Genomic DNA, 144179 nt, shown 5'->3' with positions numbered 1-144179 from the left:
CTTTGGACTTCTTCAGTTGTTACTTCAATGACTCTGTAAAAGATCTATACTTTTCAAAAAACAGTGAGATAACATATTGTAATGTTCTTGTATGACTTGTTCTAATGGATTATAGCAGTGGTTCTCAACTTGAGGATTGGGGACCCCTTTGGGGGGCCGAATGACCGTTTCACAGGGGTCACCTAAGAAGACAAATTTCCCATGGTGTTAGGAACTAAAGCTTCTATTATGGTGCCTTGGAACATATTTTTACAATCCGACCAAACAGCTGTTTACAGTGGGGGTGTTCCTCTGACTTTCCTGCCAATCAGCTTAAAGCTCTGTTGGGAGAATTGGCACTAGTCTTATGGTTGGGGTACACCATAACATGAGGAACTGTATTAAGGAGTCACTGCAGTAGAAAGGTTGAGAACCACTGGATTATATTACAAGAATTTTTGTTCATAGATCTTATTATCTCATTAAGAAACTGCTAATCCTAAATTTTCTTATTTTAATCAAAAGCCACTGAATCAGACATGGAATCTATTGTCGTAATCAGTTCTGGAATAAAAGTTGAAAAATGTGTTAGATGTCATCTTAGTTTAGGAACTGAATATTTAAAGAGAAAAGATATAAGTAACTTTGATGCTTTATGGTGGAATGAAAATTTTAAAATAGTTGAAAAATCTATTTGTTTGGTTAAACTTGATTTCGCAAAACAATATTATTTTGGATCAAACTTGATTTAGTTGACCTGGCCTACCTCTTGGCAATTAGTTCAATTTAAATATTATCTATTGGTAACATTAAATGTTAATATTTAATAAAGTATTATTATTGGAATTATTATCTCTGAATTTCCCTAGGGACTTTTGAGAAATCAATAGAGGCTCGGTAAACTGGCAATCCACTTTTGCAATAAAGTGAAGGAAATGTAAAATACATTATTTTTGTGATTGCTGAAATAATAAACTTGAAAGTTTTGCCTTTCTGGAAGTGTGAAAGGTTACCTCAAAGGAGCTGAAACTGTTTTTCATTTTAAAATAAAGTTAACAAGAATTGTTTTTCTTGTGTACCGGACATCTCAAATAATAAACGTTGGTTGTAATTACCTCACGGCTGGGAATACAATTCAAAAATATGGATTGAGTTTATCCTATTATCACTATACTTTCAACTGAAATAAAAAGAATTGTTAACATGAATTTAGAACAATCATTGCCGATTATTTCTGCTTGTCTTTTATTTCTTTTTTATTCATCAAAAGGGCCAAGAAGTGTGGCCCTTTTGATGAATTAGAAATTGGAATATTGGAAAGGCAACCTATATCTGACTTGGAGCAATATCTTCATCTGTCAACATTTTAATATTTGTTCATTAGGGCCTTCAGAGGCAGTCACATGATTTCCATGAATGGGTCCTGCCATTTTTTTGAAGCCAGCCAAGCTGGTAGCTAGCACCACAAGAAATATACAGCTGTATAGGTTAAAACCAGCACTTTGAAATGTTCTTCAAAATGCATAGGGAGCCAGTGCAGGCCTCAGACCAATGTAAAATGTTCATGTCAGCATCCACCCAGAAACACCTAGGCCACTGAAAGCTGGATCAAGTGTGGCTCCTGGATGATCTTTAGAGATAGATGTATATAGATAGAACTACATATTACTAATCACAAATGACAATCTAATAGGGATAAAACATATTATAACGTTTTGGAGGACCTTATATTACAACATGATTTTTTAAAATTTAGGTATATGCTAGAAGTAAGGAACTATACCAATCTAGTATATCTTCCTGACAATAAGTCAGCAAAGCAGTGGAAGTGAGGTGCCGGTGTCTGGAGGCTGTTAGAGTCTGGATGGGTGTCAACAGACTCAAACTCAACCCTGATAAGACGGAGTGGCTGTGGGTTTTGCCTCCCAAGGACAATTCCATCTGTCCGTCCATCACCCTGGGGGAGGGAATTATTGACCCGCTCAGAGAGGGTCCAAAACCTGGGCGTCCTCCTTGATCTACAGCTCACATTATAGAAACATCTTTCAGCTGTGACGAGGGGGGCGTTTGCCCAGGTTCGCCTGGTGCACCAGCTGCGGCCCTACTTGGACCGGGAGTCACTGCTCACAGTCACTCATGGCCTCATCACCTTGAGTTTCAACTACTGTGACGCTCTTTACATGGGGCTACCTTTGAAGAGTGTTCGGAAACTTCAGATTGTGCAGAATGCAGCTGCGAGAGCAATCATGGGCTTTCCCAGGTATGCTCATGTTTCACCAACACTCCACAATCAGTTTCTGGTCACAGTTCAAAGTGTTGGCTATAAAGCCCTTCATGGCACCGGATCAGAATATCTTCCAGACTGCCTTCTGCCGCACGAATCCCATAGAGTTGGCCTTCTCCGGGACCCACGGGAAGAGCCTTCTTTGTGGCGGCCCTGACACTCTGGAACCCACTCCCCCCAGAGATTAGGATTGCCCCCACCTTCCTTGCCTTTTGTAAACTCTTTAAAACCCACCTCTGCCGTTAGGCATGGGGGAACTGAGACATCTCCCCTTGCCTATGTAGTTTTATGTATGGTATGTTTGTGTGTATGCTTTTTAAATAATGGGTTTTTAGACTTTTAATATTAGATTTGTTATTTTTACTTTTAATATTAGATTTGTTACTGAATATTATTTTATTACTGTTGTGAGCTACCCCAAGTCTGCGGAGAGGGGTGGCATACAAGTCAAATAAACAAACAAACAAACAGAAGAAGAAGAAGAAGAAGAAGAAGAAGAAGAAGAAGAAGAAGAAGAAGAAGAAGAAGAAGAAGAAGAAGAAGAAGAAGTCCAATTTAACAAGATCTGAATAGCTGTGTACTGGATTGTATTCTAAAACATATACCCGTCTGCTTATACAATTCTGCCCTCTTGTGCTTTATTTAATGTATACAAAAAAACAGGCCTTTTTTTCAGAGTGGGAATTGGTATTTGTGTAGATTGGCATTTGAAATAATATTTTTAAAATGAGCACACTAATCTCAAGCCTGCCAACCTAGCCGCCTAGAGTCCCTAGGGAGTTGGGCAGCATACAAATGGAAACAAACCAACCTACTGAAGCTTGTTTTCTTTTTATAAAATCCTAAGCACATTAAATGTCATCCTGCATATTATTTGTCCCTAAGTACAGTGGAACCCCGACATAAGAGCTGCTCTACTTAAGAGCAACTCGAGATAAGAGCTGGGAGGGGAGAGATATTTTTGTTCTACTTACAAGCCCAAATTCGAGATACAAGCGCCAAGGAGCTGTCTCCTGAAGCCAAACGCTAACTTCCGTGTTCGGCTTCAGGAGACAGCTGCGAAGCGGCGCGCGTGTTTTAAAAGGTTGCAGCCGGCCTGGGGGGCTCGGGGGGGGGGGTGCTTGCAGCTTTCTTTCTTGCTCTTTTTCTTTCTCTCTTTTACCTTCCCTTCTATTTCTTCTTTTCTTTCTCCTTCCCACCTTCTTCCCTCCCTCCCTCCCTTCACTCATTCCTCTCTTACTCTCCCCTTTCATAAGTTTCCTTGCTTCCTTCCTCTGTTCCTGTCCCTTCCCCCTTTCTTTCTTTCTTGCTTTCTTTCTTGCTCTTTTTCTTTCTCTCTTTTACCTTCCCTTCCTCTATTTCTTCTTTTCTTTCTCCTTCCCACCTTCTTCCCTCCCTCCCTTCACTCATTCCTCTCTTACTCTCCCCTTTCATAAGTTTCCTTGCTTCCTTCCTCTGTTCCTGTCCCTTCCCCCTTTCTTTCTTTCTTTCTTTCTTTCTTGCTTTCTTTCTTTCTTGCTTGCTCTTTTTCTTTCTCTCTTTTACCTTCCCTTCCTCTATTTCTTCTTTTCTTTCTCCTTCCCACCTTCTTCCCTCCCTCCCTCCCTTCACTCATTCCTCTCTTACTCTCCCCTTTCATAAGTTTCCTTGCTTCCTTCCTCTGTTCCTGTCCCTTCCCTCTTTCCTTCCTTCCTTCCCACCCTCCGTCCATTCATTCACCCATTCCTCTCTTGATCGCTTAAAGCCGGTCCCTGGTGCAAAAAGGGTTGGGGACCTCTGTCCTACAGGATTGGGTGGCAGAGAAGTTGAACATATGTAAATTTAAAAGTTTAAGAAAGTTTACAAGTTAAGTGAAAGAAACTTCATTATTCATTTATATGTACATGTACATTTCTTCATTAAAAACATGTCTTTCTGCATAATTTAGACTAACTTTGTGAGTTTTTTGAGGGCTGGAACCAATTAAAATTATTTACATTAATTCCTATGGGGAAAAGTCGTTCGAGATAAGAGCTGCTCGACTTAAGAGCCCAGGTCCGGAACGAATTAAACTCGTATCTCGAGGTACCACTGTATTCAATCAAGCTTTGTTTATCTCAAACATTCATACAGACTCAGTTAGTTAGTGCTTCAGCTGGAAACCATCAAGGAATCTCAGGGCTGCAGACTCGAGTGGGAAATAAGAAAATCATAATAGAAGTCAATGGTAACTGGCTTGCACAGATAGACCACCCTGTGGACATGTCCTGAAATAATTAAGAGTCAAGTTCAAACTGTTCCTTGTTGCTATTGTTGTTCACTTGCTAAGTTGTCCCTATGCACCACAGCACACTAGGCCCTCCTGTCCTCCACTAACTCCTGGATTTCACCCAAAACCATGTCCACCATGTCAATGGCACTTTCTAACCATCTCACTCTCTTCCATCTCCTTCCCTTTTGTCTTCTTTCTTTCCCAACATCAGGGTCTTTTTTTCAATGAGAACCTGCTCCTACTTTATTATTTGGAAAACCAAATGGACATTATTCCAGCAAACGTGGCTGGTAAATCCACAGTAACTGAATTCAAACATGCCTGGGATAAACATATATCCATCCTTAGATAAAATACAGGAAATCGTATAAGGGCAGACTAGACGGACCATGAGGTCTTTTTCTGCTGGCAATCTTCTATGTTTCTATTTGTTTTACAATTTTCTCTATTTTTCCAGAGTCCTTGACCAAAGGTAAACCTTTCTGATCTTAAACAGTTTTCAACTTTTGTTTTTCAAAACAGAGAGAAAGAAGAAGATAGTCAAAATGTTTTAATGCAGAGCAACCACACTTCTCGTCCATCAAATTGTCACTTGAGCTTTGCTTTCTGTTCACTGTGTTGGCACAGTATACCCATGATTAACGGGATCATACCTGTCTTACTCAATCAGCTGGTTCATATGACATACTGAATTGTAAACAAACTACAGACATTGAATTTGCACAACTAGGAAAGTTTGGTTACTGTGGGGGGACAAATTTGGATCTTGTGGTCACAAATAATCTGAATTTTCAAGCAGCCCTTTTCTTTTCTTCTTGTACATAGAAGCATGTTCACGTACAATTTTCCATTCACTGGGTTTATTCTGAATAGATAATACATAGATACAGGAGCATGGAGAGCAAATATGGTCCTAGGACCCCTGGAGATCCCCCAAGACCCTCTCAATGATTTCAAAAGAAAAACTATTTGGAATACTGTGTTCGGTTCTGGAGACCTCACCTACAGAAAGATATTGACAAAATTGAACGGGTCCAAAGATGGGCTACAAGAATGGTGGAAGGTCTTAAGCATAAAACGTATCAGGAAAGACTTAATGAACTCAATCTGTATATTCTGGAGGACAGAAGGAAAAGGGGGGACATGATCGAAACATTTAAATATGTTAAAGGGTTAAAGAAGGTCCAGGAGGGAAGTGTTTTTAATAGGAAAGTGAACACAAGAACAAGGGGACACAATCTGAAGTTAGTTGGGGGAAAGATCAAAAGCAACATGAGAAAATATAATTTTACTGAAAGAGTAGTAGATCCTTGGAACAAACTTCCAGCAGACGTGGTAGGTAAATCCACAGTAACTGAATTTAAACATGCCTGTGATAAACATATATCCATCCTAAGATAAAATATAGAAAATAGTATAAGGGCAGACTAGATGGACCATGAGGTCTTTTTCTGCCGTCAGACTTCTATGTTTCTATGTTTCTATGTTTTTATTTGCCAGCCTATGTTGAAAAATAAGCAATATAAAAATCCCATCAAACAATGGTGAGAATATGCAAAGACAATGAATGCATCGCTTTTAAATTCTAATATGGAAAATATCCATGAACATAATCAATATAAACAAAAGCGGTTTTGGAATCCTACATAGTTTTTAAATGTGGGAAAAAGTCCTGAGAGAAAATATTTAAGAGACACTGATTTAGAGGATTTTTAATTTAATTATTCCCAGTTTTGGACACCAGATGGCAGTACACGACTATTCTATTGAATGTAGCTATAACCTTGGCTACTATCATTATTTAACTTTCCCAATTACTGTTAATCATTCTGAATCTTAAGCAATTATCAACTTAATACACCTGATAAGATGGCAATACTCAGATATAGTGAGTTCTAATTCTGCATTTATCCAAACAAATGATAGCGCAAATAATTTTTTCCCCCAACCCCACCCCCCTGTACATTGCATTGCAGTTCTTGGCCAGATAAGATGAGTGTTACTAATACAAGCAAAGAGAACTTCATGCTACTTTGTATTCCCCCCCCCTCCCCAAAAAAAGCAGAGGTGAAATTCAGCAGGTTTTGACAGGTTCTGAAGAACCAGTAGCAGAAATTGTGTGTAATTCGGAGGATCGGCAAATACCACCTCTGGCCCCAGAGTGGGTTGGGAATGGAGATTTTGCAATATCCTTTCCCCAGGAGTGGGGAGAGAATGGGGATTTTGCAATATCCTTCCCCTGCCATGCCCACCAAGCCATTCCCACAGAACCTGTAGGGAACTTTTTAAAATTTCACCCCTGCCCCAGAGTGGTTATATTTATATATTGTCTTCTTTACCTATGATGGTTTTTCTTGCAGAAAACATCTTTTAAAGAGGATGAAGATATTGCTTTTAGGTACAATGGTACCTCTACTTAAGAATGCCTCTACTTACAAACCTTTCTAGATAATAACCCGGTGTTCGAGATTTTTTTGCCTCTTCTCAAGAATTATTTTCTACTTACAAACCTGAGCCTCTGAAACTGTAACCAGAAAAGGCACAGAGAAGCTTCCGTGGGGGCTCTCTGGGAATCTCTTGGGAGAAAACAGAGCTGGAAAAGGTGGGGAGAAGCCTCCGCAGGGCCGCTCTAGGAATCTCCTGGGAGGAAACAGGGCCAGAAAAGGTGGGGAGAAGCCTCTATGGGGCCTCTCTAGGAATCTGCTGGGAGGAAACAGGGCCTCCACTCTCCCTGGGGTTTCCCCAATTTCACACATTATTTGCTTTTACATTGATTCCTATGGGAAAAATTGCTTCTTTATCTCAGAAGGCAATTTGGATAATTTGAAGTACTGAGTGCTGAATATGTTTCATCCCCTTTTTGAAGATTTTTAAAGATGAACTAAATTATTAATAATTAAATACTATTGAAACTGGTTATTAGACTGAGGACTTGAAAGATTGGAGGAAATAAAGTAGAGCAATTTGGATTTGGACTATTAATACTATTTGACAGAATATCACACAAGGCAAAAGAAGAAAAGTGACAGAAAAAAAGAGAAAAGAAGGAAAATTGATTTAAAATTTAAGACCTTGAAATTTGGACAATTGGGAAGACAAAAAAATCAGAAAATTAAAAGACTATAAAATATTAAAGAACTTAAAAATTATAAATTTAGGGGACTTGGAGGCATAACTAAGAGACTACGTTTCATCAATAACTGGCTCTGTGGGAGTGTTTGAATATTGAGACGTTGGAATTATAGAGGTATATTGAGTAATTGTTATTGAATCGTAATAAAATGGATTACCAGGGTATAAGAGGGATATGAAGAGTAACTTTGATGCTTAAAAACTTGCATGAAACTATGAAGAACAATAAGGAGACAAGGGGATTGTTCAAAGATAAAGAAATGAGTGTAGAAGCCCCCCAACAATTGAGGGGAAAAGAAAAAATAAAAGTGAGATGCAAGAAAACAGAGATAATGAAGAGAAAGGACTGATAAGTAGGAACCAAGTAGATAGTATCTTAAAAGTATTTGATCTAGAACTTCCAGAGCTCCAAGCCAATATAGATAGAAATCTATTTATCTCTTTTTGAGATTTATAATCTTCATCTCTAGATTTCCTCCCCCCCCCCTTTGTATCAACAACCCTGTCAAGTAAGAAACACTCAGAGAGTATCTAGCTTTAAATTATCTGACCCAGTGATCTTCCATGGTGTAGGATGTCCTAAAACCTGTTAGTCCACCTCTCCCACTTCTGTTTTATACCTACAGTTCCAAAATATGTGAATGGCACAGGTTGGGGAAAGTGATTTATCTTATTTATAAAATGAACAACACCCCATTAACAATATTTAATGGATAGATAGCTTAATGAATTGGACAAAAAAAAGTAGAGAACAAAATAACATTTTGGTATAATCTAATTTAGTAAATTTGTGTAATGTTAAAATAAGAATAATAGTGTGTTAGTTGAGCAGATTTAACACAGTGAGGATGACTAAGAGTAACTATGGAAATGAAAAGATTTCACTTTCCTTTGGCTGATATACGTAAAGTCTAGTAATGTAAGGTTTAATGGTATACACTCAGAACAAGAGGAGCAAAATTAATTTTATACATATCAAAGCAGCTTTTCTCAGTGTAATAAGAGACAAAGAGTCCTTAGAGTTCTTGTGGTGGTCTCTCTTGCAAACAATAAAAAAAGCATTTGATTCATAAAAAATACAAAGTTAGAGACTGGTTTCTGTTACTGGAAACCCAAATGGACTAATGTCAATAAGCTGCAATTTCTATCAGGAGAAGGGGGGGGGGAAGGAAGGAAGGAAGGAAGGAAGGAAGGAAGGAAGGAAGGAAGGAAGGAAATTCATCTTAATCTGTTTTATCTTCAAAAGCACTTTCAATGCTTTGTAAATTACTCTTTGTCATTATTTCTCTTTGCTAAGTTGCCATCTGCAATGAACAGATGGTACAACTTACAGTAGCAGAATGGCTACAAAATAAAGACACATAGAAGGAAAACAATAAAAATTAAGAGGGAATATGAGGGTTTGGGGAAAATAGATAGCTGATTAGTTTTCACAAGAGAAAAACAGAATCTGCACAGAATAATTTAGCTGCTGAACACTTCATACAAAACATTGACAACATCAGTTGAAGAAAGGGCAAATGCAAGGAAAATATCTTCACTTTGTGCATTTAAAAGCAACACCACATTTATTGATACTTTGTTTTTAAAAAAACAAAAACAAAACACAACGTCTTGACTGTGTAAGTGTTTGAAGCTACCGGTATGTTCCTTCCACTATTTGTAATTATGATAGGTAGAAATCATGAGTACATGCTTAAAACGGAAAATGTTATTGTATTATAAAGTATTGCTGTTTTAAGTGGGTGAGGGAGGGACAAGAAAAAAATACTGCTTGACTGCACATCAAATCTGACTTTGATCAGATATTTATGATAAAACTTTGCCTAACACTAACATCAGACCACTATGGCCTTTTTGTCGCTGAGAGGATTCTTGCATCAGCAGACGGCCAAATGTGTTAAACTAAACTTTGTGATTAGTTTTGTTGTTAATGTGATAAATTTTAGTGCCTCACTCCCTTCTTTGGAATAAGTCTGCAAAATTTAAAAAAGCATGGCAATGTTGGTATCTATATTTTATAGAACTGAATATTTGATTTTTTTTAATGTAAATTTTATTTTTTTTATTTTTTGCACAAGAGAAATATCACAAGAAGGCATGGCTCATTGAAATGTTCGTGTGTAAGTTTCTGTGCATTAAGCAGCTGCATAAAATGCACTTTTTATGGTTCCCAAAGTTCATTTGAGGCAGGAACAAAAAATACTTGGAGGGAAGATAAATAAGTAAGTACTGTGATTCATGGAGGAAGCCTCTAATGAAAGAATCCAGATGACACCAGTGTTGAGAAGTCAGAGTAGTAAAGCTGGAAAAATCAGTGGGATGTCATCAAGCAATAAAAACTGTCAGTTCATAAGGTCAAAATGGACGAAAAGATCTGAAGATGGGTGGAGTACAGCCAGGAGAACTAGAAATGAACTTAAACAACAATCATCCCTGGAGTGAAACCAGAAGACATCTTGGTCCAGGAATAAAGGAATTCTAAATAGATACAGATAGTCCTTGACTTATAAAAGTTAATTTAGTGACTATTCAAAATGACAATAGCATTGAAAAAAAGTGACTTATGACAATTTTTCACACTACCTTTGTAGCTGCCCCATGACCCCGTGATTAAAATTCAGATGTTTTGGCAACTGATTCATATGTATGACCATTGCTGTTTCCCAAGTCACTTTTTGCAAACTTTTGACAAAGTCAGTGGGAAAGTCAGATATACTTAACAGACAGATTGCTAACTTATCAACTGTAGTGATTCATTTAACAACTGTGGCAAGAAAGGTCGTAAAATGGGGACAAACTCACTTAACACATCTTTTGCTCAACAACATAAAATAAACTCAATTGTGGTCATAAGTCGAGGATTATCTTACTTGGCTATCAGATCTCAGAAGAAATTGACATTATAATGTTAGGTTTATACCAATGTAAGAAAGTTCCGAAACATCTTCAAATGCGATTTGGTGTTGGTGTTCTATTCAAAATTCCCAGCTATGCCTATGAGCATAAGAAAGTGTAGTATCTATGGCTTGCTGGAACAACCTAGATCCTATTAACATTGATATATTCAGAGTTCTAAACAACATGAAGAAATTGTTGGGAAATATATAACTGGTCAAAATACAGTGCATTTTTTTCAACTGTCCAGGAGCAGTGATGGAAAGCTTCCACCACCACCACTCTATTCTTCACTGACACAGAAGATCATCCAGATAGCCAGTGCTTCTTTAGTCCAAAAAATAATAGTAAGTTGGTAAAATTAGTTTTATCCTGACAATCAAGCTCTCATCTTATGAGACCACGTTCTGCCGCATAAATCCCTGCAGCTGGTTAGGTCCCACAGAGTTGGCCTTCCCCAGGTCCCGTCAACCAGAGAATGTCGTTTGGCAGGGCCAAGGGGAAGAGCCTTCTCTGTGGGGGCGCCGGCCCTCTGGAATCAGCTCACCCCAGAGATTTGTACTGCCCCCACCCTCCTTGCCTTCCACAAGAGCTCAAGACTCACCTATGTCGCCGGCCCTGGGGCAATTAGACCTTGCCCCTCTGACCAATAAATGTAATGCATGGTGTGATTGAACTGTATGATTGTGTATTACATAGGGTTTTTAGTCATACTTTTTAATATATTAGATTTGTGCTATATGCTGGTTTTGTATCTATTCTGTGAGCCGCCCCGAGTCTTCGGAGAAGGGTGGCATACAAATCTAATAAATAAGAAGAAGAAGAAGAAGAAGAAGAAGAAGAAGAAGAAGAAGAAGAAGAAGAAGAAGAAGAAGAAGAAGAAGAACAACAACAACAACAACAACAGGTTCAGAAAGTGGAATTGTTCTTCCAGCTTGATGTGGGACACAATTAAGAAAGCAATAGGTAGATTTCCTGTGGGTGGGGATAATACATGGTCTAGAACTAAGGAAAACGATTATTTTTGACAGATATATTGACCTATAGGTTTATTGAGCAGACTCAATGAAGGCCTGCCATCTTCTGCGCTACTGGTGCACCCTCCGAGGCCATCACAGGTGTGTGCATGTCCAGCGTGCATGCGTGTGCCCATTGGTGCAAGATTTGGCTTCTGCACATGGGCAGAAGCAAAAAATAGGTGAAAATCATTGAAATTCTGCTCGAGCGAGTGTCTTCATATGAGATTTCGCTTGCTGTGCATGTGCAGAAGCCAAATCTTGTGTGGGGGCATTCATGTCAGGGGCAAGCAGCTGCACACGCACCCTGAAAATCGCTACCAGAACATAGGACCTTACTTTTCTGGTAGCAGGCCATCACTGGGCAGGCTATATAATTTGACCGTGGTACAATAGATCAGATACTAGGTGATTATTTTAATGTTTCTCCAGTACTGGTAGCAGGTTGCAAAACACTCTTTAGGAAACTGTTGTCGACTGCGGGCCCCTCCAGCGACCGAATCAGAGGAGGAGGAGGAGGCGTGGGAGTCACGGTCAGCATCAAGAGAACTCCAAGGGGGAAGAGGGAATGGAGCTGGCAGAGTGAGAGGCAGAGGTGGAGCCTGGGCCATCCATCACCCCTCAGATGGAGAGGTCAGATGGAGTGTCAACAACCCGCAGGTCTGAAGGTGGCGAATGAGGAAGGAACAGCTGAGTCCAGGGCCTGATACACAATTGCCCAGAAGGCAGAGGAGAGCAGTGGAAATCCATGGGCCAATCCTTGGGAAGGAAGAGCCCAGGAGTGGGCTACTGCCCAGATGCGGGGGGAACACACAGTGGGGTAGCGAAAATGGAGCTCCACCCCAGAGCACCCAATTTGCATTGAAAGATGTTGAAAGAAAATGCAGGGCATCCTGCATAAGCCACGCCCACAGTGTGGTAGTAAAATTTTTGGTAGCCCTTCACTGGAAGAGCCATTGCTGCTAGAGAAGCCCCACCCTCGCTCTGGGGATAAAAGGCAGGGAGTGGAGATGAATAGATGTGGCAGATAACTATTCATCTCTTGGCCCGATGGACTTGATGGCCTGTGGTGAGAGAGAAACGTTTTGTAGGGACTGCTGGTGGTCCTAACAAAGGAATCTTTCAGTTAACTTCAGAGGGTTTATTATGTTTACGGAGCTGAATCACAACAGAAACATTGCCTCAAGCCATTTCCTCCTACATTTATTCATTCGTTTGTTTGTTTGTTTGTTTATTTATTTATTCATTTATTTATTTATTTGATTTTTATGCCACCCTTCTCCTTAGACTCAGGGCAGTTTACAACACGTTAGCAATAGCACTTTTTAACAGAGCCAGCATATTGCCCCCACAATCTGGGTCCTCATTTTACCCACCTCGGAAGGATGGAAGGCTGAGTCAATCTTGAGCCGGTGATGAGATTTGAACCGCTGACCTACAGATCTACAGTCAGTTTCAGTGGCCTGCAGTACAGCACTCTACCTACTGCGCCACCCCAGCTCTAAGGTAGTGGAGATTTGGTGGTCCACTTGAAGACCGTGGACCACTTAGAAATACTTCTGTAAGTACTCGGTAGTCTGGGAGCTGTAGGTTGCTACCTTGCCAAAGTCAACCTTACACAAAGGTCTTGTGCAGCTCTTTATCCTTTCCTCCCAAATGTGTCTTTATTTTGTTTGTTGAGAAAAAGAATAAGAACACCATGTGATGACAGGGGAGAGGAAAGAAAATAAGAAGAGGAAAAAAGAAGAAATCCGAACTTTATTTCCTTCCTTTATAAATTCCTTGAATGAAGCAAGTTCAGTCAAACAATACTGTAAAGGCTTTATCTGGAATTCAGTGAAATGCTTTGTTAAGCTGCGAAATGCTTTGTTATGCTACCAACTCAGTATCGTTGATGGAAGTTTTAATAATGTTAATGACTATTGGGAGTTACTTTGACTAATCTGGGATGAGTTATTTCATACATATACTGTACACACGATACTGCGAATGATTCATTTAACATTTAACGGATTGTGTTTTTCCCATAACAAAGGCTGATCAAAATTGCAGACTAAAAGGATTTGGCCCTTGCTTCTCTGTTTATGGCATAGAAATCTGATAATTTAAACATTCACCTCTCTTCCAATCTACTACTTCATATGAACGCTATAATCTTCTCTGTCGAGAGAAAATGGAGCTGTTGGCATCTGACATACAGTATACGTTTTCTAGCTGCCTATTTACACAATAGTTTATCAGAATACTTAGCATCACAACCACTTTGCCATTTACAGCTCCTTTGTATAAGAACAATCCATATTGAAAGAAAGATGAAAGGCAAACATGCAGACCCAACTGAGCTAAGTGGCAGATATTGGCAGATAGAGACAGGATTGGTTATCAGAGACGTGTGTTTGACCTACCATGTTTCCTCTCAGCAAAGCCACTCTCTTTCGATGGGGATGGGAGATACTGGTTTATTACTGGTGCTGATTGGAGCCTCAGTTTCCTGTCTGAATGGTGTGGGTTGGACATGGTTGAGACAGGGGGGGAAATGTTATTTTTGTCCGGGCAAGAAAATATATTGGGCTAGCCTTGTAACAGTTTCAGCACAAATCTCTGTGGGGAATATACAGTATTTATTTATTTATATTTAAAACATTTAATATCGTTGCCCATCTTGAGTCAACACCAGGGGTGGGCCACTAGCCGGAACGGGGGAACACCCGTTCTGTTGACAGCAATGGAGCGCGTAGGCTTGCTCCATTGCTGTCCGGCATGCATGCACCATGATTCCGGTAAAAATTACCAGGTTCTTTGCTTTCGCATGTGGAGACGCAAAGAAACAGGCTATTTTTCCTGCCAGAAAGAGATTTCAGCTGCTGTACATGTGCAGCAGCCGAATCTTGCTGCCGCACCTAAAGCAACAGCTAGGGCCAGCAGCAAAAGCAGCCTGCCCTAGCTCCGGCCATGTGGTCTGCTCTTTGATCTCCCGGGCCGCAAGAGAGATGCCTTTGACGTGGGAGAGCACAGAACAGGCCGCACGGCAATAATTGGGGGCCATGTGGCCTGCTCCCGGTGCCATGGCCCCTGCAGGAAGTGATCCAGGTAAGCAGGGGTGAGGGGTACGGTGGGGGGAGTGATGGCGAGTGGTGTGGCAGGGACGGGCGGGGCGAAAGGAGGAGGCAGCTGCAGAGAGCCACTGCCGCAAGAGGTGTGGGGAGTGGGCAGGGTGAAAGGTGGCGGTGGCTGTGCACACAGGACACAGGGGCGCACAGGGGGGGCACTTGGACTCCCAGCCCATTCCGGTAGGGCTGGGAATGGTAGCCTGCCCCTGGTCAAAATAATGGGAAGCTCGCAGTCCAAAAATAAACAATAGCATCAGGTGATCCCACATTTAAAATGTACATCTTTCTCTTTCTTTCTTTCTTTCTTTCTTTCCTTCTTTTCTTTCTTTCTACTTTCTTTCCTTTCCTTCCTTCCTTTTCTTCTTACCTTCCCTTTTTCCTTTTCATTCCCTTATAAAAATATACATAGATCATTTTTATAAATAACATAATTATTTGTAATGAAGTGTTTTGAAAACAATTGCAACTGAAAAATCCAATACATAATATAAATAAAAGATTGATTTATAAATATTAAATATAAAGTTTGCGTTTTGTCACTGTAACGGGATTGCTTTTTTTTTAGTTAATAAATATTATGCACAAATCTTCAGATGAAGTATGATTTCTATATGAAATCACATTGTAGAAATTGAAATTATGATTTAAATTTTATCAGAGCACTTGACTCACAAAAGGGCCTAGAACAGGTTTTTAAGTTAACAATCTTTTTTATCCCATTAAAACAATACAATTATTTATTTTACTGTATTTATGCTCCTATTCAGGAAATTACACCCACAGGAAGAAATTATCAGGAATCTGAAATGTCAGTCAGAAAGTTCATAATATTCTGCTTATAGTGCTGATTTATTCTTCTACTATTTCAAGTATTAAATTGTAAATCCTAGGTTTTATAATGATATTTAGAAAGTTGGGTATTTGCGGCTTGTTGTGTTCTCCTTTCTTCAACCATAAATTGTTGCCATCTGTAGTATAACAGTAAAAGACGAGGAAAAATCACCATAAAGCTATAGCACCTGTCTTTCACAATAAAGTTATGAAATAATAATAAAATAATAATATTTTCTCATCCATGTCAATAGTGACTTCAACTCCTCTGAGTCTTGGTTCTTACTTATAAAGTTAAAATAATACTGCCTAACAACAATATAATAGCATTTGATTTGAGCAGTTGATATATAGAGCATGTGCAACACACAAACACAAATACACACACACACACACACACTCAGGGGAAGTAACCTTGAGGCCAATAGGTCAGATACAGAACACATATGAACAGTCAGAATATATGGCTCCATAAATATTTTAAAAACAAAAAGGAGTAGCTAGAATTCTGTACAGAGAATATTTGACGCATTTTCTTCCAGCCCCTTTTCTAAAAGTTAAAGTTTAAATAAAATTTATTTTTTTAAAAAAGAGTGAAAGAAACTGTATAAGAAGCTTGATATAATTCATTTCCTGAGTGTCTGCATGTTACCTAAAGAGGCTGTCCAAGTTTTCCATGATGAATGACTCTGTTGCTCATATGGGTGAGATCAAGTTGTTCAACACTTTTTGGAAACTCCCTTCTTAACTACAGTCTGATTCACCAATAGCAATGAATAATCCCCCCTGGAATGCTTTTCCAAGTACTTCCTATCCTTCTCCATGTAAGGCGGATAAATACAGGGTGCTTCTTTGTTTTGCATTAGCCAGTTATTAAACATACACTCTTCAGTAGAATGGGACTACATTTCCTGGTATGTTACTTAGAACATAAGAACATAAGAAGAGCCACGCTGAATCAGGCCAAAGCCCATTGAGTCCAGCATTCTGTGTCACACAGTGGCCCACCAATTGTCCATAGGGATCTTGAGCAGAAAGAGAAGGCAAGACCCTCCCTTTCCCCTGACCCCCAATAAATGGTACTCAAGGGAATTGACATAGAGGCGGCACATGGACATCTGTTTCAATAACCACCGATACACTTGACATCCATGAATCTGTCTAATCCTGCCTTGAAGTTATCAAGGCTGACAGCTGTCACGACCTCTTCTGGACACTCGGGATACTTAGAATAATCAGGATACAATCCAGATAATTTGAATCCCATATTGACTTAATAACAGCACAAACATTATTTTCTTTGAGTTTAATTTGCACTGCATCCATATCCCTAAAGGTTTATTTCTGTTTTGAATTTTTGTATTTCAGAATAATATTGAGAAAAAAGAACAGTAAAGAAACAGCACCCATAGTCAAGATTGGTAATTGTATGACGACTGACTGTAAATATTCCAACCAAACACTTTACATTTTGTCTAAAAAAGAAAACCTCTGTCTATAATTAATGGGTGGGTTTATTTATTTTATAGTATTCCTATAATACAGGTTAAAACAACTTTTACAGTGGCACTTCTGATTCACCGCATTCAATTTCCAGTTTTGTAGCAATCATCTCTATTTTTTTAAACTTTAACCCTAACAATTGAGAGACAAGTAATTTCTGGGATGGAAAGACAGACTTATGGTATCTATTTTGTTTTCTTTTTTGGCCACAGGATGATGTTTATTCCATTTGTTTCTGAACTGTGTTCACATTTCTCCCTCAAGGTATTTCATGATTGCAGTATAGATTTTCTGGAGGAGTCTGCTGACAGAATATTTATGTAGCTACCTCCTAGTTGTAATTTAGACAACTGAGAATGAAGGGCCTGGATCTCCTCAAGAGTATTCTAGTTATTTTCCCCTCTGAGTTTCCTTATATCTGCAAAAAACGAAGCAAAGAATGTTCTGAATACAGTGTTCCCTGGAAATGAATAAAATGGGGCAATTTCTTGTGTGTCAAACAGACCAATACACTGAATTTCAAGATATATCTAGCTATACCATATGGATCCTAGGTGGCTTGATTACCTATCTCATTGGTGCCCAACTTTTGTGGATGCTTGAGGGCCCAGGAGAGAGGGGGGAACTGGGACATGCACATGCATTCAATTTGCAAGTGTGGTGGACTGGTGCGCCCGAACCTGTAGCAACACACTGGAGACGTCATAACGATGTCACTAAACTGGATTAGTTGGTGCCAGTCCATGGGCACCGTCATCTTTAAAAAAAAATTTAAAAAAAAATTTAATTTACTTTTTTTAAAAAAAAATCCTTCTGAGCATGCGCAGAAGCCAAGTTCCAGCACTCTGCATGTGGTTGCCATCTGTTTTTTGTCTTTGGGGGTTTTTTTGCCAGGCGGCGAGGAGGAAGTGAACCATCAGCGAGGTAAGATAGAATAGAATAGAATAGAATAGGCCAAGTGTGATTGGACACACAAGGAATTTGTCTTGGTGCATATGCTCTCAGCGTACATAAAAGAAAAAGATACTTTTGTCAAGAATCATGTGGTACAACACTTAATGATTGTCATGGGGTCAAATAAGCAATGAAGAAACAATCAATATTAATAAAAATCTTAGGATACAAGCAACAAGTTACAGTCATACAGTCCTAAGTAAGAGGAAAAGGATGATAGGAATGATGAGGGAAAAAAACTTGTAGCAATAGAAGTGCAGATTTAGAAAAAAGTCTGACAGTGTTGAGGGAATTATTTGTTTAGTAGAGTGATGGCGTTCGGGAAAAAACTGTTCTTGTGTCTAGTTGTCTTGGTGTGCAGTGCTCTGTAGCCACTATTTGAGGGTAGGAGTTGAAACAGTTTGTGTCCAGGATGCGAGGGGTCAGTAAATATTTTCACAGCCCACCCCTGTTAGAACCCACCCCTGCTTTCAGGGTCCTCCGTGCCCCTTTTTGCTTTCAGGGGTCTGTAAGGAGGCTTTCTAGGCCCAAAATGGGGCGTGGGGGTTGCAGTGACCCCCTACGCCCCTTTCAGCTCCTAGGGGGCTGTAGGAAGGCTTGTTAGGCCCAAAAGGTGTGCAGGATGGCCTTCAAGGGAGAAAAAAAAGAAAGAAACCTTCATTGTTTGGGGATCCCCTGGTGCACAGAGTTTGAGTTGAAAGCTTATTATAAGTGGCTGCTGAGATATCCTCAGATTAAGCTCATCAAAAGTGGAGCTCTAAGGATGCCAGATGATCAATGGGCATATTCTCAGTTTAAAATATCTGGGTTTACTTCTTGCTACCAAAGACCTCACAGGAAGGGGGAAAGGGAGGGAGGGATAGAGGGAGGGAAGGGTAAACTCTTTTACTCACATTCCACCCTCACTGTTTGGGGATCCTCACATGTATGGAGTTTGAGTTGAGAGTTTATTATAAGTGGCTGCTAAACTATCCTCAGATTAAGCTAATCAAAAGTGGACCTCTAAAAATGCCAGATGATCAGTGTTCTCGGTTTCAAAACATCTGGCTTTTCTTCCTGCTGCCCAAGACTTTCTGTGGTTCTTCACATGAAGGGAGAGAGGGAGGGAGACAGAGAGAGAAAGATAGAGGAAGGGTGAGAGACAAGAAAGAAAAAGAGATAAAGAAAGGCAGAATGAGAGAGAGAAAGAGAAAGAGAAAGAAAGGAAGGAAGGAAGGAAGGAAGGAAGGAAGGAAGGAAGGAAGGAAGAGGCAGGCAGGAAGGGAAAGGGTAGAGAGAAAGAGAGGAAGGAAGCACCACAAACTCTGACACTAGACATGGCTTTAGAAGACACTTTGAAACAGTACAGCAATTTAAAACTTGAATATATCTCTGAGATTATCTAGTCCAACCCCCGTGCTGCAGCAAGAAACCTTACATTGTCTGCATTATTTTGGTGGAAAATTGCCAGAAAGTAAAAGCAGTTTACTAGGACAAGGCTGCCATGCAGAGGAAAGCAGAGATAGTCCTTGCCTTATGACCACAATTGAGCCCAAAATTTTGATTTGCTAAACAAGAGAATTGTTAAGTGAGTTTCACCACGTTACTCAATCCATATCCAGGCTCTAACAGTGTTGTGCAAGCTAGGGAAGAACAACTGAAGGCATTTGAAATGTTCTGGTTAAATGTGTGGCAGAAAGTGAACTCTGGATGTTTTTTTCCAAATGCAGTAAGTGAGGTTCAATTTGTAGTTTTAGAAGAGCTGTGTGTGTGTGTTTGTGTACTTACATACAATATATATAGTAGATAATGTATATTTTTGTGTGCCTGTGTGTAATATGTATGTACAGATATGGCAAATACAGTATACATAGGATTAAATAGTATAAAGTAGTACTGTACCTTTATAAGAACGCCTCTACTTAAGAACTTTTCTAGATAAGAATTGGGTGTTCAAGATTTTTTCGCCTCTTCTTAAGAAACATTTTCTGCTTAAGAACCTGAGCCCGGAAAAAATACCCAGGAAATTTTAGAGAGGCACAAAGGCCCGACCAGTTTCCTGCCATTCCCCCTGAGTTTCTCTCTCTGAGGCAGTGTATGGGAGGCAGCCTCGTGCCGGGTATATGGGAAGCGTGTACTCCTCCTCACCATCTCAGAGTCCCTCTTTCTTTTTTTAAGCCTTAAGGTTTTGGATTTTTTTGATTTTCCCTCACCTCACCTTCTTCGTTTGGCAGCAGCTGTCCTCCTCCTCCTCTTCTTCATCTTCCTCCCACCCAAATTCTGAGTTTTATTTCTTTTCTAATGAGTTTACACGCATTATTTGCTTTTACATTGATTCCTAAGGGAAACATTGCTTCTATTTACAAACTTTTCTACATAAGAACCTGGTCATGGAACAAATTAAGTTCTTAAGTAGAGGTACCACTGTATTTTGGATGTTCAGTAGTAGTAAATGGACAGGGAAATTGTATCTCGTTGAGGCCTTTGAGGCAAGGAGAGTCTAAGTACCCTAACCCTAACCCTTGACATGAGTGGAGTCAAGTTGGCCATGACCACCTAGTCACATGACTGCTCAGTCACATGATCACCCAACAACCTCCTCCCAGCTACATGACTGCAAAGCCACTCCACCCAGTCACATGATCACAAAGCCATGCCTATCATCACATGACCATCAAGCCACACCCATGAAATAAGTCATACCCACAGAGTGGTAGTAAAACAAATTGGAACCCACTCCTGGCACACAAGCATGCAGCCACAGCTCAACTTGTGCAAATTGAGCTCTGCATGTGCACACTGGTGCCAGCTTATTGCTTGTCTAAGTCAAGCTCTCTGTGTGTGTGCCAGCCCATCATTCACGCAGCCAAGTTGCAAATAGGCCATGGGCCAATAGTGGGCCACAGCCTGGGATTTGGGGGACCCCTGACCTACCCTATATGTCCATTCCCCCCCCCCCATTATAAAGCATATGTGAACAGATGTGAACAGAACTGTCAACTTGGTCTTTGGACAATTGTGTTAAAATCCTTATTAAATTATATAGATCACTGGGTGACCTTATTCACATGTCATTAAGTCATGGTTTAATTGTTTGTTGACTAAGCATTTTTTGGCTGGGTCGATTCATCACACAACTTCTCCCAATGTTTTTTTCCTCACTCTATCCTATTGCCCTGGAGCTCTTCCCTCCGAGCACTAAACAACCTAGTCCTCTTTAGTCATTTTGAGATCAGCAAGGTCAACCAGGTGATGTCACCTCCAAACACTGGTAGGCCCTTAATTAAGGATGTTTAACATCATTATGCATCAAAATACAGAATCAGGACATTTTATACCAGTAGTAATGGAACTAACAACTGACAGGACCACACTGTATGAATGGTATATACTGTATGTATGGGATTATGACTGTTTTATATTAATTGGGTTCTTTTAATAGGGGTTTTTACATAGTTTAATTTGACTTCTTCTTTTTGCTCTGTATCTATTGTATTTCTACTTATATTATTATTGTAAGCCACCCTGAGTCCTTTGGGATTGGGTGGCATAGAAGTCGAATAGATAGATAGATAGATAGATAGATAGATAGATAGATAGATAGATAGATAAACAGACAGACAGACAGACAGGAAGGAAGGAAGGAAGGAAGAAAGAAAGAAAGAAAGAAAGAAAGAAAGAAAGAAAGATGCTGCAGCAACGTACGTGGCTATCTAACAAAGTAGATGATCAGTCCTGTCAGATAATGCTGGTAGAGAGATCAATACTGGAGTTGTAGAATTTTCAATGTGCCAGAAAAAGATAGGGCAGCCATTAGAGATAATGATTCCAAAGGAAAAAAGAATTAAGACATCATGTATGCATTCTTTTGCTGATCAACAACTGCTTGATAGTCAATATGTTGTTTTGTCAACCACGTCTTTTGGTGCCTTTGCTACTTGATGGTACAGTTGGACAGCATGATGTCATTTTTAGGCATTGCAGTACTTATTCTAAGGCATTTTGTGGGGGTTGATGTTGCCGTGGCAACCCAAGTTGCGACTCTGGAAGTGTGAGGGGGTGGATGCAGTTACTACTGTAGCAGTGACATTGACTTTGGGAAAATCTTACAGCGCTTTGTTATGATGAAGAACCAGAGCTAGGCTGCCATGGAACCCTCCAAGATGAAGAGCTTCTAGAATTACCAATTCATAGGCACTACACAGCTATGCTATCTCCCTAGCCTCTTTTTTGCTTTAATAAGGCTCACCTCTTCTACCATATAATTCTATGAAATCAGAGATGGTTGCAGAAGAAAACTGTTGTCTTAAAAGCACCCTAAAAAAATTCAGAGGACACTATTAGACTCATGGACTTATGTCAAAAATCATGAAGATGGTAGAAGGACAGCATGGAAAGAGATTAGTGTATGCTAAAATGTTCTCATTCTCCAAGTACAAATTTGCTGCTGGACAAGATTATATAGTTATAATGGCACAATCCACAATAAAGAGGATGGGTGGAGAGGTTGTAACAATTAAAGGACTGGAGAGAAGAACATATGGGGAGAACCCATTCTGTCACATTTTAAAAGGAGAAGCAAACAAACCCAAAATATCTGAATTAGGACTGATTTATGCTCAGTGGGGAGGAAAAAGAAAGGCCACAGCTGACTGCATCATTGAACAGGAACACTGCATTATGCATTTTATTGCAAGTCCCAATTGTCTAAATGCAATACTGTACCTCCAATTTCCTGTTATTTTGCTATGCTTTAGAAAAGTTCTTTTGACATCCAATACAGTCATCACTGCTGAATTCACTTAAAATAGTAAAGAAAAATAGAAATGTAGAGAGGCAGAGAGTGTTTTAAGATACAGAAGCTATGGGCCAAAAATAAAACAAATAAAATGGAAATTACAACAGATTTTCATCAATTTTGAAGTGATAAAGAAGCCGACATTCTTTTGAGTGCGATGATCAAAGGAGAATGCAACAATTCTGTGTAAAATAAAATTAAGAGAATATTGTATGAAAATTCATTTTAGTAAGATTAATTATTAGTATTTTAAGATACTTTATGTTATTTGTTTAAACCTAAGAGAGATAGTCTTATTGTTATCTCTGTGCTGAAAGAAAGCCTGAAGTCATCTTATAAATTTGTTTGATATAGGTTTTTTTGGTCACTTTCAATTTATTTTGTTATTCCCTTTCCCTTTTATGTTGGTTTGTATTTTAATCTTTGATGTTCAAAATTAAATAAATTGTAAAAAAAAATTCTAGGCATGAACACAATTGAAGGTCACAGATTATTTCAGGTTCATCTTTTATCTGATGGTTTCTGATTATTATCTGAAAGATTAATTCCTTTAGCCTCTCTTATATTAAATCTTAACTGGGACATTCAAATTACATGCCAATGCATATGACTCGTCATGTACTTTTAATGTTCCCTATAAGGTATTAGATTATCAAATGATTTTTCTTACTCCAGGTGACTCTCATTGACATATGGCAACCAGTAAACAGCAGTTTATTTGCATATACTGTACACTGTTATCTACAGAGTATTTCAGCATGCAAGTAACTAGGCAGCATGGCTTTGACTGGTTATAAATGTATGGAGCTGACATCTGAGCACATATTAGAAATTTTTATTATTAAAGAGGAATTGTAGGGTATATTGTTGGGAAAAATAATTTATAAAGTTCATTATGAGTCAACCAGTAGGACTTAAGTTTAAGAGAGACTTTTTTACTTGGTAAATTGTAAACAATAAATTGTAATTCCATACAAGGAATGTGGCAACTGAGCATAATTTTATCACGAATGGAATAAGCAAGACTTTTCACAGTTCGTATTTTTTCACATTGAAGTATTCTTTTGTCTGTGTTATTACAAAGCTGGGCTAGGATTGTCCCCCCCCTTTTTTTAATAATTGAGACTGGGGTATTCTTTGCTAGGAACAGTGGAATGGCAGTCAGGCAAATGGAAACTTCTCTGCATTGGAGATCAGAGATGAAGAAAACCACTTTTATTACTGCATATTTTGGAATATATGATGCATCCTTTTCCCCCCTCCCCCCCCCAAAGGGTGGAAACTTGGGTGCATCTTATAGCCTGAATGTAGCCCAACCCAGACACTCTCACTCTTTGGTCTCTGCCTGCTAGCAATTTACCTCCTTGCAGCAAACAGCAGCAGAGCCTGATTAGCACAAGCCCCTGATTATCTCCCTCCCAACACTCAGCTGACTGATTGAAGTTGCCAGCAAACCCACATGCTAAAATGACAGTGAAATTAAAACTGCACCGAGGCAAACTGCTGCGAGGAGAGGCAAAGGCTGAAACTGGCTGTTTTTTGCTGCAAGGAGGTAAGTTAATAACTATAAATGTCTATAGAATGTTTAAATTATTATGCTTATTTTTTAAAGACTACTTTATTATTGTTCTAGACAACAAAATGAAGAGGCTTTTTAAAATAAATGCTTGATCTAAAGAGATCCACTGCTATTGTATCTTCTTTTAAATAGTAGAGAATACTTCCAGAAAGCCACATCAATTTTAAAGATCTGTAAAAGTATAATCTGAAGTGTCCTGTTTTAGTATTAAGTATTAGTATTAAGATAGCTGAGTTATTATTACTATTGTTATTGTTATTTATTAGACTTGTATGCTGCCCTTCTCTGAAGACTTGGGGAAGTTAAAACCGTTCGAAGTACTGTAGATCTATTTAAATAATTGGAAGGAGTTAGTGTGATTGCATTTAAGAAAACTTTATGGAATTAATATACTACCATAATGTACATTTCTCCAATCCTTTGCTATTTCTATGGGTCAGGCACACATGTACAGAAATACACAACAGAGTATACTGTATATCTTCTGTGTTATTTGCTGCTTGACAAATTGCTGGGAGGCAGCGGCCTTTTCCCCCTGTCTTCCTCCCCCCAAAACTAAGGTGCGTCTTATCCTCCAGTGTGTCTTATACTTCAAAAAATATGGTAAGGTTCAATCTTCCTAGATACATTTTTCCCTATATGTTTCTTATAGTAGGGCTAGGATTTATCAACACAGAAATTGAGTATACTGGAAACATTGTTACAGAGCAGATACTTGGAAAGAAAACTAAATGAATGAGCAGGCTTCACATAGAAGACTATAAAACTTGGATTTCATAAGGATTTCTTAATTCAAAGATAGGAAGAGTTTTTAAAAAAAAATAAGTACCAGGGGTGAAATCCAGTAGATTCTTACAGGTTCGGCAGAATCCATAGAGGAAATTTTGAGGAGAACCCAGAAATACCACCTCTAGCGGGAATTTTTGCAATATCCTTCCCCCAGGAGTGGGGAGGGAATGGGGATTTTGCAGTATCCTTCCCCTGCCATGCCCACTAAGCCACACCCACAAAACCGGTAGTAAAAAAAATTGGATTTCACCACTAGGGCACTGAAATCAACTAACCAGAGTTTGATTCAAAATACCGTATATTAAATAAAATATATTATAACATGAGTCTTCGGAGACGGGCAGCATAGAAATCTAATAACTAACTATAATTAACTATAACAAAAATTTTTGTTTCAGAAATATGATTTTGGAGGGTGATTTCCTGATGACTTTACAGTCAAACAGATGAGTCAGGAACTATTTGCTGATCTACTAGTATTCAGAGTAGTACTACTGATTTTTCCCTACCATTATTTACCTCAAAGCTTTGAAAAAAAAAAGTCTCTTTTAAGTTACAGTCTATTCCTGGAGTCTAAAATGTGCAATTTTTGGTAGCAATGCCAAATTGTTTCCTTACTTTCCTGCATTCTTTTGGGAAACATTCTTTTTGTAAGGGGCGTGCATAAGTGCACCACTGTGCCTACCGTCCCTGTCCTATTGTCTTCTTTTGTTACTTTTTGTCATTACTTATCTAATGTTTTATTTGTACAAATTATCACCCTATAATTGTTTGACAAAACAAACAAACAAACAAACAAACGTTTCACTACCCAGTCTAGCCTATGATTTCCTGGTGTTTTTCCATCCAGTTACTAGTCAGATCCGACACCTTTCATTCAATTTCTATGCTGCCCCTTTATTGAGACTCAGGGCAAATTTATGCACATGTTAGAAATCTACCAATAAAATCTACATTAAAATACTATCCTAAAACCCCAGGCTAAAAATCAATCACATCCACCCACTCATTGGCTGGGCTAGATATTAGAGATTCGTTGGCCCCAATGAATCTCTAATATCTAGCAAAGATGGGTCTTTAGAACCTTATGGAAGGTGGGGGACAGTGGGGGTAGTGCAGATCCCTGGAGGGGGGTTGTTCCATAGGGCAGGGGCTGCCACAGAGAAGTCTCTTCCCCTAGGCCCCGCCAGTCAGCATTATCTGGCTGACAGGACCTGCAGAAGGCCGACTCTGTGGGCCCTGACTGGTCGCTAGGATATGTGAGGCAGAAGATGGTCTCGTAGGTAATCTGGTCGGGTGCCACGTAGGGCTTTATAGGTCATAACCAAAACTTAAATGTATTTGGAGACTAAGCGGTAGCCAGTGCAGCTTATTTTATTTATTTATTTTATCAAGTATGTATTTGTAATATATATAGACAGTGAAGGGCTACCAAAAATTTTACTACCACACTCTGGGCGTGGCTTATGCGTTTTCTTTCAACATCTTTCAGTGTAAATTGGGTGCTTTGGGGTGCTGCTCCATTTTTGCTACCCCACTGCGTTTCCCCCCCCCCCCCACCCAGTCCGGGCAGTAGCCCACCCCTGTACATAGATATAACATTGTTTATATACATAAGATGGGTACTGATAGGGGGAAACATTTGGACAGGGATGGTAGGCACGCTGGTGCGCTTACGCACGCCTTGCTTTCCGAGATCAGCCGAGCAATTAGATGCTGCAACCAGAATTTAACAACGGAGAGGTTAGGATCTGCCACAGATAAATGGTATTTGGAGACAGAAAGTAGATGCGGTACGAGGCAATGCGCAAAAAGCGGGGAGAAAACGAAGGTTGGGTGGAGAGGGAAGCAGCGGGTTATCGGTTTGCACTCCGCAAGGAGCAGATGCGCGCAGAAGCAGACATAGGTAGTCCAACACCGCTCGGCACAGCGAGAGCGGGATAGCCGGGCGTACGGGGTATCCCGCTCGGCTGTCAGGACCTTTACATCCGGGCCTCACCCGTTCCAAGCAGCCATTTACGCAACTCCTCACAAGGCGGGCGGGAGCTCGAGGGCGAGCTCGAGCCGAGCGCGCGCGCACACCCGCGCGCGAGTCCACTCGCCCCCCCCCCCCCCCCGCCCTTCTCTCGCAAGTTACCCTCGTTTAATCGGGCGGGCACGAGCAGGAGGTGTTATCCTCGTCCTGACTCGTTTACTCCTTTCAGCCGCACGGCTCGGATTGGCCGGCCGGGTCGAAGGCGGGCCCTAAGCGCGGTCTTTCGGGAAAGCATTGGACGGCAGGGGCAAAGCCCGTCCGGCGATTGGCCAAGAGGCGGGCCGGGGCTTGATGCGGGGGGAGAAGCCATTGGCTGGAAAGTAGGTTAGTGGTGCGACGTTCAGCGGCAAGCCAGGCGGAAAGTAGGTCAGGTATAGGGGTTGCTGGTGCCGGCCGTCGTTTGCTTGGGCTTACGCTGGCGAGCCGAGAAGCCACGGACGAGACCCTTTCCTACGCAACGGTGAGGACCGGGAGGGGGACGGAGAGCTGCTGCTACCTTGCAGTCGGGGTGACAGGAAGGGAATCAGGGCGGCGGCGTTAAGGAGAGAGGCGAGGCGGCGGCGGAGATTCCCCTTTGATGCCCGCGCGCCACCAAAGGGGGATTCCTCGTTTGGAACGTTCCCCGGGCAGGTTGACTTCTGCCGAGGTGGTTCCCCCGCGCCGGCTTGCATTCCGCTTTCGGGCTTCTCTCCCTGGACAGGTGGGCGGAGGAAGCGAGAGCGAGCGAGCGCTGGGTTGCAATGGGTACCTTGTTTATGGGTGGGTGGGTGGGGTGCGCCAGCCTAGGGACTGGGTAAAAAAAATCTCAGGTGCGGCGAGGCTTTTTTTGGTAGGGGTGGGTGGGGGGGGTTTCCCACGGCTTCGCGGGGAAGAGGTTTCCTCCCGAGGGGGGCATTATCGGGGCGCCCCCCTCGGGAAAGGTTGGCAGGGGAGTGCAATAAGATGGGACGGTGGGTGGGAGGGAGGAACCCACCCTTCGGTAGGAAAACGGTGTATCCGTCCCCCCCTGGTTTAATATCGCGGGGCATTTGCTCGGGAGAGAGATGTGGAAGTGAAATTAGATGCTCTTCCTCTTGATTGGAGAGCAGGAAACAGCGTTTTATTTACATAGGGTTGTCCTTAAAAAACCCGGAGCCTTGCAGTAGCAGTTCCGCGCCGGGTTGTGTTGTTTTTCAGGGGCTTTCTTTTCGTTTATACGGGATTTCTTGCAAACCGAAAACCCGAGCCGATGTACCCGGAGTAGAACCTGATTCCCCTCCCCTCCCTCCGGTTTTAGGGACGACTGCTGGGTTTTTCATTGTTTTATTGTTGTGTGCGGTTGTAATATTCTATTTATTGTTGTGTTGCTTATGTACGCCGCCCAGAGTCCGTCTGGAGTTGGGCGGGTTATAAACCCAATAGATTACATTAATAACACAAGAACAAGGGGGCACAATCTGAAGTTAGTTGGGGGAAAGATCAAAAGCAACAAGAGAAAATATTATTTTACTGAAAGAGTAGTAGATCCTTGGAACAAACTTCCGGCAGACGTGGTAGATAAATCCACAGTAACTGAATTTAAACATGCCTGGGATAAACATATATCCATCCTAAGATAAAATACAGAAAATAGTATAAGGGCAGACTAGATGGACCATGAGGTCTTTTTCTGCCGTCAGTCTTCTATGTTTCTATGTTTCAAAATAAAATAAATACAACACTCGCTCTCCCCCTTTCCCCCTTTTTCTTTATTTTTGGGAACCCGGACTTGCTGAAAACTCAGCTGCTAGGAAGGCAGTAGTAGTTGACCTTTTCGGTTTGAATGTTTCGGAGTGGAAAGGACGGCAAACGTTAGGAGTTTAAAAGGCAGATACGCGGAGAGTGAAGGAGAAAGAGGGGGGAAGAAAGATAGGACGGGCTCCGTTTCTCTAAAAAGGAAACCTGTTTACGATATTGGGAGTGAAGCCCTGCCGATTTTCATCCGGACGTAACTTTCTGGTAACTGGACACATGAGTCACTTTTCTGGACTCCCGAAGCTTTGATTATTATTTTTTCCTGTGAAAAGAGATGTCAGCTACGTGTTTAATGGAGCCTTCTCTGATTTCGATTTCTAAGTAAATCTCATGCTGTTATAATTGATAAAATGTTGCTCTGTTTAATGAAGAACGCATGTGTGGTTTACATGTGGTTCTTGCTTTTAGTGCCTGCCTGTTGCAACCACATTAAAAAATAACTTGACACATCAGGCAAAATTGCATCATTTCTTTAATGCAGATCTTAATGCATAATTATATATATGTATGTATGTATGTATGTATATGTATATGTTTATATATATATATAAACATATATATATATATATATATATATATATATATATATATATATATATATATATATATGTAGATTGTTCTGAGTTCGGGTTTTGCCCCGTGTAATATTTTGAGTGTCTATGCGACGTTTCGGTGAAATCACATTCACCATCATCAGGCTGAAGTTACACGAAGCTTAAAACTTCAGCCTGATGATGGTGAATGTGATTTCACCGAAACGTCGCATAGACACTCAAAATATTACACGGGGCAAAACCCGAACTCAGAACAATCTACATACATACACCCGTGAAAATCTACGAAAACAAATATATATATGCTAAAATAAAGCCTGAGTGAACTTAGTTTTAAAAGTAAAGGCCCAAACATGCTGTTCAAATATATAACAAATATATAATATACAAATATATTTTAAAAACAACTTTGAGGGCATTAAAATATCTAGAATGGAAAGAAAGAAAACCACTGTGTTACTGTGTTATAAAATCTCTATCATAACATAAGCCTAACAATGTATTCTTTTATATATTTGGAGGAATTCCTACCATGTTTAATGACACTTACTTCCTTATTAAACATTGCTTCTTGAAATTTATTGGCAAGATGAGCTTTTAAAAGTTAAGATAATAATTTGAAATCTAATCTTGGTGTCTGAATAGTTTGAACTTTGGAGTATCTGGTGCTTTCCTGAGTGCGGTTACTTGCAGGTGTTTCGTACTCAACTAAGTAACATCATTAGTAGTTTGGAAACCCCCCCCCCCCAGTTCTTAAGGACCACTCTCCCTTTTTAAAGTGATCACATGGACACATCAATTTCCTCTTTGTTTGCCTTGTTTTGAAATACTCTTTCTCACATTCTAAGTGTTTTCTCGCATCTTTCTCTCCACCCCTCCCTTCCCCTCCCTCTCCTATTTTCTGTTAGAGGTCTTTTAGATGAATTTTATTCTACATACATGAATATTCAGGGCAACTGTAAATAGTGTCTTCATTATGGAGTCTCAGAGGTGCTCTCTAAGCTTGGTTGTTTGCTTGCCAACTAGGTAGCGTCATCCCTGCCAGTGAGTGTTGATTTGTTCCCTGTTTATATAGAGTACCTTGTCTTCTCCTGCCACCAGTCATCAATAGATACATAAAGATAAATCACTTTTACACACCATTCAAAAGAAACAATATGGTAAGAAGGAAGCAAAAAGACCAAAACATATCCTCTCCAGTCCCCAGATAAGTGGGAATTAACACTGGACAAACAGTACACTAATCGAGAAATGCCAAGGAGAAAGCCATGCCCCCATGAATACTGGCATTGTATATAAATAGGGAGCAAACCCCACACTCACTAGCATTGTGGGACTAGAATATAATTCCAGTCCAAGAAGTTCTTTTGATTATGAATATACCATATTTAAGAGCTTCACTTCTGGGGCAAAATGTATAATAATGTGAGTTTTGGAAGCAGACATCACAAAATATGCCCTTACCTATCTTGCTCAGTCAAAGAATTTTAGAAGGAGCTTCAGATGCAAATACACTTCAACATGTGGTTAGGAATTCAAATTTATTTGTAAGCAAGGTACTTTCTAAGCACAATAATCATGTTAATGAGAGATATGATACACTTGGTCCCCATAATGCAGGGAATTTTCTTTTCAGTGGAAGTAATTATACTATGATTCAATGGTTAATAATAAATAAACATAAATGAAGATTTTGCTCTATACCACATCAAAAAAATCTTTGGGCCAATGGGGCCATTGTTTCAGAAACATTCCTTGCCAAATTCTTCAATTAATTCAACAACAGCAGAGGTTCTAATATATTGTTGTCTTCACTAGAGAAATTCTTTAAAAACCAGGAAAATATTCAGAGATGCATCTATCTTAAAATAGCCCATGTTGAACTGTATAACACAGTCAACATCAGGAGCTGACCAGAGAAAATATTTTATAAAATTTGGCCAGTTTCATTTCTGTAAGAGTCACAGGTCCCTAATTTCAGATGCATTCTATAAGTTAGCCCATTTGAGGTACCTTGGTTCAAAACTTGTCCCATGAAGTGCCATTTTGTTAAAGGTTAAACACAGAGCTTTATTATTATTGTAGCTGTGTATGCAATATCCCAGTAAATTTAACTAACATTTTATTTTGTACACAATTTGGTTGCAGATAATAACCCCCAAAATATAGTTTTTAAAATGCCAGCCATATGACAAGCAATTACTGGTTGGGTATTTTTTAAAGAGATGCACCCATGAGGCTTGGGATTGTAGTGTACTGTATTATCGGCACACTGATAATACGGAACTCCACACTAGTGGATGATCTCATCCAGTGGTTTTATATAGACGTTGAACAGGCGAGGAGAGAGTGTTGAGACTTGAAGCATTCTACATAAGAGGCCACAGGCGTGATCTCTTCTCTCCGCACTACCAACCACTGAAGAAGAATGTGAATTACTGGAACGCACTGCCTCCCATTCCTAAGCCCTACAGTCAGGACAGAATAATGCTATGGTCAACGGTATTTAAAGCCACTCCAAGATCAGGAAGCACTAGAAAGGGCGCATTAATTAATGCATCATCCTCATGCTGCTCTGCCAAAAATCATCAACAAGTGTGAACAGTCCTGTCTCTGTCCTGGATTCTGGCCTGAAATCTGTCTGATAATCTGTTTCTTCCAAGTACCTTTGTAACTATCATCCGGCCAGCTTTCCTACAACTGAAAAGTTGTGGAATCTTCAAAAAGAGAAGATGGGAAACTGGCTAATAGAAACATAGAAGACTGACGGCAGAAAAAGACCTCATGATCCATCTAGTCTGCCCTTATACTATTTTTTGTATTTTATCTTAGGATGGATATATGTTTATCTCAGGCATGTTTAAATTCAGTTACTGTGGATTCATCTACCACGTCTACTGGAAGTTTGTTCCAAGGATCTACTACTCTTTCAGTAAAATAATATTTTCTCATGTTTCTTTTGATCTTTCCCCCAACTAACTTCAGATTGTATCCCCTTGTTCTTGTGTTCACTTTCCTATTAAAAACACTTCCCTCCTGAACCTTATTTAACCCTTTAACATATTTAAATGTTTCGATCATGTCCCCCCTTTTCCTTCTGTCCTCCAGACTACAGATTGAGTTCATTAAGTCTTTCCTGATACGTTTTATGCTTAAGACCTTCCACCATTCTTGTAGCCCGTCTTTGGACCCGTTCAATTTTGTCAATATCTTTTTGTAGGTGAGGTCTCCAGAACTGAACACAGTATTCCAAATGTGGTCTCACCAGTGCTCTATATAAGGGGATCACAATCTCCCTCTTTCTGCTTGTTATACCTCTAGCTATGCAGCCAAGCATCCTACTTGCTTTCCCTACTGCCTGACTGCACTGTTCACCCATTTTGAGACTGTCAGAAATCACTACCCCTAAATTCTTTTCTTCTGAAGTTTTTGCTAACACAGAACTGCCAATACAATACCCAGATTGAGGATTCCTTTTCCCCCAAGTGCATTATTTTACATTTGGAAACATTAAACTGCAGTTTCCATTGCCATAATAATATATTCCAGTAATAATTGTCGAACAGGGAAGGGTCCTGCCTAGTGAGAAGGGATGCACCATTGCTTCCTTCAGTTCTGATAGGAACATTCCCTCTCTCAAAGAGACTGAACCCACCACATGAACCCACCATGGGGTCACCTCCCGGGTTGTTTTAATAACCCAGAAGAGCTAGCATTTAACAAACAGGTGGCTGAACCAACAAACAGGAAAACGTTATCCTGTTTCTTGGACAGAACAGAATCAAATTCAGTCCAGATAACATCACAAGATTGCCCCTTGGACTTGCCTCATCGGAATCTAACTCTGAGCGATTTTGTCTGCCAAGTTGCAGGAATGTTCCCCAGTGTGCCCTTGCAGATGATTCCATGCACTCCCTGGCCCCGGAGCAGCTTACCCTAGACAAGGCCATTGGACAGCTATCAGGAGATGCAACAGGATGGAGGAATAGAAAGTTTTCACTACCCTTATCATCACAATGTACCCAGTTCTGTTTGGTCGGATATCTTCTTTGACTTTCTCATCCAGTAAACCAGGCATCACCTTTAGCATTTCATCTCCTGGAACTCCTCAGAAAGCCCGGTAGGACCCTCGGATTGGTGGACAGAAAGAGTCTGCATAGGATCAGTCTGATGTAGGGTGTCAGTCACATGCCTATGCCAGGCAAAGCATGCCATAGGTGGCACACAGAGCCATATCTGAGGGCACACGAGGCATTGTCCTGGGTCAGCTTCTGATTTTCGGCCATCTTTTGGCCATTTTTACTGTCACCAGGCTTCAGGAAAGCCCCCATGCTGCTTCCTGTGCATGTGCACAACCCTCCCTTGCTGCCCCCACTGCGCATGTGCACAGGCCTCATGGAAGCCTCCAAACTTCCCGTTGGGCCATTTTTCACTCTCCTCAGGCTTCAGGAGGTTTTCCTAAAACCTGGTGAGGGCAAAAAACAAGCCACCTGGAACTCCGGAGACTTCAGTAGGGCCTGTGTACATGCATGGAGGGGTAGCACCGGGGGGGGGGCACTATTGGGTTGCTAGCCGCTAGCCGGTACGGGCCACACTGCATACAGGTAGCGAAAATGGAGCTGGGTGTGCAGCTTCACATTGCTGGCATACACGCGCGCTCCATGTGTAGGAAGCAAAATTTTGTGAGACGATGTGCGTGCACAGAAGATTTTGGCAATTTTTTGCTTCTGCACATGCACAGAAGCAAAAAAACCAACAACGGCAAAATCTTTCACAGAAGACATACCCTGAGAAGGGTATGTCTTCTCACAAGATTTTGCTTCCTGGGCATGTGCAGAAACAAAAATCTTGCTGTGATGCGCACACACGTCGGTGACGTGGACTTGCACACGCATCGTACAGGTACCAGCAGTAAGTAGCAACCCCCACCAGATGGGGAGTTTGTGTCCATGCACAGGGGGCACTGTGGGAGTGTGTGCATGTACAGGGAAGAGCATTGTATTATGGGTGTGGGCACGCATGCCCACACTATTGCGCATGCAGGCACCCTAGCCAAAAAAGGTTTGCCATCACTGACCTAAGATCTTAGTCAAAGTTTCTTCATAAAACCCCCAAGCTCCTTCTGTGACCCAAAATGACCTATCCATTGCTTGGGGTGAGCCAATCTGTTAGGTCCTTTCAGATAACAGAAGTGGCAGATTATTTATTTATTTATTAGATTTGTATGCCGCCCCTCTCCGTAGACTTATATATAATAATAATTAAGGCTACATTTTTTGTGCCTACTTAAGTAAAAATAAATTCTACTTTTGAATACAAATACAGTATATCCGATTGCTGAGTGTGATGGGAAGTTTGCATGAAAAGAATTATCTTTATTTGAATGTAGTTATATATTTTGACAGTAATTTTGTCTATTCTGCTAACAACCAGTAGGTTATGGGCTATTATATGAAGAGAATAGGAAAAATATACCACATTGGTGACCTTATCCTATTACACAACACACTATAGAGAACAATATAAACTAGCCCCTGGCATAGTTCAGAGTTCTGCTTGGAACTAAAGAGAATACAATATACAAATGGACATGTTTGAAAAGATTAAAATATACCTCCTCCACATTCACAAAGAGAGAAAAGGCTAATATCTTACTGAGGTAAATGGGAAAATAACCAGTAATTTCTCACACCCCCTGAAACAAAATGTCTCTAGTTACATACTTAGTATGATTAAGCTGTCACTGATGCACATCTCTTTTTTATATGCAGAATTCCAAAAACTAGTTTTTGTTTCTCATTGTCAGGAATTCCAGCTGTGCTTCCTTCTTTAATACTTACCTCTTAAAATATAATTGGATACTGACAGTATAGTGTTTATATCTTGATTTGTTGTCACGGAGAACTTTTAATCACAGGAACATTCATCTTGATTAATTTGAGTTACATTAATGTGTTGATAAGGTTTTGCAATTTTTCCTAATTTTTTTGCCCAGTTTAATATTATGACAATCCATGCCATTTCAAAAAGTTGAGCTTATATTCAAAGAATAACTTCTAGTTTATTTAGATGATATACCTGGAGAAAAATATTTGGTGAATGAGCAATTGTATGTTATTGTTTTTGTGATTTGATTGTTGCCATGGGGTGGGTTTTTTGTTTTTTTTGCATTGAAACAAACCACTTCTAGTTCATATTTTTTTCCACATATAACCTCAATAGGTTTTAGGTGCTATGCATGGACATTATAACCTTTTCAACCTCGTGCTATTTGAGAAGCTTGGTATTAAGAATTTCAACAGCCCTAAGATGTTTCCAAGTCAGCTGTACAAGTTGGAACAACTTGTGATATTGGTTTGATGCCACACTGTAGTGTTATAGTTGTTTTCTAGTAGGAACTATGCCATTACTATTGAAGCAAATAATATTATCAATGAATTGCATTAACAATTCTAAAGTTCTCGTAACTTCAGTCACAATTTAGTGAAGCTTATTCACCAGACAAAACTTAAATATATTATACAAGTCAGACTATCTACTCAGAAAAAAAATATTCAGGTCAACTGGAACTGGAACTGACCTTTTTTGAAGATTTTTTTTGAAGTTTCCTTTATTCTCACTGAGAGTAATAAGAACAATATTTATCTTGGCTTGCAATACAGTAATAAGAAATTTAGTTCGAATTACTTAAAATGCACCATGTGACAAGGCTTGCAGTAGAAGTCTGGTAAAATTCTGGCAATGGAAAATGATCATTATTTAGCTTAAAATGCAACTTTGAGCTCTTTGGGGGAAAGATCAAAGAAAGTACCATATCTAATATGACAGAAGAATAAACTACTTGCCTAGCTTTCTCTTCCATGTGCTTTTTGATTCAGAGACTATATTTTTCAAAAATCCTTTAAGAATTCCTTTTTTAATCTCAATATAGATTCAGCTTTAAAACTTATTTAAAGACAAACATTCAGTGATATCCACTTGATTTATATCCTGCCTTAGAGGAAAGTAGATGTGTGGAGTTTGCCAGGTTATATTTTCACAATAATATCAGGCCCTAGGCTGAAAGACAGAGATTTGCTTTTATTTATTCCCCAAGGTAAAATTAGGAATGTACTTCAATGCAATGGATAAAACAGATTTGCCTGTATTATGAATGTTGCTGGGTTTAGAAAGATGATTTGAGAAACTTCATTAAATGGGCCTAATACTGTACATATTCTAAATCAAATTCTTTATTATCAAAACATTTAAATTTGACAGCAATTTTTAAATGTATTGAAGTATACTTCATGTGTATGCTGGGATGCTAAAATAGGTTTGAAAAGGTAGAAATAATAATTTGTTGATTTTTATTTTGTTTTGGATGGACAAGCAGTTGCCATGAGGCACGTATATATTATTATTGCAATTTGTTACAGATTACTTGGTATTTTATTGACTAGCTGATAAGCATAATCTGCATGCAATAAACGTTGCTTTGCCTCTTTAAAAATGTCATTCTTGTTTTGATTAAGCCAATAAAAATAAAAATGTTAAGGCCATTGTCAGTTGTAATGTTTGATCCAGTACAGCCTAGCTGTTGGAAGTGTAGCTATACTACAGTTTGTTGTAGTACACTACAGCTTTGGGTTTTATCTCTCTTTTTCTTTTATGGGGCGTCCTGATAATCTGTGTTTATAAGTAAATCAACACATGGGACGTGGATTTAAACTGAAAGATGGAATGTTTATGACAACTTGCTGAAGTAGAAAATGCACAGAATTCTTTATCCTAGTGGATTTATTTTGGTGCAGTTCTGGCAATGCAGTGAGTTCTTTGCTGGGGTATTTAGAAAGCAGTACAGGGAAAATAGCAGCCGAATGAGGATATAGCTGTAGAAACTGTTGGATATGGAGGACGCATGCTGATTAAGGGTCAGGTCAAATAACGTTGATTGAGGATTGTTAGAAGCAACAAATAAGGCAAATAAAAGAGCAGTTTAAGCGGCCCCAAATTCATCGGCTTTGGAACATTTGAGGCAAAATAGTAGGTCTGTTTTAAAGACCAATCTGGGTAAGAACCTAGTGAAGATGTTGCTGTTTTTATAAAGAAGTATGTAAATAGGGCAGTTAAAAACAAACAGAAAAAGGCTGAGGAAGAAATTGTAGCAGACTTGGCAGTGATACTGCACACACACACACACACACCCTCAAAATTCTATCTCAGGAATTTTAGTAGTAACTGTAGTACAGTATTTGCAAAGTTCCTGAATGGTGGAGAAAAAAATGATGATAAAAAATGGTGTTTGCTGTTAAGCCATATTTTTAAAAATATATTATTATATTATATTACATTATACTTATATATAAAATTTTATATGCATATAATTTTGTGTAGAGTGCTGGATCTGGAAATTGTTTAAATTATCACTACTTTAAGCTATCTTGTGATTTTATCCCATAATTATTGTGCATAGCTTGCTAACTTGATATATCTGTGTACAGCAGACCAACGCCTTATACCATTTTTGAAGATAGTAAGTAAGCAATAATGATTAACAGCCCATGCCCTGTTTATTTTTGTGTCATTAGATTGTACACCACAATATATGGCAGCTAACAGGCACTCTACTTAGAGGTATAGGTTTGGGTATATATCACAGTTGTGGTTTGCTGTGTGGATGTGAATGCACTGTCACACTCAGTCATGTAACAAAGAAAGACTCCTGGCCATTTGATTTTGCAAAGAGTATACAGATAGTCCTTGACTTACAACAGTTCATTTAGCGACTGTTCACAAATTTACAATGGAACTGAAAAATGTGATTTGAGACCATTTTCCAGAGTTACGACTAGTGATGGCCTGCTACTGGAATGGTCAGGTGCTACACTCCGGTAGCGATTTTTGGGCTGCGCACACAGCTGCACATCCCTGACTCTTCCTGATTTGACTTCTGCAAAGGTGCAGCAAGTGAAATTTTGTGTGAAGATGCTTGTGCGATTGAAATTTTTGTGATTTTTGCCCCTTTTTTTGCTGCTGCGCATGCGCAGAAGCAAAAATTTCAATGAAAATCGCCAAAATCTTGCTCGCGTGCATGTACTCACAGAAGATTTTGTTTGTTGCACATGCGCAGAAGCTAAATCGCATGCCAAAAGGCACGCGCACTCTCCCGCGACGGCCTCAGAGGGCACACTGGTAGCACCGAAGATGACAGATACTAGAGGGCCAGCACTAATTTGGCACTAATTTGGCTAGGAATGCAGTCCAAGACACTGTGAAGGCAACAATTTGCCCACAGGTGCAGAGTGGCAAATTCAAACCTAATAGCTGACAAAAATCACGTATCACAGTCTCTGGAGGTTGCAATACAATTGGAAGGGAAATGACTCGTTCTTTTGCCTAGAAATGTTCAGCCACTAAGTGAAGCACATCTCTCTGGCGAGGACTGAGTCAATAACGGGCCAGAGAGAGGCAACGCCAGAGAGAGTGGCAACGGGGTGTGGCTATAAGGTTATGACTCAGTCTCCAGGCAGAGCAACAAAGTCGTTACCTATTCCTGGACTATCCTGCACCCTCACTGGAGAAGAAATCATCCAAATCATGCGGCTATACTGTACTAGAACCATGAAAGTACATCTAGAATTGACCATTAAATAAGAATGGCTTGACATTTTGCAATAAGCATGTGCTTGGGCCCTAATTTGGTTATTCTGAAACAAAAATGAGTATAGACTTCTTGACTTGCATATATTTCATGATTGTGTCCTTTAACCACACCAACAGGCATTTAGTCTTGTTCATATCTTTCCCAAAGTGTGGTGTATCAGGTTAATATACCAGTGTTTAATGTACCAATATTTTGTTCTCAATTAAATGTGACAAGAAGTCAGAATAGTTTGAACGCTTTCACTTAGAATTAAGTCTAATAGTTGAAGAATATTGGCCATTAGCGGAATGCCCTTGATGAGAATGTCGTAGAATATAAAGGACTTAATCTGTCATTCCCAGTTTATTCTTATAACAATTATTTCCTAGTGAACACAACTACTATAATTCAACAATATTTGGAAATCTAAAATTGGGAAATGGTGAACCAGGATTATGATTCTATTTCCCAACAAGGAAGATGGAGCTTCCCCCAGTTTTGTAAATTGGAAGAACGGCTACTTCCGCTGAAAAATACTGTTGAAAGCTGGAGAATGGAGGGGAGATGCAAATAAACACCTGAAATTGAGGTAGAAGAAAAGAGAGAAAGGCCACTGTGGTTCTTTCTTTCAAAAGGAAAAGGAGAAGAAAATAATCTTAGCACATTTTCTGAACTGAATTAGAAATGTTGAACATATTTACCCCAGAGTAAGAATCCCTAAAATTTGAATAAGATTTATTAAATCAGACTCACTACACATTACACGTACAAAAGTTTTTTGTGTTGCAATCCTAACCTCCAACAACTTGTTTCCTTGTTGAAAACAGAAATGATTCAGTGTTACAAACTTTCCCCTACAATTCTTACCAGTTATCTGGAGAAAACTGAACTAAATAACTATTTCCAACACCGTTATATATTTACCAGAATATATACTGGAGTCCAGTCCATGGACTTGTTACTGAGTACGTCTATCTTTCAATCAATAATCTATCCACCAATCTATCCATTTATTATTTGGGGGTTGGGAGATTTCAGAATTAGTTTCAGTGGAGATTGGTAGTTTTAGATGGCAAAGAAGTAAAACTAGACAGTCCACAGGATTTTTGTATGCATTTTTAACCTTTAATCTTCCTTTGGAGAGAAGATTGTCTTAAATTTAGAACTGTCTCCTTTTGGGATTAATAGAGCATATAATCATCCTTAGCCACTAAATAAGCGGTATTGCCTGCTTCAAATATTTCTATTCTTCCAAATTTGGACTGAATGTATCAGCTTGTGTTCCTTCTTTCTTGACTGAGTTTTAGATAGCCTCCATAAATCTGCACAAAGAAATAAAGATAACCAGAATGAAGCACAAGATGAGTCAGAAATATCAATAAAATGTTTTAAATTAAAAAAAAATGACAATTCTTCCATGTTGAAAATAATTGATAAAATACAAAATTTTTCAAATAATGTGGGCAAGATCATTGTATGCCAAAGTGGAGGATTGTAAAATTAACTAAACCTGAAGAAATGAAGAAATTGACCAATCTAGTGAAGGCGAAACAAAACGATAAAGTGCATAAACCCTATACAGTGGAACCCCGACATAAGAGCTGCTCTACTTAAGAGCAACTCGAGATAAGAGCTGGGAGGGGAGAGATATTTTTGTTCTACTTACAAGCCCAAATTCGAGATACAAGCGCCAAGGAGCTGTCTCCTGAAGCCAAACGCTAACTTCCGCGTTCGGCTTCAGGAGACAGCTGCGAAGCGGCGCGCGTGTTTTAAAAGGTTGCAGCCGGCCTGGGGGGCTCGGGGGGTGCTTGCAGCTTTCTTTCTTGTTCTTTTTCTTTCTCTCTTTTACCTTCCCTTCCTCTATTTCTTCTTTTCTTTCTCCTTCCCACCTTCTTCCCTCCCTCCATCCCTTCACTCATTCCTCTCTTACTCTCCCCTTTCATAAGTTTCCTTGCTTCCTTCCTCTGTTCCTGTCCCTTCCCCCTTTCTTTCTTTCTTTCTTTCTTTCTTTCTTTCTTTCTTTCTTTCTTTCTTTCTTGCTCTTTTTCTTTCTCTCTTTTACCTTCCCTTCCTCTATTTCTTCTTTTCTTTCTCCTTCCCACCTTCTTCCCTCCCTCCCTCCCTTCACTCATTCCTCTCTTACTCTCCCCTTTCATAAGTTTCCTTGCTTCCTTCCTCTGTTCCTGTCCCTTCCCTCTTTCCTTCCTTCCTTCCCACCCTCCGTCCATTCATTCACCCATTCCTCTCTTGATCGCTTAAAGCCGGTCCCTGGTGCAAAAAGGGTTGGGGACCTCTGTCCTACAGGATTGGGTGGCAGAGAAGTTGAACATATGTAAATTTAAAAGTTTAAGAAAGTTTACAAGTTAAGTGAAAGAAACTTCATTATTCATTTATATGTACATGTACATTTCTTCATTAAAAACATGTCTTTCTGCATAATTTAGACTAACTTTGTGAGTTTTTTGAGGGCTGGAACCAATTAAAATTATTTACATTAATCCCTATGGGGAAAAGTCGTTCGAGATAAGAGCTGCTCGACTTAAGAGCCCAGGTCCGGAACGAATTAAACTCGTATCTCGAGGTACCACTGTATAGAGATTTTGTTCAAAGAAGAAAAGACTGAATTGATAGGTTCTAGATTTGGGGATTAAAAAGAGCCAAAGAAGATGGGAAAAAGAACAAGTTGATAATTATCCAATAGAAGGGTGGCAAGCATAACTATGCTTGTATTTCTCTTTTCTTTTTCTTTTTCTATTTGGATACTTAATAATTCTACCTTCTCGAAAAATTTTAAATACATATGTGTTGGATTTCATGTAGGAAAAATGTTTTAAAAAATGACTTACAGCAAGTAAAGCTGACATGTACTAATTTTCTTCCAAATTTTTTGCTTGCATCTGTCCATTAATCTATCATCTACGGTTGGAAGTTTGCATATATTAAATCATAATATGATTTTTCTTCAACATTTCTGTATGATGTCGGAATTTTTTCATATAATGTGAAAATTACATGATGGTCTCTCATTATATACAGGCCTGCTCCAATGATTTCTTAGTGTCTTTCCTTTGATTTGAATTGTTTTAAAACAGCCATAGTTGAGGGAAAAATATTTGAAAAACAGGCTTGATGTGAAAATAATGGCAGTCTGTTTGTAGAGTACCTCCCTAAACAATAGTAGTGGAATAGCTGTTATTCATGGTGGCCATATGCTATATACAGAAGCTAAGAGGGGGAATAAGTGACAAAAACAGCATCATATCATCACAGTGCAAATGTTCTGCCTTTTTGTATCTGTTTTATAATGTTGCACACATATCCAGGAGGGATGAAGCTTGCATTGCAAGGATTGCTACTGCTTTCCTCATTTTGACAAAAGCCTTTGATTCTGTGGGGATTTCGGGCTACATATTTGAATAATAGGAAATTAGTGGGAGAGACCTTTCAATCCTATTTGCTGTTTCCTGTACAGGTATCTCCCGATTATTAACCATTAATTTAGTGACTTTTTGAAACTGTGCAGGTGCTAAATGAGTGGTATCTAGGATGGGTCCTTGAGCTGTACACCATAATCATCACAATTATGACAAATCACGACTTGAACTATCTTGCTTTGCATGTATTGGGTCTCTCTCATACTGTATATTAGTTTCACCTTTAAAGTTGCATTTACCGAAAGAAATGAACTTTTGCATGATATTCTAATTTTTTGAGTTTCACCTGTACAGTGGTACCTCGAGATACGAGTTTAATTCGTTCCGGACCTGGGCTCTTAAGTCAAGCAGCTCTTATCTCGAACGACTTTTCCCCATAGGAATTAATGTAAATAATTTTAATTGGTTCCAGCCCTCAAAAAACTCACAAAGTTAGTCTAAATTATGCAGAAAGATATGTTTTTAATGAAGAAATGTACATGTACATATAAATGAATAATGAAGTTTCTTTCACTTAACTTGTAAACTTTCTTAAACTTTTAAATTTACATATGTTCAACTTCTCTGCCACCCAATCATGTAGGACAGAGGTCCCCAACCCTTTTTGCACCAGGGACCGGCTTTAAGCGATCAAGAGAGGAATGGGTGAATGAATGGACGGAGGGTGGGAAGGAAGGAAAGAGGGAAGGGACAGAAACAGAGGAAGGAAGCAAGGAAACTTATGAAAGGGGAGAGTAAGAGAGGAATGAGTGAAGGGAGGGAGGGAGGGAAGAAGGTGGGAAGGAGAAAGAAAAGAAGAAATAGAGGAAGGGAAGGTAAAAGAGAGAAAGAAAAAGAGCAAGAAAGAAAGCAAGAAAGAAAGAAAGAAAGAAAGAAAGAAAGAAAGAAAGGGGGAAGGGACAGGAACAGAGGAAGGAAGCAAGGAAACTTATGAAAGGGGAGAGTAAGAGAGGAATGAGTGAAAGGAGGGAGGGAGGGAAGAAGGTGGGAAGGAGAAAGAAAAGAAGAAATAGAGGAAGGGAAGGTAAAAGAGAGAAAGAAAAAGAGCAAGAAAGAAAGCTGCAAGCACCCCCCCGAGCCCCCCAGGCCGGCTGCAACCTTTTAAAACACGCGCGCCGCTTCGCAGCTGTCTCCTGAAGCCGAATGCGGAAGTTAGCGTTTGGCTTCAGGAGACAGCTCCTTGGCGCTTGTATCTCGAATTTGGGCTTGTAAGTAGAACAAAAATATCTCTCCCCTCCCAGCTCTTATCTCGAGTTGCTCTTAAGTAGAGCAGCTCTTATGTCGGGGTTCCACTGTATCTGGTCTCTGACCCGGAAAAAAAAATCTTAACAATTTTCAACTTAGGCAACAATTTCAATCATGTTGAAAACAAAAATCTGCAACTTTTTATCTTCATGTCAATGCGTACATTGAAACCCTGCATATATTTCATTGCTGTTGAATTCCATGTCTGAAAAGTTGTCCTGCAGACATTGCTGATACAGTATTTAACAAATAATTGTTTTCATGGTTAATGGGGCTTGAGAATTTGGTCTTCTTGGATGCTGACAATGAATGTTCTTATTGCCAAAAGGGAAGGTCTGTACCTCTGTTGTTGTTGTTGTTGTTGTTGTTTTTGTTGTTATTATTATTATTATTATTATTATTATTATTATTATTATTATTATTTATTAGATTTGTATGCCGCCCCTTTCCGTGGACTCGGGGCAGCTCACAACACAATAAAACAATTCATAACAAATCTAATAATATACAATTAAAAATAATTTTAAAAAACCCATTTTTAAGCAGAATGTGGTGCACACTCCCCACAAGGGGGCAATTTGATTTTTGAGGGGGCAATTGGAATCTTGTTTACACCAAGTTAATGGCCTTTTAGGCTTCCTCCGTGTGAGTAGGAGTTCACTTTTTGAATAGTAAGAATTACATGTCATGGTGTGGGGGGGGGGGGGCATCAGGGTTTTAGAGATGCTTAAGTGGGGCATGGACAAAAAAAAGATTGGAAACCACTGGTCTATACATTGCCTGCTGAAATTCTATTATTTTTTAAATGGCAAATCTGACCTTGATTTTCTCAGTGGGATGTTTATTCTATGTGTTTAAAACTCTTATATAGCTGCCCATCTTGAATTGAACCCTGGGCAGCTCCAGTTTTGATGCTTGTGGCGATTACAATCTGATTTGCTATATGGATTAAGCCGATTCTGTGAAAATAGGCCATCTCCAAAGAGAAGTTCCAAATCAAACCACTGGCTGCCTTCTATGTAGTGAAGGAAGGAGGAGGAAGAGAGCTTATATATGTCTTGGTCATATATCTGTTTTTCTCTCAAAAAAGGTGTAACATTTAAGATGAAGCACCGAGGAGAGAATAGCAGTGTTCTCGTGTGAGAATGTCCTTGGAAGTATCTTGGCAACAAGCTTTGGTCAACATGAAGAAAGTTAAGGGCGTTTTTGCAGTCTGTTACAACAGGCAAATGTTGCCTTGTTTTTCAGAGTATTTTTATAGTGCTTCAATAAACAAGAGTAATAAATCTATTCGCAGCATCTCATCTAATTACAGTGCAATAAAATGGACAGCTGTTGCGTCCTCATTTAAAATAAATCAGAGCAGAAATTATAACCAATTTATTAAGTTACAAATCATGGAAATAATACTTTTTTAAGGTTACCTGAAACTGGCTTTTTAAAAAAAATATAGTTTTTCACTTTGAGCAGCAGTGGGCCACGAGCCGGAATGCTAAATTGCGCTCGCTGATGCGGCTTATAGGTTCTTGCGGTACCAGCGCGATTTTGCTGCTGCACCTGTGGAGGAAGCAAAATCGCGCATGGAACTGCAAGGTGTTTTGGCAAGGTTTTTTTGCTTCTGCGCATGCTGAAACATGGCTACACCTGCAGCTCCGTGCATGATTTTGCTTCCTCCACAGGTGCAGCAGCAAAATCGCACTGGTCCCGCAAGAACTTGTGAGCCGTATCGGCGAGCGCAATTTAGCATTCCGGCTCGTAGTCCACCGCTGACTTTGAGTGATATGAAAGGAGTTAAATATTGGCATAGATTTTTCCTGCAATGATGACTTCCAAATTTGGAAGTTGTAGGAAAAAAGATTCAAACCTCTGATCATTTTATGGTGTGGCCTTAGCCAAATCTCAGTGCACTGAATTTTTGTCATGGATCACTTTAGCACAATGGTGGAAACAAGGAATTTTGGAACTGTGAGAAAGCGCTGTGGGAGAATTTACATGAAATCTTGGAATTGTAGCTAAGATCCATGATATATACTTGAGGTTTGTAGGGAATTTTTAAAGGGAAAATGTGATTATGTGAGTTTGATGTTAAATCTGTTGAATAATAATAAATGTGAACCACAGTTGAATAAGCTCTGCAGGCTTGGACCTTTCTTACACAGTGGGGATGAAGGAGAGTAATTTTCATTGATGCAACCTTCTCTAACTTCGTTCCTTAATAATGAGACCAATCAGAACTGCTGGGATCGCAGTCATTAAGCAATATGAACACTTGATGTCATATTTTACAATCACATTTCTTAGCGAAAGAAATTCTGATCCAAATTACTGGCATTAAAGAAGGATTACCTATACAGTGGTACCTCTACCTACAAATGCCCCTACTTACGAACTTTTCTAGATAAGAACCGGGTGTTCAAGATTTTTTTGCCTCTTCTCAAGAATCATTTTCCACTTACAAGCCTCTGAAACTGTAACCAGAGTTGCCAGACAAAGGGAACAGCTGAGGAACAAGAGTCGGCCTGGGAGTAAGGCCACTTGTGGACGATGAATGGCCCCTCCCATAGGGAATAAAAGAGGAAAGAAAGGGGAGGGAATTTTGCAGGAGACAATTGGTAGTTTGCTTAATTGGTTCGTAATGCTGCGACATCTTGCCAAATTTTGAAGATATTGGCCTGGCAGCTCTCTTGAAAGACTTCATTGGATGTGAAGGAGAGAAATTTATTTATTTATTTGTAAAAAATTATATGCTGCCCTACTCCACATTGGACTCTAGACGGCTTACAGTAAAAACAGCAATTAAACATTAATTAGTACATTAATGACCTTAAAAAAAAACCATACATATCTCTCAATCATTCATGGCCGAATCAAGATGATAACCTAACGGCCCCAGGCCTGCCGAAAAAGACAGGTCTTATCGGTTTTCCAGAAGGCCAGTAAGGTGGGAGTGGTACGGATCTCCAGAGGCAGTTGATTCCAGAGCATTGGGGCTGTAGAGGAGGTCCTTCCCTGCAGCCCTGCCAATTGACATTGTTTGGCAGACGGAACCCGGAGAAGACGAACCCTGTGGGCCGTTATTGGCCGCTGGGAAGTGTGCGGTAGAAAGCGGTCCCATAGGTAGTCTGGTCCTAAGCCATGTAGGGATTTAAAGGTAATAACCAACACCTTGAAATTCACAGTAACTTAATAAAAAGGTTTGGGAACGCCTAGGTCAGAACACTCCTTCAACTCTTCAACCTGCCTATCTCCTCCATCTCTGTCCCTTTGACTACCCTTCGCTCTGTTTTCTCTGCCACATGGCTGGCCATGTGGTCCCTCTCCTTGCCCCTCCTGCCCTCCAATGCTTCTGCCAATCCTGCCACCCCTAGTTGTCCTTTGCTTCTTCTTCCTTCTGCTTCCCTTCTTCCCATGAGGCTTTGTCCTGATTGCAGGAGGCCTTGCTAGACCTGAAGCAGCAGGACCATGCAGGGTAGCTGGGCCAGCAAAGATGGCAGAGTGCAGGGTGGCCAAAAAGGGGGCAAAGATGAGAGGGGGAGTTAAACAGATGTGGAGAATCGAAGTGCCTCTGTGGTCTTATGTGTGGGCAGATTGCAAAGGGCTTGACTTTTGATCACAACCATGGGGATGCTGCAATTGCTGTAACTTTGGAGGCTGTACATAACTACAGTTCATTCACTGCTGTCATAATTTTGAACCCGTACTGAATGAAGGTTCATTAACTCATGACTACCCGTACTGAGCAATTTGATAGGACAATATGTTTTAGGGTCCTACTGGGGAAAAGGAAATAGGAATAAATAGTTCTTTCTGTTTAGTATTTGAAAATAATTGGTTTAGTTCAGCAGATTGGAGCCGTTCTTTTCTTTCCCGGAACAAAAGATTTGGATCCAATTCAGTATCTATAAATTACTTTATTGGTGTGTCAAGTAAACAAGTGGTAAAGCTTAAGAAAAGAATGTCAGGCTTGTAGGCTCAGTTTGCATTTCTTGGTAGCAATCATACTTATTTTAAAATCCAATATGATAAAATCTAATGAAGGATTCGAATTAACTGGTGTTTAAATGTAGTATAAATAGTGGAAAATAGTGTTGGCAGCAAGGCTAGATCATATTTTAATGGCATGTTCTTTAGATTTTGTATCAGTATGTAAATATGGAATGCAGTTAGTTAGCATTGCAGGTTTGTTTGCAATACAGTATTCATATGAAGTTATTGAGCTGCCAGGGTGTACACCTCTTAAATATGCATTAAGCAAGGCACGGAATGCTAATCTCTTTAAAACTAGTACCCAAGGTGGTTACCTCTAAAAATAATTCATGTAAGTATTTTATGGCATTTAGAGACCTTACAGGTAGTAATGGGAAACATTTAATTTGGAAATTTTATTAATCCTGCCTTTATATTTTTAAAACCATTCTGAACAAAACTGGAGGAAGAAAAACAAGGATTTCCTAGCAAAGATTTTACTATATGTTCTGTTTATTGTTTAATTTTGTTGTGGGCTACCTATAGTCACATTGTTTCATTTGGGTGGCCTTATACATTATTAAATATACAAATATATACATATCCCATGTTTGTACAGATCTGAGATAACAAAAATAAGTTCATCTGACTGTGCAATTTTGTTTCGCATTAAAATGAGTTGCAGGCAGTGAAGGACTACCAAAATATTTACTACCACACTGTGGGCATGGCTTATGCAGGACGCCCTGCATTTCCTTTCAACATCTTTCAGTGCAAATTGGGTGCTCTGGGGTGGAGCTCCATGTTCACTACCCCACTGTGTTCCCCCCCCCGCCCCGTCTGGGCCCACCCTGGTTGCAAGCAGCATTTCATATAGCTTGTATCTACATCAAACATATTGATTATGTGACTTCAAGATACACTATGCCTATCAAATACTCTAGATATGCTAGAATATGAGAAAAAGGAAGTGCTTGAAACCATCGAAAGGCATAGAAATCAAATCAATCAACCAATAAAATTTTAGGGAAAAGTTTATGGATCTCTTCCCTCGCAGTAAGAGACTAAGCCAGGGATGTCAAACTCAATTTCATTGAGGACTGCATTTGGATTGTGTTTGACCTTGGGGAGGTGGGGAGCGTGGCCAGGAGGGTGTGACCAGCTCAACACCACTCATGTCGGTGCTTGTGGCCCAAGCTTGAAAAACGAGCTCAATTTTCATTGGCAGAGGGTTGCAAGAGGACATAGCAGCCAAAAGCGGAGCTCGGGAGCCCTGTTTTTGCTGTTAAGAGGCACTGCAGGCCAGTCCTGTGCTGTTTTCAGGGTGGCCCCATGGGTCAGATCTAAGCCAGGATTCAGCCCACAGGCCTTGAGTTTGACACTCCTGGTCTAAGCACGTATCTTGATTTTTTAAAATATATTTTTATTTATTTATTTATTTGTCCAATACACAAAACATATTGAGGGGAATGGGCATGAAGTATTACATATAAGGAAAAGATATGAAAATGGAGGAGAAGATATATGAAAGGGAGGAAAGATATATGACATATGGGATAAGGGGAGACAAATTGGACAGGGGACGAAAGGCACACTGGTGCACTTATGTACGCCCCTTACTGACCTCTTAGGAACCTGGAGAGGTCAATCGTGGATAGTCTAAGGGAGAAATGTTGGGGGTTAGGGCTTGACACTACTGAATCGGGTAATGAGTTCCACGCTTCGACAACTCGATTGCTAAAGTCATATTTTTTACAGTCGAGCTTGGAGCGATTAATATTGAGTTTGAATTTGTTGCATGCTCTTGTGTTGTTGTGGTTGAAGCTGAAGTAGTCGCCAACAGGCAGGACGTTGCAGCATATGATCTTGTGGGCAATACTTAGATCATGTTTTAGGCATCGTGGTTCTAAGCTTTCTAGGCCTAGGATTGAAAGTCTGTTTTCATAGGGCATTCCGTTTCGAGTGGAGGAGTGAAGGGCTCTTCTGGTGAAGTATCTTTGGACGTTTTCTAGGGTGTTGATGTCCGAGATGTGGTGTAGGTTCCAGACAGATGAACTGTATTCAAGGATGGGTCTGGCAAATGTTTTGTAGGCTCTGGTGAGTAGTGTGAGATTGCCGGAGCAGAAGCTGCGTAGGATCAGGTTAATAATTCTGGATATATATATTTAGGGATCATCCTATAATTAGAAGATCTCCTGCATTTACATCCTGTTGTCTTCTAAGATAGAACAACAGAAAAACAAATGTTGGACAAGAGCTTTGAGGTCTTCTAGTCCAAACTGCTGTTGAAGTATGCATCTGCTTTGTGAAGCACTTGGTTATCTTGGATTATTTTCTTCTGTTGATGGTCAGGGAGAAGGAGATTTTTTATTTTTTTTGCAATCTTTTCAAACAATCTTTTCCTTGGTGCAGATTAAGTGTGGGAAGCAATAGAGAAGAAAAGGTCTTTGTATTAATGGAAGATCACAGCTCTGCATATTACACCCTTAACTTCATGCAGTGAGTTATGTCATGTAACTTCAACACGGACAGAAAGATCCCAACCTAAATTTGATCAAGGTTCTCCTATGCCCAGGCTCTCCTCTGTAATGCAAAACAAAATCTCCTTCATGAACAGGTTTTGTAAACACGATAGCTCTATTTCTTTATTTCTTTTTCTGGATGTGGAAAGTGCCCAGCTAGAGATTAGTAGTGACTTAATAGATTTTATTGGCATAGTTTCAAGTCAGCAAAAACAACCAATATGTAAGCAACTCTAATTTAACACTGATCTGTGAAACTCATATACAATGAGAGTCTTAAATGAAGCTGCTTTTAATTGAACCAATTGTATTTTTTGACCATATGGGTTGTTTTAATTTATGGAGAGAAATTCTGGTTGGTTGGTTGGTTGGTTTGTTTAAAGGTCAAAGACTGTATCCAGTGATTTGATGGTAGTAAATTGACAGTATGGTATTTGTTTTCTTAGCACAGAGGCACCTTGAAAGTGTTGATGAGCAGGACTGGAAGAAATGAAAGGACAATTAAGGTAACTGGGTTGCTTTGCCGTTGGCAACAGTAGAACAGCACATCTTTGCAAAGTGATTCTAGGATTAAAGAGATCAAGCTTACAGGTAAGGAAAGCCACAAACTTAACCGCTGCTATGTAATCATATTTTCTTTCACAAAAAACAAATAGAATCCTAAATGTCCCCTTTTCTGACATTAGCTGAAACTAATTAAAATTAATTGTATTGCCCCACTGTTTCTCCAGTTAAATTTATTTAGAACTTTAAAAGTTATTTTTATTTCCCCCCCCCCTGTGTTCCTTTCTCTTAGAAATTGTGTGTTGTTGTTTTGTCTTCTTTGATTTCTTAATTGGAGACTTCAAATAATTATTCAGTGCATTCCAAGAGCTTTAGGCAGACTTCTTGGGAATATGAGCATGTTATGCTACTTCAAGTGTGGTGGCAATTTCAAATAATTGATTTTTTTTTAAATGTAATCCTTCAGTGTTTTTCCCCTCTTAATAATTCCAGGCAATCCAATGGCTGACCAAAGGATGGACATTTCCTCTACCATCAGTGATTTTATGTCACCTGGTCCCACTGATATGATCTCTAGTTCTCTTAACTCTTCAGGGATGGATTGTAACAGGAAAAGGAAAGGAAGTTCTACTGATTACCAGTAAGTGTTTCCAACCCATATCACACTTTAGCTGTGTCTTGGCTTGGTACTGCACTTCAGTTTTGGCATTTGTACCTTACTTTCAGCAAAAAAAAAATAGATCTTCTTCAAGCTGTAATAATCCAAAATATACAAAGTAAATATGCAGTCATGTCTCTCTCTATATAGACATACATACATACTAACTACACACACACGTGTGTGTGTGTGTGTGTGTGTGTGTGTGTGTGTTTGTATGTATGTTTTTTCTGTCTAAATATTTCAGCAAAAATATGTTACATATGTATTTACTCATTTACTCATTTATTTACTCATTTATTTATTTACTTACTTACTTACTTACTTACTTACTTACTTACTTACTTACTTACTTACTTATTGGATTTGTATGCCGCCCCTCTCCGCAGACTCGGGGCGGCTAATAACAGTAATAAAACAGTATATGACAATAACCTAATACTAAAAACAGTTACAAACCCATTACAGTATATAAAAACCAATCATACATACAGACATACCATGCATAAAATTGTAAAGGCCTAGGGGGAAAGTGTATCTCAATTCACCCATGCCTGGCGGCAGAGGTGACTTTTAAGCACCTTACGAAAGACAAGGAGGGTGGGGGCAATTCTAATCTCTGGGGGGAGTTGGTTCGATATATATTTATATATGTGTGTGTATGTGTATGTATATGAAGGTCTTGGCATATTCGGGTTTCTTCCCATGTAAGTTTCAGAGATTCCTGGTGATGTTTTTTTTTTAAAATTAATATTTTTATTGATTTTTTAAAAATATGAACACACACACAACATAAAACAGGTGCTCTGTGAGTAGTGCCCACCACCAGACAAGCATTCACACCCCACCACTAAATCGGGGGTATTTCTTGTATATACCATTTTAACTCAGGAGCAAAATATCTGTAAACATATTATAAAGTGATTCCAATTTATTCCTTGTAGAATCCTGGTCTCGGATTCTACTCGCCATATATCGTCTTACCTTGTCCCATCGTCCTATCAGTTGTCACAAATCAGTTTCATTAACCGAATTCATCCTTTTATCTATAATCTCAAATTGAATGTGGTTCATCATGTACTGGTGCCAATTTTGCATTGTCCATTTTGTCGCATCCTTCCAGCCCAAAACTATTACCGCCTGCGCGCTTTCCATTGCAGCTTGTTTTATTTCTCTAAATTCTCCCATCGTATTGCTTTTAACTAATCGCATTGCTTTTAACAAATAGCATTATTTGTTGAGGAGCCCAGTAATATTTTAAGGTTTTGTACTGAACCCACAAGGTTCAGTATGATAACAGATTAGGCAAGCTGCTCAATTTTCTTTAATTGCTATAGAAGTTCAGTTCTAGATAATGATTAAAGCGTTTATGGGTAAAAACATACTATTTAATTATTTCCTATTTTAAAAGTCATTAAGGATCATACTAAGGTACTAAAGAAATAAGGACAATAAAAAAAGTGCTCTCTCGACAGGAACCTTTTGGCTGCATGCTGCACGCAAGGTAATCTTTCTCTTCCAAATTCCGCCAGAAATGAGTCTTCAGACATAGTCATCACGTCTGCGTAGCCTCTCAAAGCAAAAGGGGAGAAAGATTTCTTGCATGCAGCATGCAGCCAAAAGGTTCCTTCTCCTGGTTCTGTGCCTTAAGTGCACTCTTCTTCCCCCCTCCTGCCGAAAGAGAGGGGGCAGGGGGGGGGGGGAGACAAGGAAGGGGGCAGGGGGGGGGAGACAAGGAAGCGCATGCCCAGCTACTTCTGCCGCTAAGCCCGGCTGAGCCCCCACTTCCTCAGGCAGCCCGCAAGAGTTTCTTCCCCCTCCCAGGTAGGATTGTCTCCAGGGTGCATTTTCTTACCTAACAGTGGAAATTAAAATAAATGGACAGGATGCAGATAAACATTTTTATTAATCGTACAATGTACACTTTATCTCTTTGCAGGCTCGATGGGTTTTCTTTTGAGTAAGTACAAAAATTGGGTGATGATGGGAGAATCTTGTGATATAATTGACTATTTAAAAGTGCCTCAAATTAAGAACAATGTGAAATAGATTCAGTAGCACTAAATTTAAGAACCAAATACTTGGGAGCATACGCAATGAATAGGAAAAGTTTCCGCTTAAGCAGATGTAGAATGCAGTTAAATTGTTTGAGCTGCTAATAGTTTTTAAATCCTTACCTAATTTAGAAAATGCTGGACCTACAACTTGTGAAATCACACATATTCCTGTAAATTTTAATGTAATCTATATCTAGGAGATCTCTAGGAGATACGTTTTTCTCTTTTTCTTATGTTCTGAATAGTTTTCTGAAAGATTTAGGGTTAAACAAAAGAGGTTAATCAATTATTGTGGGTTGAGAGCAGAACATTTATCCATGTATTTAATTTCCTTTCATCCATTTGAATAGATGGACCCATTTTGTTTTCCACAACCATGCCAAATTGTTTTTAAAAAACTAGAATTATTGCTGAGGACCATATTTATTCTTTAAAGCCATATTCCAAATCATACTTTGAAGTATGGTAGAGCAGGGATATCAAACTGACAGTCCACGTAGGCCATGCTCACCCTAGCTCCACAAATAGGAAAAATGTCACAAAACGTCACATGATGGCAATGTGATGCTGCAAGTTTGACACCTGTCTTGTAGAGGGAATATAATTTAATAAAGGTATTTCAAAGAAACAGGTTTATAGAAATCATTTTTATGTTTTTGGAATCTTGGGGGTTAGCGAGCAGTAATGAATAGAAAAGAATAAACAATTCAGCATTTCAAAACAATTTTTTGTATTTCAGTAATATATTAAAATGACTATTATAATAAATGATAAAATATAAATCAACACTCATCAACACCCCAATCAATTAATAAAAAGCCACATATAGCCATGCACTGCATAAATTACTACGCATAGAATAGCCCAAAGCATGCATTTCTGATGTGAGAAATTTCATGAGGGTGGGCTCCAACATGAGTCCAAAAGTTTGGAAGTTTAAATTTCTAGTCTTGGTGACTGACCCATATTGGATCCTAAAAATATAAATGATTATTGGCAGTTTAATGCCTAGGGTTACATGTCTAAACCTTTACCTGCGGTTGTTATTTGTGCTGCTTAACATACCAGTATACAGTGGTACCTCAAGATACAAACCCCTCGTCTTACGAACAACCCGAGATATGAACCCGGGGTTCAGAAAATTTTTGCCTCTTCTTACGAACTTTTTTCGTCTTACGAACGCCAAACCTGAACTTCCGGGTTCGGCGTTCGGGAGGCTGCTGGGAAGCCCCGCAGCCCAGCTGTCACCTTTTAAAACAGCCGGGGGGGCTTCCCGGAAGCCGAAGCCAGAAGTTCGGGTTTGGCGTTCGGCTTCGGGAAGCTGCTGGGAAGCCCCCCGGCTGTTTTAAAGGTGACAGCCGGGCGCCGGGGCTTCTCGGCGGCGGCGGCAGGTTCGTAAGATGGAAAACGTTCGGGAGGCCGCTTTGGGTTTTTGGCTGGGAGGGAGGGCAGGAGGTCCGGCGCTGGGGGAGGGAGTCAGGAAGGTCCTCCTGCTCCCCCCTCCCAGCGAAAAACACAAAGACGGTCTGCCGCCGGAGACCCCTTTATATTTTTGGCTGGGGGGGAAACAGGAGGCGCAGGATCGGGCTGGCGGCGGGCGCGGGAAAAGGCAGCAGGTCTGGCACACCCCCCACCCCAGCACTTTGAATCCCGCCGCTTCTGCTGGATACGGGCGGTGGGCGAGGCGAGCTGCCAAGCCCCTGGCTTCCGCGCCACTCGTCCCACCCACCGCCCGTATCCAGCAGAAGCTGCTGGATTCAAAGTGCTGGGGTGGGGGGGCTGTCGGGACACCCCCCACCCCAGCACTTTGAATCCCGCCGCTTCTGCTGGATACGGGCGATGGGCGGGGCGAGCTGCCAAGCCCCTGGCTTCTGCGCCGCTAGTCCCACCCACCGCCCGTATCCAGCAGAAGCTGCTGGATTCAAAGTGCTGGGGTGGGGGGGCTGTCGGGACATCCCCCACCCCAGCACTTTGAATCCCGCCGCTTCTGCTGGATACGGGCGATGGGCGGGGCGAGCTGCCAAGCCCCTGGCTTCCGCGCCACTCGTCCCACCCACCGCCCGTATCCAGCAGAAGCTGCTGGATTCAAAGTGCTGGGGTGGGGGGGCTGTCGTGACACCCCCCACCCCAGCACTTTGAATCCCGCCGCTTCTGCTGGATACGGGCGATGGGCGGGGCGACCTGCCAAGCCCCTGGCTTCCGCGCCGCTCGTCCCACCCACCGCCCGTATCCAGCAGAAGCTGCTGGATTCAAAGTGCTGGGGTGGGGGTGCTGTCGGGACACTCCCCACCCCAGCACTTTGAATCCCGCCGCTTCTGCTGGATACGGGCGATGGGCGGGGCAAGCTGCCAAGCCCCTGGCTTCCGCGCCGCTCGTCCCACCCACCGCCCGTATCCAGAAGAAGCTGCTGGATTCAAAGTGCTGGGGTGGGGGGGCTGTCGGGACAAGCCGCGCACAAAGGCCGAGGCGAGGCTGAGCAGGAGGAGAAGCCAACCAGCGAGGCATTGTTCTCCGGACCCCGCCCGCTCAGCCCCGCGGCGGCCCTTTCCCTCTCCAGGCTGCGGGCGGGGTCCGGAGAACAATGCCCGAGCTCCTTTCGCCTGCGGCTCCCAGCCCACCGCCTCGCTGGTTGGCTTCGCCTCCTGCTCAGCCTCGCCTCGGCCTTTGTGCGCGGCTCCTCCGCCGGAGCTCTGCCGCGCGCACCCCTTCGCAGCCCCCTCGCTCCTTGTCCCGACAACCCCCCCACCCCAGCACTTTGAATCCAGCAGCCGGGCTGAGCGGGCGGGGTCCGGAGAACAATGCGTTTGAAGGCTGCTGGAAAGCCGCGCGGCTGTTTTAAAAGGTGACAGCCGGGCTGGGGGGGTTTCCAGCAGCCGCCAAACGCGGAAGTTTGGGTTTGCTGGGAAGCCCCCCAGCCCGGCTGTGACCTTTTAAAACAGCCGCGCGTCTTCCCAGCCATCTCCCGAAGCCAAACGCCAAACCCAAACTTCGCTCCTGTCCTGGCTAAATCGTGTGGCAGTAAACAGTAAACAGGCTTTGGAGTTTTGGCTGGGGGGAGAAGTAGGACCTTCCTAACTCCCTCCCCCCCAGCCAAAACCCCAAAGCATGTTTGCTGTCACACGATTTAGCGGCGAAGTGACGTGAAGGGATGGAAACCGCCCGGTTTCAGCTCCCCATTCCTCCACGTCACTTCGCTCCTGTCCTGGCTAAATCGTGTGGCAGCAAACAGGCTTTGCGGTTTTGGCTGGGGGAGAGGGAGTTAGGAAGGTCCTACTTCTCTACCCCAGCCAAAACCCCAAAGCATGTTTGCTGCCACACGATTTAGCGGCGAAGTGACGTGAAGGGATGGAAAGCTGAAACCGCCCGGTTTCAGCTCCCCATTCCTCCATGTCACTTCGCCCTGAATGCTTCTTGGCCGCCTGGGCGAGCGGTGGGGAGTCGCCAATGGCCGGCAGAAGATTGCTCTTGCTGACCTGATGCCTCGCGGTGAAGCCGGGCAAGAGCGATCTTCTGCCGGCCATGGGCGACTCCCCGCCGCTCGCCCATGGCCGGCAGAAGATCGCTCTTGCCCGGCTTCCCCGCGAGGCATCAGGTCAGCATTCTGGACGGGCGGGCGGCGGGCGAGGAGGGGGGAAGCCTCGCGGGGAAGCCGGGCAAGAGCGATCTTCTGCCGGCCATGGGCGGCTACCCGCCGCTCGCCCATGGCCGGCAGAAGATCGCTCTTGCCCGGCTTCCCCGCGAGGCAGCAGGTCAGCATCCTGGGCGGGCGAGCAGCGGGGAAGCCGGCGGCTGTGGCAGCTGCTGCCCCCCCCTGTTTTAAAAGTGACAGCCGGGCGGCAGCGTTTTTTTGCGGGGTTTTTTTTGTTGTTGCACGGATTAATAGACTTTACATTGTTTCCTATGGGAAACAATGTTTCGTCTTACGAACCTTTCGTCTTACGAACCTCCTCCTTGCACCAATTAAGTTCATATCATGAGGTATTACTGTATATTGACAAGAGAGAAACATCTATAAAACCTATTATTCAAACAAACAAAAATCATATTGTATATTTCCTCTGGGACTAGAAAATTTAATAACTAAACTTACAAAAATTATGAAAATTGTTTTCTTCTAGCAATATACAATATGCACCCTACCCACCCAGATGGAGCCAAAACCAGAGATAACCATGCTGGTTTTTGTGGCAACCATCAATGTTAAATATTTATTTAATCTTCATTGATCTCTTCTGCTAAACATGGCTTTCCTTTCTTATAATTAATAAAAAGAATGCATCAGCGTAATAAACAGTATGAGCAGGTTTAGCTATATGTGGCATCTCAACTGTTTATTTCCCAGTATAGTTTATATATTTACTGTATCATAACATTTGATTCCAATAATATGAACATTTGTGCTTTACCAACATAGTATAAAACGTTATACAGTAGTTTTTACTTCATTTAATGTCATGTTCATTTTTCTTTTGATTTTATAGTGAAGGCATGGATACAGATAAGGATGATCAACATGGAAGGTATTTATTTCTTCACCATTGACCAATTGATTGGCTTTTTGGAAAACCTGCTTTTCTTTTCCTTAAAAAACTTTTCCAAAAGTATAACTTTTGATTGTTCTGAAGTAGGAGATAAAAGGATGATTTTGGTCCACATGGACTATAATTAGGATCTCTGGGAATCTAGGAATGTTCAAAGGACTAGAAATGGGTTAATATTACTGGGGTGTCAGATCCTAATAGAATAACCAATGAGAAAGAAATGGTAATGTTGATGAGAGAATGTGCATGGCGATCCTTCTGAAACTGAAATAACATCAGTGACATCGCATCTAGTGCCACGTATTCAGGGAGGCTTTGGGTGTCACTTTCTTTGATGCCTTCTTTCTCCTGCTGCATTATAAATAGAGAGCTGCTATCAAATCTAACTTCTGTCACTTTACTTTCCACTAGGTTGGAATATACAGACCAACAGGGCAGAATAAAAAATGCAAGGTAAGGTCTTTATAGTTATTGGTTGTGTTAAATGCAGATCTTTTACATGCATTCCTAAATGGAGTTTCATGCTTCTTTTGTTTTATTACAAAGTTTTTATATTCAGCAGTACTAATTTATATTTTTAGACAATATTAGACCATATTACTCTATTTGGAAAAAAAAATCCCACTCTATTTGCATTTACTTATTAGGCACAATAGTATTCAGTCATCAGCTCTTAAATTAGCTTGCATTGGCAACCTATTTTGCAACTAGCCTCCTGAATTGTGTCCAATTTTTAAAGCAGTTTTAAAAAGAATTTTTATAATCTGGAAAAAAAAAAAGAATTAATCATGGAAAATCAGTCATAGTGTAAAATGTGATTTATACAAATAATGGTGGTCACAATTTGCCATTAGTGTTCCTCTTGCGGTATATAATATCTGTTCCTGCTTAGTTGAGAATGCTGTGGAAAACCAGAGCTATTCAAGGCTTATTTTTCACTTTGTAATTTGTTTCAGACTTGATTAAAATTTTAAGCCTTGTTTATTATTTATTTATTTACTTACTTACTCACTCACTCACTCACTCACTCACTCACTCACTCGTCTGTTTGTTTGGTTATTTATTTATTTCTATTTGCTGCTCCAGGTAAATTAAATGTTTATATATGAAACACTAAAAATGTTTATAATAATGTCCTACAAATACTGTAGATAAGAATTGAATTATAACATGGGATGTTGAAAATGTCATGATTTTTATTTCATGATTATTTAGAGAGGCTCACAGTCAGATTGAAAAACGGCGACGTGATAAGATGAACAGCTTTATTGATGAATTGGCTTCTTTAGTGCCAACATGCAACGCTATGTCTAGAAAGTTAGATAAACTTACTGTTCTGAGAATGGCGGTTCAGCACATGAAGACTTTACGAGGTAAGTTTTAAAAAACGTTTAAGTAAAATGTTTAAGTAAAATGATTCCATGTATGGGTTTTAGGCTCGGAGAAATGTTTTTGTGTAATGAAAGCACTTTGGATACTATTTCAGAAACACTTATAAGACTACAATAAGGAGGGTCAGCGTTAGTTTTCCTTCTTGTAAAAATCTACGGGGAGAATGGTGGTATGCCTGAAGATAGCAAAACAATGTGTGAGTGAGACAATATTCTTAGCTGCTGTTTTTTTCAGTTTTAGATTAACTAGTACAGTGATACCTTATCTTATGAACTTAATTGGTTCCGGGACGAAGTTTGTAAGGTGAAAGGTTTGTAAGACGAAACAATGTTTCCCATAGGAATCAATGGAAAAGCGATTAATGCGTGCAAGCCCAAAACTCACCCCTTTTGCCAGCCGAAGCGCCCATTTTTGCACTACTGGCATTCCCCTGAGGCTCCCCTCCATGGGAAACACCACCTCCGGACTTCCGTGTTTTTGCGATGCTGCAGGGGAATCCCAGCAGGGGAATCCCAGCAGCGCAAAAACGGGTGCTTCGCTGGCAACGGAAGTCTGGAGGTGGGGTTTCCCAGCAAGGGGAGCCTCAGCGAAATTGCAGCATCACAAAAACACAGAAGTCCTCGAATCCGTGTTTTTGTGATGCTGCGGTTTCGCTGAAGCTCCCCTCGCTGGGAAACCCCACCTCCAGACTTCCGTTGCCAGCGAAGCACCCGTTTTTGCGCTGCTGGGATTCCCCTGCAGCATCATAAAAACACAGAATTCTGGAGGTGGTGTTTCCCATAGAGGGGAGCCTCAGAGGAATCCCAGCAGCACAAAAATGGGTGCTTCGCTGGCAACAGAAGTCCAGAGGCGGGGCATCCCAGTGGCGGCGGCTTGGGTTTGTAAGGTGAAAATAGTTTGGAAGAAGAGGCAAAATAATCTTAAACTCCAGGTTTGTATCTCAAAAAGTTTTTATGACGAGGGGTTTGTAAGATGAGGTATCACTGTAATAGTTTCCTATTGCTGAAAGGTACAAAATAAATATGATGGCTCATCAGGATATTATTGTATACACTGATTTCAAACAAAACGTATTAAAACGTAGCTTGGGAATTTCTGAGAAAACATCAAATTTATTTTAGAATTTCAAGCAAAGATACTGAAAATAGTTAAGATACTGAAAATAGCTGCATACATGGGAGTTTAACACATGTTCCACATAATATGATAGATTGTTTACTTAAAATATTTTCCTTTGCCTTAAGGTGCTACAAATCCATACACTGAGGCAAACTACAAGCCTACTTTTCTCTCAGATGATGAATTAAAGCATCTAATTCTTAGGGTATGTATAAGAATGAAACCCCCAAAGATTAGAATGGCTCCCATCCTCCTTGCCTTTTGTAAGCTTCTTAAAACCCACCTCTGCCGCCAGGCATGGGGGAATTGAGATACACTTCCCCCTAGGCCTTTACAATTTTATGCATGGTATGTCTGTATGTATGTTTGGTTTTACAATAAAGGTTTTTTACTGTTTATATTGGATTGTCATATGCTGTTTACTACTGTTGTTAGCCTCCCCGAGTCTACGGAGAGGGGCAGCATACAAATCCAATAAAATAAAATAAAATAAGCTTCAGCTACATGAATTTGTATAAGGGATGATGAAAGTGAAGGTTTTCTTTTATCAGACGCACTGACTGCAGTGTCTTTTAAAGTAACAGATGCATGCTCTAAGCCAGGGTATCAAGCAGATCAGCATTGTAGTTCTCCACAGGGGGGGGACAGACGGATGCCTCCTGCAGCACTTTAGCGCCAAAAAGAGGCAAGAGGGGCACATGTGGCTTTCCATGCCTTGTTTTCGCCCTCCATGGCCTTCTGAAGCGCCAGCCAAAAACGGACGGATTTTTGGCTTCCAGCAGCACTTTGCCAGCCAAAAATAACTTAAAGTCCCAGATTGCTGAAAAATCCACAATGCTCTTCTTTTAGCATGTCAATGTTAATAAAGGGTTGTTGTTTTTTTTAACATCATAAACAGGTGTACAGCAGCCATCTTCAAAGATTAAGGCAGCCAAACACAGAGAGATTATTTTGGATCCTTGAATTGGCCTAACACTAATAATACATTGGTTACATTTTATAGATAGTTCTGTATTTATGACTGGTCATTTAGCGACTGTTCAAAGTTACGATATATTTTTTCAGGGCTACTAACAAACAGGATTCAAAGTTCTGATGACCACCCTCCTACCCCATAGTCATATGATCATATTTTGGATACTAGGCAGCTAGCCTACTTTTATAGATGTTTGCAGTACTTTGTGACCATGATTTACAATGGTTTTTTACTGGAAACCGGGCTTTTACTTCCAATTTCCAGCAAAAAGCCAGCCATTGTGGACAATAGTTTCACATAATGATCGTGGTGATGGGCAGTGGTTGAATGAATCACCACGGTCATTTTGCAAGTCATAAAACCAGGCTATCCTCATGATGATTGACTTAATGGCCAGCATAATTTGCAACCCTAATTCCAGTCTTAATTTACAGTGATAAATTGGGAATTACCTGGGTTTTTGTTTCATGTGACCAGTATTGCTGTCTTTGCTTTCTAACGGGATAAGCACCTTCCATTCTGTAATGGAAGCTTGGTCAGATCTTCCTAATAAGATATCGTTGAAATGATCTGTTGAACGATCATATTTTTTAGCCAGTCAGCTCAATGACTTGCTGTTTGATATTGTATTAAAATACAACAAATATGGAAAGGGCTAAGTTGGAAAAAATTCAGCAAATCCCAAACACTTTAGGTTTATTTGAAACCACAGTTGCATTGCTGTGCTTTTGTTCTGTGATTATGGTATATAATGTCTTCCAAAACTTGCAGAATGACCGTTCACAAAAGTAAGGTGAATTAAAGTGATCTATTTCTAAAAAATATTCCCCTGCCCCTGCAAGCAGATCATGTCATCAATTAAAATCAGGCATTTTGCCTTCTGTGTTTCTGTGGCCTCCTTTCTAAACACACATTGGAACGACTCCTGGAAGCTTTTAATAATCTGTAAAGATTTACAACAGAAAGAGGAGAAAGAATGACTTGCCTAATCTTCCTCTTATAAAGACAATAACAAAAACATTTTCCCAGGGGAACCTTTAAAAAGACATAAAAACTATTTTTGCTCTTCCATTTTTAAATCAATATAGTTTAGGGGCACTAGTTTATATATTTTTAATTATATATTTAGCTATGACATGATATTACTTCTTTGTTTTTAGCACTGCTGAGATAGTAAGAAGTAGCATTTTATTATGTGTTAATTGTGTTATTTTCAGAGAAAACATGGTGTAATTCAGTTGCACAAAGTTATAATTAATTTCAAAAATATGTAAATAAGACATAACGATTATTTTTTGTATACCATTAGGCAGCAGATGGCTTTCTCTTCGTTGTGGGTTGTGACAGAGGGAAGATACTCTTCGTTTCAGAATCGGTCTTCAAAATTCTCAATTATAGTCAGGTATTATTATTATTATTATTATTATTTTGCCTATTTTATGATTTCAAAGAAAAATATAGAAGATGAAGCAGAAATAAAATATTTGAAAAAATCAGAAATGGAAAATATTGTTGAACTAGTCACTAGTAAGATGGAAGGTCTGTCTGTCTGTTTATATCTATCTATCTATCTATCTATCTATCTATCTATCTATCTAATGTTATCTTTCAGAGAAATGTTGAAAGTTATAGTTTAGCAACATGTATCACTCTAACTTTAATGATGCATATAATCAACTGTGTGGTTAAAGAACCATGATTGTCTCCATTTCATGGTTGAAAAGACTTTTAGCAAAATTTAAGAGTGGATTGTTCTTCCATATTATTCACTTTCATTGGTTTATTGGTTGTCTTTTGTTTTGTTGCTGTTGTTTTTGGTCAGCTGTCTTTCCTTCTTGGTAGACATTATTTTGTTCTCTTTTCATCAGTATGGCCCTCAAATTTGAAAGAATAAAAATCAGATAAATAAATCATGATTGTCTCCTACTAAATCATGATTGTCGCCTATTCTTGGTATGAAATATATTAAGCAATCATATTTTATCTTCCTACTACTTTGAATATTAATAAACTTAGTGAAACCAGTGTTTTTCTTTGCTGAAAGCATCATAGCCGATTATAATGACTTTACTAGTTGTATATATTTTCTTATTGATAGAATGATCTGATTGGCCAAAGCCTGTTTGATTACCTGCATCCTAAAGATATTGCCAAAGTTAAGGAACAACTCTCTTCCTCAGATACCGCCCCACGGGAAAGGCTCATAGATGCAAAAAGTGAGTATTTGGATAGTTTATCCAACTTTTATTTCATTTTTAGTTTCTTTTGGAATAGCCCAGACTAAAATGCTTTTAACAGTAAATAGCTATATCGGGGAGTGGGGAAGGTTTTTTTGTTCTAATTACAAAAGACTGTTGTTGTTGTTAGTTGCGAAGTAGTGTCCAATCCATCGTGACCCCATGGACAATGTTCCTCCAGGCCTTTCTATCCTTACCATTCCCCTTGTAAACTATAGTCCTATACTAATTCTGAAGTTTTTTTGTTATTAATATTATAATTAATAGATTGATTTTAATGAGTTACATAAAATAAGGTGTGGAAAATGAAATATATAATCATTAATATTTTAAACTTTATTTTTCTGGTTCTGGCCCCTGGGCCCTGAGTTTGATACCCTTGTTCTATATCATTGTCGTATCACTCCTATTAAGATTTTTCTTGTTTGGCATAATAACCATATTCTCGTCAGTATATTATTTTAGTAAAATAAGACGTAACTCTTTTCTTGTATGTCCCATGTTCACCGACTTATGAGAGCAACCAATATGACTATACTTTTATTTATCAATTTGCCAGCAACTTCTTAAATAATTCTTGGTGGCTTAAACATTGAAGTTAAAAACAATAGAGACAACAACTGAGAATTACTCTCGAATGCATTCCATATGGGGAAAGGTATTTTTTTTAAAAAAAAAAAAAGAGGAAAGAAACAACAAACAAAAAAAGCACCAGGAAGTGGATCACTTTATCCTATCTCAGGCCCTGCTGAAAGAGATTTCAAGTTTTTAAAGAAGTTCTAAAGTTTGACCATGTGGGACCATGTGGATTCCATTGCTCCATAGGGCAACACAGCTGCAGACAAGGAGCATTTTATAGGTCCTACAAGATGACAGTACTTTAGCTTTACTTATAATTTACATATAATGTCATTCAGATATTTCAATAAAGTTTCAAACATTTGCTTATTCAATCTTAGCGCATCCACTAACTTTCATTTCCATTCAATCAACAGATGATTTTTCCATAATATTGATAATTTTTCTTTCCATTTCAATTAATCATTCATCTGAAAGCATATCGCACAGAACTGCGCACAGTGTTTAGGTGAATTTGTAAACTGGGTTCTTAATGCAGCCAAAAATTCTGTTAAACCTTTTTGGTAATCACACAATACTGATGATCGAAGTGAAAAAGTCCAATTTTGAAGTCCTTTAGAAATATTTTGCTAACAACCGAGATACCTATTCTGGTATTCTTTATTCATGTAACTTTAATTTTCTCTTTAATAAATTCCATTTCCGAATTTCAGGTCTACTTTTTTCTTTTCTCCTTGGTCTTTCCAACGATCTCCTCTGTAAATTGGAGAATGAACCTCTTCGTTCAGTCACTGCATTTATTGGTACCATGTTGAAGATCGGTAGGGCTAGGACAGGGACCTATAGGTTGTTGGGATTTTTTTGTGTGCTTCCCATTAAAATTTAACACCTAATTCAGACTAGACGTGAAAAACAAAGCTTGGATCAGAGATACTCGACAGTTTTGAATTAATGCTTTTTCCTCTTCATGCAGCTGGACTTCCAGTCAAAACAGATATTACACCTGGGCCATCCCGACTGTGTTCTGGAGCAAGACGATCATTCTTTTGTAGGATGAAATGTAACAGACCCTCAGTGAAAGTAGAAGACAAAGACTTTCCTTCCACCTGTTCTAAAAAGAAAGGTATAATGAAGATTTAAGTAGCATTAGGTGATGCAAAGTTGTATACAAAGTAGGATAACAAGCAATTTTTTACATTGTCAGATAACAACTCTTCAGACCACTGAATCCAGAAAAATCAAAATTATTTGATGTTTTATACAAAACAGGCACTGCCGAGAAGTGTTCTCTCTAATTTTTTTTGGAGGTGGGCGGAAAAGTATAGTGTCTGAGCGGCAGTCCCTTCGGGACTGGGCGGCACAGAAATAATAATAAAATTTCCCTCTCGGCTTCTGGGCAGGTTTGGAAAACTCTTGAGTTGATGATGATTTTTAAGTGAGCGATTGCTCACTGCTCAGCTTAGAGGGAACTATGCTGCCGAGGTGGGGGGGACGGACGGACAGAGAGAACTGCTGGCCGGGGAACGGTGGATCCCAGCAGGGAGGATCCTAGGCATGGCTGTGTTTGGAGCTTCTCTAGCTGCCGAGGTTGGGGTGAGTGGGTAGAGAGAACTGCTGCTGGCCAGTGGTTCCCAGCGAGGAGAATCCCAGGCAAGACTGCATGTGTTCAGAGCTTCCTTGGCCGGCATTGCTGAGGTGGCAGAGGACAGACAGAGTTGCTGCCGGCCGGGGAATGGTGGTTCCCAATGGGGAGGAACCAAGGCAAGGTCGCACATTTGGAGCTTCCGTGGCTACAAATTGCACTCTCAAGGTGGTGGGGCTAAGAGAGCTGCCAATGTCTGGGGAATGGCTGCTGCTTTGTCTTGCCAGGGAACGGACCGGTGCCTAGTTGTCTTCCAGTAAGAGGTGCACCGGCCATCTTGGAAGAAGTGGGGGACATGCGATAGGGTGGGAGCACACGCATGCGTAGTGAGAGGTTTGAATGTGGGCATCCACAGTACGAAGAGGATGTGCAGGGGGAGCGCGAGGGACAGTTGTGCACATATGCGCAAATGGGGCACACATTGCGTTATGAGTGCTGGCGTGCGCAATTGCGACAGCGCGCTAATGCTTGGATATTTGGCACGCAATACTAAAAAGATTCACCATCACTATTCTAAACTTAAGATCATGTAGGCCAGTACCTTATCATGCTGCCTTTGATGTGCTGTTGCTAATGGTGCCTGGGGTGGATTAATAACAATATCACAGAACTTCTTAGCCTTCAGGAAGCATTCCAATTCTGCAGCCCAAATAATATAATTCTTCTGTCCCAATCGAGGCAGAGAACTCTTCTGGAAATCAACAGTTCTTCCTGCAAGCCTTTTTACATAGGCAGTCCTTTGTTCAGCTTAATTACAGTTCTTACTGTGTCTGGTGTCCTCTGGGTCCATAACAAGCAATCCAACCAGCAGACAAATAAAAAATTCAGCAGGATTCATTTACATAAGAAACTTATTTTTATACATTACCATACAGCAGAAGACAGAATCAGAACTCAGAATCCAGAAGTACAGAATCAATAATCACAGAAACACACACACACACACACATACACACATATACACAACACACCCATAGATCAGTGAACCTAAGCCACACCAGGCTCTGAGCCGTCTGGGTCACCAAACAGTCCCCATTGGCTAACCTGTTACAATGTCTATTCCAATTCATGAACTCTTGTATACTGACACAACTATTCAGGCCACTGAATGCAGCAAATCAAAATTATTTGGTGTTACATAGAGAATGGGAATTAACTTTTTGTGATTTATGCAAGTCTGCATATTGAATGAAGAACAGGGGTGTTTTTTTTTGGGGGGGGGGGTCCCTTAATATCCTAGGAAAAAATCTTCCAAATGGTATTTATTAAGAGTAAGATACTAACTTACTAAAAAATTAAAAGCAGAATATAACTATAACTGTTTAATGTTTATTTGAATGGCAAGATAACAAGTGTTTCTGGTATGGTTTAAAAAAAACATTAGGTTTATGAATAAAACTTAAAATTGTCTCAATTTAAATAAATTCACATACTGAATTCAAGAATAGATATAACTTGTAGTAAAATAATGTCAATTAAAATGCAAAAGCAAGTGAAAACGATATAAAAAGAGGATTCAATTTAAAATATATGGCATACAAAATCCATTGCTACATCTTCATTATAGAGAATGATGAAGAGATAGGTTTTCAATAGGCATCTAAAAATATTGCTGTTGGTAGCTCACAAATCATGTAGGGAATGCATTCCAAAGTGAAGGCTGTATGCTGAGAATGCCTGATAACAAATAATTAGAATATGACACTCTGTGGTTCTGGACACAGTCAAGAAGTCCTCCCCATTCAATTTTAGCAATTGATTTCCTAAACAATCTGTCAATTATCATGGTTTATTCCTGGCTTAAGAACAATACAGCATGTTTGTGGCCACCAAATCAAGTGTAAGGGCAGTGCCGATTAAATTTTAGTTTGTTTGAATCTATCTTTTTGGTGCCTTCGAGTTAGTGTTGACTTTTGGACAATTTTCTTAGCAAGATTTTTAGAAGTGTGTTACCATTGCTCTCTTCCTATAGACCCTATCTCTGTCTCCAGTTACTGGTTTGCAACATGCAGTTTCTCTTGATTCCAATTGTGAATGTATTTGTTTGCTTATTTATTTAACCTTATTTTGTTTTGTAGCCGATCGCAAAAGCTTTTGTACTATCCACAGCACAGGATATTTAAAAAGCTGGCCACCAACAAAAATGGGACTAGATGAAGACAACGAGCCTGATAATGAAGGCTGTAACTTAAGCTGTCTTGTTGCAATTGGACGTTTGCATCCTCACGTAGTTCCTCAACCATTAAATGGAGAGATCAGGGTTAAACCAACGGAATACGTTTCTCGACATGCAATTGATGGCAAATTTGTATTTGTAGACCAAAGGTAAGGGCAGCATTTAATTCTTGCTTTGAGGATAATAGTTCTTACTCTTTTGAGATGGCCCTATGTGGCTTGTTTGAAGAAACAGTAATGTTTGTACGATGATGAACAAATTGCAAAACACTTCAGCACTTATATTGTAAATATAAATGAACTGAGTATCCTAATTGGTTTCCTCTTTGTAACATAAAATGCAAGCTTGAAAAAAATATGTAAGGATATTGACAATTGGCTGAATGATGACAGTTGCAGTGAATGGAAATACTGGGACAATCCACAATCTTTCCTTGCTGTGCTGAAGTGAACTTTGAACTACCTTCCCCTGCCCAACTCCCAACATAGTACAAGAAGCCAGTTTGAGGGTATCATTTCACAGTTCAGCATCAGCTGACACAGCCCTGATCCCAGGAGTCATGAGAGGTCTCTGCCTAAAGATACACAGTCCTCAATTAGATTGCAAAAATACACTTGATACATTTTTTAAAAAGAAATGGTTCCTTTGATATCTGTTGTTCTATAATTATATAGGAGGGAGTAAAAAGTTCTATTAATGAGCTTATTTTGCTTTTCTTAAAGACGAAGCAGAGGAAATTAATCAAAATGCAGGGGACTACTGAATTTGTTGCATCAGCTATAATTAATTTTCAACAGTTCTATTAAGCCAACCAATAGCTGTATTAAGCTAATGCCAGCTTTATTGCTGAGAACGTTGGAACTGTTATTTTCTGCATATAAAAAAAGGAAAATAAAAAAAATATTGTATGTCAATATATGCAACTTAACTCTAGATAGGCAGATGCTGAGGTTATTTTGAAGAAAGGTGTGTGTGTGTGTGTGTGTGTTGAGGGAAGATAATTTAAAACCTCACGGACAAGAACGGGTCCAAAGACGGGCTACAAGAATGGTGGAAGGTCTTAAGCATAAAACGTATCAGGAAAGACTTAATGAACTCAATCTGTATAGTCTGGAGACCAGAAGGAAAAGGGGGGACATGATCAAAACATTTAAATATGTTAAAGGGTTAAATAAGGTCCAGGAGGGAAGTGTTTTTAATAGGAAAGTGAACACAAGAACAAGGGGACACAATCTGAAGTTAGTTAGGGGAAAGATCAAAAGCAACGTGAGGAAATATTATTTTACTGAAAGAGTAGTAGATGCTTGGAACAAACTTCCAGCAGACGTGGTTGATAAATCCACAGTAACTGAATTTAAACATGCCTGGGATAAACATATATCCATCCTAAGATAAAATACAGAAAGTAGTATAAGGGCAGACTAGATGGATCATGAGGTCTTTTTCTGCCGTCTTCTATGTTTCTAAGAACCTTATTTCAAAAAATTCAAATAATTAATTACAATAGTTGTCATCAGTCAGGCTGAAATTCTGAGCTCTTTCTCTGAGAACTTATCTTTCCCATGGAGCCATAGGGGATAAAGTAGAGAGGTAGATACTTTGGATTGTCCCACCCGAAATCCATAAAATACAAAATACAAGTGATAGCTACGAATAACTACACTACATTTCTCATGAGAAAGCTTTTAATGAGCATTTTTTTAATTTAAAGCAATAAAATTCCAGTGTTACATAGAAACATAGAAGATTGACGGCAGAAAAAGACCTCGTGGTCCATCTAGTCTGCCCTTATGCTATTTCTTGTATTTTATCTTAGGATGGATATATGTTTATCCCAGGCATGTTTATATTCAGTTACTGTGGATTTACCAACCACGTCTGCTGGAAGTTTGTTCCAAGCATCTACTACTCTTTCAGTAAAATAATATTTTCTCACATTACTTCTAATCTTTCCCCCAACTAACCTCAGATTGTGCCCCCTTGTTCTTGTGTTCACTTTCCTATTGAAAACACTTCTCTCCTGAACCTTATTCAACCCTTAAAAGCTGAGGAATGTAACAGATACATCTCCAATGCCTGTTGCTTTGGCATTGCCATGTAAATAGCGGCCTACAGTTTGTTGGTCAGAGACAATCATTTCATCTTCTGTGGTTCTGTGCTGAGGCTCTGTTTATGCGTCTTCGCTATCTGCAGCCTGGTGCCCTGCAAATGAATTAGATTTTCCACCTCCATAATTCCCCAGCTCACATACATTGATTTAAACCATGTTAAACCATTCCGCAATAAATAAAAGTTTTGAGGTAAAAGGGAGTAAAGGAGAGTGAAAGAAAGTAACATTCTCATACCCAAGGAATTCCGGTTAAAATCAATGTAGTCAGCCTAGGTCAGTGATGGCGAAAAGATCACACAGAAATATTGTGCATGCACTCATCATGGCCGCACTCCGGAAAAGCCAAACTTTCTGGTTCTAATGTGCATGCACGCCCAATGATCAACTGGCTGACGCACAGGCGCATACTGGTTTTTGGCACTGTCACACACGTGAAGGGATCGTGCTCCAGAAAAGCCAAATTTATCTTATTATCTTATTATCTTATTATCTTATTTATTGGATTTGTATGCCGCCCCTCTCCGTGGACTCGGGGGGGCTAACAACAGTGACAAAAACAGAATGTAAAAATTCAATACTAAAACAGCTAAAAACCCTTGTTATAAAACCAATCATACATACAAACATACCATGTATAAATTGAGGAAGCCTAGGGGGAAAGATTAGTTCCCCCATGCCTGATGGCAGAGGTGGGTTTTGAGGAGCTTACGAAAGACGAGGGTGGGGGCAATTCTAATCTCCGGGGGAGTTGGTTCCAGAGGGCCGGGGCCGCCACAGAGAAGGCTCTTCCCCTGGGCCCCACCAACCGACATTGTTTAGTTGACGGGACCCGGAGAAGGCCCACTCTGTGGGACCTAACTGGTCGCTGGGATTCGTGCGGCAGAAGGCAGTCTGAGATAATCTGACCCGGTGCCATGAAGGGCTTTATAGGTCATAACCAACACTTTGAATTGTGATCAGAAACTGATCGGCAACCAATGCAGACTGCGGAGTGTTGGTGTGACATGGGCATATTTTACTTTTCCATGTTCCATGTTAATTTCCATGTTCTGGCACTCATGCACACCTAACATTCAGCTGGCTGGCACACATGCGCACTCCAGTTTTAGGCACTGCTATGCGCACAAAGGACAGCTGATCATAGTGAATTCATATGCGAAGACAAACAGGCGACATGTCTTTGCCACTTTGGCCACCTGTGCCATAGGTTCACCATCACGGACCTCGCTAAACCTGTTATTTGGATTTTGGCATATGTGCACTATTCACTCAGAGAATGCTTACAGATTACTGGTATTTTCTGCTTAGCTGTTGCTAGACAGACCTTTCTGCCTAATACCTTTTAAACTTTTCTCAGCTTTTTAAAATATAAAGAATAAGCAGAAGCCACCGTAGCTCTCTCCAGTCAAGCAAAATGCTCCTAGATCAAACCAGCAAATTTGAAAATCTTCTTGACGACCCTTTTTTGAAAGATAAAATTGTAAATTACTTCTGCCAGATTATAATGGTTATGTGTGGGGGAATGAAAAAAATAATTTTGCAGAGTCAGGTTTTTCAAGATTGAACCCAATTACAAGCTACTCTAGGCATATGCTTTTATCATGCTGGCATTTCCACAGCTACAGTTGTATAATGGGATATAACTGTTTTATGTATTTGCTATGAATGACTTTTAGTATACAGTGGAACCCCGACATAAGAGCTGCTCTACTTAAGAGCAACTCGAGATAAGAGCTGGGAGGGGAGAGATATTTTTGTTCTACTTACAAGCCCAAATTCGAGATACAAGCGCCAAGGAGCTGTCTCCTGAAGCCAAACGCTAACTTCCGCGTTCGGCTTCAGGAGACAGCTGCGAAGCGGCGCGCGTGTTTTAAAAGGTTGCAGCCGGCCTGGGGGGCTCGGGGGGGTGCTTGCAGCTTTCTTTCTTGCTCTTTTTCTTTCTCTCTTTTACCTTCCCTTCCTCTATTTCTTCTTTTCTTTCTCCTTCCCACCTTCTTCCCTCCCTCCCTCCCTTCACTCATTCCTCTCTTACTCTCCCCTTTCATAAGTTTCCTTGCTTCCTTCCTCTGTTCCTGTCCCTTCCCCCTTTCTTTCTTTCTTTCTTTCTTTCTCTTTTTCTTTCTCTCTTTTACCTTCCCTTCCTCTATTTCTTCTTTTCTTTCTCCTTCCCACCTTCTTCCCTCCCTCCCTCCCTTCACTCATTCCTCTCTTACTCTTCCCTTTCATAAGTTTCCTTGCTTCCTTCCTCTGTTCCTGTCCCTTCCCTCTTTCCTTCCTTCCTTCCCACCCTCCGTCCATTCATTCACCCATTCCTCTCTTGATCGCTTAAAGCCGGTCCCTGGTGCAAAAAGGGTTGGGGACCTCTGTCCTACAGGATTGGGTGGCAGAGAAGTTGAACATATGTAAATTTAAAAGTTTAAGAAAGTTTACAAGTTAAGTGAAAGAAACTTCATTATTCATTTATATGTACATGTACATTTCTTCATTAAAAACATGTCTTTCTGCATAATTTAGACTAACTTTGTGAGTTTTTTGAGGGCTGGAACCAATTAAAATTATTTACATTAATTCCTATGGGGAAAAGTCGTTCGAGATAAGAGCTGCTCGACTTAAGAGCCCAGGTCCGGAACGAATTAAACTCGTATCTCGAGGTACCACTGTACTGTATTGTCATAACATCATAAAATATACCTTAGATAAATTTCTTTGTATAAAATACTAGTTTAAGTTTAAACTCTTTTAAATGTTGTCATAAAATACTGTTTAAAACTCGTATGTAGCTGCTTTCATCCTGAAATGACGTAAGCATTGAATTGTCAGTTCATTTTCGAGCTCTTCCTCTCATAACTCATATATTTTGTGTAAGAATTCCTTGTACTACATTGCATTTTAAAATGTATGTACACTGCAGAATTGGTGGGTGAACTTTAGGTTACAGTGATCCCTCGATTTTCACGATCTCGATTTTCACGAAACGCTATATCGCGATTTTTCAAAAAATAATAATTAAAAAATACTCCCCGGGTTTTTTGCTATACTGTACCACGGTTTTTCTCACCCGATGACATCATACGTCATCACCAAGAGTCACTTCTCTGTCTCTCTTTTTCTATCATTTCTCTCTCTTCCTTCCACTCTTCTCTCTCTCTTTCTTCCTCTCTCACACTCTCTTCCTCCCTCTCTCATCTCTTTCGGGGGGGCGGCGGGCGGGTGCCTACGGGGAACGGTGGCCGCCAGCGCTGCTGCAGGAGGACTCGGCGGTGAGAGGGGCGGTAGCGGCGAGGAGGCTGGAGGCGCTGCCATTGGCCGGGAACATGGCACTGAACAGGAACCAATTGCCCGGTGGCGGGGTTGTCCCGCCCCACGGGGAAAGTAACCGGAGCCGAAGAGGCGCTCGGCTGGCAAGGGGCGGCAGGAGGGAGAGTTTGGCCGGGCGGGGTGTGTGTTTGTGTGGTGGGGGAGAGCTTGCGTATCTTCGGGGATGGCGATACGCAGGCGGAGCGTTTCCATCTGCTCCGCTGGGACGGGCGCCTCTAAGCCCAGTGTCTGCTTTCTCTCCCCGGGAACCGCCTGCTTTCCTCCACTTCGAGCGGGGCGCCTGGGCTCCCGAGTACCCGCGTCTTTTCCATCAACCGGAGGAGGAGTGCGACTTCTGCCCAAGTGTTAAAGAGGCAGTGGAGGGCTTAACCCGCGTCGCTCCCTCCCTCCTTGCCATCCCCGGGACTTCGACTCTGGGTGGGGAAGGCGGTGATAGCGGCAAACGGCGGACAGGCGAGCGACAAACGGCGGCCGGGCGGGCGGGTGAACGGGCGAGCGAACGGCGAACGGCGGGTGCTGGGGGGCGGGGGCAGCCGGCATTCAAAGCAATCTGTCGGCTTCCGCACTCTCGTCGCTCCCCGCCTCCACCATCTGCGCATGCGCGGCCATGGGGAAAAGGTGCGCATGCGCAGATGGTGTTTTTACTTCCGCACCGCTATATCGCGAAAAATCGAGTATCGCGAGGGGTCTTGGAACGTAACCCTCGCGATACTCGAGGGATCACTGTATTAATATTTCCAACTATATATAACTTATACGTGGTAAGAATTTTTTTTTAAAGAATATGTCTACATTTATCATATTACTCATATGTATCTATTGGGTGGTGGTATAGAATAAGAAGCTAATGTGGTGCAAGTTTAACAGAAGACAAATGTTTATTTAAAATTTATCTAATTGCATAATTAATCTCTTTTTGGGGGATGACAGCTAGGTTAAAAATACTTGGTAACATTTATTGGAATGATCTGAAATACAGTTGCTAAAAATTGATATCTAAAGTTTTAGTCATAGAATATTTTCGCCAAAATAATATTTGCTTATAAAAATGTCTAATACGATGGCAACAAAGATGACATTATTACTACTAGCAAAATATAGCATGCAAATTAAAGATGAGGAAATACATTTCATGCATATGTACAAAGCTGAAGATAGCACTATTAAATGTGTGTGTGAGTGTACACACTGTGTGTGTATATATATGTATGTGTGTGTGTAAGTCTTGCCATATTCAGGTCTTTTCCTGTGTAAGATTGATAGAATCTTGGCGATGTTGCCATGAGGTCCCGCTCGCCATCTTCAGGCTGGTGCTTTCGGCTTTGTGCTAGGGTGAACAAAGTATGGTCTGAGCTGCCGTCCTTCTATAAATCCTTGTGGGGAGGTGTGGAGTGCTGGCTCAGCTGCTTCAAGCGGGTTTATTATACACACAAACACTTGCATGGGTTATCTTGATCATTTTAAATTTGTCAATAATCAAACCCCAATCTACAGTTACATATTTCAATATATTTTAAGTTTTGTACCTATTCTATCACATCTGTGTTATGTTACATTTTATATTTGGGTATGTATTTATGTAGTTTAGTTTTAACTGGGGTTTGTGTGTGTGTTGTTTGAAATGGATCTCATTTTGAGCTGTAAGCACCATCATTTGTATTTGTTTATAGAGAAGAATTTGAGTTCTTTATTCCCAATTTGAGTTTTCATTTAAAAAATAGTGAGATGTTAATTGTATTTGGATTTTTATCTTCTAGTTGAAGTTTGATTTACTTCAGGCATAACTGTCATAATTATGTATGACTTCATGATGGGTCATAACAAATTGGGTACATTAAAGAATTGTTGATTTCCTTATGAACTATAGCCTAACAATAACAGCCTAGTTTGTGAACATTGTCCAATGGATATTAATTTTTGAAGACGTCACATCCTGATTTCTGTAATCATGTGTCTCTTAAAAATACAAGAAAATAGAAAATTCATTCTCTTTCTACTTTTACACTAATTTCTGTGTAATTAATTAGAAACACTGAAGCATTTGTCTGTTTTAGGGCAACTGCAATTTTGGCATATTTACCACAGGAGCTTCTAGGCACATCATGTTATGAATATTTTCACCAAGATGATATAGGACATCTTGCAGAATGCCATCGACAAGGTAAAATGTTATCTATGGAGTAGTCAAATGGTTCAGATTTTTTCCCTCCTGGCTAGAAAAATGATTTAGGAACCTTGGAAAAAATTAACATTACCATTGTACATGTACGTGCTACCCACAAGAAAATTGAACAAGCCTGATCTTTTTTTTTTTCAGTTTTACAGTCAAGAGAGAAAATCAGTACTAATTGTTACAAGTTTAAAGTCAAAGATGGGTCTTTTATTACACTGAGGAGTTGTTGGTTCAGTTTCATGAACCCTTGGACCAAAGAAGTAGAATATATTGTCTCAACGAACACAGTGGTTTCGTAAGTATTTTTCTTTTCTTATGGAAAAAAAATACAGTTTACTTTGCCTTCCAGGTATCTTTATTACAGTCAAAGACCATCAATATAATAATAATAATAATAATAATAATAATAATAATAATAATAATAATAATTTTTAAAAAACAAACAGAAAACAGAACATCCAAGAACCGTTTCAGATTCTTAGAATCTAGACATTTTAGTATCTCTTTGATCCTAGTAGCAAATTCTTGGGTGATAAATATAGTCCTTGACTTACAGCAGTTCGTTGACCATCCAAGTTGGCTGTCACCCAAGTCAATAAAGACATGTTAGGTGTTGAGGTTCTTGGACATCTGGAGACAAATGATTTACAAAATTTACAAAATTCATGACTTTTGGCTGACCAACCAAAATTTACCCATTGTAAATATACAAAAGATGTACATATCTCGCTATGATGAAGGCACACATTTGCGACGAATCCTCACTGCTGCTGCACAGAATCTGGCCATCTGTGCTGTAATTATGGCCTGTTCATCTTTAAGCAGCCACTGGAGATAGGTAGTGTCTGAGTGGCCCTCCATGTATCAAGGAAGAGATACATCAAGTTGGTTAAATTTGTTAAGAATCCACAATTTATATGTTGCATAGTAACGAAGTAGTCGATTTAAAAAATAAGTATTTTGTTATGCTAAATAATTAGTAGCATAAAATGATCCATTTTTGTTTCTTCTGAACCCCCAGTGCTAATATGCTTGATGGTGGAGATTCGTCTTTTCCACAGCTAGCAGCTTCGCCTCACAGCATGGATAGTGTACTCCAAGCAGGGGAAGGTATGGTAATTAGAAGGCTGTAACAAACTTCTTTGGATTTGTTTTATTGAACTTAGTGCAATTTGAAAAGCTTAGTATATATTTCAAGCCTATAATTGCGTGCTCCTTCTATATCACACTCAAGAAGCAGAAGAAATGTCAAGGAGGTGAAAATTTAAAGAGCTAAGAAATGTCAAGAACATTGATCAATGAGGATGACTGCCAAATTAATCCCTAACCCAAAAATAAACATAACAAATTATTTGGAGTATAAAGCGAAATGTCAGGGTGGTGGGTGTTTCCCATGCAATATTTGTCTAATATTCTCTTTTTTTAGCACATGATGAAAGTAATGCAACCATTATTTTGGATCCATATTCATTTTTATTTATATTCTAGTTTTATTATTTTTATGAATAATTCAAGGTCATGAACATATATAAGACTCCTTTCTCCTCCTATTTTTCCCACACCAACAAACTTGTGAGGTTGGCTGGTCAGAGAGAATGACTGGCCCAAAGTCACCAACTAGTTTTTATGTCTAAGGCAGGAACTTACAGTTTCCCAGTTTTTAGGGTGGTGCCTTAACCATTAGACGAACTTCACTACAAACCTTTGACAGAAGGAAAAACATACACGCTGTCCTTGTCTACACATAAACAGAGATATACATTACAAGATTTCTGTCTCTCAGGATTCAGCAAAATTCTAGATAAAGGATGTGAAACTCGCGGCATGCAGTCTGGATATGTCATGTGCTGGCCCCACCCCACCTGGTTTAGCAAAGCGGGAAAAAGTCCAAATATGTCACCTGACACTTCTGTGACAATGCAAGTTTGACTCCCCATTTTAGATTCTTTGGGGAAAGAACTTGAAATGTTTCTCTGGCCCAGAATTGGTTGTGAATATGCAAAAACCTATTGTAGGAGATTTTTCTCTCTCTAACTGTAGCTTTTAACAGTCTACTAACAGCAGATAGTGGAAATAGTTCTGTCTTCTTCTCTTTCTATACCAAGATCCGTAAACAGACTACCGGTAATAATTATTGTTCCTTTAATAATCAAGGAAGCTTCAGTGTAAGAAGCTAGCTAGGAACCTAGAGATATTTTATGCATTTGTCCAAGGACGGTAGGGCTGACGTCGCGGCGACCGTCAAAATCCTAGCTGCTGCGTGGTCCTAATTGGACCTAAATTGCCTCGGAGGGGAGATGAATGAAGAGAGCATACACCACTGATCTCAGGGAGCCCACAACCTCTCTGATTGATCTGGAGAAGGCTCTCTAAACTGACAGCAGGGAAGGCGGCCACTGCATGCCTCTCCGAAGCTGGGACAGCCACTAGAAGAAATGAGAAGATGGAAATGTGTGATTGATCTGGGTGAGATATTTCTAATACTGCACTTTAATTTTAATAGAATAAAGATGCCCCTGGGGAATAATAGAGTAAAATAATAAAATTAATTAATAATAGAGATACTGAAAGTTCTTTGTCTTCAGTGATTTCCTCCTGTGAGAGGCTTGCAATACCCTATAAACACATTGTGAAATGCAGTAAAGTGAGCTAGAAAAGTTCATTAAATGACTTTTTATCCCAGGGCAGTCTTTTAAATTCTATGAAGCAGGGCAATTTTTTTAACCTCTCATAAGTACACTAGGAGCTACCTACCGAAAAGTGGTAGCTTAAAAAAAAATATTTCATTTCTTTGCCCTTTAATAAAAATTGAATATTGTTAACGTAAGAGTTGTAGCAGGAAGTAGAAAAAGAAGTTTAGTTCTTTTCAACAGGCAGAAGGACTTTTATCCCTGGAAATACATAATCTGAGTTTTGAAAGATATTTCTCCTATGATGAAAGAACATAAAAATTCATTCAGTAGCTCTCAAGAATCAGGATTAATAGGAAATATTAATTTCCATAGTAATGCAAGTCAGTGACCATGAAATGCATGTATATTAAAATCACATTTTAGGCATTAAAGTATACAGTGCCTTGCTCTTTGTGTAATGTTAGAACAACTTTACTGCATTGAAATTAATGTTTAGTGAAATAAGATGAGATTGAAAGCAAATGAAACAAAAATAAATTATGATAGAATTCATAAGGATATGCAAAGTGTAGGTTGCAAGTGCAGGTAATCCTCAATTTACAACTATTTCTTTAGTGGCTGTTCAAAGTTACAATAGCGTTGGAAAGAATGGTTTATGATTGTTTTTCACATTTACAACCATTGCTGCATCCTGGTGCTCATGTGATCAAAATTCAAACAATTGGCAACTGGCATGCATTTATGACAGTTGCAGTGTCCTGAGGTCATGTAATCATCTTTTGCAACTTGACAAACAAAGTCAAAGGGGAAGCCAGATTCACTTAACTACTGTGGCAAAAAGGGTTAATAAAATCTGGCAAAATTCACTTGACATCTTGCTTAGCAGTGGAAATTTTGATTGTGGTCGTAAGTCAAGAACTACTTATATTCCTGTGATGGTAAACCTATGGCATGCGTGCCACGGGTGTCACACAGAGCCATATTGGAGGGCATATGAGGTTTTTCCTATATCAGCTCCAGCGTGCATTTGTGCACTGGCCAGCTGATTTTCAGTCTTGGGGAAGGCCATTTTCGCCTTCTGGAGGCTTCCGGAGGCTTCCCTGAAGTCTCTGGAGTGCAAACAATGGCCCAACAGGCAAATCGGAAGTTTGGAAAAACAGACTTCCAGTTTTCCCATTGGGCTGTTTTTCGCACAAGCCTGGAGACAGTGAAAAATGGGCAAACCAAAAGTCAATTTTTCCAAACTTCTGGTTTGCCCATTGGGCCATTTTCCACACTCAGGGAAGTCGCCTGAAACCTGCGGATGGCAAATAATACTCCAAGAGGCCAACCAGAAATCCATTTCCGAAGTTCTCGTTGGCCCATTTGGCCATTTATCGCCCTCCTCAGCTTCGGGAGTCTGAAGGCTTCAGTGAGGCCTGTGCGTATGTGCGAGGATCTTGAGGGGGGTTGTGTGCATGAGTAAGGGGCAGCACAGAGGTGGTGTGAATGTGCGGGAGGACATGGTGGTGGGCACATCCTTACGTGGGCACCTAAGCCAAAAAAGGTTCACCATCACTGCTATATTCAAAATAAATGTGTAGATTGCAGGTATACATTAGCATGTGTCTTTCCCCCACCCCCCTTACATTTTCCTTTTTTTTCTTTTTTTCTTTTGAAAATCTTTTTAAGGTGGTCCAAAAAGGGCCCTTCCCACAGTTCCGGGTATTCCAGGTGGAACAAGAGCCGGTGCGGGTAAAATTGGAAGGATGATTGCTGAAGAAATAATGGAGATCCATAGGTAAGGAAAAGCTCATCTTTTAAAATTATTAAGTACAGTAGTCTCTCACCTATCGCTGGTGTTACGTTCCAGACCTGGCCGCGATAGGTGAAATCCGCGATGGGGATAGTACTTATTTAAGTATTTATATTGTAATTGTTTGGTAAGTTTTCATTGTTTTAAGTGTTTATAAACCCTTCCCACACAGTATTTATTTTAGATACAGTATTTAAATACAGTATTTACAATTTTAGATTTTTTTATTTATTTTTTTTGAAAAACCTGCCGATCGAGTTCGGCGGGCTGTTTAAATCTGCCGATCGACTTCCTCAGAAACCCGCAATGAAGTGAAGCCGCAGTAGGTGAAGCGCGGTATAGCGAGGGACTACTGTACCGTCTATATTTCTTAATTTGTTAGGGAAAGTATTACTATTTTTAACATCTTCCTTTCACAGAAACAAGGGGTACAAATCCAATAAATTGATTTCTAAATTGACTGGTCAGCTGTTTCCTTTCAAGGCACAACAAGCATTACTGCTTGTATGTTTCTTTGTACAGTGAAGTATGGTTTATCCACAATAAGCAGTAATTGTGAAGGAAGTTTAATAAAATAACCCAATTTGGTTTCCAAGATTATGATGAACCATAGTCAGCATATAGCTGTGATGATGAACCTATGGCACGGGTGCCACAGGGGGCACGCTGTCACCATCTGCTCTTCTGGGTTCCGTCACATGCCAAAAAGGTTAACCATCACTGCCATTTAGTCTTCCAAATCATAGTAATCGCAGATAGGTAAAATAGAATGAACTTATGGAAATGAAGTTTGTCTGCCAATTTTATTTTCCTTTTTGCTAAATCCAGGCACATACAGTACAAAAGCAAATGGGAGCCATACTCCTTAGGAGATTAAAAAAAAACCCACTTAAAATCATAAAACCTGACAAGAATGCTGTGTCTGTCCCACAATGAACACAATATGTGGAATCCCAAAGGTGCTTTATCAAGCGCTAGTGGGGAATAAAAGGGTTTATATTTTTTGCAGATAGCTGGTCATTTGCATTCCTTTAGCAACAGCTTTCTATAAGGAGTAATTTTGTCTGTCTGTCTATCTATCTATCTATCTATCTATCTATCTATCTATCTTTCTATCTATCTATCCATCCATCCATCCATCCATCCATCCATCTACTTACCTACCTACCTACCTACCTACCTACCTATCAATTAATTAATTGGACTTTTATGCCTTCTATTCCTTCCTTCTATTCCCCAACATCCAGTCAGATCTGAAGAAGCTTCTTCAATGAGAAGCAAGATGTCTTCAAAGAAAAAGAAAAACCAGAATGTTCAGTTGCTTCTTGAAAAAGCACCTTTGGGACAACCATAGATAATGTGACGAAGAACCCTGCAGTCTAGGAACTGAGATTATGATTTATTGGAACAGTTTTTTAAATATAATTTACTAAAAAGATTTCCTTAATCGTGTTTAAACTTCAAAACAAACATAGATATGTGCTTAGGATATGGAGATTCAGATTATAATTTTGAGGTTGTTGATAATATGTCATCTTAAAAAAAAGACTTTATTTTTTTATGCCTTTTGTAATTTGGCTGTTGTTGGTGTAACAGGATACGAGGATCTTCCCCTTCAAGTTGTTGTTCTAGCCCATTGAATATGACCAGCACACCTCCCCCAGATACTTCATCACCAGGAGGCAAAAAGGTGAGATAGAATTTTAAAGAGGTTCTTTTTTAAAGCTAAATCATCAGACTTTACTATATAAATTAATCCAAACACTTGTAATAAATCTGTAAAATGAGTGTATTGCAGCATTTGCAATCTGTTGAAATAGATGATAGACTGGCATACTATTATTGTGTTATCCCGTTCAGCCTGTGGATTATTCAGATTCCAAAGTGGAGAACAATTTTGAATTGGCAGACGGGCCTGATTTACAGATAGAAAGGAATGTTAGTGCAGAGGAGGAGGAGGAGAGGGAGGCAATTGATGTAGAGATGCATTCAGGTTTGAGTGAGGATGACTGGAGGTGGATTAACCCTTACTTCAGACGCTCTCAGAGGAGGTTAGAACAGGTGTCAGGGAAGAGATATTAGAAGGTAAGGAACTGGTTAATCAGTTACCTCACATCTGAGTGTGAATGGAAGAAGCTGATTTCATTCAATCTTGTAGTCCCAAGATCCAGAGTGTAAGCTACCAATTGTGTGATTTAATATCCATTTTTATAATTCCTGGCTAGCACTGATTAGCCCATAAATTTTAGAATGACTTGTGGAATGTTTTTATGCTACTCTCAAGATAATTTACTTAACTACTAAAAATAGAGATGAGAAAAGAAGGCACTGCATGCAAAGCTGATGCTTGAATGGGAGAAAAAGGAGGAATAAAGATGTTGTGTTTTTTACAAATACAGTGATACCTCATCTTACGAACCCCTCTTCATATGAACTTTTCATGATACGAACCCAGTGTTTAAGATTTTTTTGCCTCTTCTTCTGAACTATTTTCACCTTACGAACCCGAGCAGCTGGGAATCCACGCCTCCGAACTTCCCTTGCCAGCAAAAGCGCCCCGTTCTTGCATTGCTGGGATTTCCCTAAGGCTTCGCTCCCTGGGATTCCCTTCATTTTTGCCAGCGCTGTTTTGAACCCCAGCGACAAACTCCCCCCTTCCAAACTGCATGGGGAAAATGAGCAGAGTGGGGTGGACAAAAACGAGAGGGAAAGTCTCATGGAGCTCAAGAGAGGAGAAAGGTGTGGGGGAAATGGGCAGAGTGGGGTGGACAAAAACGGGAGGGAAGACTCATGGAGCTCAAGAGAGGTTTTTTTCGCCTTGCTTCGCTTTTTTTTTAAAGCCTTAATGTTTTGGATTTTCCTAATTGTTTCATCTTACGAACATTTCACCTTATGAACCTTGTCCCGGAACCAATTAAGTTCGTAAGACGAGGTATTACTGTATATGCATTGAGCAATCATTTATTCCAATTATTATCTGCATTAGCCTGAAACCAGAACAACTATTATAATAATTCTAAGTGGAGTTTTAAAAAGTTGTTTAAAGGATTTTTAAATATGAATATACACTGCTGAAAAAAATAAAGGGGACACTCCAAGAACACATCCTGGATCTGAATGAATGAAATATTCTCATTGAATACTTTGTTCTGTACAAAGTTGAATGTGCTGACAACATATGAAATTGATTGTCAATCAGTGTTGCTTCCTAAGTGGACAGTTTGATTTCACAGAAGTTTGATTTGCTTGGAGTTATATTGTGTTGTTTAAGTGTTCCCTTTATTTTTTTTGAACAGTATATTTTGCCCTATGAATGTATAAATCCATTCATTGAGTTTAAACACTGAAACTTTCAGAATTCAAGCTACTAGTACTCCTATACTAAGAAATGCTTATCATAGAAATAATGTTTCCCTTATTGACCAGTGCTTCAATAATAGGTAACAAATTTGAGAACCATTAAACTGATTTATAATAACAAGTACTCATGCACAAATTTGAAAAGCTTATTAAATACATTTGAGGTAGGATCTTGGTGGGAACAAGATGTAACTATTGATTATCATTGTGGGTATCATTAAAAAAAGGCCTCAAGTCTGTATGACAGACATCCAGAAAACTGGAGCTGTGGATCTATCAGTTTCTTATTAAATGTTCAGTGGAACCAGTGGATATGGATATTTATAGTATAGAGCAGTGATGGCGAACCTATGGCATGGGTGCCACAGGCGGCACGCGGAGCCATATCTGTTGGCATGCGAGCCACTGCCCTAGCTCAGCTCCAATACGCATGTGTGTGCTGGCCAGCTGATTTTTGGCTTGCACAGAGGCTCTGGGAGTGCGTTTTTGGATTCCAGAGAGCCTCCAGAGGGATGAGAGAGAGTGTTTTTGCCCTCCCCCAGCTCCAGGGAAGCCTTTGGAGCCTGGGGAGGTCGAAATATGAACTTAGTGGGTCCACCAGAAGTTGGGAAACAGGCCATTTCTGGCCTCCAATGGGCTTCTGGGAGGTGGGGGAAGCTGTTTTCGCCCTCCCCAGGCATTGAATTATGGGTGTGGGCACTCGCACATGCACAATAGCACCTGCCCACACTCTTTCGGCACCTGAGGGAAAAAAGGTTCGCCATCACTAGTATAGAGGACACCTATGAACCAGGGGGCCTAACATTGTTAAAAAATAAGTTTTTCAGTTATTGCTCACTGCTCTGTGGTTACGTGTGAATATACAGCTACTTGTATATACTTGTATCAAAAATTTACCAATATATCTCAGTGTATCCCTACATTAAATGGGATCTAAAGTAAAAATGAAAGGTCAAATATAATTAAGTTTATCACTTTCCATCACCCAACTGCATTTTATTTTTTTATTTCTATGGTCAACCATTTCACCAAATGTGATTTTGGGTAGTGTACAGTTTTAAAAAAAAGGATAAGGACACAATTCAGGGCCAGACTATTTACGGGACTGCCTCCTACCTCACAGTGACCAATAAGAGCCCACAGAGTTGGTCTTCTCCGTGTCCCGTGCATTGGCTGGCAGAGCCACAAGGAAGGACCGTCTCTCCGGCGGCTCTGACCTTTTGGACTCAACTGCCTCCAGACATCCATACTATCCCCACCTTACCGATCTTCTGGAAAACTGACCTGACTTTTCCGGCAGGCCTGGGATTAGGAATGACTGTGTGTATGTATGGCTTTTAGAGTTTTTATGTATTTTATATCTCTTGTTTTTATATGGTTTTAATAACTGATTATTGTTAGCTGCCCAGAGTCTTGTTGGAGTGAGTTGGCATATAAATATCACAAACCAACCAACCAACAAAATACACGTAGCCCTCAAACGTATGCCGCCCCGAGTCTGCGGAGAGGGGCGGCATACAAATCTAATAAATTATTTATTATTATTATTATTATTATTATTATTATTATTATTATTATTATTATTATTATTATTATTATGTCAATACAACACAGCAAATGAGATCACTATGCTGGATTTTGTATTTCATCACCAGTCGGGCGCTTCCCAAGCACCTAGGACTGCGTGATGTAGCGGCGAATTATGTTTGCGGATCCCAGTAAAGCAGCCTTTTGCAATTGACAGATGGAGATTTTGTCAATTCTGATGGTTTTCAAATGTCTGCTGAGATCCTTTGGCCCTGCGCCCAGCAGTTGTTGTTTTGTTGTTGTTGTTGTTGTTGTTGTTATTATTATTATTATTATTATTATTATTATTATTATTATTATTATTATTATTATTATTACAATTGAGCCCAATTTCTGTTGCTTAAGCATGACAGTCAATAATAATAATAATAATAATAATAATTTATTAGATTTGTAGCTGCCCTTTTTCGGGGCGGCTAAGTGGTTAAGTGACTTTTGCTTCATTTTATGACCTTTCTTGCCACAGTTGTTAATTACTAACCATGGTTGTTAAGTAAATATGGCTTCCCTGTTGCTTTTGCTTGGCAGGTCACAAAAGGTGATCACAAGACCCCGTGACCAGGGGTGAAAGGCTCACAGTTTGATCGTGCCTATCGGTCATCAGAGGGGCAGTCGTGAAGGAAGCGTGAGGCTCCGCCCAGATGCCATCATTTGGGTTCTTTTACCCTCTGCGCATGCGCAGAACACTTTGCACATGTGCAGAGGGTAAAAGAACCCAAATGGCGACTTCTGCTAGGTGGCGCCTTGCACTCCCTTCGCGACCAGTCTCCAACAACTGATAGGCACAAGCAAACTGGGAGCATTTCACCCCTACCCGGAGCACTGCAACCATCATAAATGAGTCCATGTCTGAATTTTGATCACATGATTATGGGGATGTTGTAATGCTCCCATAACTAAAAAATTGGGACCAGGAGTACATTGAATTATGGTCTCCTGAAATTTTCAAGATGAAAACATCGCCACACACTTTTTATGACTCCCCCCCCCCCAATTCTCTTATCATAACAAGCAGAAAACAATTTCATTTTTAAGTTGCATTCGTTTACAGTGCTCATTTCTGGCCTCTCACCTCCCTGTAATTGATAAGATCAGCCACAAAATAATAAATCCTGTAAGTTAGAAATGACAAAACAGAATTCTTTAAAGATTTTTTTTCTCTGCAGTACTAGCAAAATAAAGCTTTCTCCCTCTAGTGAAATCTACATTGCTATATGTACAATCTTATATGTTCACTAAATATGGCTAGTGATAATGCTATTTGTTATACCCACCGCCTACTTTACAATTACTTTGCAGTTAAGGTAACTGGCATTCTTTACCAGATTCTCATTCTCTTTCTTTGGCTGGTTGAATGTGATAGCTCTGCTCCCCTCCGTAGTGAATTGAAATTTGGAAAAATTTGTGGTCTCTCAGTATCTAGTAATATATAAGTGTGTGGTGTAGCCATTACATACAAAGAAATAATCTATTCTTCCATTTAAAACAATGTAGACCTGATATGATTTCCTACTTCCCAGAAATTAAAAAGACAGGGCACACTATCTTATGCAGTGACATTTGATTTTGATAAGTGGTATAATTATACCTAATTTCATTTTATCTACCTAGAGCATCATCTGGAATGTAGTGTCATCACTTGGGTTATGTGTAATATAGGTGACAGCATTGTTTTTGAAGTATGGTATTACAACAAGCAACTGTGAAGCATAGGGTATAGCTAAGGTTCACCAAAATTTGGTTCCCAAGTTAGAAAACTCTGGAACAGAGCTGTCAAACTCCTGGCCCATGGTCTGGATGTGTTACACACTGTCCATGCCCATGCCAGGTTTAGCAAAGGGGAAAAAGTCTCGATATGTCATGTGACACTGCCATTATGGCATTGAGTTTGACACCCCTGCTCTAGAATGATTGTAATTATAGCAGTAATTGAGGAAGTTTCAGTAGATGAAATTTGATGTATAGAAATATACTGACATTACCATTTATAGATTTTGTTGAAAATCTATAAATTTTGATGCTAGACTTTTATAGCTTCCAGCAAGATCAAATGTGTAAAATAGGCTGAATATAAAGCTTTTATTTTGTTTTCGTTTTCTTACAGATTTTGAATGGTGGAACACAAGACATTCCTCCTGCCAGTATATTGCCTGGCCAGATACAAGACAATCCAGTCTATTCATATTCTGACAACAACGCAATTCTTGGTAAGCCAATGTATGAAAAACAGAAGATTATAATGAGGAGCAGGAAAGGAGCATTGGCTTACCTGAACTGTCTTCTTTGTGTGCTATGGGGAGAGTCCAAGCATGGGATAACGTCTGGTTGGTTGCCTTAGCAAGCTGTGATGAAATCTGCTCAGTAACAGATAGGTAGATCACAACATTCAAAATAACGGCTGCCAGTAATGGAGGACTAAAAAGAATCTCCTAGTTGCAATTAGAGCCTCCCATGCACACAGTAAAATTGAAGGCAATCCTGCGCTTTAGCGCACTCCCCACATGACGCAGCTGTAGAGGTGTGTAAAACACCCTCTGTCTAATTTTGCTCTGCTATAAGAGTATAGCCTTGTGGGGCAGGGACTCTAGCTGCCTCAGCTGTTTGACGGTGGTGGTTCTCGTCGGCTTACTGACTAATCTGCACACACACCGGCAGCAACAAGATACAGTGGTACCTCTACCTACAAACGCCTCTACTTACGAACTTTTCTAGATAAGAACTGGGTGTTCAAAATTTTTTTGCTTCTTCTCAAGAACCATTTTCCACTTACAAACCCGAGCCTCCGAAACTGTAACCAAAAAAGGCAGGGAGAAGCCTTCGTGGGGCCTCTCTAGGAATCTCCTGGAAGGTAACAGGGCCTCCACCCTCCCTGTACTTTCCCCAATCATACACATTATTTGCTTTTACATTGCTTCTTTCAAACTTTTCTATTTAAGAACCTGGTCACGAAATGAATTAAGTTCGTAAGTAGAGGTACCACTGTACTTAAATTCAATACCAAAATCAAGGAAAGTGAGATTCCAGGCAGAAATCCAGTCATTTTGCTCAAAATAGCTGAAATACTTGTAGAAAAAAGTATTTCCCTCCTGCCAACTGAGTTTTGAAAACTGACACGTTAAGAATCAGTGGAGCAGAAAGGGCCTGCTTCAATCTAAAAATAATTAGTCCCTTGGCAACCGATCAAATTTATCCCATGCTTGGACTCTCCTTAGCAGCGCACAGAAGTAGAGCCCTTTCATTGTATAGAGGTGACATCCTTAAGGGTGAATCTTGCCATTGAATGAATAGAATTTCTAAGAAAAGATATTTAAAATTAAAATATGAGCATATTGTAGAATGCAATATTGTATTAACAAAGCCCTTGAGTTTTGGAGGATTGTTTTGTTGGACGATGTTTTAAGTTTAGTTCCAACATTGTTTCTTAAAAGAAATTCCACACCTTTGGTAGCATACTATTAATTTTCCAAGTTACTATGGTAAGATGTAAAATTAATATCTTAAATATTCCAATATAGACTATTTTAAATTGATATCTACTATATCTTAATATAAATAGGTTATTTTTTTCAATTTTAATCTAACTCATCCCCTGGAAAATTCTTAAAGTCTAAACATTAACTAGCAGTATTTTATCCTAATTTTAATTATTTATATTAGAATGTAGTCAGTTACACAATACTATATGGATGTTTCATTTCATTATACATTTGAAAGAGATATAGTCAGCTATCAAATAAGATAGAAATAGAATTTCTGTAACATTTAATTTTTCCTATTCTCTTTCCAGGGGAAAACTCACATATAGGCATTGATATGATTGACAATGACCAAGGATCCAGCAGCCCCAGCAATGATGAAGCAGCAATGGCAGTTATAATGAGCCTTTTGGAAGCAGACGCAGGGCTTGGTGGCCCAGTTGATTTTAGTGACTTGCCGTGGCCCTTATAGATGCTGCCCATAAGCTTTGACAACAGAATATATCAAAGTGCATTATTGGGGGAGTTCTCCAATCTGTGAAGCTTGCTGAATTGCTTTGGTGTTTTAATTTGATAAGCCATATCAGAGAAGAGTCATACTTCTCCCATGTGTACTTTCTGACCAAGTGGAGACGAATTTGCAATGGTGTTCCTATCATTTTTGTTAGCTGTGTATAGCTTGCATTAATTGTATATTTTGGGTATTGTTTTTGTGTTGACTTTTTTTAAAAAAAATATCACTGTGCAAATTAAGCACTAGCATCACTGGTAGCTTTTATATGCAAATGTCATTTCAGCTATATGGTGTTTTTACACTACAGAGATCGTCCCTATGTGGATAAGGAATATTTCTTATACTAATATAACAAAGTTGTTTCTTGTAAGATCCTTTATTATAAATATTGTTGAAGTGTAATGTATTAGACAGTTAAATATTTTTAAAATAAAATGTTTTCTTTGTTCTAAATTGGAGTTACTTTGTAAAGTAGGTTTCTAGATGAAATTCATTATATTAAAAATAAGCAAGCTTTCAGCTGTTTTATGCAACTTGGTTGACTTATCTAATAAGCCAAATCCAGGATAAATATAGTTCTATCAACTGCAATTTGGGTGGGTATAGCATATTTGATCCATAGATTTGTAACACCATAGGAACACTTGAAATACTTGAACAACTTTAAAAAGGGAAAATTTCTTCCTTCAACCCAATATATGCAAGACCTTGGACTTTGTCTCGCTTGCTTTGCTCCTTTCTTTATGTATCTGGCAAAATGAGAGTATGAGAATAAGTCACAGAACAATGGTGCTTAAGTATGGTGGTATTTGGAAAATGTGGATTGCTCCTTGAACCAAGTAGGTCTCATCCTAAAAGATAAAATGTCCTCCTAAAAACCAACAGAATACCTGAAGCATACATCAAACATGCTTGTTTTGGAGTAAGCCCATACCGAAACACAGCATAATTCATACTCAATTATTATAATATTAGTTAACATTAGGAAAACCAAAAGGGCTGAAGAAAAAAGTTGTAATTCAGCAATGGATCAGAAATAATATGTTTCTTGATTAAACAGTTGTAACTCTCCAAAAGGAATATATTGGAATAAATAACAATTTGTAAGGGAGAGGACCTCTCTGGTACAAACAAGTACATGAAAAAATGTGATATAAAATCACTGGTCCCAAGCTCCCCTAGAGGAGTATTAATAGTCACTTGGGCAAACCATATCACTGAACATGTACAGAAGATTACTTCATACTAGCAAGAGAAAGTGCTGTTGATGTGGGTCCAATATTGGGTAAATATCATTTACTTTTAATCTTATTTCACATACCTTTTTACACATGCTACATTTCTATGACCTGTTTTATACTTATTTGCTCAGCATGGAATGTTATAGGTCTACAAGTTGAAAGTGCTCCCAAATTTTAAAAACCATGACCATTATTTTAAAAAACAACACTTGGGGCCCTGGTGGGCTGAAGAAATCTCAGAACTTCCTTAAGAAAAATGTTTTGTCAAATTGATGGGTGTTGCCCAATTTGCAGCCTGATCATTTGGCAGAATGTATTTAAAAGAACAAGGGAGTCTAATATTTTGTACCCCACCCCCAATAATAATAATTTATTGAACTGAAGAAAACTTTCCTTGGAGGAAATTGAACACATTTTCTCTTGAATTTGTGATATATATCCAGAGGAGTTTTGGAGACAAGTCAGGCTTGCATACTCTGGTACAGAAAAGCAGATTTTAATGAATTCCAATTTTGAATGGAATGTGAAACAAGATACTGTATTGAACACAACCACAATCTCCACAAGGAAAAGGGAAAGAACTTTAAAAGACTAGCATGGATCTATGTTCTGAAAATACTGAAAAGGATATTTACAGGTAACAGGAGGAAAAAACAACTCTAATTTAAGATAGTATCCAAAAGCTGCAGGAACCTTTCAGAAAAGTTAATGTTCAAAAAGTACTGAAGCACGCAAGAGATGACGTTGGTAATGAGAGAGAAAAAGAAAGCAGAATTTAGTCATTTCTATTGGGCTTCTGGCCTTTTATTACAAGTTTGTTTAAAAAAGATAAAACTAAGCTGGTCATCATTATGCCACTGGGGAGAAAAAGATAAGACCATTTAGCTAATTTACATGAATGTGACTTGCCAGTGTCACTTGGGTTATGTCGCAGAATACTCAAGGAACAAGCAGAGATTATTATAGGATTACACTAAAGTCTCTTAAAGGAATACTAGAGCAATTGTTACCTTCATCTTCAAACAATATGATAACTACAGACCTTGATGTCTAACCGGACAAGGATCTCAGAATAGGACATCAAGCAGCATATCAGCATTTGGGCAAGCATGCTACATTTAAAAGGATGGGCTTCTCACAAATCATGACAAATGTTCCCCCCCGCCCTTTGATAAACTAGGTTAGTATTTACACATTCTTAAAATGGCAACCATGGATAACGTTGCTACCTGGACTTATAATTGATTGAATGACCACACCCAAACAGTGTTCATTCATTATTCTACTTCAGTTTCAGGACATTTTCAAGTGGAGCTCTTCAGAGTTCTTCAATATTTTTATCAATGACTTGGGTGAGGAAGTTGATGACTTTTTAACAAATTTGCAGAGGATATAGTGCTGAGATGCATCTGCTTTAGAGCAAATAAACAGGTGTCAGTAGTGAATTGGTAGAAGTTGATGGACCTTTAATGAATAAATTAAAACCCTGCATTTGGAAGGAAAAATGTAAAACAAATATAGGCTTCACTAGTATGTAAAGAATCTGGGCATCCTTATCAACTACAATTAAACACAAGTTGGCGATGTGATACAACTGCTAGAACTGCACATGCTATCTTGTGATACATTAATAAGAATCCAGATGATGGGAAGTATTTATTCCATTTTTCTCTATCCAAGCAAGACCTCTTCTGGAGTACTGTAGCCAATTCTAGAGAGCAAAGTTGAACAAAGCACAATGAAAAATTGAGAAGCTACTAAGATGGTAAAGAATCTGAGAACTAAGCTCTTTACTAACTATGCTCTAAGAAATGATTAAAGATTCTGATTAAAGGATCTATTAAAAAACTAGGGTTAGATATGGTAATTTTTAAATATATAAAGAATTGTACAAGAGCAGATTTAATCTATATTGTCACAGAAGACTCAGCCAGAACTAATGGATTAAAGCTAAAAAGAGACATTTAAACTTTAGAAGGAACTTCTTGACTGTATGAAATGTTGATCAGTGGAATGAGATGCCACATAAAATGGTAAGCTCTCCTTTTGGAATCTCCAGGGGTTGGATGGTTCTCAGAGACGCTCCAAAAGATGTTTCATTGAGCTGTAAAGCCTTGTGATTGAAGTACTAGGCTAGAAGCCAAAAGACAGTAAGTTCTAGTCCCCCCAGAGGCATGAAAGCAGCTGCATGGCTTTGGGTCAGTAACTCACACTCAGCCCAACTCACTTCATAGGGTTATTGTTGTGAAGAAAACAGGAGGAGGGAGGAGTGCTGTGCGTGTTTATGCCTTGAGTTATTTATAAAAATAAAGACAGGATATAAATAGAACTTAAATAAAGTTGATTTCCTTCAAGATCCCTTCTAGTGTTATGATTTTACATAGACACACAGAAAACCACTGATCATCATGGTTTCAAATGGCAATTATCAAATTGAGGAACAATGAATCATGTTGATAATATATAGCCAAATTGCCAGGATAACATACATTCTGAATAGAAAAAAAACCAGGAAGTACAAAGTATCAGACATCAGTTAGGCAAAACAGAATGCATGTCTTTCTTTTTGTGTTGCTTAAATTGAACTTTTAATTATGTGCACATGAATGTTATTTTATGTCATTCTGAATACTAATTACCTAATGATTATAAATTACAGGAAGTGTGTATCAGAGCTATGCAACACTTCATCATGGCATCTATCAATGATTCAAAACGATCACTTCTATTTCCAGGGTTCCAGGGTTGCTTTAAGGTATTGCAGACACAAGCTATATTCAAGATTACATATGTTCTGAAGCAGGGCTCTCCAACCTTGGCCACTTTAAGACCTATGGACTTCAACTCCCAGAATTACTGGGAACTCTGAGAGTTGAAGTCCACAAGTCTTAAAGTGACCAAGGCTGCAAACCCCTGCTCTGAAGCATCATTTCCAATTTATTTCAGAAATACTTTACAGGCATTTTGGAAAGGCACTTAAGTTTCCTATTCATAGTTTATATACACCTCTAAGCCTCAACTTGTTATTCAAAAGAATATATGGTTTAAATTGTGCCAACATTAGGTAAATTCTGCCAGCTCAATTTATACCTTATAAAAACAATAGCCCTGTTCCCAATAAATTTAATTGGTCAATTAAGATGACATTAATATGCTACACAAATAACAAATAACAATTGACTCAACTAATCCAAAGGTACTAGTCTAATTCTACAAAATATTTAATGAAGTCAATTCTAGTTAAAAGCACTTAATCAACTATTTCAGGAGAATTTCCAAACTCTCATGAATTGCCCTATTTTGCCATATTTTTACAGGAAAAATCCTAAAAATGGGGAATCATAGAAAAAGCAATCCATTACATATTAAAGAAAAGAAAAGATGACTTGATGATTTTTTTTCTGTAAAATGTAAACAACTTAAGACTGTTAATCCTCAGTTTCAGAAGAATGAATAATTTATATTACTGCTAATATTAAAATAATGGAAATTTTATTTGAATGAAAAACTTGAGTTTACAATCAGTTATTAAGTGAAGAGTGAACAATTTGCATTTTTCTATTCTATGACACATATGAAAAAACTCTCAGTAAATAAATATTTCTGTGAACAGATTTAAGATAAGGCATTTTTTAAAGATAAAGCCCATATCAGTTGTTCCTGACCCTTCAACATGGCTCACATCAAAACGTGAAAAAAATTCACTGGATAATTCTGAAAAAAGTAGGCTGTTAGATTACAACCCAAAAGTTCCAGTGGCAAGAATGTTGTGCTCATCCATTAGAGAACAAGTTAATTAACCTATTACCTCTATTCAGAACAAACTTATTTATATTTTGCTGAATAGAGAATCTCTGAAAGCCGCACTCTGTTAGAATCAACATCATGCACCCAGACTAAAAAATGGCTGAGAATATTTTTGTCCACCATCTGTAAAGTGCCACTATCAATGTTAAGTCTGCATTTTGCCCACTGAGTACCAAAATACTGAAGAAACCATAGCTTCCAAATCCTGCTGTTTTGACAAGAGTTTGAGGCTAATAACAGTCCACCATACAACCAATACCACAAAAGCTACTTACTGGGAAACAAATGCAGGTATGTAACTGAATCTCATGATGTTACATATGTACTCCTACAAACCATAATCAGATCCCACTTTGGTCTTTGTGTAGTCCATACTGCAATATCCTGAAACATTTTATGTTCATTACACAATGAAGGGAAGCTGGAATTGCAGTGCAGTATGAGCTCATTACAGCATCTTCAATTTTTTTTAATAATAGCATGCTTTTGTTTAACCCATAGTTTGGATCAGAGTGGCAAGTTCTGTCCTTCAGGATCTGTGTCGCTGTTGCTGGATTGAGGATGAATTGGTAGAATATCTAGCTCATCCACCTGGGGGGTGGGGTGCATCACCACTAGCTGGTCCTGGGGAATGTCTGCTGCAGCTGCTGCTAGGTTGGTAATTGATTTACTTTTCACACACTGGAAGTCAACATGGCGACTTTTCCCTTCTTCCTTCTCCCATGACATCCTTATGAAAGGTCTTTGGACATAATTATAGATTACTTCTGGTCTCCCACCAGGTCGCTTCTTAACTTTCTCTTTGTATGTGGGATAACCTAAAAAAAATTACCAATAGCATTTATAAATTTCATTTCACTCAACATTTGAGGACTCTCTGCTAAAATACAGTACTTTATTCAACAAAATATTTTATTTAAATGGCATATTTAAGGCATGTCCTTTAATCCAGCTGTTCACTAGAGTTTAATTGATATTCTACTTTTAACACTTTTTGTAATTAGATTCACTTCACAAAAGATATATGATTCATTCTAAGTTGAAATTTCAAGGTATGTTTCTGTATAAGAATAAAACTTAAACTTAAGCAGAACTATTGTTTACCCGAATAAAGACATGATACTGAAGAAAGGGCAACACAATGACTGCTTATCTATCTCTTTTTTCAAATTCATCATATTGCAGTATTATGTGGTCTTCATTTAAGAATCACTTTTTCAGTGACTGTTCGATCTAATGATAGCGCTGAATCAGGGTACTCACATCTTTTCCTCAAGGTTCTGGCTGTTGCAGCATCTCTGCATTTGTGTGATTGCTATTTACAACCTTCACTGCCACCTTCTGATAAGCAAAATCAATAGGGAAGCCAGTAGGTGGCCGCAACTATTGTTGTTAAAGACTACCTGTACTCCCTCTTATTTCACTGTGGTTTGAGATCGTAAGTGTCTACACCCTAGTTTTTCATTACATTTTGGATTAGACAACAAGATAAAATTATCTTACCTTCGATACCTAATCGAATCTTCTTAAGACCTCTTTCCTTCAGTACTGATTTGGCCACATCTCTGTTCTCAATATACTTGAAGAACCTATATAACTTTGTGCTATAAATAACTGGGGAAAAATACATTTCATGAAATCAATAAATTGTATATGTTCAGTCAGTATACGATAATGGTAAAAAAAAATCATTTTGAAACAATTTTAAAATATGAATAATATTATTTATATTATCTAAGAATCCATTTATTACTAGACTGAGAAGTGATCCAAAATGGTAATCCAGGCTAATATGCCCCCTGAACACTGACTACATTGTGGCATTGCATACACAAATGGAACAATGTCAACATAAGTCAAATATGCCTGTAATTCTCCAAATGACAGATTTGACAGGACACATTACAGAATCAATGTGCTGAATTACCATAAAAATTGTGTCTACTAAATGATGCAAGTCCGCACAATGCAGACTGATCAGAGGTACTCTAGTGCATATATTTTAAAAATTAATGATACAATTAATTATATAGAAAAGGGAATGAGCCAAATTCAACTGGAGTGCAACTGACTTACTTTGAGAATATTCTTCTCCCATTTGAGGTGGGTACTCTTCATCCCAATCAACAACATCATCATCAGTGAGCACTACAATATGACACTCTCTTTCCCCACTTTGAGCACTGGCTACCATCAGTGGCAGAATCATTTCTTCAAGGTAAAATTCAAACTGTTTCCGAGCACCATCATTTGATAATTCATGCATGAGAGCACCTGAAATGAAAGCAATCAAATTCATTACTCTCTGCTCATAAGAATACTGAGCTGAATGCTAGATGAGCCATTATTAATTGCTTCAATAAATATATTACCTTTGGCACAACAGAATAGGCGTTGATTGCTTACCTGAACGCCTCTTCTCGTACGGTGAGCGGGTACAGCAGTCACATGGGTTGCTCATGTCCAATCCGGTGGAACTGAGCCTAGTGTTAAAAAAGCTTGCCGGATCCGCCCCTTCCCCAGAATTCGCGAATCCATAGACTAGGCTCAGCTGTGAAGCTCTGTAGTGTTCAACTCTTATTGTTAGAGGAAAAAAGGATTATAGGAAGGTAAGGAAGACACATACAAGGGCGGGAAGTGACTGCTGTACCCGCTCACCGTACGAGAAGAGGCGTTCAGGTAAGCAATCAACGCCTATTCTCCGTACTGAAGGAGCGGGTCCAGCAGTCACATGGGACATACCCAATAGATGGTCCCTAGGGTGGGATTAGATTGCTATCGTGTGAGATAACGGATTGGAGTACCCTTCTGCCAAAGGCAGCGTCCGCTGAAGCGTAAGCATCAATCTTGTAGTGCCTGATGAAGGAATTTGGCGAGGCCCAAGTGGCTGCTTTGCAGACCTCCTCCAACGGGGCTTGAGTCGCCCAAGCGGCCGAGGTGGCTGCGCTTCTGGTGGAATGCGCTGTGATGTTCCTTGGAACTGAGAGGGAGGCCGATTCATAGGCCTTAGATATAGTCCCTCTGATCCAACGGCCTATTACTGTTGAAGACACTTTGGTCCCCATGACTCTGGGGTGATAGGCTATAAACAGTGCTTCTGACCTCCGAAAGGGTCCTGTGCGTTGGATATAGATTCTCAGCGCTCTAATAAGATCCAGAGTGTGCCATCTAATTGCCAAGGGATGGTCTCGTTGGAGGCAGAAGGAAGGTAGGACAATATCCTGAGTTCTGTGGAACATGGAACTGACCTTGGGTAAGAAGGTAGGGTCCAGTCGCAAGACTACCTTGTCCTGATGGAACTGACAAAGGTCCTGCCTGATTGAGAGGGCAGCCAGCTCCGAAATGCGTCGAGCAGAGGTAATAGCCACCAGGAATGCTACCTTAAAGGATAAGTACCTTAGGGACGCTGATTTTAGGGGTTCGTATGGTGCCTGCGTGAGGGAATGGAGAACCCGAGGCAAATCCCAAGATGGATACCTGTGGACCTTGGAAGGTCTGAGGTTGGCTATGCCCTTGAGAAATTCCTGAACCTCTGGAAAGGATCGGAGAGGCTGTCTGCGGGGGCCCCCTAGGACAGATGAAATGGCTGCCAGATGACGCCGGAGGGTGCTGGTAGAAAGTCCTTTATGGAAGCCTTGCATAAGGAAGGAGATGATTCTGTGTATGGGAATGCACAGAGGGGAGAGGCCTTCCTGTAGGCACCACTGGTGAAACTTGGACCACGTGTGGTCGTAGATTCGATTGGTCGAACTCCTTCTGGCCCTTAAAATGACCTCCGCTGTATCGGGGTCATGACCACGCAGTTCTAAGTCTCTCCTGATAACAGCCAGGCGGTGAGGTGGAACCACTCCGGGTCTGGATGGAATGAGGCCCCCTGCCGCAGCATATCCCCCGAAACGGGGAGTCGCCAGGGGTCCTGAACGGACAGCTGTTGGAGATCCGCGAACCAGGGTCGACGGGGCCAATGCGGGGCGATTAAGATCAATCGGGCCCTCTCGGTGAGGACCTTGTGAATCACGTCCGGAAGAATTGGAATTGGAGGAAAGGCGTAAAGTAGGCCTGGTGGCCATGGGCTCCGGAGGGCATTGATTGCTTCCGCTCCCGGGGATGGAAATCTGGAAAAGAAGCGAGGGAGTTGGGCGTTCGCATTGGTCGCGAAGAGATCCAGAATAGGTAGGCCGAATCTGAGGCAGATCTGATGGAACAGGTCCTGATGGAGGTTCCTCTCTCCTGGGTCTATCGTTGCTCGAGATAGCCAATCCGCCTGGACGTTGAGGCTCCCCGAGATGTGGTCGGCTAGGAGCGACCGAAGATGTTTTTCCGCCCAAAGGCCTAACTTGAGGGCCTCCCTCATGAGAGCCTTGGATCTCGTGCCCCCCTGTCTGCAGATATGGCTTTTTGTGGCAATGTTGTCGGTGAGAATGAGAACGTGCCGGTTGGGAATGCGAGGAGAGAAATGTTTCAGAGCCAGAGAAACGGCTCTTAATTCTAGCCAATTGATTGGCCTGGAAGCTTCCTCCGGGGACCACGTGCCCTGGGCTATCATCCCCTGGGCGTGGGCGCCCCATCCCGATAGACTGGCATCTGTGGTGATGACAAATTGATCCGGGCACCTGAACGGGGATCCTTTGTCCATGGCCGGAGACTTCCACCACTTGAAGGATCTGCGAACACTTGGTGGAATGACAAAGCGACGATTTGAGTTGCTGTGCCCCGATCTCTGAAAGGGTAATAGGAGCCACTGAAGTTCCCTAGCATGAAGGCGAGCCCAGGGAATGATGCCTATGCATGACACCATCTTCCCCAAAAGGGAAGACAGAGTTACTATGGATACTGAAGGTTTGGATAAAATGTTGGAAATTAACTCCCCTATACTGAATTTTCTCTCGGGAGAGAGAAAAACCTGGGAGGATTCTGAATTAATAATGGAACCCAGGTGTAAAATGGATGTGGAAGGTTGGAGATGACTTTTATCAAAGTTGATGGAAAATCCATGGTCCTGAAGGACTGACATGGTGACAGACAGGTCTGAAATCACTTTCTCTAGGGAGTTCCCATGAATCAAAATATCATCAAGATAACATAAAATGTGGATGGGAGACGCCCGGATATAGGCCGCCAGGGACCCCAAGAGCTTTGTAAAGACCCGAGGGGCCGAGGAAAGGCCAAATGGCATTGCCCTATACTGGAAATGCCTACCTTGAAAGGAAAAACGTAAAAACTTTCTGTGGCACTTGGCTATAGGAATGTGAAGGTAGGCCTCAGTGAGGTCTAAAGAGACCATGAAATCTCCCGTGTGGATGGCGGCCAAAATAGAAGATAAGGAGTGCATCTTAAACTTCCTATATTTGATGAATAGGTTCAGCTTCTTTAAATCCAAAATAGCTCTCCAACCTCCGGAGGACTTTGGCACCATAAATAGGATGGAGTAAAATCCTAGGCCCTTCTGACCGGAAGGGACCGGTTGAATGGCTCTGATTGACAATAAATGAGAAATGGCCTCCTCCATACGGTTACAATCTGAGGATGACCTGGGAGAAGGGCAGGAAATAAAACGTTTCGGGGGAGGAGAAACAAATTCTAATAGAAGGCCTGTTTGAACGGTGTCAATGACCCAGGGGTCCTTGGAGGTGAGACGCCAATTAGAGGCGAAATGGGCTAGGCGACCCCCTATGGGAATTGAGGAAAAATTACCATCTAGGTTTTTTTGAAGCCCTGTTAGAGGACGCTCCCCTTTGGAAGCGAAAACCTCTGCCCCTGGAGTTCCTACCTTGGGAACGAAAGCGGGGGGAATACTGACCTGGAGATCTCTGATAGGAAGCCGCTTGATCTGGCTGGCGCCCTGGGCGACGAAAGGACTGTATTTTGGTAGCCTTTTTGGTGGTTGGGCCCAAGACTTTCTTCTTGTCCGTGGTTTCCGTGAGGAGTGGATCCAGAAGATCACCGAAAAGAAGATCGCGCTTTAAGGGACCCTGGGATAACTGCCACTTCTGGCGTACTCCCGCTTGCCAAGGGCGAATCCATAGGAGTCTTCTTGCCGTTGTAGAAGCTGCAATAGACTTAGCAGAAAATCTAGTAGATTGCAAGGTGGCATCAGCCACGTACTGGGCAGCTGCAAAGACCTTGTTGAAGTCTTGTTGACCTCTCAAGTCATCGGGAGGAATATGCTGTTGTAGTTGGCGAAGCCACAGAAGCATGGCTCTGGAGAAAAAGGAAGCCGCTGCAGAACTTTTAATGGCCCAGGAATCTGCGGTGAATCCTCTTTTGAGCATTTGTTCAATCCGCTTGTCCTCTGGGCGGAGGACTTCCTCTGCTTCGCCTGGCACAGCCGCTGCCGAGTGAAGGATCTTGACAGGTTCATCCGGTTTAGGAAAGGAGAGGAGCTCTTCATAGGAAGAGGAAAGTTTGTACAATTTTCTGTCCTTGGTGGAGGGATTAAGGCCAGAGGCTGGGAAATCCCACTGTTTAAGTAGGGCATCTTTAAACAATTTAGGCATAGGAATTACCTCGTTATCCTCCTGTTCCTCTGTGAAGTAAGGTAAGTTCTCCTCCGGGGGATCAGTGGAAGTAGAGGCTTGTTTCTCCTGGGCCGCTAATCCCGTAGAAATTCTAGCTTTGAGGAGGAGAGATTTGAACAATTGAGAAGGAAAAATAGTAATTGGAGAAGGAACCTTTATTTGGGATTCCTCATCATCTGAGAGACCTTGAAAGGGATCCTCATCATCCTCCAAATCCTCATATTCGTCCTGAGAGGAATCTGAATCCTCCTGAATAGGAGCTCTAACCGCTGGGGAGGAACCCAAGGGGCGGGAGGGACGAGGAGGAGGAGGAAGTACGGAAAGCTCATTGATGGAGGAGAGTTTGGCATCAATGGCCTTGGACAACACAGAAAAAATAGATTGGAACTCAGGAGGTAAACTAGAAATATCAGCAGGAATGGCAGAAGAATCCCTAAAGGCCTGGGAGGATCCTGGCTGGGGGGAATCTTCAATAATATCTGGTTCCTCTGGACCTATGCCCCATAGATTAGGTTGGGGTCTGTCTAGGTTAGGCTCATCCAGAGATAACACAGGGACCCCAGAAGGAGGTAGACTAGAAGCCTCTGGAGGGTCTTGACTACTGAGTACTTGGGCCTGTACTTTCAAACGTTTTGCTGATTTATCATGGATTCTTTGTAGGGCTAGGTCCCTTCTCTTCTCGGCCCTGGTGACCTTGGTCGAGGGGCGGGCCCCTGGAGAAGAGGAGGAAGAGGCCTGGGGGATACTAGTAATTTCATCGCCTGTAGGCCTGGCCTCTCTGGGACCTTTAGTTGTGCCTCTCTTGGGAAAAGTAGCCATAGTCTGACAATTAACAGAAGACAAGGCTGAGCCAATAACTGAATAATTAAGGAGAAGAATTTCAAGTACTTCCCAAGAGGAATGGATCCTGCTTCGAGGCCTCGAAGCTGCTGAGACTTGAGGGCAATCTGGGCAAACCCAGAGTTCGTGTCCCCAGATCCAGCGGGGCCCAGCCTCCCTAAACTTTTTAATTAAGTAAACCAAGGCACTCTGGTTGGAGGCTTAGCCGGTGGAGAATTAAGCCTGGGCGTCCCAAGGCCCGCTCCGGGATCCACGCGGTGGACTGAGGCCTACGCGGCTGGCAGAAGGCCAACACGAGAGGCCTAAATTTAAAAATGGGCGCGAAGGCCTTCGCGCCGAAAATCGCTCCGAGATAGGATTTTTAAAGGGGAAGCGATCGACTAAGTCCAGGAGACTGGAAAGGCGTCTCACTCCGCAGGAGGTATATTAAAGCCCTTTAATCATATTACAATAATGAATAAATAAATCAATACTTGCACCGAGACCTCCAGGCCAAGGGATTAAAGGAATCCACAAGCGGCCGCGGGAATCGTATACGGCAAAACCGCCGGGGGAAAACGAAACCGCAACTTCTCCAAAGGAAAAAAGCCGAGCCTCAAACGGCTGGCGCTATCCGTGCAAGTAAATAATAATGGTAAAACAATTCTTACTACTTTTGAAGGAAAAGATCGAAGGGAAGGTGTTAGAATGTTGAACGAGCTATCACAATACAACCGCAGGATATGCGAACTGAGCGAATTCTGGGGAAGGGGCGGATCCGGCAAGCTTTTTTAACACTAGGCTCAGTTCCACCGGATTGGACATGAGCAACCCATGTGACTGCTGGACCCGCTCCTTCAGTACGGAGAAGTGCAACCTCATAATTCTCATAATTGCTAAATGATGCTCAAAGATTTTAAATATGTTACCTTGTACTTCCTAGCTTCTGGGCTTAGAATAGTAATTGTTGATGTTTACAAGGTATCTCTGACTTGCACATAAGGCTAAATAAGATGGACCAAAATAATGTAACCTGATAATTAATCAACCCATTAAAATCATTAATGTTTTGCAGGCACCTCAAAAACCATGCTTTGCAAATAGTGAGATAGTTATTTCAGCAGGTAACATTTTAATATTACTTACATTACTTAATATTTTTCATCCTTCTAAGGAAATTTCATTCTTCCTATATTACCCAAAGAACTCAAAGATCTACCATCCTTAATATAGCAAACAGAAGGGACTAGCAATTTACCTGCTGCTAGTGAGCAAAAATATTGGTATCAACATTTTACATGGGACCTTCAGTCCCTATTTTAATCTGACTTTCTACAGAAAGTCTACAGGTTTAAAATCAGTAATCCAGGTCCTCCAATGTCTCTATAAATGTACACTACCTGTAGAGGCTGCTGTGAGGGGAGGCTAAACTATTAATATTACATTATCAGATAAAATGTATTTTTATCTTCTGGCTTCAGTCCCTTTTAATTGTGGAGGATGAATTCCAGCCTCTTTGGAAGCAATTCCTATTAGATAAATACAGTTGTCTAGTATTCCCTCCTTCCTTATTTACTATCCTTGAGATTTCATCAAGTCAGTTCTATGCTAAACCAGCAAATATTGAAAGTGTGGTGTATGTGGTATAATAATTAAAGTGCTGCTCTAGAAACCAGTAGACTCTGAATTCTAGGCATAAAAATTAGCTGGGAGACTTTGGACCAATCTCTCTATCATAGCACAACCCACCTCACAGGGTTGTTGTTGTTGTTGTTGTTGTTGTAAAAATAAGAGGGTAATAATTAGTATATGAGCCATCTTGAGCTGACAACACACACACCACTGAATCCAATTAAGCATTACTCATATAATATTAATAGATGTAAAGCCTGATCTAACTAGTGCTTCAATTCTTCCTAATATTGACACAGACATACAGTAGCATCTGCTGCATACCTTATTCAATTAAAAGTATCCAAAATGTAGAAGAGGCACTACTTTGACTGTTTTGAAAGAAAGATATAGGAAAATCCTACACTTGGGACATTTAGGTCTGTGAAAGTTTAGGCAAGCCAAGTCTACTGAGCAGGTTCTCCTTCAACATATATACATATACATATTCAATTATAAATATATTCAATTATCACTAATTGAAAAGTTTACAGGTAACAGAGTTGAAACTATGCCTTTTTTATTAGACTAGAATCCCTTTATAACAGTTTGGTCATCTTATTATTAGTTATGATTCCTACATGTAGTTTTAAGAGTTACAATGTTCTTAGTTTGGGCTATTATTGCAAAGTTTTAACTCTATATTTCCACAGCTAAGATAGCTTATGTTCAGTGACATGTCTTATAGTTATCTACTGATATTTTAAAATATATTTTATTTAGTATTTTCTTTCTCTATAATCAATAAAAGTATTTGTTAGACATTTGTAAAGGTTTAACTACTTTAATACTTTAACTATTTCTTTCATTCTACAGTCCAGATATATATGGAGTTGTTGGTTATAAGTTGCATTGTTATATGCTATATAATGCTGGTCTATGAGTGAAATAAAATTTTATATATAAAGCCTCTATGCACTTAACAGGTATGAATACAGTATATATTACTAAACCGAATCATCAACCCAATCTATAATCTATTTAATGATGTTAAAATTGATAAATGCTCAAATATTACTTAAGGTAGTTTATGGGCAGAAAACCACATCATAAAAATTTACATATAGGTATAGGAGGTTAGCGGCAATGTTTTACTTACTGAGGTCTCTACATTTGATAGTACTATAATCAAAAGAAATACATAGATAGTCACATGCTTCTCGTAGTTCAGGAATAGATATTCCATCAGGACAACGTATCATCCCAGTCTTGTAATAATCCTTAAATTTAAAAAATAAAAGGATTTATGAGAAAACATTGTATAGAATAACCCTTCGTTTTTCTAAATCCTTGCATGTTTTTCTGCTGCTGCAAACAAACTGGATGTTCAGTGTTGCTGCAGAATGAAGCAAACACCTTCCTGTCCTATGGAGACTGAGAAGAGTCACAAAGAACTAGAACAACAATTAAATTCTAAAAGCAATTCAAATTGCTTGGCTAATAACATTATGTTTAATGAATCTTAGGAAATATCTCTTGCCTCAGAAATGTAATCATAGAAAGATTTTAATGTATTCATTCTGTCTCCCAACTTTAGTCTTCTACTCCCTTGCTTACAAATAGCAGATTTGAACAGATGAGAAATTTTGGTGTTTTCTTGGGCAGTCTTTTCAGTTACTATATTAGTAATCATAAACTTTATGATTACTAATGAAAAAATTGCTTGCTCACTATTGCTGGCTTTCCCCAGCAATGCACTGCCATGTTCTAGAACATGGCACATAGATGGTAAGCCCAAAAGGAATGGCCAGTATCTTAACTAAGCTGAGAATCCTTTAATATTCAGATACATGAGATGTCTGAACAGAGTAAGTCATAGACTTACATCTAAATTCTTTATTCCTGAATTTTCCAGGTTCGCTTCCTCTGGTGCCACGTAGGTGTGCCGCGTGGGAGCACATGCGTGCAAATTGTGTGCACATGCACTGTAGCAAAAAAATCCCCCCAAAATATAAATTTTAAAAAGCCAAAAGCAAGATGGCAACATCATGCACAGTGCTGGAAACTTGGCTTCTGCACATGCTCAGAAGAAAAATAAATTTTAATTTTTTTTTTTTTTAAAGATAGCAGTGCCCACAGACCTGCACCAACCAAACCAGTTCTGTGACATCATTCTGACATCACCAACAGGTCACTACTAGTTCGGACAAACCAGTCTGAACCAGGGGGAAGCCATCTCTGATACAAACTAATAGTACCTAGAATATTGTTTAAATATAGAACTTCATAATAAACTTCTATAGGATTTATGTTCCATTTTTAAAAAATTCATAAATGTGAATGGGTAGGAAAAATAGTATCTTATGAAATCTCACCAAGATAGCACGAAATACAGTGGAACCAATTCCTTCAGCCACTTCATATTCTCCTTTTTCATTAGGACGTGTGAAGTTATGTTCCCTTCCGGAACCAAACATCCTATATACAGAAGAGAGAGAGAAAAACATATTATTCAAAATCCACACAGTGCACATAGTTCACTAGTATTTGAATTCAATTTGGTAAAACTTTAGAAGAAATAATAGGAAAGTCTTCGGAGAGGGGCGGCATACAAATCTAATAAATACTAAATTCAGAATATGTACTGTTGAGGGATTTGCAGACTTTACAAGAGATTACATTATGTTCATATAGCCAAAGGAAAACATTTTTTGGAAATTTTTATTTTAATGCATGCAAAATATAAATTAATTCAAAAACATTAACCTCTGAATTTCAAAGTTTAAGATAGAAGTGTTTTGCAATTTTTAATAATATCTGTGTGGAAATGGATGAGTAAGAAATAACACTGATCTCCACATGAGTAGTATCTAGTAGTATTTAAGTAAATAGGCTATTCTTCAGAGCTTTCTGAAGCTGAAACTAATTAAAAAGAAGTTCCCACATTAACATAGCCAACTACTTTGCTTTTTGGAAGTTTTGTAATTAATATTGACTTGTTTCCAAATAGTAAGTTAGCATATACTGAACATGTACTGCATACAGAGCTGAGGTGGCACAGCAGCTCGAGTGCTGTACTGCAGGCCACTAAAGCTGACTAGATCTGTAGGTCAGTGGTTCAAATTTCATCACCAGCTCAAGGTTGATTGAGCCTTCCATCCTTCCAAGGTGGATAAAATGAGGACCCGGATTGTGGGGGCAATACGCTGGCTCTGTTAAAAAGTGCTATTGCTAACATGTTGTAAGCTGCCCTGAGTCTAAGGAGAAGGGCGACATAAAAATCGAATAAATAAGTAAAATAAATACGCTTCCTATCTTGTTCTGCACCACCCTTTCTCCAAACTTAGGCCTTCTCTGAAGTTGTCCAACTGTTATGTTTAAGCTGAGGGGATATAATTAAATAGGTAATGATAACAGCACTGTTACCTTTTACTTAAGTTTAAATATAAATTAAACCAGCTCTTTTCTTTAATTATTTTTTGCTTTCCCCTTGTCTGCCTCTATTACTTTTTCAATCAGACTTATCATGTATCATAAAAAGACCAATTATTTTTTAAAAGTTTCTGACTATAGATAAATGGCAATGTATGCATCATCATTATTGCATATTCTACTCAAGAATGAATTTGACCCTTTACATTAGGTAATTTCAAAACAACTAGTATTATTTTAAAAGTAATTATTCAGGAAAGAAATCTTGAAGTGTCTTATTTCCAGGAAGGATAGACTTGTTTAAAAAGAAACCACACAACAATTAAATTGTACTTCATGAAAAATACAGTAATACACTGTATATACTGCTGCGAGCCGCCCCGAGTCTACGGAGAGGGGCGGCATACAAATTTAATAAATAAATAAATAAATAAATAAATAAATAAATAAATAAATAAATAAATACTAGAGTATAAGTCGACCCGATTTTTGCCACAAAAAACCTGGGAAAACTTATTGACTCGAATATAAGCCTAGGGTGGAAAATGCAGTGGCTACTGGTAACTTATAAAAATGGAATATTCTTCTATTGTAGCTTGCCACAAAGAAGAGTGAGTCAACCTATTCTCCAAAGCACCTGAGGGCAGAACAAGAAGCAATGGGTGGAAACTAACAAGGAAAGAAGCAACTTAGAATTAAGGAGAAAATTCCTGACAGTTAGAACAATGAATCTGTGGAACAGTCTGCCACCAGAAGTTATGAATGCTCCAACACTGGACGTTTTTAAGAAGATGTTGGATACCCATTTGTCTGAAGTAGTGTAGGGTTTACTGCCTAGGCAAAGGGTTGGACTAGAAGACCTCCAAGGTGCCTTCCAACTCTGTAATTATTATTATTATGTAACTTTTCCTTCCAAAATATTTTTTATTTCTTGCACCTTTCTTCCTCCCCTTCCAAAATCTCCCCCCTTTTTAATTCCTTCTTTTATCTTAACCAAAAACTTCTTAAAATATCTTTAGGAATGTAATAACAATATCATTATAATTTTCTTAATAATTGGGATTTCATATATTATTTCAAAACAATTGCTTAAATCAAACTTCCATATGATAAATATTCAGATTTTCCATTTAAAACATATTTCATAAGTTAAAATTATTACTATCTCAGTAGATCAGTAAATAACAATTGGGGGTTACTCAATCATTAATTGTAAAATCTTTCTTCTACATGATATTTATCTTGCATAAGGAGAAACCATACTCTAAAAAAAGGTAAATCTATTCATATTAATTATGTAGAACAAATGATTAATGATCAAATTCATACTATTATATTATCCTAACCTTTGTATTGCTTTAAACAAGTCAGCATTAACAATCCTCTTGGGTATGATAAGTATAGTTGGAAGAAAAAGTTTAATTACACAGTTATCCCCACTTGAAGCAACATTTTCTTACAAAATAACCTCTTCTGTTACTAGAAATTAATCAAATTTAAATAGGTAACTTATGTTTTACTTGTACATTTTATTTACTTGCAAAATATTGTTGCTGGCATGAACAGAAGAGAAAGCCATGGTTCCTTCGTTCTGAAAGTCTCTTCAACCCTCCCACCCTTCCCCCAGTGCTTCCTGTAGAGGAGCTGTGATTGGTGCAGCCTGCTGCCAATCAGACAGTTCTCTCAGTGCCTCCTTTCTGTTATAGAGGAGAAACTGTGATTGGTTCAGCCTGCTGCCAATCAGGTAGCTGAGGGGTGTTGCTGGTTGGACTGTAGAAAGAGCAGAAGCAGACGTGCAAAGAAAAAAATCCCTTGTGTTACCAGAGCCATGAGGTTTCCTTCCTCCCTGCCTTTCACATCCAAACTGTGCAGCTTTGGAAAATGCTGCACGGGAGTTTTCAGGTCAGTGAAGGTCAGTGACTCAAATATAAGTAGAGGTTGGATTTTTCAGCACATTTTTGTGCTGAAAATCTCAGTTTATACTCGAGTATATACGGTAGATTAAAGGAGACTAAACTGCACCTGAAATGTTACACTCAAGTATTTGACAGCAATAGCAATAGCACTTAGACTTACGTATCATTTCATAATGCTTTAAAGCCTTCTCTAAGGAGTTTAGAGACTCAGCATTTTGGCCCCCAACAATCCGGGTCCTCATTTTACTGACTTTGGAAAGACGGAACACTAAGTCAACCTTGAGCCAATGAGAACTGAACTTCTGGAAGGTGGCAGAATTAGTCAGCAATACTGAATTCTAACTATTGTGCCATTAGGGCTCAGCAAATATTGAGATCAAAATTATTTCACAATATGAAGACATTTGTTTTTAGCCATGATTTACAGGATACCTGATGGTATATATGCAATAAAAAGCCATACCAACCTGCCCAGCATTGTATTTGGCTGTGCAGTAAAAACTGAAGGATCTACAACAAATCGAGTATTGTCCACTATAAGTGTTACTCTCTCTGACATTCTTATGTTCCGTGCGCCTTCTTTTGCATTCTCATACACAAAAACCATTTCTCCAGTATTCTTGCAACTCCCATCAGAACTTGACTGACTGCTGTTTCTACTACTGTTTACTAGACTGCTATTGGAACCATTTGGAGAAGCTTTCTGAGGCCGAGGGCTGCTTGGTCGAGATGAACTATGATCCTTCTCGCGTTCTGCAATGAAAAGTAATACAAGTATTTAAAACTGAGTTGTAGCATCAGAACAGGTCATATCTCAAAAACATAAGCAACAATTTTTCCACATTAAGCCAAACTTATTTTGGGGATTTTGGTTTGGTGTCAGTAATAACTCAGGGTACTATCTCATGGTGTGTCACAGAAAAGAGGCAGTCTCCTTGCACTAGCATTAAGTATGTTTGCTGCTATTTATACAGTAATAAATGTAGGACAAAAAACTAATTAAAAAATAATCCAGCAAGGGGATTATAAGACTTTAAATTATTCTAAAATCTGAGAAACCATAGACCAATTTTCCCTAATGTGGTACTCTCCAGATGGTTTGGATTACACATTCCATCCCAAAAAGCTTGCCAGCATCCAAAACAAGTAGGAGATAGATTGAAAAAAAATGCCGCACAACCAATTTCTATGCTTAGGCCTCATTACAGCATATCAAATAGAAGATTCTTGGATGTTAGCTCCAGCTACTATGGAGAACATACACATGTAACGTTGTAACCAAATGTATGTAACTGAGGCTTAAATAATTTTCTTGGTAATTTTTAGTTTGACACAATTAGAAATATTAAATGGTGAATGAGTACAGTATTAATATTTGTTCCATCCTGGATGCAGTTACTGCATTAGAAGATCCCTCCTCCACTCTTTATTTGTAATGTATTTGTTCTCTTACAATTTTAATCTTTTCTATTGCTTTACCAGATCATAAAACACCCAGTGCCATGGGCAGTGAATAAATTACATTCCCAATGAGATATCATATTAATTTTGGAGCTTTCACATTTTAGGTTTGTGACACAAGAATCCAAGTGAAAAGATTTTGTTTGACAAAGATATGTACTATCTAATAAAAACTAGAAAGTAAATATCTAAAACAGATACGGGTTTCTCATGATATACCTCCTTGATGTTGTCTTGTTGGCGAAGTAACATTTCTGATGCATGGAGTGAGCTGGGATTCAAGACGTTCATGAGATGAGTCACGTGATCTATCACTTGACCTTCTTCTATCTCTTGATCTTTCATGCCCACCACTAGCCCCATGAAGACTCATTTTGCGGCAATCACCTTTAACAAGACGAGATGAAGTACTAGAAGATAAATAAACATGAGATAGTATTTAGAATTTTAAAATAGCAATCAATATAAAATAGATCTTATATTGTGATTTTTTTTTCCCAATTTCAATAATAATCTAATATTAACTTTCCTGAAAATTTTAGAAAGAGGCACGTTGCTTGTGGGAAAGATTTTCACCTTTTCATGACATCCTGACAACACGTACATAAGGAGTTGGGAAATGTCTTGTAAACAAAATGAGCCAAACCAGAAATGCAATGCATGTCTGGATCGGATGCCTGTAGGCTATCAGGCACTCATGCTGTATCACATCTCAATGACTGCAACATTCTGGGTCATGGGGTTGCCTTCTGATTAAGAATCTAAAATTTGGATGAAGTGTTAGACCATGTGCAAACAGATGAAAACTGTTTCACAAAATAGTAACTCAAATTTAACCAGTATACTGGCTGCCAATAGGTTTCTGAGAATAATTCAAGTGCTGATTATTACCTATAAGTAATACCTACGGTAGAATCTATCCTAACATTGGAATTTTGATTTCATGTTTTGTCTTTTCAACCCTTATGGAGTTAAGGGGTCAGGGATAAAAAAAATGTCTTTCCTGTGAAACAGCCCGAAATCATCCATATATAACAGTATTCTCTTTCTCCAGTTTTTCAAATATTAATTGTAATCATATACTGTGATCATTAGCAACTACACTTATTATCTTTTAACTATTTTGTGATTTTTAATAATTTTATAGATGAATATGTAAGTCACAGAGTATTTTAACTAAGTCATGAAATGTAAATACATTTTACATTATGAAGCATATCAAGTATAATTCAAAGTTTGGAATTCACATTCTTCCCCTCATCCCTATATTCTCTTCTGCTCTAGTTGAAAAAAATCAAAAATATATGAATATTTCAGGCTACATTGAATACATTGCTTAATATTAAAGTAAAACGCTAATCAACTGAACATTAAAATCATATTTGGCCTGGTAATTATTTATTAAACCAACTAAACACAATATTAGGGTTACCAGAAAAATATAGTGCTACCGTAATTTTGCCTTTGAAGTTTAATAACCTTTTCTACACACAAGCACTGAAGGAAATGTACTTGGCTTCCAGTTCACATTATTTTCCTATAACCTCTAACTCCAATCTCAATTGAGGCAATTGTCAAATTAGCAACAAATCAAATCATCCCCCCCCCCCCCCACGTTTGAGGAATTTGGTTATTTCAAGAAACTTTACCCTTAAGTGCTATACATTTTTCAGAATTTGTTTAACTTCTTATATAAAAGCATTTCCCCCCATTTATTCAATATAGTACTGACAGGATTTATTTAAAAAACTTGTAACGTCCTATAGCCTTCTAACAACCGAACAGCCAAAGATATGCAGAAAGCCCACAAGGAAAGCCTGAAGATCAGCAAAGCCAACTTAATCCAAACACTGTGTTTCAAAAATGCTGAAATGGGTTACAATAATATCCAAAAAAGTCAATACAATTCAGGAACCCCCATCCCATAAAAGTCACTTCTGAGAAAGTGAATATATTCAAAGAATATATCCATTTAGGGGGGGAAATTAGAATTGCCCCATGAAGTGCACCAGCAGCACAATTTTTATCCTACTGAGCACATCAATTATACTGAGTGCATTAGATTTTGGGATCAATATCACTATAATCTTAATTGTCTATAGATACACAGAACTTAAGGAAACTGTCCTAAAAAGGAGCAAATTGCAACTATTTATGAAAAACCTTGCGAATGAAACTGCAGGGACTTGTCCTGGCACTCTGAGAGTCCAACAGGACTCAACTGAAGGAAGCAACAAACCTCCTAGAACTACAGATTTTTTTGCAATTAAAAAGGGAAAGGTAGTAAGGTGAACTCCAAATCCCTCTCTCTCTCCACTCTGCATTGCTTTAAGTAGATGAAGGAAATGGGGATATGAAAAGAGAAAGTAATGTGAAATCACGTAGCTATCCACAAATTTGAAATAACCATTAATTAACTATATTAAACCATAAAATTCCTTGTATTAAAATAACTGATGGATCCAGGAGGGCTCCTCATTTCACCGAGGCCCTCCGAGAGATGAAGCGCCAGAAGAGATGCCTAGAATGATGCTGGAGGGCTAGTAAGTCTGAGTCTGACCAAACATTGTAAAGAATCTATATTAGAAACACAGAAAAATAGAAGTCTGACGGCAGAAAAAGACCTTGTGGTCCATCTAGTCTGCCCTTATACTATTTTCTCTATTTTATCTTAGGATGGATATATGTTTATCCCAGGCATGTTTAAATTCAATTACTGTGGATTTATCTACCACGTCTGCTGGAAGTTTGTTCCAAGGATCTACTACTCTTTCAGTAAAATAATATTTTCTCATGTTGCTTTTGATCTTTCCCCCAACTAACTTCAGATTGTGTCCCCTTGTTCTTGTGTTCTCTTTCCTATTAAAAACACTTCCCTCCTGGACCTTATTTAACCCTTTAATATATTTAAATGTTTCGATCATGTCCCCCCTTTTCCTTCTGTCCTCTAGACTATACAGATTGAGTTCATTAAGTCTTTCCTGATATGTTTTATGCTTAAGACCTTCCACCATTCTTGTAGCCCGTCTTTGGACCCGTTCAATTTTGTCAATATCTTTTTGTAGGTGAGGTCTCCAGAACTGAACACAGTATTCCAAATGTGGTCTTACCAGCATTCTATATAGCGGGATCATAATCTCCCTCTTCCTGCTTGTTATACCTCTAGCTATGCAGCCAAGCATCCTACTTGCTTTCCCTACCGCCTGACTGCACTGTTCACCCATTTTGAGACTGTCAGAAATCACTACCCCTAAATCCTTTTCTTCTGAAGTATTTGCTAACACAGAACTGCCAATACAATACTCAGATTGAGGATTCCTTTTCCCCAAGTGCATTATTTTACATTTGGAAACATTAAACTGCAGTTTCCATTGCTTTGACCATATATCTAGTAAAGCTAAATCATTTACCATATTACAGACGCCTCCAGGAATATCAACCCTATTGCACACTTTAGAGTCATCGGCAAATAGGCAAACCTTCCCTACCAAACCTTCCCCTATGTCACTCACAAACATATTAAAAAGAATAGGACCCAGAACAGACCCTTGTGGCACACCACTTGTAACCTGACTCTGCTCAGAATACTCGCCGTTAACAATAACTCTCTGATGTCTACGCTTCAGCCAGCTGCAAGTCCATTGAACTATCCAGGGATTAAGTCCAATCTTCACTAATTTATCTATCAGCTCTTTATGTGGAACTGTATCAAAGGCTTTGCTGAAGTCTAGGTAGGCAATATCCATGGCACCACCTTCATCCAACACCTTTGTGACATAGTCAAAGAAATCAATGAGATTAGTCTGACATGATTTGCCTTCAGTAAAGCCAGTAAATTCAGTAAATTAGAACTTATCTAGTCGCGATACAAGAGACAAAATATTCACATTTTTCTGCACTTATTGCATATTGGATTCTTGCCCATTTTAGGGTGGCCCAGTCTCTTCTTAACATGGAGAGAGCTGGGGATCCCTTACAGAGTAGAGTCGAGGAATTTGTTCAAGGACTGGACTCCAATTGGGCAATGTCGGCGGAGATGACTGGGGCAAGTCTTAGTCATGTTATATGGATGAATTTGATCCTGTGACCCCTGATGAAGTGGACGAGGCCATGAGAGAGATGAGTGCCTTCACTTGTTTATTGGACCCGTGACCTCCTGGCTGGTCTCACAAGGCTGGCTCCAGGTGTTAGTCAATGCCTCCTTAAGTGAGGGGTTCTTCCCTCAACTGCTAAAAGAAGTGGTTGTGAGGCCTCTCCTCAGGAAGCCTTCCCTGGATCCAGCCTTATTGAACAACTACCATTCAGTCTCCAACCTGCTTTTTGTGGGCAAGGTTGTTGAGAAAGTGATGGTGCTCCAACTCCTGTGGAAGAAGCAGATTATCTAGACCTATTTCAATCTGGCTTCAGACCCAGTTACAGTACATATACCACTGTTCATGCAGATAGATTATCTCTGGCATGCCCGGGATAGGGGCCACTCCTCCATCCGGGTGCTTCTTGAACTCTCAGTGGCGTTTGATACCATTGACCATGGTATCCTTCTGCGATGGCTGGAGGATTGGGAGTGGGCAGCACCATTTTACACTGGTTCTCCTCCTATCTCCCCGGTCGATTGCAGTCGGTATTAGTGAGAGGATAGAGTTGACCCCTAGGCCACTCTGCTGTGAAATGCCACAGGGCTCGGCCCTCTCTGCTCTCTTTTTCAACATCTACATGAAAAATCCTTCTTGATGTATTGAATGAGAATCCAAAGTATGGGTTAACTCACCTTTTTCTTCTTCTTTGGAGAGAAGATACTTCTTTGGCCAGAGGCCCAAGTGCTCTGCTCTTGAATGTGTGCCCCCTTAATGGTTGTGGGCCTTGGTAGTCACATCGTCCATCAGGATCAGAATGTGATGGCCCATTATCTTATCCTGAAACCCTCTCAGGACCAAGCAAACTGCCCTGAGTTCCAGACAGTTGATTTTGTTTGTTAAGTCCTCCTATGACCACTGCCCCATGCCATCTGCGCCTGAAAGTGAGACCCCAATCAAAGAGGCTGGCATCTGTTGTTGTCTCCTTGATGGCACAACCCCTGTCCATGGCCCAGGACATCCACCTAGATACCCTAGGTTCAGCTCCCATGTTGGCTGTGGTCTTGACCTTAAACAGCGGTCTGAAGAGGGAAGGGTGGAGTAGCCCCGTGAATACTGGGGGTTGAGAAGCTGACCCTCATCCTTTGAAAGACTCCAATATTTCTGGTCTTCGTCTCCTAAAATCAAATCTCTACTCTGTGGAGATGGAGTGGGAGGGTAAGATTCCTTAAAATTTCTCAAGACTTCCTGATCTTGGGGTGCCAGGTGCTGAAAAATGGAAAGCAACTGTTTCCTTGTAGTGGCACAGGTCAGACCAGTTAGCCAGCTAATCTGCTGCAGCAGTGGCCAGTTAAACTGGGTAGCCAGCTGTTTCCTTTCGGCAGCTTCCTAGTTCGACTGAGCAGCAGCGTCCTTTAAATTTGACTCCAGCACCAAAAATGGCTAAAATCCAAGCAACTGTGGGATCCTTTTAAAAGACTTCTTCAGCGCTAAACAGCTGATTTTCGGCTTCCCCATCTTGCTGCAGCAATTCTGTGGAGCACTTTTTGAAGCATACTGTTCCTGACTCTCAGCTGATTGGGCCATTCTACTGCTCAACAGTTGACTTTTTTGCCAATAGGTGTTGCTCTTATCTGATACATCTCTTTTCCAAAATATGGATATAGTATCCAGGAATGGGTTAAATCCATCTGCTTTCTGATTGGATTGAGTCTGTCAAAGCTGTTTAGGTGCCGCTGTTGTTGCTATTCTTGACAGCTTTAAATGAAGAAGTAAAGCGACAGACTCTGTTGTACACATAGTCAATTAAAGACATTCCTCTAGCCTAACCGAAAGTCTGGTTCTCCCTAATATTGGAGGTATAAGTGGAAATGGCGGAAACGCAGAGAGAACAAGTTGCCTTTTTGCCAAGAAATGAAACAAAACCAGACTTTTGTTCAAATGGTTCTGCAGTGCGACCCAGAAGCTTCACTTCCGAAGTTGATGCCTCTATTCTGCACAGCTGCTCCTAAAGAGAAAGGCTGTACAGTATTTCTCAGCCACCCAGAAAGGCTGTATTAAACTGCAAATAAATGCTGATAAAAATCTCTATTGCTCTGAGAATCCAAAGTAAGTTAAATCTTTCGTTCTGAGCAGCTTTACTACACACACCTCTCTCTGACAAAGATTGAATCAAACTGGATTTCAATCAGGAGAGGCGTGGCAGAAAAGTTTAATGGATTCAGTCTCTGAAAGGAAACAGGCGGAATTAACCCATACTTTGGATTCTCACATCAGTACATTGGTGAATAGAATATTTTCACAAAGTAGACATTTTTCTGGACATTTGTAGCTGTCCACTGATGTAAGAACTGGTGAGTATTTTCCATTTTTACTTCTATTCCTCTATCCACTTATTTAATTCTACATACTCTAGCACAGGAAAATAATGCAAAAAAATAAAATAAAAAAGGAAATTTCAATTATAGGAGCAGAAATCTGCTTACCACAGTATTAGATGAAATACAGTTTTTGCTCATTTCAGTTTTGCTTCACAGCAATCTTATAAAATCCGCATAATGAAACACAATCCTCTTCAGAAATGTCCAAACACAAGGCAAATGCATATTAATATTTGGATATATCTACAGTAAACACATGCTACAGGAAGCATGCCTGATGACGCAGATAAAATGCTTCCTACTCAAGTGATAAAAACTCTAGTAAGATAGTGCCCACGTTTTCCTGAAAATAAGACCCTGTCTTAAATTTTTTGAACCCTGAAATAAGTGCTTGGCCTTATTACCATGCACTCAAAAGTGTAATTGGGTTTATTATCAGGAACTGTCTTATTTGGGGGAAAACAGGGTAATCATGTTACAAAATCTTGCCTCAAGAAAAACAACAGCGTAAAGATGTATACACAATGTTTTCATCAACCAATTGAATGACAACTATTAAGGAAATGATTTTTCTCTGGTTTGCAAATTCTTCCTTCCAAATTAACTCAAGATTCTGAATAACATACCCAGAAAAGATTTGGGTAAATTTGCAGGGAAAGAGAAATATGCTCAAACGTTATCAATTAAGATTCCTTAAAAAAAGGTTTTAATAATAATAATAATAATAATAATAATAATAATAATAATAATAATAATTTATTAGATTTGTATAACACCCCTCTCTGAAGAAATATAATTCTAGCTCTTTTAATGAGAAGTAAACTACACCTTCAAAGTGAATCTATTTCACTTTTATATTGGAAATTAAATAACCATGACCTTTTAAACGTTATAGTGTGGGGGTATTTGAAAAATGCACAGCAAACGTTTACAAAATAACACTAAAACAGCAGATTTATAATGTAAAGTTCAACTAGCTGCATTATTCATCTTTCCCTTCCCATTAGGTTTTGGTCTTACCTTGCATATTTCCTTTTTTTGTCAAACTCCTATTAGTCAACTGCTTGCTACTACTGTGTTTATTTGTTTTTAATTCACTTTTTAAAAAATGCATCTAGCATCTGAAAGTGATTTGTGTTTAGGGACATTTCATTCCAAGAAAATTGAAATATTTCCCAATTAAATATAAATTTACCATTTATATTCTAGTAAATTGGTTATGATTTTTCATTCTCCACAGCTATTTTAATTGCATTACATTTTGTTTAATGAGAAAAGTAAACCTTTGAGATATTTATAAAACATTTGCTTTTGTTTATTAAGCAAACTATTTTGCTAAATTAATTTCTGTTTCTCACTTTCTCCCGGTAAAAAACCCATGTTAATTATAAATCCAGGCAGAATACTTTATAAACCTCAATATAATTATCATACTCTAATTTATAGGCATATGTAGCACCGACTTCTATCTCAGTACAACCTACATAGGTGATGTCTTTGTTCAACTTCTATATATATTGTTGTTATAATACAATGTTGCTACTATATAGCAGGCTCTTCACATTGTTTCAGGGTGACAGCTGATTCAAGTTGTTTCCATACAGCAATCTAACAGGGCTTGCTGGTAACAATTTGGTCAGCCAAACACATACAGCAGAAACGTCTTGATAAAATACACCCACCCAATTTTAGAGTGCTCTTAAAGAGTAGTTCCCATATTGTGACACTGTCATTTGTTCTAACTATTCAAATGAATAAATTAAGCATCACCAATAACATCTGAAAAAATGCATATCATCATTAACAGAAACTGAAAAGTAAACTGTAAAAAGATATGGTTCATTTTCATACTGTTGTGTAAGATAAGGATGATATGACCTAACTTGCATCATACTCTCATGAATCATCTTTTTACTTCCTTATTAAAACAACCAGAGTGGGCTTGAAACTTTCAACATTACCTTTATAAATTCTAGAAGACCACAAATAGAAAAAAAAATAATATAATGAAAGCTAAACAATAACCAAACTTTAAACACATCATTTCATATATTTTCTATTTCTGCTAAATTCAGCTTTTGCTCAATATTTCCATTTATGTTATAGCTACTACTTTAGATTCATGGTCACACAACTTCTCTTTATCACATAAATATTTCAAGAGATCAATTACAAAAAGAACTATTCCTTTTACATATTCCCTTCTCAGTTAAGTACTGAAAACTGTATTGGATTGTTAACAGATACGCACCTGCTTTTGGGGTAGAAGAAGGCAGGAACACAAAAACATGGAGAAAATATTGAAAAGAAAGTACAAAAGAAACCTGCTCTTCTCCAGCCTGCAGGTTTAGAAGCCAGTTCAGTTTTCTCTGGCATTACTTGCCAAGTTCAGCATATTTGTTCTTTCCATTCTCCTCTCAAATAATCTACAACATTATTGGCCTCACTTTCTAGTATCCTCTTTTCTTCTCCATCTCAAGGGCAGCAAACACTCTGGTTACAGCTTTTCAGTCCATTAAGTGCTCAGAAAGGTAAGCCCCCAAGATATTATTTCAATTCATTTTCTCAGCCACTGACTCAGCCGTGCACAGTGCAGCACTGACGTCTAACCTCAGAGCCTCCAGTAAGCTGAATTGATGCTTACCATTTCCTTTTTTCTCAGCTGCCATTGGCTGGCACATCTGATGGATGGTGTACAGAACGCATAAGGAAAGAGCTGCTTGGTATACTGCCAAGTGCCATCTGTGAAGCTATTTCTAGCCCAACCCGCTTGTCAGATTTTAATAAACTAATAAAGCATCTGAAATGTTTCTTCTGTCACCTATCTTTCATGCCTCATTCTTTAGGCTTTCGTTGCAGCAGAAACACCAGAATTCATTCAGCATGTAGTAATTTGTCTGGACAGAAATTTACAGCAAAAGATTCTTAATAAAAAGTCCTGTGATGTTGGTTTAAAACACAGGAGAGAAAGACCATTGCCGTGAGAAATTTATGTCAAGAAAGTGCATTTACAATATAGGGGAGATATATTATTAATTATTCTAATCAAAATATTTTAGCGCCCCCCCCTCAAAAAAAATCTAACTTACATTAATGCAAAGAAAAATCTAAGAACAAGTCAGAAGAACAAATTAAAAAAAGTTTCTGGTCTAATCCCATCAAACAAAATTCAGTTTGTGAAAGACTTGTGATTTTCAGAATATGTGCAATATATTTGCACAATGACAGCTGTGTATATGTTTGTATCCATATTATAACTTCTGCAAAGCTCTGAATTTAGAAGAGATGCTGTGCAACGCTTAGGGATACAGCACCCATCTATGACTTATTGAAACAACCACGACTATTTCCCAATTAATCAACAACTATCAAAGCCTTCAAAGCAGCCCCACAACCATTCTCTCACATCTGTTCCATAACTAATCTTTTTTTACACCTACGATCTCTCTGTTTTATTCAAGATGTAAGCAGTTCCTCAGGGAATGCTTAAAAAAATGAGGAGACATAGTTCAACAAGCAAAAGGCATAAAACAAATATGGTTGGCAAATTAAAAAGCAACATTTGCTCACATTGATGAGGTGCACAGGTTCTACTAGGTTAGGGGCTGCAAACCAATTTTCTTCCCTGCCAGTGGACCACAGGAGACAATCTACTTAATGTCATTGAAGGCACAGAGTTGGAAGGTGTTAAAACAATTTCAGTTAACGGATAGGGGTGGAATGGAATTCCAAAACCTGTAACATGAAGCCATACCTATTATCATTTGTTCATTATTCAAAGAAAAGTATTATGACATTTACTTATAGTACTTCTGTTATATGTAACTAACAGATTTAAGATTTTAAAAAATATATAGAATCACCTACAAATACAAGGTAACAATAACAAATAACCTTTAAATCAGGACACAATTCTGAAAAATGTGAAAAATGTGAGTCGTAAACTAAATGAGAACATTGTCTATTTAACACTCACAATTGCTGAGAACATTTTGAATATATGGAGTTGTATTCAATTGTGCCTTCTAGAAGAATACCTGCCATATAGGCAGTCCTCATTTAGCAGCCACAATTAGAGCCAGCAATTTGGTTGTAAAATTAAGTGATTGCAAAGCGAAGCATCATGAATGTATTATTCTATTTCATCTTTCCTTTCCTTTGCAGACCAACAAATCTCCTAAATATAAATAGTGGTTGCAAGGTTAGTTTTTCATTACCAACATAACTGCAAGTGGTCTCTAAACAAGGCAGTCAGATCAGATTTTCTTCAATGGGAGTTTCTTCAACCCCCACCTTTTCAAGATAAATGCGATAATATCCTCTCCCAAAGAAAAGAGGACATGAGGACTACCTATATTTCTCTTCTGCATAGCTCAATTTGCATAAAAGTTATTAGAATCTTTGGAGTGGGACGTAAACAGAATTGTACATGGGGAAGAACAATAGAAACCATTGTTACACAAGCAACTTACAGACATAACACTGCATAAAGGTGGTAACCCTATCCAGAACTAGTACTGCAACCATGAAACCATGTTGTTTCTAGAAAAATAGAAAACCATTATGTTGAGATTAAATCTAAGCTTTTTAAAACCCATCACAACTCCACAAACTGAGTTAGATTGGCTGGAAATGTTGCACAACATTTCCAGTCAGGCTTAGGGCATCAATGAAAAGCTGACTATCACCAGTGGACTCAAAATACCTTAGAACAAATAAATACATGATTTCTCTCAGTAGCTTCATATATATGTGCTAGAGTTACTGCCACCCTGACCACTCCTTACCCATCAGTACCAGCTGAACCCACCCAAAAAGAGAAGAAAGTTTTCAGAAAGGTTACCTTCATCCCTTTACCCTAAAGGTAGTCCAGTAAGATACCATAATAGTAACAAAAGCTCCTAGAAGAATCTAAATTGAAAAAAAAATTAGATAAACCACTTCATAAAGGTCCTTTATACCTGAATCACCAATACTTCCTAAAGAAGAAATGACAACACGAAGAAAGGGAAGTTGGCAATAAAGCAATAATTCTCCAAAAAGGCTAGATCAGACTTTTTTCAGTTTTCACATGACATATTTACTCAATGCTAGAAGGAACCAGGAAGGGCATTGTCCCTGATCAAATGTACCAACTTTCACACTAGAAAGAGCCTTCGAGTTTCCCAAAGTTCAAATTAAACTCAGATAACATTAAGAACATAAGAACATAAGAAGAGCTATGCTGAATCAGGCCAAAGCCCATCGAGTCCAACGTTCTGTGTCACACAGTGGCCCACCAATTGTACATGGGGATCTTGAGCAGGAAGATAAGGCAAAACCCTCCTTTCCCCTGACCCCCAACAAATGGTACTCAAAGGAATCCTGCCTGCCTCAACCAACATAAAGGCGGCATATGGACATCAATTTCAATAACCACCGATACACTTGGCATCCATGAATCTGTCTAATCCTGCCTTGAAGCTATTAAGGCTAACAGCATTAAAACATATTATCTCTATTGTCACATAAAAATCAATTAAGAAAGTATCAAGCTCACAATTATTGTAAGCAATTTTATCCTTGAATTATTTAGCAAAAGTGTCACAATTACCAGTCGAAGCATCAGCTCTACTATTCCTCTAAAGAAGGGGAGTAGAGCAATCTAAACAAAACCACTAGAAATTGTAGACACAACAACAACAGAGAAGTCAACATTTCACCACTAACCAACAATGTATAACAACATATTAATATAGAACATGAGCACATACCTGTGGTCAGTCTTATTCATTCTTTGCTTAAGAAGGCTGCAATTCACATGTGTTAAAGGAAAGGAGAAGCAACATGAAGCAACAAACATATCTTTCTCTTAATAATCTAACTTTCTATAGGTGGGAAGATAATGTCTAATTGGATAAAGCTGGACTATGTTTTATAAACAAGTAGGATTATGGATCATATTGTAACCCAACATTTTAAGTCAGTTTTTATTGTACTGTCTTTTGCCTCACACTTCCCAGAGACTGGTTAGGGCGCACAGGATCGGCCTTCTCCAGGTCCCGTTGGCCAAGTAGTGCCAACTGGCGAGGCCGGGTGGGAGGGCCTTCTCCAGCTCTTTGGAACCAACTACGTCCGGAGACCTGCACCACCCCAACCCTACTGGCTTTCCAGAAAGCCCTAAAAACATGGCTTTGTTGGCAGGCTGCGCCGTTGAGCAACAGTACCTAGCTCTTGCCCAGTAGTACAAATGTTTTATTAAACAAGGTTTTTAATGTGTTTTATATTTTTATTGTTGTATGCTGCCCAAAAGGAGTCTGAAAGGAGTTGGGCGGCTCACAAATCCAACACATAGATACATACATACATACATACATACATACATACATACATACATACATACATAAACAAATTGGCACCTTATGAGACGTGGTATTGCTTTCTGAACAATTATTACAACCATTTAACTGGTGAATCATTCAATGAAAAGTGATAGCAACCTATGCAGTGGAAGCTGCTTTTATGAATATTTTACATTGATGCAGGTATTTTTTTAAAAAATTGCTATAATTATTTGATTAATAAATGATCAAACTTTTAAACATATTATTTTAGCCAAAAATTATAACAATATTCTGTCTTTTGATTCCAGCAATTCATGCACAAACACAAGATTTTCAGAAGAATCATCACATCAAAAAAGACCAGAGACAAGTTTTAGAAACGCAAATCTATACTAAATATACCATTCAAGTTTCTAATAAGTTGATCTATTGTTTCTACACATTTTTGAATATCCAAATATATACCAGTAATTAAAATGAAATTCCATTCAATATCGTTAAAAATCTTGATTATTTTAAAAATAATTTAATGTTTATGCAAAGCATTTTTTCGATAAGTATCAATTCAAAATTAATAACCTGATCATTACAAGCAGAAATTATAAATGGAATATATTGTTTTAAAAATATTTCTACCTGAATTTATCTAACCCTAAACAGGGCCTCATTTGCATTAACTATAGTTCCAAATTATAGTTTGACAGTCTAGGTCTGCATGAGAAACATGCCTTGTTCTATAACGGCAAATTGGCCATATTGATGGCTTTTATCATAGAAAACAATATCCTTGAAAACATCAGTCATAATCAGTTTATTTCTCACTGGAAAGTTTTACAGATCCCCCCCGCCCCCACAAACATGGCAGCTAGATACAACTATTCTTGTAAAGACTGTCTTTGGTACCTGGCAGTTCAAACACTATTCCATTCTGTACTTTTAAAAAAAAATATTTTAAATACAATTATGAGGGTTGCCATGCTGTTAAGCAAAGCAGCATTATTTTTATTTAGTAGAATGCACTTCTAGATGTTTCATAGGCCCAAAAGTCCGTCTTAGAAAACAGTAATAGTGAATTGATGTTATGTTTCTAAATTTGTCCAATTGTCCAGATGTGTCTGCCTGTTTAGATAAAATGCCAGAGCAAGCCAATCAAAAGTCAGGCATATAGGTCTATTAACAAACAAGCCTAACATAACTTCAAATGTAAAAGTATTTTAGATCAAAGGTACTACCAACAGTTCTACTTTAGGTTCTGATTAAGTGAAATATATACAAACTTAAGGTCAAATATCATGGCTCTTAAAAAAGAGGCTGTTTTAATCTTCAAATGTTCTGCTGATGACTAGAGACTGTCTTAGCTGATTAGGTATTCACATTTTCCATATACAGTGTGGGGGGGGGAAGTATTTAGTCAGACACCAATGGTGCGAGTTCTCCCACTTAAAAAGACGAGAGAGGCCTGTAATTGACATCATAGGTAGACCTCAACCATGACAGACAACATGAGAAAATACATCCAGAAAATCACATTGTCTGAGTTTTAATGAATTTATTTCCAAATTATGGTGGAAAATAAGTATTTGGTCAATAACGAAAGTTCATCTCAATACTTTGTTATATATCCTTTGTTGACAATGACAGAGGTCAAACGTTTTCTGTAAGTCTTCACAAGGTTGGCACACACTGTTACTGGTATGTTGGCCCATTCCTCCATGCAGATCTCCTCAAGAGCAGTGATGTTTTGGGGCTGTCGCTGGGCAACACAAACTTTCAACTCCCTCCAAAAGTTTTTTATAAGGTTGAGATCTGGAGACTGGCTAGGCCACTCCAGGACCACTCCTAGGCCACTCTTACGAAGCCACTCCTTCGTTGCCCTGGCGGTGTATTTGGGATCATTGTCATGCTGAAAGATCCAACCATGTTTCATCTTCAGTGCCCTTGCTGATGGAAGGTGGTTTGCACTCAAAATCTCACAATACATGTCCCCATTTATTCTTTCATGTACACAGATCAGTTGTCCTGGTCCCTTTGCAAGGAAACCGCCCCAAAACATGATGTTGCCACCCCCATGCTTCACAGTAGGTATGGTGTTCTTTGGATGCAACTCAGCATTCTTTCTCCTCCAAACACGACAAGTTGTGTTTCTACCAAACAGTTCTACTTTGCTTTCATATGACCATATGACATTCTCCCAATACTCTTCTCTGGATCATCCAAATGCTCTCTAGCAAACTTCAGACGGGCCCGGACATGTACTGGTTTAAGCAGGGGGACATATCTGGCACTGCCGAATCTTGAGTCCCTGGCGGCGTAGTGTGTTACTGATGGTAGCCTTTGTTACGTTGGTCCCAGCTCTCTGGAGGTCATTCACTAGGTTCCCCCGTGTGGGTCTGGGATTTTTGCTCACCGTTCTTGTGATCATTTTGACCCCACGGGATGAGATCTTGCATGTAGTCCCAGATCAAGGGAGATTATCAGTGGTCTTGTATGTCTTCCATTTTCTAATAATTGCTCCCAGAGTTGATTTCTTCACACCAAGCTGCTTGCCTATTGCAGATTCAGTCTTCCCAGCCTGATACAGGGCTACAATTTTGTTTCTGGTGTCCTTCGACAACTCTTTGGTCTTCACCATAGTGGAGTTTGGAGTGTGACAGTTTGAGGTTCTGGACAGATGTCTTTTATACTGATAACAAATTCAAACAGGTGCCATTACTACAGGTAATGAGTGGAGGACAGAGGAACCTCTTAAAGAAGAAGTTACAGGTCTGTGAGAGCCAGAAATCTTGCTTGTCTGTAGGTGACCAAATACTTATTTTCCACCATCATTTGCAAATACAGTACATTTGTTAAAAATCAGACAATGTGATTTTCTGGATGTGTTTTCTCATGTTGTCTCCTATGATGTCAATTACAGGCCTCTCTCATCTTTCTAAGTGGGAGAACTTGCACAATTGATGTCTGACTAAAGTACTTTCCCCCCACTGTAATACTATTACAATTGATAAAGTTTATTTAAAGCTGCAGTTGTAGCTATCGAAGAATTAGGAATTATTTTATTAGAAATCTTTGCATATTACCAAATAAAACAAAAATTAAAATAAATTAAAGGCAAATAAATATAAATTCTCATCAGGAAATAAATCTGACTTTAGGCAGCAAATGTCTATTATAATACTGTGTATTATAATATCTAAGATATTCTCAGAAAAAAATATAAGTTTTATTTATTACATTTATATGTTAGCCTTCTTGCTATTAAGGGACTGTGCGTGATTTACATTTGTACAAAGTTACATTAAATATTACCCAAAACAAAATAGAACAATAGTACAGTAGTACAAGGCAACAAATATCTAAATCACTGACAGTCTTTAAAGGAAATTTTTATTAGTAGCAAATGAACAAAAATAGCAGGATTATTTCTACTGTATTACAATGAAATTGTACATTTTACAATTAATTTATAATTTAGAAGACAAAGAATTGCTCATTGAAACATCAGTACCTAAGTATTTTTTAAAAATATTTTTGTGTATTAGCCTATGAATAGTAATCCTATGTTTTACATTGTACAACTTTAATGATTAATCTGAATCTCTGGTATAGTAAAAGAAAATAGATGATTTTTTAAGAATTCAAGGAAGCCCAGTGATAAATTAGTACTAAAAAACTTTAAAAGATGATATTGTATGCCCATAAGCCAGTTGTACTATGAAAATAAATGATTAATATTTAATGGACACTTCTGTTAAAGACAATATAAGACTATTTTTAATATATTCAAATAATTACATTAGTTAAAATCTTTATACAGTAAAAGTATAGATGGTGTCAAAAGTACAGATATCCAATATGACTCCCCACTAGAAGGTACTGTCTAATGAAAGGGAAATTTCTACAGAATTGGTATTGGTACATGGTGGATTACATACACTTTGAAATTATGGAAATAAGATTAAATAATTTTGATGAGAATAAACTAGAGAAGCTGATGGTGCGATGGAACAAGGTAAAAGATTATATGTTAAGTAGAATCTGTGATGTTAATACGAAAAATAAACTACAATCACTCTTTTAGTAAAAAAAAAAGCGTTCAAGATAGAGCCAAGGATCAATAGATAGACAAATAATTCAAAAGTCTTTGAATCCTTCTATAGGGGTGGTGGGGGTGATGGGGTGTGTGTGTTGTTTGGTGATGGGCACATGCACTGTGCACTGTTATACGTTTGTTTTTTGTAAACTTATAAAATCAATAAAATTTATTTTATTTTTTTTAAAAAAAGGGAAATTTCTTGCCCTGCCTCAGTCCCATTCTTAAGGTCAGCAGCCCTGAAAAGGTGGTTATGGAATACTTAAAGTCTGTGACTGGAAACTTCTCCTATTCAAACGTCTACCATATTAATGTAGAATCGCTAGAGTGCTAATCAATGCTTTAAATATATTATTTAAAATACTAACATTTAAATTAAGGAAATATAGAATTGAAATTGTTATTCAAGGGTCCCAAAATACATAACAACAAACAATGACAGTCATTATAATGCACTGGAATTTTAATACTAATATGGATTACATAATTTGTGACTCTTTTTATTATACTCATAGAGCAAGTCCCACAATTAAGATAAACTGAGGTTCACTCTATTAATATACAATTGATGAAGGTAAACATTAAGCGTATTGAAAATCTTGTCCCTGATACCAACTGTTGTTGGAATTAACTCAGAGCTGCCATCCAAACTCTAAAAAAATAAAACATTCACACCGTTTCATAAGGCAAACTTGATAGTTGGATTCACAGGGCATCTATCTAAACACAATGCAGCATTTCCAATGAATTTTCCATATGAAGCATCGAGACAATGAGGGGGGGGGGGGGCAGCTTTTGTCAAGAATGTGACGCTGCCGGTCTCCCTAATAGGGTTTCTTTAAACCGGGATCAACCACTTCATTAACTCTAAAAACAAGGAAAAAGTACAAACGGTGGCCCCTCGGTGCAGAATTGCGCAAAACAGAAGGAGTGAGGCCATGACAAGGCAATTTTCGCAGGAACTGCCACGCACACAAGCCCTCCAAAAGCCAACGCCGGTTACCAGATGCGTGGAGGTTAACAGGGGAACCTTCATCCCCGGGCGTCAAATTACCTTTTTTTTTTTTCCTCCCTCGGGAACGGCTTGTTCCGCGTTTGCCGCAATGGAAATCACTCCCCTCCTCTCTCCCTCTGCCACCTCCATCTCATCTAAAAAAGCGGTGCGTCCCTCGCCAATGCCCCCATCCTTCCCACACACCCCCTCCCGCCATCTTTCCCACACTTGTCGCACGCACCGGTACCTGGCAAGCCGTTCGAGTTGTGGCACACCAGGACGGGGCCATCGGCCGCGACGCCATCCAACCAGCATCCTCACACAGCCCGGCTTAGCGCCCTACGAAAACCTTCTTCGCAAGTATCACAGTCCTCCCAACTATCGCACGACCCGACAACACCAGGAGATATTTATGGAAAGGCCAGCGCTCTCCACCTCCGCCCAGCCCCATCCAGACAAGCGTAACCCAAAGCGCGTCCTCCAACGGGGAGGAAACGTCTGGCAACCAAATCGCCAAGGCTCGGGAAGCTCAACCTCCAAAAACACGCAACTGCCAAACCGAGCTGCTAATGTTCAAAGGCATTTCGTTATTCCTCCCGAGGTTCTCCGCTTCAAGAAACCAACCTTCACCCTACCTGTTGGGTGTCGATAGCCGCCCTTAAAACTAATAAGAAGTCCCAAAACTGTCAGTTTCTGGAAACCGGCGTTTCTCCTCCCGGCCGTTGGGGCTTTTCTGCTGCGCTCCAGCGAGCCTGCCATGTACTGAAAGCGCGCGCACACACATACGTGCTATAGACAATGTCTGGATGTCCCAAAGGTGTATTATTAGTATTATTATTAGTATTAGTATTATTATTATTATTATAGAATTTTATTGGCCAAGTGTGATTGGACACAGAAGGAATTTGTCTTGGTGCATATGTTCTCAGCGTACATAAAAGAAAAAGATACATTTGTCAAGAATCATGTGGTACAACACTTCACGATTGTCAAGTGCTTATTAGTATTATTTTATTTTATTTTCAAGAGGCAACTGGGCTTTCTGGGTTGTCTCTGAAGGCGTTTCGGTTCTTCGGCTTGTTCAAACACAAACCCAGAAAGTCCAGTTGCCTCTCCCCCCAAAAAGCACCTTTGGGACAAACCATGACCTGGATGACTGATAATCTCCATAGACGTACAACGTACAACAGACAGACCCGCCGCCGAACATCCTTCGAATCCCCACATGCCATCCCTTAAAGCTGGCTAATTTTTTTTCTTACAATCCCCCCCCCCTCTTATTATTACGCAGAGACTCCCGGCGTCCATCTTTCAGGGGCTCCGAGTCTCCCTTTGCCACTCAAGCCTCCCTTTTTACAGGCAAAGGAAGCCAAAGCGATGGACGCCGCCTCGGTCTCTCAACCCTCAAGGGAGGCTTCCCGAAGCCAACAACAACCTCCAATGTTCCTTATCGCGAAGCAATTAGAGGTAAAAAAAAACCACCACCACCACCACCCCTCCCTCCTTCTTCACCTCACCTGCCGCGTCCGGCGTCCGGGGGGGATCTCAAAACGACTCGCGCTCCGACCCCTCCCTCCCTCGTCCCCGGCAGCAACCGAAGAGACTATTACTACTACCGCCACTGCTGAGTACGAGGCCTAGGCCTGGCCAACCGTCTGCTCAAGCTACCGCGAGAGAAGCGGGCTGCTCTATTCTGACGTTCGAACCCTCGCGATACTTCGAGCCACAGAAAGGGCGAAGTCAGGAGGAAACTGAATCGAAAATTCCCTTTTTCCCCCGGGGGGGGGGAAATCAGCTGATCTCTGCCGGTTCCATAGCGCGCGACTCGAGTCGAAAGTCGGCCGGAGCGAGAGTTTTTGTGGTCGCGCGCGGGGCAACGGCTCGTTTCTCTCTCACACACACACACAGAGCTCTACCCTCTTAGGGCAAGCTGCTGTATATAAATAGAGAGCAAACTTCACTCACCAGTCCTGTGAATAGAATAGAATAGAATAGAATAGAATTTTATTGGCTAAGTGTGATTGCACACACAAGGAATTTGTCTTGGTCCATATGATCCCTATGTACATAAAAGAAAAGATGCCTTGGTCAAGAATCATAAGCATCGGACCAGAATATCTCAGGGACCGTCTTCTGCCGCACAAATCCCAGCGGCCGATAAGGTCCCACAGAGTTGGCCTTCTCCGGGTCCGGTCAACTAAACTGTCATCTTGCGGGCCCCAGGGGAAGAACCTTCTCTGTGGCGGCCCTGGCCTTCTGGAATCAACTCCCCGCAGAGATCAGAACTGCCCCCACCCTCCTTGCCTTTTGTAAATTTATTTATTTATTTATTACTTAGATTTGTATGCCGCCCCTCTCCGAAGATAAATAAATAAATAAATATTATTGTTGTGAGCCGCCCCAAGTCTGCGGAGAGGGGCGGCATACAAATCTAATAAGTAAGTAAGTAAGTAAGGTACAACACTGATGTTGCCTCACCGGATAATGTAATCTTTGCAAAGAATTTTATGTTATATTTTTAATACTGCTTTAATAAATTATGTGTAGGTAAGCTGTGTAATGTTTCACATGACTTTGCAACTACGATAGTTCCTCCTAGTTCGTAAACCATTAAAAAATGTTTTTAAAGACTTTTGAAATCGAAATCTAAAGTCTGGTCAGACTCAGGCACCCCAAGAAAAAACTCTTTGCTTCTGTCCTCAATTTTACCCTAACACTGTTAAAATTTAAACCAAAACCAAAGTAGTGTGTTTCAGGCAACCTTGTTCCAAACCTGTTCAATTTAGGTCTCAAGACCAAGATGAAGAGTTAAACATGGAATTCTATATGGGGCTACCCTTGAAAAGTATTCAAATACTACAATTGGTCCAAAATGCAGCTGCGTGAGCTGTTATGGGTGTACCTAGGTACGGGACAGCATCCTGCTACATACCTCCCAGGGCTGGTTAGGGCCCACAGAGCTGGCCTTCTCAAGTTTTATTTATTTATTTATTTATTTATTATTTAGATTTGTATGCCGCCCCTCTCCGCAGACTCGGGGCGGCTCACAACAAGTGAAAAAACAATCTACAACAAATCTAAATTACTGTTTAAAAATATTTAAAAGACCCCATATTCTAAACACACATACATACAAACATACCATTCATAAATTGTATCTGCCCGGGGGAGATGTTTCAGTTCCCCCATGTCTGACGACAGAGGTGGGTCTTAAGGAGTTTACGAAAGGCAAGGAGAGGAGGGGCAGTTCTAATCTCCGGAGGGAGTTGATTCCAGAGGGCCGGGGCCGCCACAGAGAAGGCTCTTCCCCTGGGGCCCGCCAACCGACATTGTTTAGTTGACGGGACCCGGAGAAGGCCCACTCTGTGGGACCTAATCGGTTGCTGGGATTCGTGCGGCAGCAGGCGGTCTCGGAGATATTCTGGTCCAGTGCCATGAAGGGCTTTAAAGGTCATAACCAACACTTTGAATTGTGACCAGAAGTTGATCGGCAACCAATGCAGACTGCGGAGTGTTGGTGAAACATGGGCATACCTAGGTAAGCCCATGACTGCTCTCGCAGCTGCATTCTGCACGATCTGAAGTTTCCGAACACTTTTCAAAGGTAGCCCCATGTAGAGAGCATTACAGTAGTCGAACCTCGAGGTGATGAGGGCATGAGTGACTGTGAGTAATGAGTCCTGGTCCAGATAGGGCCGCAACTGGTGCACCAGGCGAACCTGGGCAAACGCCCCCCTCGCCACAGCTGAAAGATGGTTCTCTAATGTGAGCTGTGGATCGAGGGGGATGCCCAAGTTGCGGACCCTCTCCGAGGGGGTCAATAATTCCCCCACCAGGGTAATGGAAGGACAGATGGAATTGTCCTTGGGAGGCAAAACCCACAGCCACTCCGTCTTATCCGGGTTTAGTTTGAGTCTGTTGACACCCATCCAGGCCCCAACAGCCTCCAGACACCGGCACATCACTTCCACCGCTTCGTTGACTGGACATGGGGTGGAGATGTAAAGCTGGGTATCACCAGCGTACTGATGATACCTCACCCCATGCCCTTGGATGATCTCACCCAGCGGTTTCATGTAGATATTAAATAGCAGGGGGGAGAGGACCGACCCCTGAGGCACCCCACAAGGGAGAGACCACGGAGTCGACCTCTGGCCCCCCACTAACACCGACTGCGACCGACCGGAGAGGTAGGAGGAGAACCACTGAAGAACAGTGCCTCCCACCCCCAACCCCTCCAGCCGGTGCAGACGAATACCATGGTCGATGGTATCGAAAGCCGCTGAGAGGTCAAGAAGCACCAGGACAGAGGATAAACCCCTGTCCCGGGCCCGCCAGAGATCATCCATCAACGCGACCAAAGCAGTTTCCATGCTGTAACCGGGCCTGTAAAAGGTTCCTTCAGCCCGGACAATGTTGGCTGGCGGGACCACGTGGGAGGGCCTTCTCTGGTGGCTCCGGCTTTGTGGCACTAACTTCCCCAAGATCTGCATGATCCTAACCTGCCAGGCTTTCAAGAAGGCTGTAAACACATGGCTTTTCTGGCAGGCCTGGAGCTGGTAAATGGCTCCATCTTATCCCAGTCGTATGGATGAATGCTTATAATTGTATTATTGTTTTATTGCTGTTTTTATGTTGCTGATTGGATAATATGTTTTTAAATTAAGCATTTTATAATTGTTTTTTATTGTTTTATATTGCCGTTAGCTGCCCAGAGTCTGTGTGGAGTTGGGTGGCATACAAGTCGCATAAACAAGCAAATAAACCTCAGTATAAATTTATAGAGCAAGGACTCTCTCCATTAGATAACTAAAAGTATGGGATTATTTGTAGGTGTTTGAAGCCTGATCCAGAAATTAAGTTTCTAGATTCAGATAACATTCTGAACCTTTAATGAACTGATTAAAGTATATATGATAAATTAGTCCCTGAAATATCCAGAGGCTACAATAGCTATTTTTGAAGCTTATCAGACTGTCTTTTTTTTTGTTTCACTTTGTTTTCAAACTCTACAAAATGATACAAAGTCAAGGGCCCCTTCTCAGGTTGGAGCTGCTACCTTTCAATTACAAGACTTTTTGGGCTCTTTCACTAACTAGCATACTCGTGGAGGACAAGAGAGGGGACAGTTGCTTTACCTTGTGTCTCTATATTCAGAGGTTCTAGGACACGGATGTCAAACTCGATCATGTCACCTTGATGTCACTTGACATTTCACGACATTTTTTGCCTTTGCAGAGCAGGGTGGGCATGGCCTGGGTATGATGCAAGTGGCCTGTAGGCTGTCAATTTGACACCCCTGCTCTAGAAAAATGTTAAATTAACATTTTGTTCTTCCTGTTCAAATGAAGGTGATGTACAGGAAGTCATAAGAACATAAGAATAGCCATGCTGAATCAGGCCAAAGCCCATCAAGTCCAGCATTCTGTGTCACACAGTGGCCCACCAATTGTCCATTGGGATCTTGAGCAGAAAGAGAAGGCAAACCCCTCCCTTTCCCTTGACCCCCAACAAATGGTATCAAGGGACTCCTGCCTGCCTCAACCAACATAGAGGTGGCACATGGACATCCGTTTCAATAAAGTCTTGGTTTGTTTAGTGGCCATTCAGTTACAATGGCACCTGAAAAAAATTTTTACACTTAACAACTGTTAAAACATCCCCATAGTCATGTTATCAAAATTCAGTCATTTGGCAACTGATTCATTTATGAGAGTTTAGTGTCCCAGAATCATGTGATCACCTTTTGTGACCTTCTGAGCTGCAAAGTCAATGGAGAAGCCAGATTCACTTACCAACCGTGTTACTAACTTAACAACTGCAGTTTCAAGAAAGGTTGTAAAATGGGGCAAAACTCATTTAACAATTTAGCAACAGAAATTTTGGGCTCAATTATGGTTGTAAGTGGAGGACTACCTGCATTCAGGGTTACCTTTATACAAACACAGCCACAAACAAACCAGGCAACTCCATTTGAACATTGGGTATTCCATGAACTCAAGACTTTTTTTCAAATAGAAACCATCTTGTATTCTTCAGTGGAAAATTTGACAATGAATTTAGTACATTCATAAATTAATTTAATTCTGTTTAGAAACTGGCCAACTTTGAATCTAAATTTGTGATTACTGGTAAATTTAGGCAATTCTTAAAGAAAAAGTGCTGTTTTTGATATATAGATTTTTCCACTGCATTGCTGCTGACAAGTTTCCTTCTGATTAAGCCAGCTACTTTCCTTTAAGTCCAGCCATGAGGACCCAGAATTTGAGGACAATATGTTGACTCTGTAAACCACTTAGAGAGGGCTGTAAAGTACTGTGAAGCTATATATATGTCTAAGTGCTACAGTATTGCTATTGCTGCTTGCTGAAGTGGAAATAAAATAACTGAGATGAGATAACTTTTTTTTTTAACTTTTAGAGCTCCCTCTGGTGGCGTGAATTGTAAGATACAACGTTCCCTCGATTTTCGCGGGGGATGCGTTCCGAGACCGCCCGCGAAAGTCAAATTTCCGCAAAGTAGAGATGCGGAAGTAAATACACTATTTTTGGCTATGAACAGTATCACAAGCCTTCCCTTAACACTTTAAACCCCTAAACTGCAATTTCCCATTCCCTTAGCAACCATTTAGATTATTACTCACCATGTTTATTTATTAAAGTTTATTTAAAAAAATATTTATTAAAGGCGGACTAAAGTTTGATGATGACGTATGACGTCGGGCGGGAAAAACCGTGGTAAAGGGGAAAAACCAGCAAAGTAAAACCGTGGTATAGCCGTTTCACGAAGTTCGAACCCGTGAAAATCGAGGGACCACTGTATACCATAAATATTTCTGGCCATTATGTTTTATACTGGTAGTCTTCAATTTACAAACATTCATTCAGCAACACCATTCAAAGTTATGTTGATGCTGGAAAAAAGTGTTTTAACTGGTTCACAAATTAGAACCATTGCAATACCCCCACAGTCATGTGGTCAAAATTGGTGTGCTTGACTGTTCACCCATACTTAGAACCACATGGAATTTCTAGCTCCCCTCATTTATCTCCACGTTTGGCTATCCTACATAGCACTTGGCAGCAGAGGGACTGAAATAGAGGCTTGAAACCCTTGGCGATCTCAGCCAACTCTACTGCCCCCAGATCTCTATTTCAGCACCAGCACTACTCTGGCCACTGAGAAATGCCCCCTCAAACCTTACACCATAGCCAAGCACCACAGCACAAAACCCCAGTTAACCCGGCTTCTCTGTGCTTCATAGACCCTGCTACACTCAGCTGACTTTCGGCATATTCCCCTCACTGCAAGGCAGTACTAACCATGCCAGGTCTTCTTTCCAAGGCCACTAGCAGTTTCGAATCGCCAATTCCACTCTTCAAATAGTGCAATGCTTTGTAAAGCCTTTGTAAAGCTTCTGAGATCTTCCAAAGTCTTGTGAGAAATAGGGTGCCTGCTGTTTTCCAAAGAGTGTGCCAGTTCTCACTAAACCTGGAAAAGATGGCCTCCCATGGCCACCAGCAACTGCCTTACAAAGACCCAGGGGAAGTAAGTCTCATCAACAGTGTGAGGAAGCAGATGCCAGAGATCAGCTTGTAATGTGGGGTAGTGAGAGCGGATGGGTTGGGTTGCATTTTTTGGCCAAAGCTTTGCACCTTGCTCTTGGCATTTCCCAGAACACTGAGGCTTTGTACCATACTTGATATGTTCTATTCCTATAACTTCTCTTCTATTCTTTCTTAGATATATTTTACTATGTGTATACCCACTAAAACCCTCATTGTGTATTGGACAAAATCAATAAAATAAAAAATAAAATAAAAATAAACACTTGGCATTTCCTGGTTTTGGCAGCTTTGCACTGCTCTTTTGATCCTTTCTGGAGCCATAGCAGTTTATACTGTGTGGCTGGGCTGTGGTTTAGGCTTTTTTACAGTCTCAGAGCTGTAAATGGTACACTAAGTCCTAGCATATTCTTTCCTGGTCGCCTTGTGGTCACATAAACTCATACATGCATGCATCCCACACCATCTTTCCTGGCCTCCCCAAGTTTCTGTTGTACTGTGGCGCATTCGCCCACCAACTAGTGCATTGCTTGTTTATAGCCTCCCCACCTCCCGCAGCACCTCCACTCCTTACCTGGGACTCCTTCAGTTCTTGCTTAACAACCCATGCTGGAGTTAAGATGACAAAAGGGAGTGCTAGTATTGCTGTTGCTAAGCGACATTGTCACATAATGTGTTTTATGATCACCTTCCTTAGCAATGTAAATTCCAGTCCAGTTGTGGTTATAAATCAAAGAGTACATATGATAGGTCTTACTATGGCTGTGTTTGCATAGCACATCCTACAGCCCACTCCTTGATATATAGGACACGGTTTTTGTTCCAATGTTCCAACACTCCCACACTAGATCTTTTTGCTAAATGCTGCAAATCTTGTTATAGATCACAGAATTTGGATGAATGGAGACCAAAATGGCAGCTTTGAATGGGATGGTGATTACATTCATATACCATGCGTCCTCAAGATTAATATTGTTTCATTGAGTCTAGTCCCTGGGCCGTAGCCCACTATGAGGACATCAGCTGTTCGGAACCGGGCCACAACACAGTGGCCAAGTGCACATGTGCACACATCCCCATTTGTGTGAGCAGTGGGTGAGCCCATGTGCGTTCCATTTATGCAAGCGGCACGCAGTAATGGATTGCAAATCCCGTCACTATCAGTTTGCGCTCATGTATGCAATGCTTCTGTGCATGCGCAGTAGCATCCACAGGTGGATGGGTGGAGCTTCCTGCCGCTGCCACTGGTTCGTGGATCCAGGCCATACCAATACAATCCACCACTGTTGGCAGGGGCATTTGCCTGCCACTCACACAAGGAGATGCATGTACTTGTTGGCTGCTCGTGCAGAACCATCCCCTCTTTCACCCCTCCTGTCAGTCCGCAAAGCCAGAAAGATTGGGGAACTCTCACATGCACCAAATCATTAAATAACAAGCCATATTGAAAGATCACCTTAGACCAAAATCCTGGATTGTTTGTGGTTCGGTGTGTCAGGCAAATAGCAATAGGATCTTTGTTAGTGAATTCAGCTAAATTATTTCATTATTTTGTATTAGAAGAAGAATCATATAAATAATGACAGAAATGCTGAAGAGTTTTGCTTTTTAACTACTACTGTCCAACAGCTTTTGGTCCATTTATTTGATAAGGCATTAGCAAGATACAGTTATAAAGGAATTAAATTGAATTTGTGTAAGGTAGATGTGAGCATACAACAAAAGAATAAATAAAAGGTGCATTTTTAAAATCTTGTTTCCATAAACACACAATCTCTCATATCTGAACCCTGTTTCCAAGTATTAGAGTAATTCCTTATTGTCAGATCAAGTGAGTCATGGGTCAAAAGAATATTCTGACTCAGTTAAAAACTTTGCCAGAGGCCTCTAAGAAGCCAGAACAGTTGCAGATACAGCATAACGATTATCAGATTTTTTTCACTTCTAGATTAAAATTTGTGAACATATTTTTTATTATTTATTATTTATTAACCAACTTTTGCAGAATGTCTGAGATGCAAAATCTAAGAGAAAGGGATATAGAGTATGATTCTGATGTTTAAAAAGCTGGCCTAGTCCACCTGGAATAAATGCAGTCACAAGCATGTTTTATAGCTTCTTTGTGTGCTTGAGCCCATCCATACTGTCTTTATTCCAAAGTTAGTTCTGTGACCAAGAAAGTGTGTATAGGTTCAAACTTGGTTTCTACATAGATCTTTTTTTTTCTTGACAAAAATTGCTTTCTAGAGAATTATATTCAAAATTTCAGATTCACTTCAGATTCATGTAACTTGAAAGTTCTTTTATAGGGTTGTTCAATTTGTTTGTTTGAATGATGGGGGATACTACTTTCCCAGTCATGTCATTGATGAAAAAGCTATATATTGTAAAAGTATGGAGAAACAGGCATGTACTACTGCAAGTTCCTCCATATCCAAGTGGTGTTTCAGATTTCAATATTATGAAATAACATGTTCCCATGAGATGAAATAGGTGTTTTATCTAACCCTTAAATTATTTTCATTGTATTAGGGTTTTAAAAAGTAATTAAGGCATGATTCTTGAAGGACAAGGTCCCAGTTGTTCCTACTGCATATTTTTCTTGTATTGTCATCTTCTTGGAGAGCAACCTAAATAGAATTGCCAGGATTTATGCATCCCTTTGTTATGCTGATATGTTAATGTGCTAAATCTGGAAATGAAGCGTCCAAAGCAATTTAAAAAAATATCACCAGGGAAAGGTCTTTGTCATCTAGCCTTCAGAAACCCCAATAGCTAGTAATGTAGATTACTCAATGTGACTTCACAATTTGTCTTGTAAGCTACATAGACAACTGAAGAAACAGTGTAAGACATGGGATACACTGACTACAGGCAATGAAAGTAAAATGCACAAAATAAGGGCATCCAATTTTCGACAAGTGACATTATGCAGATATCCTCTTAGACATCATTGTTTTATAAATAATAAATAATAAAATTTCCTAATTGCTCATTACTACTGCATTGGAAAGAAAGGCTATGATGCTTTCACTGTGGTTTGGTTTTGAAGGTGCTATCTTTATAATCTTTGTTCCAATCCTTTGGTTTCTTCTGCATTTTTGGCTTCCCGTGATCAGGGCGCAGTCTCCAACTCCTCGTTTCTCGGGGCTTAATTTCTTCCATAGCCTCAGGTTCATGATGCACAGTTTGCAGTTTCTCACGAAGCCAGTTTTGCCGGTCTGCTGAATGTAGGTGTTCCCCCAAATCATGCATAATCTGGACTTCACTTACAGTCCTCTTCCTGTAATGAAGAAAGAGGAGAAAAGACAATAAACTCTTGGAGTAACGAAGAGTCTCACTAGATCTTTAGTTCTGCACAGTTACAATAATTGTGATGCCGTGTAATGTGGGGGAGGGAGAAGTTTATTCAGAAAATTGATAGGTTTGGTGGGAGAGGTGCTCTATTCAGATCTTAACAGAATAGAAAAGATTTCTGAGGAAATCATTTCAAAAATGGCAATTCTGCAAGTAGCATACATAAAATACTAGCTACCAGGGAGAAATAATGGAACACTGAAATTTCATTTCTACATGAACTTTCACAGTGTATCCAATGGGTCACTATGGGATTCTGCATGCAATTTATAATATTTATATAAGTCCCCATTTAACACTTTGACCAGTGAATACCACGCAACACAGAAACAACAGCAAATAGGGGGAGGGTGGAATGTGGCCAAATGCCACGGTGACATGGAGTTTTTCGCACTCCAGGGGAAATTCTGATACTCCTGCCACTTGTAGGCCCTGGTTCAGCCAGCATCTGGTCAGAACCATCCTGGATGGGTGGTGAAGAAGGGAGACATGTCAGGTTTCCTGGGAGGGGTGGCAACCCTCCCAGGGAGCTGACAAAGAGCTCCCAACCAGCGGCACTGGGAAATCCAATTTTCAACAAGTGACATTATGCAGATATCCTCTTGTTGTCCAAGCCACGGTGGCTGCAACCAGTAGGATTGTTACTTTTAAAGATCGGATGTCATCTGGAAAGAACACTAAAGACTAAGTGCTGGAGAGAAGAACTGAAACTGAAGTTGGTGAGTTACATTGCCAAAATAAAGCTTTGGGACTTTTTTACCAAGTAAAAAAAGGGGGACTAAAAAGATAAAAAGGAGACTATTTAGCATCTAGAAGATTACTGTTTAAATTTAAAGGGGCAATAATTAAAGCCCAATTCGAGAATTTTCTGAAGTTTTCTTAAATTGTTGGATTTTATTCATTTCAAATTGACTGAAAGTATATCTAAAATATATTTAAAGTATATTGATGAATGGGAAAGCTGGATACATCAGATTAACAAAGAGGGGCACTTGCTGGCTGGAATTGTTATAATTGTGGAAGATTTTCACAATCTGAACAGCTGTTGACTTTCAATTGAGAATTGTTTTGGAACTGCCTGACAAAATATTCAAGAATTGTTTTTGAACTATCGGAGAAAATACAAAATAGTGGATGACTTGTTTTTGCTTTTAAAGAAAAATGTCTCAATTTATTGGGATTGAAATCAAGCTAGGATGAATTTGAAAGGCTTAAAGGCTTAAAATGGATGTTGTTGGTGAACTGTGGCTTTGCAATTTTAACAATATGGAGACAGAGGACTTTAAATACTTTGTAGACTGCTGAAAGGATTTGCAAAGATGTTTCTTGGAGTTTGCAGATGGAGTGTAAAAAGAAATAGAGAAAGTATTAAAAGACAATAAAGACTTTGAAAATACAACAACAAGGAATGAAAGTGAAATGAACGTGGAAGAAAAGACCAGCAGAGAAGAGAAAGAAGCAGTCCATCTAGAGATTTATAGTGAGTTTTATAGTGAGACAAAAGAAGATATCAGAAATGGACAGATTAATGGTTTTATTGAAATGCATGATAATTATGATGATCACATTGAGTTTAACAGTGACAAAAAGAAAAGGGCAAGGATATAAACATTGAACAACACAATCTAAAAATGAAGGGGAAAATAGAGAGAAGGGATTAAAAGGAGCTGAAAAAAAGTTATAATAGCTAGAAAGAGGAAAATAGGAGAGAGGAAAAAAAGCAGGGGGTGTAAAGAAAGAGGAAAGAAAAGAAGAAAAAGGAAAAAGGGGAAGAAATTAGGGGTATAAGGTTACAAGGAAAAAAAGAAGGGGAAGACTAAGATCCTTTAAGACTAAAAGCATGGAATTTTAAAGAAATTGGTTGATTGTTATTTGACTATTTGATCACTGTTTGACTATTATATAATGACTTTTTTCCCTAACATATAATGGAATACACCTACAAATATATTGGATGTTTATAATCAATATTCTTGATTTTATGTATTAAATTAAAAATTGTTAAATACATATTGGTATTTTGAGAGGGAAAGAATTACAATCAGTAATGAATGAAATGACTTAATCATTGGAAATTTATGATTTTGAATGACTAATAGTTGACAATGAGAATTAATATTGACATTGATATTGATTAATTTCATTTAAGAATTAAACAACAAGTATTTAAAAGTAATTAATTATATAATAAAGTGATAACTTTGGGAAAATATAATTATATTATAGATTGCTATAAATTAGATTTATGGAAATAAATTTAAAATGATATATTTGAAGCATTAGAGGGAAAGACACGGTATAATGAATAAAGAATCTGTTTAAGTTTTGAAATTTGAAGAATATCTGCCTGCTGTACTGTAAAATACATTAGTTATATATAAACTATAAGATATTTAATATGAATTGACATTTCATTTTTGAAAATAAGTAATTGTGGATTTTTTAGGGGCATTTAGTTATGAGAAAATAGGGGTTTAGAAAAATGAAGGAGGGTAAGGAATTAAGAAAATGGATGAAGCCCAATGGCTTTGATTTACTAAGCAACAGAGAACAATTATCAGAGGAAGTAAACAATAGGATTAAAATTTAATTGGAGAATGAAACAATCTGTGTAAACTGGGTGACGAAATTAAATAAAGGAGGTAGCGTGAGATTAATGACATATACTATGAGTAATATATACAAAATTAAGTAATATTAATGATATTTAGTAGATGATATATGTTTACTAAGTTGTATTGACATATATGATGTATGTTCTTTTAGTGAAGAGAAAAATAATAATAAGAAATCTTTGTAATTAGAATTATCCACTCAGGGAAGGATCTAGAGGGCGTAAGAGGAAGTAGGAAAGAAGGAGAGAAAGGAGAGAGAGTAGAATGGGAGATAGAGAAGAAGAAAGTAAAAAGGAGGAAGGAGAAAGATTAGGAGAGGTAGGGAAGGAAGAAATAAGGAAGAGGAGATGGTAGTAGGAAAGGAGAGAGGAAGTGTAAGAAAGTAGGTACTAGAGGTGAGATAGAAAGGGGGGAGATAGAAAGTGGAGGGTAGAGAGAGGGAAGATTGAGATGGATTGAATAATAAAATTAAAATTGGAATGTAACTTAGATTATTATACTACTATTTTTAAGCAACAGTATATTTGTATTGACTTCTATTGAAGGTACATACCGTATGTGATGTATGTTATGTATGTTTTTGATGCGGAGGGAAAAAATAAAAAACTTTTATTGGGGAAAAAAGAAACAAGAAATAAAATATATTTATATGTACAAGTGGAGCACTCATAAATGCTTTAACATGAATATAAGTTTAATGATTAGTTTGAAGTGGCTTATGGAGTATAGAGAGAGAGTCCAGGGTACCTTTAAAGCAGAGGTGTCAAACTCAAGGCCTGGGGACTGGATCCAGTCCATGGGGTGCTTAATTCTGGCTTGCTGGGCTACCCTAGAAACAGCAAAAAACCTGCCCTGCCCTGCGGTGCCTCTGCCAGTGAAAACAGAGCTTGGGAAGGCTATGTGCAGCCCCCCCCCCCAAGCTCTGTTTTCAGCTGCAACGGCCTCCTGCTGCCCTCTGCCAGTGAAGATAGAGCTTGGGGGTGCCACACGGGCCACCAGACACCCCTCCCACAAATGACATCAAGCTGGCCACACCCACTCTGGCCATGCCCACCCCGGCCCCCAAGGTCAAACACAACCCTGATGTGGCACTCAATGAAATCAACTTTGACACCCTTGCTCTAAAGGAAGCTCCTTAAGAGCTTGGCAGTTCTGAAAAGCACCTTTTATTAAGAAAGGCATTTTAGCAAACATAGTCGCCAATAAGACTGGCCAAGCAGATTTGATTCTAGCCACACAGTGTCCAATACTATACCTAAAAAAGGTTTGAAAGGTGAAAAATAGCACTAGCTAAACTAATTACTGCAACTACCCTGTTTCCCCGAAAGTAAGACGTACCCCGAAAGTAAGGCATGTCAGAGGTTTTGCAGAATTTGCTAATATAAGGCACCCCCCGAAAATAAGGCGTAGTCAAGTTTACATACAGCTTTGGGGGCTCCTTTCCTCAGCGGTTCATTTTGTTACCTCTAGGCAGCTGCACCAACTTTTTCCTTCCCGGCGGCGGCCCTGGCAGCTTCCCTTCATCATGTAACGTTCCTGGCGTTGCTGCTCCTCAAAGGGAAGCCACCTCCATCACCACCGCCGGGAAGGAAAAAGTTGGTGCAGCTGCCTAGAGGTAACAAAACAAACCGCTGAGGAAAGGAGCCCCCAAAGTCGCCGCCATCGCTGCCGCCGGGAAGGAAAAAGTTGGTGCAACTGCCTAGAGGTAACAAAATGAACCACTGAGGAAAAAAGCTGCCGGTATTGCAGCCCGCCTTACCCTTCCTGCAGCTTGGAGCGGTTAGACGGTAGAGACTGGGAGGCTGTTAAGCGGGCGGCTGGGAGGGGCATGTCAGATTCCAACTCCCATTCCGTCTCACCCCGTCCCCTCAGATCTTGTGGCAGCTGCTTTAAGTAAGGCACCCCCCGAAAATAAGATGTAGCACAACTTTTGGAGGAAAAATTAATATAAGACAGTGTCTTATTTTTGGGAAAACACGGTAAGCACCAGAGGTTGAACTTTTCTTTTGTTGCTTTTCGATATTTGCCAATCTCCCAAGAAAGGTATAGCTTAGTTAAATACTTACATCACAGCTTTTCCATCAGAATTTATGAAGAAACAGATGGCATATAAAATGAATGCAGACTTAGTCATATCCTTGGTTGAAGTCATATTAACTGAAATAAAAGTCAAAATACATTTTCATAGATAACATATTCTGAAACTTGTAACCAAAATAATCATAGAAATGATGGAAAAATTATTTATAAAAGGAAATTGTGTTTCTTCATGTAATATGAAAGAGAGGAGATAATTGGGGATTAAGTTAATTACAAATATTTATCTAACATTTGCTATGCTTTAGATTCCCCTGCCTTAGTGTCTCTGTCTTTTTAAAAGGTATGGTATTTGTATGATATGAGGTTTGATGCCTTCATATATCAATTGCAAGGGGAACAAAGGTAGGAGAAGGGTGCGTCTCCATCTCCTTGGATCATGCACCCTAGAGTCATTTGGTTGACCACTGTGAGGAACACAATGCTGAACTAGAATAGGCCTTGGCCTGATCATCCAGGCAAATACACATATATTTAAGCAATAGCTAATGCCAATTCAAACAATTTTTCTTTTGGGTCATGAGACTTTCTCTCCCCCAAATCCCACTTATGTATATCCCAGGTTGCTCTACATTGGTGCAGATCTACATCATGCATACAAAAGAGAACTCATTCCGCACCTATTCATTAAGAGGTGACTAACCCACTAATTCTGGTGAAATTATTTTTATAGTGGAGGTCACATTGGCAGAACGCTTTTAATAAACCCTACTCTGCTGTAACAAACCATAACTGTATCTTACCTCCCATTCTCTTTCCAACAACAGTCATCCAG

General features: G+C 39.7%; 3 protein-coding genes across 9 annotated transcripts; 1 reads left to right on the top strand and 2 right to left on the bottom strand.

Moving 5' to 3' along the window:
• Positions 1 to 27429: 27429 nt before the first annotated feature.
• On the top strand, positions 27430 to 89557 carry BMAL1 (basic helix-loop-helix ARNT like 1). 2 transcript variants are annotated; one of them, XM_070762770.1, is made up of 19 exons: positions 27430 to 27598; positions 50709 to 50848; positions 51254 to 51401; positions 53359 to 53379; positions 57958 to 57996; positions 58429 to 58470; positions 59233 to 59390; positions 60654 to 60733; positions 62814 to 62906; positions 63603 to 63720; positions 65294 to 65443; positions 68041 to 68287; positions 75621 to 75727; positions 75884 to 76034; positions 76761 to 76849; positions 80044 to 80152; positions 81764 to 81857; positions 87219 to 87321; positions 88902 to 89557. In XM_070762770.1, the coding sequence occupies exons 3-19, from the start codon at positions 51262 to 51264 to the stop codon at positions 89060 to 89062; spliced, it is 1902 nt and encodes a 633-aa protein (XP_070618871.1). In that variant the 5' UTR covers positions 27430 to 27598; positions 50709 to 50848; positions 51254 to 51261; the 3' UTR covers positions 89063 to 89557. The 2 variants fall into 2 exon arrangements, with proteins under 2 accessions (XP_070618871.1, XP_070618863.1); XM_070762762.1 differs by having other exon boundaries at positions 50704 to 50848.
• Positions 89558 to 93820: 4263 nt separating this feature from the next.
• BTBD10 (BTB domain containing 10) lies at positions 93821 to 135964 on the bottom strand. Of its 6 annotated transcripts, none has more exons than XM_070762813.1 (8): positions 135910 to 135964; positions 110129 to 110319; positions 108916 to 109201; positions 105476 to 105578; positions 104260 to 104380; positions 96229 to 96426; positions 95656 to 95766; positions 93821 to 94970 (listed from the first exon to the last, which is right to left on the bottom strand). In XM_070762813.1, exons 2-8 carry the CDS (start codon positions 110280 to 110282, stop codon positions 94660 to 94662), a joined length of 1284 nt encoding a protein of 427 aa, XP_070618914.1. In that variant the 5' UTR covers positions 110283 to 110319; positions 135910 to 135964; the 3' UTR covers positions 93821 to 94659. The 6 variants fall into 6 exon arrangements, with proteins under 6 accessions (XP_070618914.1, XP_070618896.1, XP_070618905.1 ...); XM_070762795.1 differs by lacking the exon at positions 135910 to 135964 and adding an exon at positions 129288 to 129602; XM_070762804.1 differs by lacking the exon at positions 135910 to 135964 and adding an exon at positions 129283 to 129439.
• Positions 135965 to 138365: 2401 nt separating this feature from the next.
• PTH (parathyroid hormone) lies at positions 138366 to 143459 on the bottom strand. The gene is made up of 2 exons (XM_070735512.1): positions 143374 to 143459; positions 138366 to 138618 (listed from the first exon to the last, which is right to left on the bottom strand). The coding sequence occupies exons 1-2, from the start codon at positions 143457 to 143459 to the stop codon at positions 138366 to 138368; spliced, it is 339 nt and encodes a 112-aa protein (XP_070591613.1).
• Between the last annotated feature and the right edge of the window lie 720 nt (positions 143460 to 144179).

The sequence above is a fragment of the Erythrolamprus reginae genome, chromosome 1 (genome assembly GCF_031021105.1).
Source record: "Erythrolamprus reginae isolate rEryReg1 chromosome 1, rEryReg1.hap1, whole genome shotgun sequence".
NCBI classification, from domain to species: Eukaryota; Metazoa; Chordata; class Lepidosauria; order Squamata; family Dipsadidae; genus Erythrolamprus; species Erythrolamprus reginae.
The sequence above is the reverse complement of the archived record's forward strand: the minus strand, read 5'-3'. Positions and strand labels throughout refer to the sequence as shown.

What these genes read in the sequence shown, in the direction of transcription:
- BTBD10 (XM_070762780.1), bottom strand. Translation starts at nt 128,085, where the DNA reads ATGCTGGTTGGATGGCGTCGCGGCCGATGGCCCCGTCCTGGTGTGCCA. An exon ending in AACAAGACAACATCAAGGAG is followed by an intron (nt 109,202 to 110,128) that starts GTATATCATGAG and finishes TTTTCATTGCAG; the next exon opens with AACGCGAGAAGGATCATAGT. An exon ending in GATTCGATTAGGTATCGAAG is followed by an intron (nt 94,971 to 95,655) that starts GTAAGATAATTT and finishes AATTTTTTTTAG; the next exon opens with GTTATCCCACATACAAAGAG.
- PTH (XM_070735512.1), bottom strand. Translation starts at nt 143,459, where the DNA reads ATGACTTCAACCAAGGATATGACTAAGTCTGCATTCATTTTATATGCC. An exon ending in TCTGATGGAAAAGCTGTGAT is followed by an intron (nt 138,619 to 143,373) that starts GTAAGTATTTAA and finishes TCTTCATTACAG; the next exon opens with GAAGAGGACTGTAAGTGAAG.
- BMAL1 (XM_070762770.1), top strand. Translation starts at nt 51,262, where the DNA reads ATGGCTGACCAAAGGATGGACATTTCCTCTACCATCAGTGATTTTATG. An exon ending in GGCAGAATAAAAAATGCAAG is followed by an intron (nt 58,471 to 59,232) that starts GTAAGGTCTTTA and finishes ATGATTATTTAG; the next exon opens with AGAGGCTCACAGTCAGATTG. An exon ending in TAAAGCATCTAATTCTTAGG is followed by an intron (nt 60,734 to 62,813) that starts GTATGTATAAGA and finishes GTATACCATTAG; the next exon opens with GCAGCAGATGGCTTTCTCTT.